Consider the following 114207-nt stretch of genomic DNA (forward strand, 5'->3'; position numbering starts at 1 on the left):
CACATTCATCCAGGCTCTAATGTGTGCGCATGTTCCTCTCTCTAACATGGTAATGTCACAGCCGAACTCCCATGCTTCCAAGCACAGACCGTGACAATGGGACACAGTGACTTTACCGGCCCTGGAAAAACGTTCTCAGTCCACTGTCTCACGTTCTAATGAGCCAAGCTACGCAGGTCAAAGACGCACACACCTGGCGTGTGCAGGAAGACGCAAGGCAGACGATCTGGTACCGCATGGAGCACCTTCCCCATCTCTCCCCCACCTTCGTATGCTTTGGTTCCAGCTCCCCTGAAAGTTCACGTTCATTCCACTCAGATGCCTTTGTGTACCTTTGTACATGGTATTCCCCATCCATAAGCGCCTGGTAGGCTCCCGCCTAATCTTCAAGACAAAGTCATGTGATGCATGAAGCTTTCCCTAACCAAAGCTAAGTACAATAGCTCTAAAAATTGGTGGCTTTGGAAGAGTAGGGTCTGCCATTCTCCTTATGAGCATCAGCATCGTGGTGTCGAAAAGAAGAGCGGCTACCATGCAAAGGGCAAGCTTTTTCTTGCCTTCATTGACCTCATCTCTGCTGGGAAAATACCCTTTCCAGCTCCCGGCGGGGCAGCTGGTTGAGCTCAGCCCGCTGCATTAGCTGGAATTCACTCAAAGACCTTGCCCTTTAGCTCTTTCTGGAGATGGCAATTGGTCTGGGAGAAGGGAACTGCTGGGATTCGCGGGTGTTTCTTTGGCCCCTCCTGCTCGGTGTGGTTGTTCTAACAGTTCTTCTGGCTCTCTTCAACTCCCAGGACACCAAGATGTCTTTGGCATCATGACCAGTGACGTCTGCTCACTCACCCTCACACCTGTCCCATACTGGGGATGCTCAGTCATTGTTCCGGCAGCTCAGCTTCTACCCCTCCCCTATTACCAGGAAGGCAGCTAAGTGGTCAGTTCTCTGTGCCTCTCTCACCTCCATCCCTGCCCAGGCTTAGCAGCTCTGACTAATAGTGTTTAGAGGTGACCTCAGAAACCCTGGGATGCTTGACAGCTACCAGCTCTGCAACTACTTCCTGTTCTCCACCTGCCCAACACCTCCATGCATGCTGGCCACTGTCTCATCCTTAAGACATCTGAAAAGTAGGACAGGTGATACGGAGAACGAGAGAGACCGGGGAGCTAGGAGAACCAAGCTGCAAGGGCAGGAGATAGGGTGGTGGGGAGAAACCACCATCCTCATATCCGTTACCCAGTCTCCAGCCCGGCTTCCCAACCAATCAGATGTTCAGAGTCCAGCTCTCCTGCGGCCTCTCCGGCCACTGAATTGGGTGTCCACGACATGCGGATGAATCCCAGCAAAGATCCTTCTACCTCCACTGAGGTGCCTACTACTACGAAGTTAGAACAGACTGGGAGACGCCAGGGCACGTTTGATTAACACCGTTTGTAATCAGCTCCCGCACAGGGACCCTTTGTGTGCACAGCTCCCGCCGCGAATCCTCTAGCACCCAGCCCCGCTGGCTCAGCCCTGGTGCCCACTGTATCAGGAGAAAGGTCTGCATCAGGAAAAATAGAGATTTTTTTTTCCGCCCCATGAACAGAGGCAGTGGGAGCCTGTCAGCTCCCTGCGTCAGCCCACGCAGCAGCGAGTGTAGTCATGGCACACCTACTGCTGAGCTGCCTGCGGAAGAATCTTCCTCCTTGGCCACCTGCTATGCCTAACCTCTCCGAGCTGTTTGGCAGCAGGGGCAGGTAGGAACCGTCATCCCCATAAAAGTTACTCAATCTCATGTAAGTAATTGCTTCAATAACCAGTCCTCGGGTCCCTTTAGCCAGATAACATAATAGAGAATAAGCTTGCGTACACAGGTAGATCCGTGGCATGGAGCGTTCCATTTGATTGACTTCTGCTACAGAAAGGGGTATGAGCTTTGCTTGCAGCATTCTAGCTTCCTGCTTACCGGCTAAGTAATTTGGGGCAGGTTCCTTAACCTTTTTAAGACCGTGATTTTTTTTTCATGTTTAAATTGAGGAAAATAACAGCCTTGCCTGACAGAGCAGTTACATGATCCCTAAGAGGATGCACACGAAGGCTCTTTGCAGAAGGCAGAGTGTTCCGCAGTGATGAGTTATTCTAATGCAGTCCTCTCCCTGCGTACCAGAGCATCCCTGTCATTCCCTGCCTCTCCGACTTCCTGTCCTCCATCAGTGCCACAGTCTTATGTAGTGAGCCTGTGGCCCTGAGGACACACACTCACACAGAGGCCTGGTGTGCATTTCCATAGCGTAGCTAAGCAAGACCCATTGGGCCTCCTCGTTCCAGAAGCCTGGGAAACCACCAGCGATACATGGGCTTCACCACTGACTGAGACTCTGTCCCCAAAGCCTGTGTGTGACCCAGCTTCTCCCTTTAAGCCTTGCAGAAACTGACAAAGCCTTTCTGGATGTTCTTCCTATGCAATGGTGTAGGAAATGCCTAGAACTGACCTTAGAAAGAGGGAGGGGAAGACCCAGAATTAGGAGATTGGGGGATGGGGAGGGCCTGTGGAGACCACTAGCTCTGGTTTCACAGAAGAAAGCCGGTGTGAGAGAGAAGGGGCTGATCCGGGATGACACAGGGACAGAAGAGATAAAAAAGCCCAAGTCCTTCCCTAAGCTCCACCACCACAGGTTTCATCACTCCATTTGGCTCCTGGTTTACTGAAATAACTAAATAATGGTAATAAAGTTCAGAAGAAACTCACCCAAAGAATTTTTCTCGGCCACAGATGCCTGACCCAACAAGGGCCCCAAAGAACAGTAACCATCTCATGTCTCCCAGGTGCCAATCACACACCGACTGAGTCAAGCCGTATTTATAAAGGAGCCCGAGGCAGACTCATATTCTCAAGAATGCTAACATGGTTCTCCAGCACCTTTCCAGCTCTGACAAGGCAGGCCCCCAGCCAAGGCCTCCTCCATTCCATTCCAGTGATGAAGGCCCAGCCTTTCCGTCTGCAAGGCAGGAACTTGCTCCACAGGCTGGGAACGTCTTACCTAGGGTGCCACATTGTTCATCTCTTGGCATCTAGATGGTGTTCTTTGATGGAAAGATCCCACACTGTCGGGTGGAATTCGTACTGACAGGAGGGGCCAGTTTGTAAACCCAGGTTGGAGTCACCTCTAAGAAATAAACAACTGTTTGGGAAGCGAAGACGACCAAGCAGCCTTGAGCCAACTCCCAAGATCGCACACTTAAGAAGCCTGTCCGGGGAATCCAGCAGAGCAGATCATAAAGAAGAGTTTATGGGTCAAAGGCCTAATTCTTAGGATTCCACTAAGAAAAGAGAAATATGGGTGGTAAACGGTATAGGAAGAAAGCTATTCTGAATAAATTAACAGTTTTCTTTGGAATCTAAATGACAGATAAGGCTTAATGATGTTTGCTTTGAATTTTTTAAATTTTATTTATTTATGTGTATGTATGTGTGCCTGTGTGAGTTTACATAGACCATGCGTGTGTATAGGTACCTTCCAAGGTCAGAAGAGAGCACCAGATCCCAGCGGATCCCATCATCAGATCCCCTGGAATGGGAGCTATCAGCAGTTGTGAGCCACCATGTTAGTACTGGGAATCAAACCCAAGTCCTCTGCGAGAACTTATGCAATATTTTTTTAATTGATTTTTATTGAGCTCTACATTTTTCTCTGCTCCCCTCCCTGCCTCTCCCCTCCCCTTCAACCCTCTCCCAAGGACCCCATGTTCCCAATTTATGCAGGAGATCTTTTTCAGTTGTAGATTAGATCTAGAACATATGCAATCTTGACCTCCAAGACATCGCTCCAATCCCAGGGTTCTTAATTGTTTTTGTTTTTGAGACATGAGATCACTTTTTATCCCAGGTTAGCCTTGAACTCATAATTCTCCTGCTTCAACCTCCCAGGTGCTGGGATAACAGACCTGAGCCACTAACCCCAGCCTTTTTTTTTTAAGGTATTCTAGAACTCACTATGTAAACCAGGCTAGCCTCAAACTCACAGAGATTCTACTGCCTCAGCCTCTCAAACACTGGGATTAAGGGTGCACGTCACCATGCCCAGACTCAAGCCCGTCTCTGATCAAACTAAATAGTAAGTCTTCCTGAGGTTTAGCTACCCTGTGAGTCTGGAGTTGGTAAAATAAGTGGACGTTATTCATGACATCGGTGGCTTATTTTCAGGCATATGGCTTTGTCCAAGAAACCCCAACTCATCCCTTCCCACTGTCCCCGTGGACTCATCCTTTTCGTGTCTGCTGAAGGGTGGGGTAGTGCATAGAACCAAGGGTCACGGCTGGCAGTGTTGAGATTTATTCTGGCACTTGTTAAAACAGTAAGGAAGATTTTATTGGCAATTGTTGCCATGGAGATCATGGCTATAGTAGTAGGAGGGGCTAGTTTCCTCTTGGGGCCAAATGCAGCGAAGACAATAGGATGAGGGGATCGGTAGATGGAAAATTACTAAGAGGAAGCATCAAGGGAAGGGGATTCTTGCTAAACTAAGTCAGGTCAAGGACATACCATCATCAACAGTGAAGGATGAGGAAATTAATCCTATCTTGATAGACAAGGGTAGTATGACTTACCTTGTCTGTCTTAATACAGGTTCTTACAGGGCCAAAGAACCAACCTAATAAAAAGGGAGAAGGAGAAGGCACTGAGTCCCAAGGGTCACCTCCATCAGATGCGGCAAAACTGGGGTCCCTATCAACTTGTCCTGTGTCAGAGGTCTGTGTCCTCCCAACACTTTAACTGAACCTACCTTCCCTATCCACCAGAGGTGGGACTCTAGCGCACATCAAGCCAGACTTCATCTTTGAAGTTAATAGTAAGAGAAACAAAGACTGGAATCACCTAGAAGCATGATAAAAAGAACTATTTAGTTCTAAACCCAGAGTTCTAGATGCTGAAACCCATTTCCCACTGTCTCCCAAGGAATGCCATCTATAAACATATAAATGAGTAAAGAAATCTAAATCATTAATGGAAGGGCATGTCTAAAGAGAATTTGTGTGCAAACAGAAAGACAAACTCAATGGGGCACGAGGCAACAGGACCGAAGTGGTGTAGGAGGTTCTTCGATTCATGTGATGCTTTCATTGGTTAATGAATAAAGAAACTGCCTTGGCCTAGTTGATAGGGCAGAACTTAGGTAGGCAGAAAAATAGAACTGAATGCTGGAAGGAAGAAGGGGCAGAGTCAGAGAAGCCATGGATCCTGTCAGAAATGGACGCCAGTTAGAATCTCCAGTAAGCCACTGCCACGTGGCGATACACAGATTAATGGAGACGGGTTAAACTAATATATAAGAGTTAGCCAATAAGAAGTTAGAGCTAATGGCCAAGCAGTGTTTTAATTAATACAGTTTCTGTGTGGTTATTTCGGGTGTAAGCTAGCGGGGCGGCCGGGACAAACAAGGGGCCCCCTCCTCATACAACACCAAAGGATACACAAGAGCCAGATGCCTGGCATCTTTCTGTTGTATTGAGTGAATGAAGGAACTTAAATCCATTGCTAACTCTGAAATGCTGCGCTATTTAAAACAGCGGTTCTCAGCCTGAGGATGGCATATCAGACATCCTCTATAACAGACATTTACATTAAAATTCTTAATAGTAGCAAAGTTACAGTTATGAAGTAACAATAAAATAATTTTATGATTGGAGGAGGTCACCACAGCATGAGAAACTGTATTGAAAGGGTCACAGCATTAGGAAAGTTGAAAACCACTGGTTTAAAATAAAGGGGCTCAGCTGGTCATGGCAGTCCATGTCTGAAACTTGAAGTCATAGCATTTGACATACTGAGACAGGAGGATCACCTGTACTACTTAGTGGGACCCTAACTCTAAAAGGAAGGAAGAAAGGAAGGAAGGAAGGAAGGAAGGAAGGAAGGAAGGAAGGAAGGAAGGAAGGAAGGAAAAAAAATGAAGGATTGGCACTTGCTACATTGATGAGCCTTGGAAATATTTTGCTATGTGAAATAGATCCCACATAGAATGATGAATGCTACAATATTTCAGTTCATGTGGTACCTGCCCTCACAAAATTCATAGAAAGAGAGTACAATAATGGTTATGAGAGGCTAGAGGGGAGGGCAATGTCGATTTTCCAATTAGTGAGTAGACGCTTCAATTGGAGATGATATGAGAAAGTTCTGGAGATGGACACTGGTGACGGTGGCACAACATAGTGCACACACAACACTGCTGAGCTTTCCCCTCAATAATGAAGAACTGTACCCTTAAGAATAACCAACGGGCCAGACATGAGAGCTCACACCTTTAATCTCTGCCCTCAGGAGGCAGAGGCAGGTGGATCTCTGTGAGTTTGAGGCCTCCCTGATCTACATAAGAGAGTCCCAGGACAGCCAGGGGCTACATAGAGAGAGACTTTGTCTCAAGAATGATCACAGGACAATTCTCCCTAGAGGAGCCCATTGAATAGTGTAACACGGACGGATAGGGCATGCTTGTTGTTGGGGTTTTTGTCTCACCCGGTACCCCACACCTGCCCAGACCACCGAAGCAGCAGATGTGATCTGCCCCACTGAAAAAGGTACTGAGCCACATGGCTAACATAGATCAGAAAAATGGGTTAATCAAGATGTGAGAGTTAGCCTGTGAGAGGCTAGAGCTAATGGGCCAATCAGCTTATAATTTATGGAGACCTATGTGTGATTTTCTTTGGGGCTAAACAGTATACTTTAGTCTCTCTCTTTGGGGGATTTTTCTTTGGAAAGTCTATACCCAAACTCTTGGGTGTATCTTAATCTCTTCTGAGCTCCTCTTATTCTCCCTCTTGCTTTTTAAAGATTTATTGATTTGATTTGATGTGTATAGGTGTTTTGTCTACATGGGTATCTGTGTACCTATCATACCTGGTATCAGGAGAGGTTAAAAGAGGGCATCAGATCCCCTGGAGCTGGAGCTACAGATGTTGTGAACCACGGCGTGGGTAGGAGTCAAACAGGGGTCCTCGGCAAGAGCAGCCAGCGCTCTTAACGCTGAGTTAATATCTCTAGCCCATGTCTCTTTATCTTATTAAAATATCTTTGTTAGCTACTGCCCCCCCCCCAATTATCAACAGCCAGGTGTGGCAGCATGTGCCTGTGATCCCAGCACCTTAAAGACTCGGGAGTTCAGGCCCAACCTCAACCACATGAAACACTGACCGAAGAAAATAAAACAATAAATTTGTATCATATGTAACTTATTACATTAAAAATGTAAAGAGTGTTGGGAATAGTTCACTTAGAACAGGTCAAACAGAAAGACACAGGTATAGCACAGGGACTCGTGGCTTTGGGACAACAGAAACTGGAGAAACAGGAGCTGAGAATGAGGCTCATTGGGGAAGGGCTCAGCTAGCAAGGGCAAGTCCCTGGGTTCAAACCCCAGTCCCACAAACAAACAAGCAAACAAACAAAATGAAGAAGAAAGAAAAGAAATGCTTAAATTCCAGGTTAGGGCTAGAATAAGGAATAATCAGAAGCCAGTTTTGCTTTACACCAGAGATTTTAATGGTGTCTGTCTATTCTGCAGATCCCTAATAGGGGTGGTCTCGTACATGCTCCATGATGGTCTTCAGGCCAAGCCAGGTTTCTTCTGCTGTGGGCAAGATCTGCTTGGCTGGCAGGAGGAAGCCATATAAGCCTGTGTCTCTCAGTTCAAAGGCAAATGAGTATTTGATGCCAATATCATAGGCCCAGTCAATGCTTCCGCCACTGGCTTGGTCTGAGGGGCAGATGGAAATGAAATGTGGTTACACTGTCTTCATTGACCTCCAGCACGATGAGAGATGGACCAAGGTCCTCTACGCACCGGCTAGAGGAACAGACTTAGTCTCTGACAGAAAAAAGCACAAGACTAGTTTAAAATGAAAGAGGCATTCAAATGGACACTGTACTTGGCCTTTCTTTGGTACCATCGGAGAGTTTCCAGCTTTATTTATCCATTGGGAACTTTGCTTGATGCCCTAAGTGACACCTTCCCCAGCCTAGGGAGGCCACATCATTTCCTTCTCCAGAAGGCACACATGTCGTTTTCTCTAGTGGGATAAAACAGATTACAAAGCGAGCGAGTGACTTGTTCCCTGGCCTCAGGGGACTCTTGCCATAAGGGCAGAGCAAGCTATGTGATGTCAAATCACATGCTGGGGATCATGGGTAAGCCAGTACAGTGATGTGCATCTGAGCTAAGTCTGGCCATTGATGTGGCACGTGATTATGATGAAGAAAGATGTCATTAGGATCCGAAGTCCTGAGGCATTCATGACTCAGCAAAGCTGAGCAATGGCCTGGCCCCGAGGCCCCTCCCAGGGAGAACAGGTTGGAGTAGAATTGGAGGAAGCCTTAGAACAGAGACCAGGGAGGCTGTTAGGGACACTCAAGGCTGGTGTTGGGAATTACAAGTTACCTAGCCTTCATCCAAAAGTGTTGGGAGTAACAGTGTCTTAAATAACAGACTTTTGAGAGTTTGGAATGTTTGTATATGCATGATAAGATCTCTTGGGGGGAACCTTAATATAAAAAATTGATTTGTGCCGGGCGGTGGTGGCGCACGCCTTTAATCCCAGCACTCGGGAGGTAGAGGCAGGCGGATCTCTGTGAGTTCGAGGCCAGCCTGGTCTACAAGAGCTAGTTCCAGGACAGGAACCAAAAGCTACGGAGAAACCCTGTCTCGAAAAATCCAAAAAAAAAAAAAAAATTGATTTGTGTTTTAGGTGTGACTTGTATATCCATGGCCCAGAGATAACTCCATCACTGCCATTAGCACACCTAGGTTTGGCTCGGCCCACCATGTAAGATCAGATACGGAATTCTCCACGCGTGGCCTCCCATTGTCAGGGGAGAGTTTTAGAGCTGGGAGCATCTTGGGTTTGAGAATCTCAGATCTGGGATGCTCAGCCCGTAAAGCCCAGGAGTTTCTACAACTAGTGACTTTCATCCCCACAGCAGCCACCATGGTGCTTAGCAAACAGAAGACACTAAATGGTTACTAACTCACTTCAGCGGATCTTTGTGGGTTCCAAAATCACCACCTTGAACCTTTGGCCGAGACAATCTCACTAAGAGGGGCAGAGAGGGTACAAAGTCTGGGCTTCAGACAGAATCTTGACCCTGCAAACCACTAGCTGGTAACCTAAAGCAAGCCAACTTTATCTCTAAGTTGCAGAAGCTTTGTCTGTCAAATGAGGATGAGCCGCAGCGGGAATGAGACCCGAGAAGGCGGTGGGTGGGATTACAGCCCTTGCTTGTGCTCACGAAAGAAAGAGTTATCAAGCCCTTTTATTCCACCATCTTTGAGACTCCCAACAAGCCATTTCACAGATGGGCAGAAACAAGGGAGGGTCAGTAACTGGCCAAGGTGACCTGGTTCCAAAGTGGCAGAACTACAATTCAGGTCAATCTTTCTGTCTCCAACGGTTGTATTCCTTCTCTCGTGACTATGTGAAGGTTTTCAAAGCCCTTTGCACGCAAGAAGTTGCCCAGGAAATGTCTCACCTACCAAAGATGTGCAGCTGGCCACTGCTTGGAGAAGAACAGGTGCTCAGCCCCCAGCCGCATGCCAACCTGAGTCACAAGGCAAGCGCTTAGCTGGTTCCTAGAGTACCAGTGTTTCTCCAGGTGGGGGTGAGGCAGGGACCCAGAGTCAGCATTGGGCAGGGCTGCAGTCAGGAGTTATGTGAAGGAAGTACCAGGTTCCAAGGGATCATAGGGCACATCTGTACGTATCTGATAGTAGCTTATTGGAACTATCTTTGATACCTGTGTTCTCAGCAAGAAAAATACATAGCCTTCCAAGGTCTGGCAAGGTAAAAGAAAAACTTAAATCTCTTATAATGAAATGGGTGAGACATGTATAGAGGATTGGGATTCAGGGATACCAGGATAGCATTCTGCTGAGAGGCTAAACTCCAGCCTCCAACCCAAGGCTGCCAAACAAAGGCAGGTTCTTCTCAAAATTAAGTTGTCGTCAGGGTCCTGGGTTAGATCCACTTCTCTGTGCCCACCGCCAATACTCAGGGGCTCTGGAGAGTTCCCTAAGTGCTAGAGATATGGCGCAATCGGTAGAATACTTTCCTATCATATATGAGGTCCTAGGCTCAACCTCCAGCACCATATAAGCCTAACACATTCCATGCCTGCAATTCCGGCACTCAGAAGTCTGGGGCAGGAGGACTGGATATTCAAGATCATCCTTGGCTACATAGTAAGTTCAAGGCCAACCTAGACTTTATGAAACTCTACCAAAAAAAAAAAAAAAAAGGTAAGACCAAGTTCATATGGAACATGGCTTTGAAAGTCTCAAAAACTCCAAAGCCCAAACAAAAAATCTCCAAAGCCATTCATTCACACTGGGTAGTTAATCTTGCCATGGAACTAGATTCCTAAAAGGAACTTGTAAAAAATATAAATAATAGCTTTATCTTACATAAAATTGGACAAATCCAAGAACCCAGTAACCGAGATTTATCAATAAGATGAAATAGCAAATAAACAGCATGTAATTACAAAACACTCCACAGGAAGAGATGTTAACTTTAAGAAGATGAGCACAAGATATACACAGGCATTGGCTCCAGTTAAATATGTTTGGGTTCACTGACAACAACAAAAACTCATTAATGAGACTGAACATGATAAGAAATATGTTGAATACTGAATTATTTTTCCCATAAAGTTTTTTAAATATACTGTAGGTAGCAGGAAGAGAGAGAGAGAGAGAGAGCCAAAAGCACATAATCTAAAAAGAGAAACTTCCATGACCGATCATATCTTCAGAAGTACTTTTTGCATTTCCATGAAGGATTTTAGATTTAATGAGTAAACCTCACTCCTCCGCTTTCTGGAACTCCCATTAAAATAACCTACCTAGATGCCCTTCAACCGAAGAATGGATAAAGAAAACGTGGTACAGTTACACAATGGAGTACTACTCAGCTGTAAAAACAATGACATCATGAAATCTGCAGGAAATGGATGAAACTAGAAAAACCATCCTGAGTGAGGTAACCCAGACTCAGAAAGACAAACACGGTATGTACTCACTCATATGTGAATAGAAGATATAAAGCAAAGCAAAGAATAACCAGACTACAATCCACAGCTCCAGAGACTTGGGAGCATGGAGGGCGGGGTGGGGGAGGGCAGAAAACATGGGAGGCAAAAGGCAGGTGGATCTCTGGGAGTCTAAGGCCAGGCTGCTCCACATAGTTTCCAAAGCAGAAAAGCAAACGAATGCAACTAACAAGTGGGCATTCCCACAAACACTCCCTCCCCTCCCCATGGCTGAGGCTATATCAATACGCACAGTATGTCCGAGAACAGGCCCCTTTCCCCTGCACGCCCTCCCCACTTCTTGGCATCCACACTGGGTCGGTCAGTACACACGTACTGATGTATATGTGTATGCATGTATCTTATGAAAGCAAACAAGAGCAGCCTCCCATTCCAAATCTCCCTGTTTCCTTCTCAGCAACTCTTCTGCACCTACTCCAGCTAAGGCCGCTAATGAACTGGGAGAAACATTCAGTGGGAAATGTTCTTTCCTGTGTGTTGGCCTTTACATGGCCTTTATCGTTTTATCCACTGTCTCGTTTTTAATAATTGCTCTTCTTTCTGAAATCCAAGGTCCCTCTGCTTAGTTCTCCGCCGCCTTTCTCCTCTCAAGGTTCTTCCCACTCCAGATACCACCCTCTCCGCAGAGCTCTTGCTATTCAAACTCCCTCCCCTGTGTGCCTCCCTCCCTCCCTAGCTGCTGAATCTCAGGGCCACATCATCTGAAGGCAGCACACCCTACAAGTACTACAGGCTCAATATTTCTACAATCAAATCCTTGTTCTTTCCAGTGATCCCCTCTGAAGATCCAGAATGTCCTCTCAGTGACCTTCAGCAAGAAACTCTCCACCTCCGATAAAGGATAGGGAACCAACGGCTTTGTGTCCCAGATACTGCCCATGCTAGTGCCAAGTTCTAGCTTGGGCCATCGTCTCCAGCCTTAACTCCCCCGGCTCCTGCTCGGGAATGCACCTACGTCCAGTCCATCACAACTCCACATCCACTCAACACTTCAACCGCTTCTCTCAAAACTCCAAAACGGCTTCCAGAATCCCTGGAATTAAACTCAAGGTCTTCATATAACACACACAGCCCATATCCCTCCGGCTTCCTGCCTCACGTCTTTCCTCCCAGCAACTTGCTTGTGGGTCTCAGAGTCCTTCATGCAAGTCATACTTCTGTACCCTTGGATCTGACTAGCTGAATCCTTTGCTCCTTCTTTAGCTACCTAATGGCCAATCTTTAAAGCCCGACTTTTGTCCTATGTGAAGCGTCTCCAGAGCATTAAATCTCCCACCACAGTTTTATAATACTCTTGAACCATGCACAACCTACTATGGCACATACATACTAATAATATTCCTTTGAATTCCCATTCATCTCTCTTAAACATGACCTCTGAGCAGGCAAGATGGTTCAGGAGGTGAAGGCACCTGTTGCAAGCCAGATGATCTGGATTTGAGCCCAGGAACACAGAAGGGGGAAAGAAAGAACTGATCCCCACAAGTTGTCTTCTGACCTCCACATATACGTGTACACACACACACACACACACACACACACACTAAATGCAAAAGAAACAGAGCCCTTGGTCAGTTTCTTATATCTGCAGTACCCGGCACCATGCTCAGCACACAGCAGACGCTTACTGAAATGTGTTGAACAGAATAAGTGTGCGTTTGGGGCACGTGCTCCTCTAGTTTCTGAAGGACCTTTGGGCTCGGGGCACTGTGGAAATGGACACTCGGCTGTGTAGTTTCGAGTTCCTTACTTTATATATAAGGAAGGGTCATTTAAATGGTTCAGAATTCAGGGTGCACTGAGACCTCCTGCAGTACCCACTGGAAGGCAGAAGAGGCTCACAAAGTCGATAGCAAACTTCTAGATTTATCCCTGCCTCACCCCCTTCCTCTTCTCCCCATTCCGTGCACAGACAGCTGCCTGTCTCAGCATCTTTCCATAGAACTGCCCAGGGGTTTCCCGCTGTTGCAATTTGGTTTGCTTTGGAGTTTTTGATACAGGAAACTTAACCTAGAGCTTTTGAACTCAGGACCCTGTGCATGCTAAGCACATGTTCTACCGCTAAACTAAGTCCCCAGCCCCCAATCAGATCCTCTTAAAGGGGTCACGTCCATTTATCCCCCACCCTTAGTCCATGAGCTTACTCAAGGCAGGAGTCCCTCTTAGCAAGAAAGGGAAGACTAATAAAAAGCATGATTTTGGAGTAAGTTCTGATAAAGGTTCGTTTTTAGGCAAAGAGATTGTACATAACGGTATTGAGATGTAAGGTCCTGGACAAGCTCAGCAGACAGCACCAAATGCACAGATCCAGGAAGTCCTTTGTTATCACATAATAAATATTTCATGGGGAGCCCAGACATTTTGAGGGGAAGCAGGTAAGGGTGGGTTCTGTGTGTGAAGGACTACCCCTTTCACATGAGGGCATTTAAATGCGTTAGCCCAAGTTCAAAAAGTGCTTTCCCCTTTAGTAGGTCATTCGTACAAACTTTTAGCAAATTAGATACTTACAGATGACGGAGCAGATTGGCCCCACTTTGTACTTGGTGCCATGCAGTCCTGTCAGAGACTTGGCAGCATTTTGGGCCACTTCATCCTAGAAGGAAAAGTAAATGGATAAAACTTGTCTCTTCCGGTAGGAGAACACAGACTGGGGAGGCCTGGTTACGTAGTCTCCTTTGCTCCTGACACAGAGCACATTATTCCTTTTCTCTCAACTATTTCACTAGGAAGTAAACACATATGTTGTTCCCTGGCCTTCGAACATACAACAGGGCGTGGTCATCTTTCATTATCCAGGCCTTTACAGTGCTCCAGAGAGCATCATTTTGCCACTCGCTCTCCTTGTTCAGAAACCTACTAAAAATAGTCTGGTGGCCAAACAGATCACTGAGGAAAGGGCTTTGTTGCTAAGCTTGAGAACCTGAACCCAATCCCTGTGACTCTCCGAGTAAAGGAAGAGAACCAACTCCTGCAAGCTGTTCCCTGACTTACACATACACACACACAAATGTCGTTTTAAATTTTTTAGGAAGTGGGCTGGCCAGGTGGTGGTGGTGCACACCTTTAATGGCAGCACTTGGGAGGAAGAGGCAGGCAGATTTCTGAGTTCGAAGCCAGCCTGGTCTACAGGGTGAGTTCCAGGACAGCCAGGGCTACACAGAGAACCCTGTCTCAAAAAAAAAAAAACAAAAAAACAAAAACAAAAAAAAATAGTTGAGTGGGATTAAGTGTCCTAAAGAGAACATATATGTACTGACCTCAGGATGTACCTAGGAAGTTTTTTTTTTTTTCCTCCAAGTTGATCCCTACACTGGCTGATTTCCCTATGATTGTCTCTTTTTCCAAGAAGCAGAGCTCAGCAAAAATATTTTCCATTACTCAAGGGTTCCAATTTTGACTGATTGAGGCTTTACTGTCCTTGCTAAGGATAAATGTAAGGTCTTGAACTTGGGTCCAGGAAAACAACTGTACAAATCCAGATGGGGGAAAACTGGCTCAGCCGAAGCCTCTGAGAGCCTGGGGGTTTCAGTTGTCAGTGAGCCCAGCATGAGTCAACAGCACCAGTGTAACTGCCAGAGAGCTAAGGTGACCCTCAACTGCATCCCCGAAACGGTGCCCTGAGAGTGTACGGGAGGCCATCCCATGGTTACAGCTGCACTCTCTGCTCCGTGCTGGTTAACCCACAGCACAGCCTTCGTGTTCACTTTGGGGGAAACCTTTCAAGAATACAGACAAAGCTGGCACTCAGGAAACAGCAACTGGGGAGGGAGTGGAGCCCCATCTTGTAAGTCCTTAAAGGAACCAGGGTAGTTTGCAGGCAAGATGAAGTAAGGGAAAGCCCAGGAGAAGTGGGTTTCTAGTCGGTAAGCAATTCACAGACTCAGTTCGCATAGCCAGATGCTAAAGCAGGGCTGGGAGGTGAACAGCAGAAAGGAAAAGCTCTAACACTCAGGCTTTCCCCGGCATGATCAGGCTCCCTCGAAGGCAGAGACCCCCGCTCTGGGCTGTAGGCTATCTGGCTGTCTCACACATGCCTGAACATGGGATTTGGACAACTGAAGGTTATCTAGGTGCAGGTATAGGTCTTGAAAGTAGAAAAGAGACCTCAAGCCGGGCGGTGATGGCTCACGCCTTTAATCCCAGCACTCGGGAGGCAAAGGCAGGCGGATCTCTGGGAGTTCGAGGCCAGCCTGGTCTACAAGAGCTAGTTCCGGGACGGGCACCAAAGCTACAGAGAAACCCTGTCTCGAAAAACAAAAAACAAACAAGCAAAAAAAAGAGACCTCAAGAGGGAAGAGGTGTTTCAAAGGGCATGGGAGTGGGGTGGGAGGAGACGTGTTATATGAAAGGGGAAGGAAGGACAGAGAACAGGGAGCAGAGGGATGGGGAAGAACATGGGGGCAAGAATCCACAGAAGCAATTTTTAATGCCATAATGAAACCTTATACATGGTATGCTAATTTTTAATTAAAAAATAAATTACATTTAAGTAAAAAACAAACAATGAGATCAGGGAGTACACATAGGTTCCTTCCAACCCTGACATTTTCCCCCAGATGTAACTTTGGAAAGAAGCCCCCTGCAACCCTGAAAACTGCCCTAACAAGTCTAAGGCCCAGACTGAGAAGATGAAGACACATTTGAACTGGAGCTGTCTATTCTGTCAGCCTGTGGCAGCTGACAAAAAAATCTACTTGAAGGTAAATCGTCCAAAAGGTCTCAATTCCAGGCTTATCCCTAGCAGATGGATTTCAAAATCAAGCCTAAAAGCCAAACTGGAAATGTTTGCACATTCTCTTCATCTGGGAATAACTGTTGCTCAATTGTGAGCAGCTTCCTGAGATGTTACCATCTGACCCAAGGCTGCAGCCAATCTGTTTGTTTCTGAAGCGGGGCAGACGACAGAAGGAACTGAGTTAGGGAAGAAAGCGTTTTAAGCACACATCTCCCAGCACGTTGTCATGTCAGGTCCCAGAGCCAAGGGGCTCAAGAAAGCCCTTGGTGAGGAGCAGGGAGCTGTACGGCCTAGCGCAGAGCATCTATCCAGCGGTCCACGAACACCAAATCCATATCCAGGAGGCTGATTAGGAAGTATACCCTGGGAACTGATGATGGCAGGCGCCTAAGGCCAGCCAGGGTGGTTCACACCTGAAACCCAAGCACTCAAGAGGCTGAGGCAGGCAGGAGGATCATAACGTTGTCATTTTAGAGCCAACCTGAACCAGGCTACCTGAAGTAAGAGCCTGCCTCAAAAAGAAGAAAAGAAAAGCAGATTTTTTTTATATCATCTATGTTAAGGTACCATTAATTTTTATGGATTCTACTCAGCAAAGAAACTCAGCTTACTTTGGGTGTAGGTCCCATTACCTTCATAACTAGCATACCTCCTCCTTAGTACCTAACTGTATGACTGGCACTTAACTTGGCCTCCCATCAGATGTGGTTGTTGAAATCGAAATACGAATGGAGGGACTCACCAGCTCATCAGAGTTATCTGGCTTGGTGCATTTATAGCCGTAGGGGTACATGAGTAGTTGGGAGTAGCTGTGGAGAGTAATGAAAGCTTTGATTTGGCCATGACTCTTGATGAAGTCCACTATGGATTTCACTTCAACTTCAGAGTTGGCCTTGGGTCCATGGTACGAATCAGAACAAGGGCTGCTACTGGCTCCCGGCCCTGGTGGGATGAAAAGGAAGAAGCCTACTTAGGACAGTAGCTTGAAGAAGGCGCTGCAAAATGGAGGGGTTAGCACAAGCAAGAATAAGTTCCTCCTGTGTAAATCAGAGAAGCCCACCCTTGGGTTAGATCAAGTCTCTGCCTTGCAGGGTGTGGCCAGAAGACTAACTGAACTCATCCAGGACCCATCTTTTCTCTTAAAATACGGTTCTTTTGTACTACGGAAAGAGCTATATCCAGTTAGATCGTCTCCCCTCTCTGGGAGCTGTTGGGGCTCTATAAGTTCCTTTTCTGGCACCTCTTCTAACCTGAAGAGTCCAGGAGCAGAAGTTTCTGAGCATCTGTACTTCATGACTGGACCAAGTCACGAAGCCACAAATGTGAGGAACCTCTGACATTCATTCTTTCTGCCCTGGAGAAGCCACCACATTTGACAAGGCCACCTCTGGCCTTGATTCTCTCAACAGCTATAGTTGCTCAAGAGGACTGAAATGGGGGTCCCTGTAGGCCTGGCAGGGCTGAGACGCTTTGGGAGCAGGTGGAGACTGAGATTTCCCAAGCTCTCTAAGTGAACTGGGTAAAATCCATGTAAACATAACTTCTGCCATCTTAAGTTAAAATTATTTAAAAATAAGGTTTCAGAGGGGGAAGTGCCATCAAATTACTGGATACGGTTCAATATTCAGGCTCTGGAGCTTTGATTATTTTTTTCCTATGCGCAAAATAATAAGAATAATAAATTGTTAAAGCAATGAACGAAGCTATCACTCATGCATATCCCATCGCATGTCCCTAGTGGGTCCTGTCTCAGTTCTGTAACTCTCGATAATTCATTTGGTTTACAAATATTTAATGATTGCGCTCTGTGGTGCAGACTCTGTGCCAGGTATTAGAAGAAAGCCCACAGCCCAGTGTTTGCAAGGCTTAATCTGCATTGTCAACTTAACTGGATTTGGAACTCCCAGGAAAGACACCTCTGGGAGCTCTGAAGTCTTTCCAGAGGCATTCAGTCGAGGAGAGAAAACCCACCCTAGAGTCCGAATGTGGGTGACACTCCCCCACAGGCTGGGGCACTTGAAGGCAGCATACAGAAGGACAAAGAGGAGGAGCCAGCTGAGCCCCAGCTCTCAGCTCTCTCTGCTGTTGACCGGGAACGCAAGGCACCCACATTCTTATAATTTTGGTTGTGAGCTTAGCCTTTAATGGCTGAGCCATCCCTCTGGGCCGCGGTGCACCCACATTCTTCATCTCCCACTGCCATGGCCATGATGGAATGTTCCTCCAATCTTGTAGCCAAAATAAAATAAGCCCTTCTCTCCTTGAGATGCAGTTTGTCAAGTGTGCAGTCACATCCATGAGAAAAATCACTGATGCACTGGCACTGGAAATTCGCAGGAAAAACAACAAATTTCAGTTCTGTGATTAGTGAAGCCAAGGTTTAACTGGTGCCTAAAAGCATGAAAGAAACCCCAAGCAGCTTGCCAGTGGACCTCCAAACAGAAAAACTGCGGTCAACAAGCCAGATGAGCAAGCTAACGTTTTTTCTTTGACTCTGTTTCAAAATATCCATGTCTTAATTCCATTTGTACTTTTTTTTTGTAAGTTTTCCTTCTCGAAGCATCTACCAGATGATGTAATGCTTGTCTTCTTAATAGATCCTAACCCCCTCTAGCGGTTGGTTCAGCGCTTCCTGCGCTCCCGCCATTGTGCAAAACCTGGCTTCTTCAGCTCGGACGCCTGAAGGGAAAGCAAGATGTGAGCAAACCACACTAAACGCCGCCTGAAGCTGTGACAGTGTTGCTCTCCCTCCCGTGAAGGGGGAGGCTTTAGTGAAGTGTTTTAGAGAGGTTTTTAAATGACTTGAATCCTAAATGGACTGAACAGGCTGACGGCACTGCAGAGCCCCGGCAAAGCAGTTGGCCGCCCAGACAGCAGTCTCGACTTTTCCTGGAGACGACCACCCCACACCCGCACTCACCTCCGAAATTTGCATCCCAGTTCCGATTAGGATCCACACCAACACAGAAGCTTCCAGACTGTTTAGACCGGGTCTTTCGCCACATACGATTCTTTTAAAATCCCAGCAAACAGGAATATGGGCAAAGAAAAGGTGGTCATCCCTGTTGATGGGCAGGTCCTTTCCCCCCGAGTACCCCTTCCCCTGGCTCCCTACCTTCAGAACTGCATAGGATTTATTTGGCCCACAGCTGTGTCAAATGGTCCCCACATAGGGTTCACTTTATGTATTTCCTCTCTCAAATAAATGCCTGCCAAGCCATGTTCCATAAAACATGGTTCTGTGCAATGCTAGCCACTACCACAACAAAAAAAGGGAAAGATGGAATTTCTGAGAGAATGGTTTGGGAAAATGTGGGGCTAAATCGGTAACCTCACTACAGAACTGCCAAGGGTGTTTAATGTTTTGATGTTTTTTAAGAAGCTCTGAGAGATCAGAGGCAGCCTTTCTTTGCTTGCCTGTGGACCCTGCATTCATGCAGTGTGCCGGGCTGTGAATAGAGACTCTGAGTCCCTTTGAAAATGCTAGTCACTGTCATCCTTATCTGCTCTCCACAAGAAGAAACTTAAAACTCGGATTCGTTTTGAATATACTTGAGGTCGCAATGCCACAGCGGTGTTTCTGTCATGCTATCTTACGGGGAGGGAGCCTACATAACTCCTTTTAGTAATATTACAGAGGATTTCTTTGACAAATTGTAAGTAAAAAATGCTAGGATGCGTTGTGCTGCCTACTTAACTCATATGGCAATCGAGTTGTCAGCAGGGAATATCTGCCTCCTCTTTCCTATCAGTCCAGCACATGCACGGACACACACAGACACACACACACACACAAGCATGTGCGTGTGCACACACACACTCACATCTCAGAGATAATTGGGACAAGTCTCCTAGGTGACTCACTGTCCAGCCTATCAGCAGAAACAGGCTCTGGCTGAGTCGACGTGTAAAGACATTGCACGTCAGAATAAGGAATGATTGCAAACATTTCCCTTTGCCCCATTTCAAGGCCACTACTGAGAGATTAGGCTTTCTGCTTAGAGCAAATCAAGAACAGAAAGATGACTTTCGTTTGGTTTTCCAAGCTCCTGCCTGTCCTCTAAAGCCCTGTGAATGTTAAAACAACAACAACACAAAACAACAAGAAATAAATAGATTAAGTGGCTTACAGTGGTGTGGGAGTACACATATCCATCAGGGTTTGTGACAGGCAGCAGGAAGATATCCAGGGTATCCAGAAGGGAAGTGATGGACGGATCAGTTCCATAATCAGAAGCAAGCTGAGTAGACACACAGGGTTTTCAGTACTACCAACCAGAAAACACACTGCAAAATACTATGGCACTGTGGTTTTGTGCTTTGGTTTCTTGTTTTCTTTTGTTTTATTGTTTTTCCAAACATGAATTAGGGACCATTGTTGATCGATGGGAACCTTCCAAATCCCTTGCAGAACAGTATCCTGCAGCTTAATCCACACACCAATGTCTATAGCTTCCCTTTCTGGTGACAATAATTGTCCCACATTAAATAAATGCCAGTTATCACCCATCTATTAGAAGTAGCAACACTTTCTCCCTAGTATTTGCGGTGACGCTTTTTGCAATGGTGGGCAATGACATGTGTGGTTTATTTGGATCTATGAACCAAATTATAAAAACTTAATATTCCTTAATCCTCCCGTGGGGTGACTTTCCAAAAGAACTCGACCAACATCAGATTACTTAAATACGCAGGGACTTTGCTAAAGGTATGGAGAAGCGGTTAAATTCCATTTGGGAAATTACATTTTGACTGCAATCAATTGCAGGAGAGTTGAAGTTTCTGCCGGATTAAAATTTATTCATTTCCTGTGCTCAGCCATCCTAAGGCATTACTATTCAACTGTTAAATATCCATTTCATAATACCCTAAAGGTAACCGCATTTTAATTGAAGGGAAAAATGTATCAGTCGGCATGCACGTGGTTGCACATGCTTGAATGATCTGATGTGGATTGATTTCCTTTGCTCATGAATTAACATTCTGATTTATAGCGTGTCATTTTGGAATTACTTAAGAAACAGCAGCCTAGGTCACACCCAGCATCGTGTCCTGACTCTTGTGCCAAGGACCATCAGAATCAGAGTTTGGCAATATTCACAACACAGACACCCCCAGCTCATTACACTTTAGATCTGTAGGTCAAAGCAAACTGTTCTTGCTCTCTGAAGCCCTTTCAAGATTTTATAGGAGAGGCACTTCTCTCAAAGTATTGAGCTTCTCTCCCGGTACTAGGCTGAAACTCGAAACCCAGAGGCCCCGCTGGCCACCCTTTTCAATTCTCTGGCTTGCTGTGTTTTTAGCAGGGGGGCTCAGGGGCACAGTACCGTGATCCTAGATGGGGTGAGGCAAAGAAAAGAAAGATTAGCAGACTGTGTTTCCTGCCGGTGTTGTAAGAGAAGGATTTGCCTGAGAGTGCTTGCAATCAGGCCCACCGGGATAGTGTGTGTTTACTTAGTGAGTCTAACTCCCAAAGGACAAAATATGTGAAGAATTTTAAGCAATGACCTTATTTGCTGTCCACAGCGCCGTGGCTTGTGTAACCCACTCTCGAGCGTGGATGCCCGCATCTAGCCAGATGGCTGGCTTGTCTCCTCCCGTGCTGAACTGCAAAACAAGCATAGCACAAGCACAGCAATGGAAACGCTTCTTCCAGTAGGCGCCTCCCCCAGGGTCTTTCTCTGTCTGCTTTCTGTTCTCGACAGGATTAAGAGAACAAGAGGAGATGGACAGGTGACACTGGCTTGATTCTTCTGTCCGTTTGTTTGGCCCCTTTCTCTTAACAAAAGCTTAAATGGAGATTACAAGCAAAGCAAATTTTGCCTCCCTTGATGTTTCTGGGGAAAAAAAAATTATCGTAGTTAATGTAATGAAAATATGCTCACATGTTGTTAACTGGGGAAAAACGGGTTCCGGGTAGTATGTCATTCTTCTTATTTAAAAGACTAGTTCATGTGGGAGCAAGCATGGAAGCAAATGTATGAGGGAGTGAGGGACGGACAAAATGAAAAAACAATTTACAGCTCTCCTCCTATAGCTGTGAAATTAGAACCGCCAGACCTATTCCTAGCCTCCCTGCTTGTTGGTTGGTTGGTTCCTCTGTTTTCCAATGTTTTTGCATGGATTGTGTATTTTAGTTCTAAGACTCTCACCAGAATATTCCGTGTCCTTCATCGGAACAGGACGGCAAGCCCCCACGGCTCTCCAGAGTTTGAGTTTTATGATCTAAGCGACTGGGGTTATTTGGAACAGTGGCCTTGCCAATTGGATCAGTAAATAGGGAGGAAAGATTATTTTTGCACCATCAGTTTCTATCTCTGTGTGGCATTCTAAGCGCAACAGATTAAGGTAAATGAGAAATGCAAATTCTTGACATTTCACAGGTTTGGGAAAGTTTGGGTGAAAATGTTTTGAGTCTTTTCCTTCAAAGTGCTAAGATGGAACAAGTTTGGGACCTTCTTAAAACAAACAAACAAACAAACAAAATGTCTCAACCACCAAACCACTTGTAAAATCGGAGGTCAGGAAAAACCAAGGCAGAGGAGATTGTAGGGTTCCCTGACTCAGCGGGAGGCCAGCCAGTAAAGCAGCAGCCTCCTGTAATAGGCAAACTACCCCTCCCAGGCCTGCTTAGGGGAAAGCAAGCCTCTGGAAGTCCATCTGTCCCAGTTAGTCAGTTGGTTCCTAGCCACAACGTTTCCAAATTTAGCCGGACGTTGTGACATTACCTCCCTGCCACACACACCCCTTAACAAACTCTTTCTAGGAAGTCTGGGGAAACACTTTTTGCTGTTTTTCTGAACAAGTGCAAATGCTTGAAACTATCAACCCGAAGACTCTTTGGGGTGACAGTAGCAGTGAACCTTCGCCGTTTTTTCAGCTGTCACCTAAAAACAAAAACCCCTTCGTTCCAGGGCCTTGCCTTCGCATTTGGTTGTCCGTCATCATCTGCACACAGAGAAACTTTTTTAAAAATGTAGTTCGGGCAATTACTGGTTGCTTTTTTGTTTTGTTTTGTTTTTAAGCTGCCTTTAAGAGAAGAGAGCGAGAGGAAAAGAAAAATCCGCAAAGAACTCCCACTTCGATTAATTTCCCAGTGCTCACCCTCCCCTTCCCTTCTCTCCCTCCCCTCCTCTTCCCTCCCCCGTGCCCGCCGCCTCTGCTGCTCGGCTCCAATTGGTGCTCTCGGCCGGCTCCCGGCGAGCGCATCTATCAGGACCCGAGCATTAATTCTCTCCTGCAGACCTGCGTCAGCGTGCAGGAAAAGAGAAAAAAAAAAAAAAAAAAAGGAAAAGAAAGAAAAAGGGGGGCGGGCGGTGGGGGAGGGGGATGCTCAAAACCAGCAAAGACCGGTTAGGATGAAAAAAAAGAGAGAAAAGGGTGGGAGGAGGGGGTGGGGGTGGGAGACCTGCTTTGCAAGCCGAGCTGGGAGGAGCGGGATTCTAGAAGCATCGAGAGATGGGAAACAAAAGTCTCTGCCCGCTTTATACCTTGAGCACATTCATGGGCCGCTTCTCAAAAGATGAACCGATATTCACTTTGCTCACTAGACCAGGGTGCTCAGCCACGAGGTTATCCATTTCTTGGTAAATCTGAAAGGTTCAAATGATGAACAGGCATCTGTTATTTAGTGACCGAGCGAATGCAGCTAGCAGGGTCTCCTCACCCCTGCACTCCCTGTCTCCCCGCATTCCGACTGGGGGCGGCTGCAAGCCATCACCCGGATGATGAGTCACTCTGAAACAGAGAAGCCATCTTGCCGCCGCAGAGCCGGTTCTTTCCAGTTCTGTGCAATGTAAAATGGCACTTGTCTGGTTTGCCTGTGGCTTGTTTTCCCCCTAGACCCTGTCCGGCAGGGAAGCCTTTCGTCCTCACTAGCAAACCGCAGTGGCACTGAAAGAGATGTGACCGGCTTGCGCTACAAAACACAGCTGCGCTAGCGCAGGCCCCGGCACAATGGGGACATCCTCCAGCCACTGGCTACTCCGACCCCAGTTTTGAAGGCTCATTGAGATTCTGTCCGTTCTCCACATATCCAGGCTGCGACCATTACAGAAGCAGAGTATCCAGCTGTTGGCAGCATTTGCTGTCACAAACACCTATTTGTTAGAACAGCAAGTGGGGGAAGATACCCTTTTTTATTCTTTCTTCTAGTCAAACTAACACACTTTTTTTCTGGGAGAGGGTTGGAAAGTAATAAGACACACACACACACACACACATATATTATACAAATGACGTAGCCCCATGTTCAATTGCACTGATGTTTCTGGCAGTGAAACAAAGGCACAAATCCGTTCGAGTCATATTTGCCTACAAATCATTTTGAATAGTGTTTTAAATACATTTTATCTGGAGGCTTAGTGCCCCTTTACTCTTTCCTACTCTGCACTTCACCCCTGAACTCCCCAGTTGCCACCCACCCACAGCCAGGCTGCGCAGAGAAATAAGCCAGCATCAGCTTCCAGAAAGGCTCTTGTTGTTAGTAAGTGCAGTGCTCTCCTTGGACCTACAGAGCAGCGCATGGTCCAGGCAGAGAAAGAAGGGATTGAGACCCGGAAAGGCAGAGACTAGACTCTGCTACCGTATGACCTTGGATGGGCGTGCAGTTTGGGAGCCACTGACACCCTTGTGTGGGTGGGATTCAACAGCTTCAAAGTGGCCCCTGATACATCCAAGACCATGGCTAATCATCACTCTTGGGTGACTCTGTAGCCTGTGCAGCTTGAAAATCAGCAAAGGAGTGTTGTGGGAAGAGTGGGAAGGAGCTATTTGTGGACTCACAGCTTCTGGACACCTCCAAAATAACTGTGTGGCTGGACAAGCCGACTTCAGTTCCTGCATTAAGCAGGCACTGCCCATGAAATCTGCTCGGAAATACAAGGAGCGTAATGGGGCTGGAGAGATGGCTTAGCAGTTAAGAGCACTAACTGTTCTTCAGGAGGCTCTGGGCTCAGTTCCCAGCACCCACAAGGCGGCTCACAACTGTCTGTAACTCCAGTTCCAGAGGCCCTGACATCCTCACACAGACACACATGCAGGCGAAACACCTATGCACATAAAATAAAAATAAATAGTTAAAAAAAAAATCTGCTGGGAAGTGGTGGCACATGCCTTGCCTTTAATCCTAGTATTTGTGAGGCAGAGGCAGGCGGATCTTTGTGGGTTCAAGGATAGCCTGCTCCACTAAGCAAGTTCCAGGACAGCCAAAGCCACACAGAGAAACTCTGGGGGGCCGGTGGGGGGGTGATATATCTGTGTTATCAAATCACCAGGTAGACATAGCCTTTTCATCAGGGAAAAGAGGGGTTGTTTCTCTGATTCTCATTTTGAAATGCCTACCTCGTCCAAGGTATGATAGGCCCCAAAGTTGAAGTTACCACCTCGCTCTCTTCGCTGATTGAGCAGCATTTCTTCACGCTCTTGATCCAACAGAACCTAAGATACAACAAGTCTATGATTAGCTGCCAGCCACGCATTCAGTCTGGTGGTGTAAATGAGGAGCTGACACTTGGTCCCCAGCACCAAGCTTTCCTCATTGTATGCCTATCTTGTCCGTCGGCTCTGGGTCAGACACTTCTCTTACTCTGGTAGCACTCTGAAGAGAGATGGGGCGTGCGTGGGCTGGGGGCCAGGCAGCAGCTGCAGCCCCACGGTGACAGCACTTTCAGGCGGTCTTGTGGCTCAGCCTGCGTTTCTGAGTTAACCTCTAATTAAAAACTAATTGAATCACAGATTGTTTTTCTTCCATTTCCACGAAATGCTAAAAGGACTGGGAACTGCGCCTCCCCACCAGTCTGCAGCAGAGTTCATACTGACGGGAGACCCACGGGAAAGCCACAGGTCCCTTTCCCGGCAGGGTGGAGAGGACCAGCAGGCCTCTGGAAGGCTGCTCTCTGGCATACTTACTTGAACGTCTTCAACCATGATGGAATAAGCAATCCCCTGGGACTCAAGGAACACTTTGACTGTCTGGACGTTGCTAAAGGGGACTCAGACGTGGACTCTTTGCCTGGGGATGGTGGGTGATTTCCAAAAATCAAGCTGAAAGGGATAAATCAAGCCAAGGATCATTCTGGGAGAAATAGAGAGATGTAACCTGAAGGATCTCGGTAAAGCAATGTGTTACCTAGTTTATTTTGCGTCTACAAAATCAGAATCACTCTGGATCCGCTATCTTAGAGAAACAAGAGTTTCTCTGTACCCGAGCATCAGCACATACGTTATGTTTTTAGTACATACATCCCACAGCTAGATATTAAAATTGGCAGAGGAACAGATGATTTTAAATTATGGGAAGTCTTAAAAAATAAAATCAATCTGGCACTCAAGTGATCCAATTCATTTCATCATGGGATATTAATGCCATAAATTATTTTAGAAGGGAAATAATGAATTAAAGGTGTTCAGCGGTGTTTCATAGTAGCTCTCAGTTTTCGTCCTTTGTTCCTTCTCTCAATAGTCCTAGGAGATATGTAGAAAAATGGTGTCTTTTTCCTCAATTTTCTGATTGTGAAAATGAGTCTCACAGGGAAAGAAGGCAGTCTGCTCACTGCCATTGAGTTGGGACTAATGCTCAGATTTTTGGAAGCCCAGCTCCAAGTCCCAGCCTCTCACATTACCTCAAAGGGGTCAAGCCATGGTCCAAGCATGCCCTGCTGGCATTACTTACTGGACGGAGCAAAAGCTGAGGCTATGGCCAGTACCTGAAGATGCTCTTCAGCCTCCAATTGCATCAGAGTTGTAATCTGCTCTTCATTACTGGGGATGATCTCAAGAACTTGGTCCCTAAGAAATGTTAACCACAGACATGACCTTAAAAGCAAAGCCTGTGCACCGTTTCCTGTGGCTTTCTGCTCCCGTCAGCCTCCGCATGGCGGAGATGAATGCAACAGTCCACAATCTCTTTCACAAGCCAGAAGCTAATAAATTGTACACTGACCCACGTCCCCAGAACAAGGAGGTGATCAAACAGCTTTATTTCCTCCAAGGAAACACTATCTAAATAATAATGAAGAAGTGAGCCTGCTGCTAGCAGGAAGCTTGCCATTAAAGGTCCTTTCCTTGAGCTAATGAGTATTTGTCAAACAACACCTGCCTCTCATAAAGCACTGAGTTCTAAAACTTGTCTGTGCCTGCTTTTCAAGGAGGAAAGGAAGGAAGGAAGGAAGGAGGGAGGCAGGAAGGGAGGGAAGGAAGGAAGAGGGAAAGGAGAACGATTAATTTGGGGTCTGTAGGAGGAATGAGACCCACATCTGGGGAGACATGATTTTCTAGTTTGTTTGTTTGTTTTCTTTATTTATTTGGTTGCTCTTTGTTTTATTTTGTGGCTGAAACTACAACAGGGCGCCATCTCCGGGTCTCATGATGTAAACAAACTCGGGGCACAGCTAGCAAAAACTGAGGCCCAGGCAAATCAAATGGTGTATCGTACACACTTGCACTGGCACACACGCTCTAAGGAGAAAGGGCTGTCATGGCAGAAAAGAGAAACCCCCAAACTGGCAAGCAGATTGTCAGAAAAGAGTTTGGGGAAAAGAGCCTTTTGCTTAGTAACCGGGCCTTCTTTCTCCGTCCATTTTCCAAGCAGGCTGACTTCCGGTTCGTTGAGAAGGGCCTCAGCGGTGAGTCACACCGGTTCCAGCTCAGTCCCCTGTAACCCGCAAGTGGCAGACCCCAAGGTCTTCCAGACCCTTCTGCCTGCGAGTCTCCATCTGCCACAAATGGTCTGAAAATTCTTCCATTTGGGACTCATTAGTTTTAGTTAATGCATGGAATCCCAGGAGTCCTCTTTTAAAATGAGGGGCTGGGAAAAGTAACACATTAGTCTAATATTTCCTGGTGTGTGTTCTAAGGAACAGCAGACCCTGGAGTTCCTCAGCCAAAATGGGAGGGGTGCGAATTAAAAAAATAAAAAAATCCCTCATAGATTTCTAACGCATACTTACTTAATCAACAGTCTAGAAACCCTAAAGTTATTTAACTCTTTGATTCCCAAATTGAATCGACTAGCTAGTTTCATGGAACAAATGTATTAGAATGCTTCATTAATTCCCTTAGAATACTCTCCGGAAATGCCCCCAAACCCCGTTACAGAACTGTGGAACCAGGACTCATGTAAGGAGTCTCACATCTAGAAGCCTGGCACTAGGGTTGGCGGAGGGGGAAGGGGTAGCCTAAGTTATATATGAGTTCTGGGGCTGCCAGGGCTCCAGAGTGAGAGGCTATCGCAAAAACAAACAAACAAATAGTAAAATCAAAGCATTTCAGAGCAAAGATGAGTCCAGCAGCCAGGAGAGACATTAGCCGAGCCCCACAGCCCTGGCTTTCCTGGTGTCCGAGGCTCTGCTACCCAGATGAAAAACCCGAAGCGTGGAGGACAAAGGCTGAGAGGAAGGAGTCTCGGAAGTGAATGGGGAGGCGCACCTACTGTGTGACCTTCGAGACAAGTACAGTAGGCTCCTCCCTACTGCCCATCAGCCCCACATTCTGACCGTTGGGGAGAGACGGGCAAGGTCAGACTTGGAAAAAGCATTTTTTTACAAAATGGAGTCCTTCCTGTCACATCTCACTAAAATGTCATCTAGGACCATGGGAAAGAAAGAACAGGTCTTGACGTCACACTCCAGGATGTATCTCACAGAACCAACCTCCCACAGGAAAAACAAACCAGCCTGCTCTGTCTCTAAGGCTACTCTCACTTAGCTGATGATAACGGAACTCCCAGCCATAACCTTAAAACTAATGTCGCTCAGTGGTTGCCCTCACTCGACAGCTCCCAGCAGGCACCAATGGGGCCAAGGCACTGCCACTCAAAATCCATTTCTCTGTCTTAGCAAAATCCCTTACCTCTCCTTTTCTCCAGTCTCTGTACATAGTAGAGGCCACCACGGACTGTGACCGTCCCAAGTGCAATCCTATTCTTTATTCCCAAATAGACAGTCTCTTGGCGTTCGACAGTCTCCTTCTTCTCCTCCTCCCATGGCCAATCATCTCTTTCTTGACTACTGTTTTTCCCACCTCCCCCCCCCACTAATCTAAGAGAACGCTTGACAACACTGAATGCGTGCACCCCTTATTCTTACTCCCTTGAGTTATGAGCGAATGAGAGGCTTCATGAGCCAGGTAGGCAGGATTCAAATAAACATTAGAGAGTGTCACTTACCCCACAAATGTTTCTTGACAGTAGACATGCCCCAATAGGGCACCCAATAACAGGATCAACCTCATGCTCAAGGCTTTTTCCAGAGGCCAGCGTTCAGAGCCCTTCTTGAACTTTATAGGGAACCCAGCCCAGGGCTATCTATTGGCCCTCCCAGAATTCAAGAGATTCCCATGTGGTAAAATTCTCACCTGCTGGTGAAATTCTCAAGGTCACAGATACCAACGTGTGCTATCTGTGTATTTTCCCCTTTTAAGGTGAGATAATAAATATCAGTGGAAAGAAAACAGAGTTGCTACAGTACACCAAGGGCAAATCAGACATTTCTGATTTGGAACATAAAGTACCACTAACCCTGTTTGGTGATAGAAGCCAGATTAATAGACCCAGAGGTTAAAGTCCTTTCTAGGTCTCTGACAAAAAGAAAAAACGGGGGGGGGGGGGGAGCATTTATAGCAATCACTTGGCATTCTGTCTATCACATTCTATTAGTTTGCTCATTCGTTTATTTTTACAGTGTTTACCCTGAGACACTGCAGGAACTCAGTCCACATCTGCTGACAGTCCCTGTGGATGTGGCCCGCTCTAGCCCTCACACTACATTAAATAAACAAAACAGAATGCCTTGTAATTTTTAATTCCGCACTGTCTCTAAAGTGATCCATCTGCATTTGTAGCAAATTAATACCTCTATTGCTATGCTTTTTCCCCAAATGAGAATGTCTTTCCAATTGGAGCAGTAAAGACACTTGTTGAGAAAGTCAGAGTTTAAAGGAAGCGTTTCACCTAATTTCTGGTAATTCCTTCACCTAAGAAAACCATTCGGTATGTTTCTCTGAATTTCTTTGAACAATTTACAGCTCTCTCTCTCTCTCTCTCTCTCTCTCTCTCTCTCTCTCTCTCTTTCTCTTTGTCTTTCTCTCTCTCAACCTCAGATTGTCCTCTATTTGGCTTTGGAGCTGACACTGGCCTTGAACTCCCAATCCTCTGTGTCTAGCTACAAAGTGCTGGGATTATGGGCATGGTCTTTCATACATGGCTTGTTTTTTCTGAAGCAAAGATTGGACTAACAAAGATTGTTTTTAGGCATATTTGTCTTTGTCTAGACGCATAAATCTTAAATAATCTAACTTTAGTCACTGCTTACAAGGAAAACAGGTAGACCTATTTTCTTCTAGGAATCCTACTTATTACATTGTAGTCAACCACGCAGTATATTCAGCCTGGCAGGAAGCAACCACAAACAGCTGCAGAGAAGTTTTCGACTTCCCTTTGTGTATCAATTTTTTTTTTCTGAACACACTTTAAATCCCTGGATTTAACTTCTCAAGTAACTGCTCAAAAGAGAAAGGTGCATATATCATGTTTCTAGATGAAGAAATTACTGCATCAGTCTGGTTTTTGTTTCTCTTTTTTTGTCTTATGTTTTTGTTTGATTCTAGATTTTGTTGGTGTTGGTTGGTTGGTTGATTGCTTTGGTGTGGTGTGACTGTTTTTATTTTATGGAGTTTTTTGGTCTTGTTTTATTTGTTTTTGGGTTTGGGGGTATTTTTTTTGTTTTTGTTTGTTTGTTTGTTTTATTGTTTTCGAGCCCAGACTGACTTCAAACGACCTCTGTAGCTGAGGATGACTTTGAAATTTTGATCCTCCTGCCTCTACCTCCTGAATGCAAGGATGGCAGACTTGGGCCACCATGCCCAGTTTGTGTGACAGGCATCAACCCAGGGCTCTGTTCACGCTAGGTAAGCCCATCACCAAATGAGCTACCTCTCTAACCTCTGGTTCTTCTGTCTCTTAGAATCGGAAAGCAGGGGCTGGAGAAATGGCTTGGTGGTTAAGAGCACTAGCAACTCTTCCAGAGGTCCTGAGTTTGAATTCCACTACCCACCTAGTAGCTAACAGCCATCTGTAAATCTTACCTTCTTCTGGCCTTCATGTGCACAGTACAGAATAAAAATATTCAGTTAAAAAAAGACAAAAATAAAAACTGTGCACATAAAATAAATACAATTTAAAAAGAAAAAAATAGTGAAAAAGAAGATAAACCCAAGAAGAGAAGATTATAATACATCTAGTCTTAAATTACTGGTAAGTAAAACAGAATCTACTTGGAGCATTCATCAAACTACCTCAAAAAGATGACCTCCAAGCCAAGCCTCAAGGCCAGGAGTATGCCGTGAAAGAAAGACAAGAGGCTCTTCATTGCTAGTGGTGGGCAAACACTATATTGGGGCGGGGGGGGGGGGAGTTGGAGAAAGACCTGCACACAGCTGAGTCAAGGAGTTATGGTGGCGCACACCTTTAATCCCAGCACTCGGGAGGCAGAGGCAGGCGGATCTCTGTGAGTTCAAGTCTAGCCTGGTCTACAGAGTTCCATGACAGATAAAGTGAGACCCTGCTTCGAAATAACAAACCAAACCAAAATGAGTTCAATTATCTGTCTTTTCAAAGAGGAATCTTTGTACTACCAATGAATTCAAGCTACTGTACACGTCAGGGGCACACCTCTTCTTCCCCGAAAAGGTTAGTCCAAAGGAGGAAGAGCACTTGAGGATGATTCCCGAATGAAGAAAATGAAGATAATAAAAACCAGAATCAGAAGCTGGAGAGACTGTTCACTGAGCAGAGCGCTTGTCGAAGAAGACTTACAGCCTAAGCTTCATTTCTGGAGCCCAAGTAAAGATGGAAGGAAAGAACCAACTCTGCAAAATGGCTTTCTATCCCCTCCCAGTAATTATAACAAATAAAAAATCTGAAAATAAACAGCTGAAGCCGGGCAGAGGTAGCACACGCCTTTAGTCCCGCATTTGGGAAGCAGAGGCAGGCAGATCTCTGGAGGCCAGCTTGGTCTACAGAACCAGTTCCAGGACAGCCAGGGCTACACTGAGAATCTGTCTCAAAAAAATAAATGAGGGCTGGAGAGATGGCTCAGAGGTTAAGAGCACTGGCTGCTCTTCCAGAGGTCCTGAGTTCAATTCCCAGCAACCACATGGTGGCTCACAACCATCTGTACTGAGATCTGGCGCCCTGCTCTGGCATGCAGGGATACATCGAGGCAGAATGTTGTATACATAATAAATAAATAAATTTAAAAAAACAAATGATAAAAAGAAACAGCTGGTCATGGTGGCACACGGCTATATCCAACTTAGAACGCTGAGGCAGGAGGCTCTTGACTAGCCAGCATGGGCTATACAGCAAAACCCTGTAAGAGAAAGCGAAGAAAGAAAGAAGAAAGAAAGAAAGAAAGAAAGAAAGAAAGAAAGAAAGAAAGAAAGAAGAGGGAGGGGAAGGAAAAAGGGAGGATGAGAGGAGGCAATTAAAGTAACACTAGAAGAAGCTAGAAAGCAGGTAAGGATGCCTTAGCAGGAAGCTGGAAAGCAGGTAAGGATGCCTTAGCAAGAAGCTAGAAAGCAGGTAAGGATGCCTTAGCAGGAAGCTGGAAGAGGTCTTTGTTCCTGTTTCTGACCATGTAAAGCATCCATATCATGACAAGGCATTGTGTTTTCCATCTTCTAATTCTAGAAACAGGATAACATAACTAAACTACATGTATTTTAAGCAGGCTGTTTGATAAGTTTTGGCATAGACACATACCCAGCGTCACCACAACCAATGTGACACTGCACACCCCTCATCCCTGATAAAATCTGTTTCTGAGAGTCACTGAGGAAATCTCCAGGCAGAAAGAGGTCATTGAGCAGCGTCCCCACCCATGCTTTAGGGATAAAAAAAATGATATCCCTCCAGATCCACTCCACCCCCAAAGGAAAGGGCTTACACACACACACACACACACACACACACACACACACCAAGCTGGTCTGAGGTAGAGCAGACTCCAAGAGCACTGTCCTCTGGCTCCAGCTCCCGGTTTTGAGGCTCTACAGAGCCCAATTACCCCAAGCAATTCTACTCAGTTCTAGGAAAAGACCATTTTTGACCAAATGTTCCTTTATCAACGAATCCCGGGGGAAGGTGTAGTTTTGAAGGAGAGAGCAGATAGGGCCCATAAGAAAACAGTTCTGATGGTTGTTGCTCCTACCAGGGTGATGCTAGGCACGCTTCTCAGAGCTTTGCCCTTTAGCCCCAGAAGGTGAAACAGCCTCACCGCAGGCTACAAGGGATGCTATACAGAACCAGATGAGACCCAACCACAAATTAAACCCCTCGGAACAGTTTCCAGACGCTAAAAATCCTCCACATCAGAACTCGGGACATGGCCGTTTTTGTGGCAGCGAGTTTATTCGCAGCAGAGTGAGTTTTGCAGTGGAGTTAATGAACTCCTAACACCATTTCAGAACACGGTGCTTTGACTGCAAAATACACAGAATTTATGGTTTCAATCAGCCGAACTTTAAACAAAATTTCCATCCGAGTTGCTTGATTATTTGCAGCCCCTTTAAAACAAGATGCCTTAAACCTTTGCGGAATGTCTGTGTTGGACAAGATGTGAGTGTTAGCAGAACCCAGGGAAGGGCACACCAGAGACCTCTCTACCATCTTGGCAACCTTTCTGCAAATGTAAAGTTATTCCGAAAATGATTCTAAGATAGAAAATTTATTTTGAAAATGAAGCCTTGCTGAACATAGTTGCATATGTCTGTAATCCCACCACTTAAAGGACCAAAGCAGGGAGGACTGGAGGATTAGCTGTTCAAGGCCAGTCTGGGCTGTAGGAGATCCTGCCAGGAAAAAAACAAACAAACAAACAAACAAAAAACTACCAACAACCTATATAGACAGTGGCAAAAACACACACACACACACACAGAGCTAACATTTAAAGAAGACTAAGGGGCTCTGAGGTAGAGCATTTGCCTGGCATGCACAAGTCCCTGGAGACAATCCCCAGCGTCCGGCAATACAACATTAAATAAATAAATACACAAATAAAACTTACAACTTATAAAATTTAAGGGGAAAATGAGTCGGTGGGTAAGATTTCCTGCCACCAGATACTCTGACCCTCATAGAACTCCCGAAACAGTTCTCTCACCTCTATAGTCATACCTTGACACACATGTATAGACAAACAACACAAGCGCATACGTGCACATGGACACACAAACACAATCTTTTTATAAAAAAAATCATCTGTGATAATCAAAGAATCCCTGTTGTTTTGTTTTTCTTTAGTTTTGTTTTTTGAGATAGGATCTCACATAGTCCAGGCTAGCCCAAACCCTGATCCTGATGATAATTTTGGACTACTAATCTACCTCTTAAGTGCTGGGATTACAAGTGTGCACCACCAAGCCATCTTTTAAAATGCTGCTTTTGCCGGGCGGTGGTGGCGCACGCCTTTAATCCCAGCACCTGGGAGGCAGAGGCAGGCGGATCTCTGTGAGTTCGAGACCAGCCTGGTCTACAAGAGCTAGTTCCAGGACAGACTCCAAAACCACAGAGAAACCCTGTCTCAAAAAACCAAAAATAAATAAATAAATAAATAAATAAATAAAAATTAAAAAAAAAATAAAATGCTGCTTTTTTTTTCTTTTTTGGTTTTTTCAAGACAGGGTTTCTCTGTATAACAGCACTGGCTGTCCTAGAACTCACTCTGTAGACCAGACTGACCTCAAATTTATAGAGATCTGCCTGCCTCTACCTCCTGAGTGCTGGGAGTAAAGGCGTGCACCACCATCAACCGGCTAAAACGCTAATTTTTAAAGCGAAATGCCCTTTTTTATCCAATCAGATTATTGAAGTTGTTACGTCTTGCTGGGGGTTTTGTTGTGTAGGTGGTTTATTTGGTTTGTTTTTTGTTTACTGTCATGGCTTGCTTACTTGGGAGGAAAAAGAAAACAAAAAACAGAAAATACTGCTCAGAGTTGGTAGGAGGTGAGGGATACAAGCTGGGGGCAGAGTGTACCCTGCTACATTTGCTACAGTGAGCTTCGGCGGCTAAGACCTAGAAACTTCAAGTACTCTGGTACCAACCATGCAACTTTAGGAATTTATTCTAAGAAAATCATTATAGCGACACAAAGATTGATTAGGGTATATATTCATCAAAATGGTGAAAAAGTGGAAGATCCTTAGTGTGTTCTAAGTGATCATTTGTTAAATAAAACAGACCAAATAAACACACACATACACATACACAAAATGTGAAAAATACTAGGATTTGGTGGACTGGAGAGATGGCTCAGCAGTTAAGCACTGACTTCTCTTCAAGAGGACCTGGGTTCAATTCCGAAAACCCACATGACAGCCCACAGCTGTCTGTAACCTCAGTTTCAGGGATCTCACACAGGCAAAACTATAAAATAAAATTTAAAAACTATCAAATAAAAATAAATAAATCATTCATCAGTGATTCCAGCACTCGGGAGGCAGAGGCAGGCAGATCTCTGTGAGTTCGAGGCCAGCCTGGTCTAAGAGTGAGTTCCAGGACAGCCAGGACTGTTACGTAGAGTTCCAACTGCTCCTATAGAGGACCTGAGTCAGTTCCCAGCACCACACCACATGAGGCTGCTCACAACCCTCGGTAGCTCGGAACTCTGGCTCTTGTGGGAACTGCATTCATGAGCATGTACAGACATATATAATTTAAGTTTTAAACATTTAAAGTACTGAGAATTCTAAAGACATAAAGAGAAGTTAAAAAAAAAAACATTTTAAGCAGCTTATAGAACAAAAGACATAGAGAAAATGATGAGTATGTATCTGAAAGAAATCCGCTACGTGATTTGGCGACTGTCAAAACACCCCTGTGATGAACAATAACATCAACTTTCTTCATTTTTGTTAGGTAAAAAGAACAAGGCCAAACATACTTTAGTAATACTAGAAGCCTAGCATCCCCAGCCCCTCCCACCACGCCTTGGTCCCTTCCTTTGTAGGCTTCTCCCTCAGATTTACATTCCAGCCTGGCTTCCCTTTCAACCTGTGAACTCCTGATTTGGGTTAACACCAATGCTCTTTACCCGACCTTTGGGGGACCCCAGATCTTGCCACCCTGGCAGCTCTCTGCTGCCCCCTTCTGCTACCTACAGACAACCACCGTCGTTCCTGAAAGGTCTCTCGCCTCTTTTGAAGAAAGCCTTTGCCACTGCAAGGCAAAAATTTCAGTATCCAAGTATTTTTTAATATTAAGTTATTGGGAAGTGAAAAAAAAATGTCATCTCCACAAATTCTTTACTAATTGCAGCCGAAGTCCTAAGTCCTCCAGTGGAAAAACCACTCGCAGCAGGAGGTGAGCAAGGTCACCCACACATATTTTTAGCCAGGGTTGGTGTGGAAACACTCTGTAGCCTACTGGCCTCAAACTCGACAGTCTTCCTGCCTCAGCCTTCCAAATGCTAGGATTACAGTCAAGAGCCACCACACTTGGATCCTTTTTAAAAAAAATTCTTTGAATTTTAACTTAAGTGGCACAGGTTGGCCTGGAGTGAACATTTGTTGCTCTTCCGGAGGACCAGTTTTCGGTTCCCAGCACCCACATGCTACAACACAGAACCTCCTTGTAACTCCGGCTCCAGGGGTCCAATGATCTCTGACCTCCACTAACACTTGTACAGTTACATACGTGCTTTGCGATAAATTTCTATGACGCATCAGTAGTCTAGGAAAGGGAAAGATGGCTAAGCAAGCAGTCTCATCAGACATAACCGTTTCCTGGAATTGTGTAGAAAAGTCTGAAGTGTAAATGAAACAGAATGTTACCTGATGTAACAAGATGAGGCTGTTACTTCCTAAAAACACTAACAGTAAAGTCCCCAGTTTCAATCTGTACTGATTAATTAAAACATTAGGTCATGAAAAACAAACAAACAAAAAAAGATGGTGTAGTAGCACATGCCTATGAGTCTAGCACTTAGGAAGCTGAGGCAGGAGGATTACCATGACTTGGAGGCCAATATAGGCTGCAGAGATACATCCTATTTAAAACGGAACTGAGTCGGATGTTGGTGGTGGCGCACACCTTTAACCCCAGCACTTGGGAGGCAGAGGCAGGCAGATATCTGTGAGTTCGAGGCCAGCCTGGTCTACTTATATAGAGAAACCTTATCTCAGAAAAAAAAAGTTGTTTATTGTTCCCCCCCATCTCAAATATTACCTTTAATGATAGCTAGCAGTTGGATTTTGTTTTTGATATTATTTTTATTCAATGTAATTTTTCTGTATATAGATCAGCCAGTTTGTCTTGTACTGTATGCACAGGTATATACATATATTTCAAAATCTAAAATTTGAAATACTTCTGGTCTCAAACATTTTGGATAAGAGACATGCACAATGAAATAGTATGTAATCATTGAAAAGAGAGGGAAAAGGTAATTATGGATAAGAATTATGTCATAGTGGTAAGCATGAAAAAATAAGCCTGTTGTTGAAAATTGTGTGTTAAATGTAACTCGTGTAAGAGAGAAAAAAATACTTTTATGAGATTCCTGGCTATCCAAATCTATTTCTATCCAAATTGAGATAGCAAGAGTTTATTGAACTTTAGTGAATTCAGATGGTCAAGGAGGTTATATTTTTCCAATATATTTTGTTCCAAGTTAGATCACAAATACCAAGAGATTAAATTAAGAAAAAGTGCATCGCCTGGCGGTCGTGACTTACACCTTTAACCCCAGCACTAAGGAGGTAGAGGCAGAATTCCAGACCAGCCAAGACCACACAGTGAGATCGACCCTGTTTCAAAAAAACAAAGAAAGAAAGAAATCAAAACATTTATCTAAATCTATTTGGTTCTTGGTTTCGCAAAGCAAGCGGTCCGATTATTTCATGTGTTCATAAAAGAAATTTTTCATCCAGAAATAATATGCATGGAACCATTAAGAACCCTCCCAGGTGGCTGAATTTTCTTTTTTCTTTTTTTTCTTTTCTTTTTTTTTTTTTTTTGGTTTTTCGAGACAGGGTTTCTCTGTGGTTTTGGAGCCTGTCCTGGAACTAGCTCTTGTAGACCAGGCTGGTCTCGAACTCACAGAGATCCGCCTGCCTCTGCCTCCCAAGTGCTGGGATTAAAGGCGTGCGCCACCACCGCCCGGCTGAATTTTCTTTTTTCCTTAACAAAACTGTTATTTGAACATCTAACGATGTGCACAGCGCTTCTAATCTAAAAACCTAACAACAGATTTTCAGAAGGCGCATTCTGGGGATGCTGGACACTTAAGCACACGGCCACGTTAATGACTCGTCGTAGTCATGGGTTTATTTATTTCCTTTTAATAATTTGTTTACGCCGGGCAGCGGACGGCGCAAGCCTTTAATCCCAGCACTCGGGAGGCAGAGGCAGGCGGATCTTTGTGAGTTTGAGGCCAGCCTGGTCTACAAGAGCTAGTTCCAGGACAGGCTCCAAAGCTACAGAGAAACCCTGTCTCGAAAAAAAACAAACAAAAAAAATGTTTTTTGGTTTTTTTTTTTTTTAATGCACACTGGCGTTTTGCCTGCATGAATGTCTGTATGAGTGAGTCAGATCCCTTGGAACTGGAGTTACAGACAGTTGTGAGCTGCCATGTGGGAGCTGGGAATTGAACCTGAGAACTCTAGAAGAGTAGCCAATGTTCTTAACTGCCAAGCCTTCTCTCCAGACCCCTGTGTGTTTATTTTTGTGTGGCTGAAAAAATATTTGTGTTGGATTTTTTTATTTTATTTTTTATTTTTATTTTGCTTATTGATTGATTGATGGAGGAAGGTCATTGGCTAATAAAGAAACTGCCTTGGCCCATTTGATTGGCCAGCCTTTAGGTGGGTGGAGTAAACAGAATAGAATGCTGGGAAGAAGAGGAAGTGAGCTCAGATGCCATTTCCTCTCCTCTCTGGGCCAGACGCGATAAAGCAAGCCGCCAGGTCAGACATGCTGAATCTTTCCTGGTAAGACTGGTGCTACACAGATTATTAGAGATGGGTTGATTCGGGATATGAGAATTAGCCAGTAAGGGCTAGAGCTAATGGGCCAAGCAGTGTTTAAAAGAATACAGTTTGTGTGTTGTTATTTCGGGGCATAAGCTAGCCAGAACACAGCCCGCAGCTCCCACTACAATTTATTTATTTATTTTTGGTTTTTTTGCAAGACAGGGTTTCTCTGTGTTACAGCCTAGCTGTCCTGGAACTAGCTCTTATAGACCAGGCTGGCCTCGAACTAAACAGAGATCTGCCTACCTCTGCCTCCCAAGTGCTGGAATTAAAGGTGTGTGCCCACCACTGCCTGGCTGGAAGTATTATTATTATTATTATTATTATTATTATTACTTTACAGTTTTTGAAACCAGGACATTGATTTTATGACCACTCATTGACATTCTCAAGATGAACTGGGCACTGAAACAGGTTCCTTCGCAGAGTCCACGTCTGAATCTCCTGCAGACAGTTTTAGGTGTCTGACTGGCCCGGTCCAGTCACACTTAGTCCCTGTGCTGTGGTGCTCCAGTTATACCAGCTCTCAGGCGTGCAGGGCTGCCACATTTACAGAAGGCTGAGAGCGGCGGGTCTGAGAGCCGCGCCTGCGCAGAGGGGATGTCTGAAGGATGCTGTCTGACGACTCCTTGTCATCTCGCTTCTGCTGTTGAAGCCGAAGTGCTGCATTTTTTGTGGGTGTGCAGTGGAATTGCTGGTCATGAAGTATAAACACTTTTAATATTCCAACATTGTCAACTTTATCATGAAGAATGCTTTCCAGAGAGCTCACTTCCCACATCTGCCCAAAACTCAAGTCACTTTTTTAAATAAGGAAGAAATTAGACCTACATCAATCTAAAATTTAAAAAAATCTTTGATTTTCCTTTATGTGGGAAGTTGAGCATCTCTTTAGTGCATTTATTGGTAACTTGTAATTTATCATTTGTGAGGTTTCTATTCAACTATGTGGGCCATTTTTCTACTAAATTATTTGGGTTTGTTTTATTTTTAAAGTTCTTTATATTATTATGTTCCAAAAGTTGTCTGTTTATCTTTTATTTACTAAGTATTGATTTTTATTTTTATCTCTACAGGAACTTTTTAAGCTTTTTTCGTATTATCTCTCAATTTTGTTCTACACAGAATTGATTCTTCATATAATAATTAGTTCATGCCACTTTTCAGATGACTTCTTCAAGAATATATTGGGAGGGGACGGTGAGTCAGACCTAAGCACGTGTGATAATCCCTAAGGAAATCTATTACTTTGTAAGCTAATTAAAATAAAATCATTTTCTTTCTTAAATTTTATTTTCTGTGAATGGGTTTTGCCTGCATGTGTGCCTGTGTACCATGTGCATGCAGTGCTCACAGTGGCCAGAAGAGGGCGCTGGATCCCCAGAACTGGAGTTACAGATGAAGGTGAGCCATCATGTGGGTGCTGAGAACTGAACCTGAGTTTGTATCTACACAAAAGCAGTTTACCACTGAGCCATGGCTCCAGCCCCCAACTCAAATAATCTTAAAGGAAGATATCTTTTTACTACTGTGTTTTTTAATTTTTGGTGGGTTCTTGTTTTCACAAATAAAGTCAATAGGCTTATATCCAAATACATGATTAATGCCAAAATGTACCCTTACAGTGTATTTTCAGCTTTGTTTCAACTAAACTAAGGCTATAAAATCTACTTCTTACTGATATCAACACATTAAATTCTCAAGGACTGAATAGTCAAATACACTAAGTGTCCAAACACCAGTGCACACAGGTACTTTTGCAGTTGAAACTAAACAATGTGATTATACAAAATAGTCGCTCATGAATCCAAATACACAGATCTAAACTCTAAGAGTTTAGTGGTGTCCATGAATGACACCCAATGGGGAGCCGACTCCTTGAAAGAATAAAAATGTTACAGAGAATAACTTTGGAAGATTGTCTTAAAACTGAGGGGGAGTCAGGCAGTGGTGGCGCACGCCTTTAATCCCAGCACTCAGGAGGCAGAGACAGGCAGTTCTCTGTGCGTTCAAGGCCAGCCTAGTCTGCAGAGCGAGTTCCAGGACCGGCTCTATAGCTACCTAGAAACTCTGTCTCAAAAAGCAAAAACAAAACAAAACAAACAAAAACCTGAGGGGGTACTGGCCTCTGAAGAGGTCAATTAAATACCTGATAAGTAGCTTTCTGGCAGAGGAACGACACATAAAGTAGCTGGAATGGTGCCTCCTTGAAGCCCATGCTTCGCTCACTAAAGCAAGGTAGGATCTACCGTCAGCCACCTGATTCTTGCCAATTGTCTTCGTCAGTATTAAAAGTATTACCTTACTTTGCCACTGATGTGCATGATGTTTACATGTGTGTGTCGTGGGGTAACCTTTTTGTACACTGTGAAGACATGTCTCTGACAAGGCACCTTCTGATTGGCTTAATAAAGAGCTGAACAACCAATAGCTAGGCAGGAGGGGGATAGGCAGGACTTCCGGGAAAAGAGAGGAACTCCTTCCCACCAGCAAGATGTAAAGGGAGTCCAATGTACTGTACGGAAGAGAGGTAAGGAGACACGTGGCAGAACGTAGATTAATATAAACAGGTTAATTTAAGTTATAAGAGCGGTTGGGAACAAGCCTAAACTAAAGCCAAGCTTTCATAATAAAGAAGTCTCTGAGTCATTATTCGGGAGCTGGTGGTCCAAAGAAAATCTGACTACATGTGCCTGAGAGGGAAAGACCCATGTGGTTAGAGGTCAACCTTTCGCAGCTGGTTCTCTCTACGCTGTAGGTTCTGACGATTGAACTCAGTTTGTCTGGCTTGGCATCAGGCTCCTTTACCTGCTCCCTGAGCCATCTCTCCAGCCCAGATCATATTTGTCTGTCTTTTTAGCTCTGATTGTGCGACAATAGGCCTTTGTCTCCTGGATGGGAAAGAAAAAAGACAAAAAGCACAGCCCAGGACTTGAGAGGTAGAAGCGGGAGGGCTAGCCGTGAACGTGAGGTCAGTCTGGTATACAAAGCCGGTTCTAGACAACCAAGACCCTATCAGTGGCCGAGGATTAGATTTTCCCGGTACACTCAAGGCCCTATGTTCAACTTCAGGCACCACATATAAAAAAGCGAATTGGGTCAGTTTTACTGGTGGCTGAATGGCGAAGGACTAATTTAATCGTCTGTGGCCTGGTTCCAGGCGTCCTTGCCTGCAGAAGGCTACTCTGTCAAGGCCTGATGTGGGCCTTCACCAAGGTCGTCTTCCACACCTCCCCAGTTGCACTTCTAACTTCCTTTCTGACCTCAGTATGAACCCTTCCCCTGCCTCCAATTCCCAGGACACACAAAAGCCTTATACTAAAAAGGTGGGGTTTTCTTCCCCCCACGATGATTTAAAAGCTTGATCCTACATCCTCTACTCCTTGAGCCCTAAGACGTTGCACATTTGAAACTAATTAAAAAGATTTGTATCCCGTAATTCCTGAGAGGCTAAACGCATGTGTCCTTGAACCTCTTATGTGACTGAGAAGCGAATCGCAGGCTGTATTCATTTTCCCCGGGGATGTGCTGAAGCCAATATTCTCATCTCTTCCCAACTTCCACTCAGCAGTACCTTTGGCAGCTTTGAGACTGGCAACAGTGTGGGTATTTACACCAGGGAAAGCGGCGTGCTACACAGCCAGGCTGTTAACACTGCGCACACTGTCAAACATTCCAGCACGCCACTGGGGAGGAGGTTCTTCTGGTTTCCAGTAACAGAGACCCACTTGAGCTGGCAGACGTGAAAGGGGGAAGTTATCACACGATTCTGCTAGTGAGGTGCTGAGGCGCTGATGAGAGGGTGACAGGGGGGCCCTCAGGAAGGAGCTGAGACTGGGGACTTGAAAATCACTGTGCTCTTCACTCTTCTCTGTTTATCGTGCTTTTCTTCCTCCAGGAAACCTACCTGGAGGGCACACCGGACCTGGAAGAGACCTGCTCTGAGTCCAGTTTCCCTGGGAAATTGATATCTGTCTTGGTTCCAAGTCCAGTTTCTCAGGCAGGGACTTAAAATGGAAGAAATTTCTGCCGCAGCCAAGGCCTTGCCAAGGCAAAGTAGGTGGGAGTGAGCAAAACTGAGGCCAGCAGCACAACCGAAAGATCAGAGCCCTGGCAAAGACTTTTCTAGCATCAGCGAGGGCCCTCACTCATTTCCCCAGATGCCACTACAGGGTACCTAGAAGACATGGGGAGGACGGTGTTCATCTCTGACACTTTCAGACTTTTCCCTTGTCACTATTCCCAAAGACAAGTAACGGCTATGGACATCTCCTTGCATTGTGCTCGGTACTGTGAACGTTCTAGAATGCACAAATGATGCTGGCATAATCATGTCCCCGGGGGGGGGGGGGGGACTTCTGCATCCATAGCATCCATCCCACTGTGGATATGGGGAAGGGCAACAGTTTATACAGGTCTGTCTTTAGCGACTTCAGCATTGCAAAGCACTTCCCAGGTGAAAGGCTCTGTTCTAGAGTTCATGGAGGAAGATCCTAAATCACCTGCAAGAAACAGGAAAACTCCCTGAGAGTGCTCAAAAATAGTTACCGGCCAGGCGGTGGTGGCGCACGCCTTTAATCCCAGCACTGGGGAGGGGGAGGCAGAGGCAGGCAGATCTCTGGAAGTTCGATGCCAGCCTTGTCTACAGACTAAGTTTCAGGACAGCTAAGGTTGTTACACAGAGAAACCCTGTCTCAAAAAACAAAAACAAACAACAAAAAAAACATAGCTACTGTCCCTGAAGGCTGAGACCCTTGCTTGGTTGGCAGAGGAGATCCCTAATATTCGTGGTTCCAGTCCCTGCACCATAGACTGGGGGTGGTGGTAATAGTTCTTGCACTCAGGAGGCAGAGGCAGGAGGATGGAAGGTCAGGGTCATCATACACAAGGTCACAGTTATGGCAAGTTTGAGGTAAGAGCAGGCTACAAAAGACCCCCTCTTAAAAAAAAAAAAAAGCAAAGAAACAACAACAACAAAAAAAAACTATACAGATAGACATGCTTTGTTGGGGAAGGCTTGCTGTTTATTTGTTGAGACGTTGAGACTACATCTGGCTACGTAGTCTTGGCTGGCCTGGAACTCCAGCCGTAGACTAAACTAGCCTTGAACTCACATCAACCTGCCTCTGCCTGGTTGGTGGTAAGATTAAAGGTGTGCACTACCACACCCAACCAGGGTCAGTTTTTAAAAATAAATATGTTGGCGGGGCATATCTTTAAACTCAGCTCCCAGGAGGCAGAGGCAGATAAGGCTACCTAGTAAGAACTTGTCTTAGAAAAAAATTACCTTGCCTGCAAGTGCCAGGCCCGGAAGCACACTCCTGCAATCCCAGTACATTACAGGAAGCTGAAGCAGGCAGACGGTGAATTCCAGCCAAGTCTGGGCTACAAAAAAAAAAAAAGAAGAAGAAGAAGAAAAAAAAAAAAGACATCCAAAGTATCGCTCCAGTTCTTGTCAGTTCTGCCGCTCTGGACCTATTCATCTTTGCGCCTCGGTGGATACGAGCTGCCATCCCCTGCAGACTCGGAGATGTCCACCGAAAGAGAGGCCATTTCCTCTCTCTGCGTGTCTGTTTTCGGGAATGAAGAAACTCTGAAGAATGCCCCCACTAGCTAACTTCTCCCCAGAAAGAAGGGACACCCCCTGCCTGCTTGAACCACTCGTGGACAAAGGGGACAGGTACTGCCATGATTGGCTTAGAGCAATCAAGACCTCCTGTAACAGACAGTGTACAACGGGGCAGAACGACGGTCTGCTAGAATGGACGGAAGGGGAGCAATCAGCAGGGGCGGCCGGGACCCTGACTCTGAAGCCCTGCAATCAGACAACACGCAGTGCTCCGGCCCTAGCAGGCATTACTCTGGCCGCTTTAGTCCCTTATTTCTCCCTCAGACCAAATCCAGTGGATCCGCCCACAGGAACCTGGTTTTTATCTCCCCCGTTTCCCCCTTTTGATTTATTCTAATTAGTAGCAGAGCTGGCTCCCTGCCTGGCATTTTCGCCGCTAAATCAAGATTTTGAACATATGAAACTTTACGGTGACGGGGACACTAATAAACAAAGTCGTTACAGACTGCAGGCCCCTCTAATCAGGCGGAGCTGAGATCTGCCTGCAAAAGAAGTCAAGCTCAGAAGCCAAGTGATAAAAGTCGGAACACAGTATTGTTGGGGTTAAAACTTTTATTACTTTAAAAAATTATTTCGTGCATTGAATTTTGAGCGCTGAGTAGAAACTTCCAACAGAAAATAAGTAGTTCAGTGCTGGAGAACTGGCTGGGGCCGGCGGTGTTGATCAAAAAAAGCACACGAGCAATTGATTTAAGACACCTCTCTTAGGAGGTTCTCTAGGCTTAACAATCTTCTCTCCATTAAAAATAAATAAATACATACAAGTTTAATTTTCTTTTTTTTCTGCCTAGGTTACCAAGTTCCTCCTTACACCCAAAAGGGCCTACAGAATTGACTATGGAGTTCATAAGAAACATACTGTGCCCCTTTTCTTCCTTCACCACCTCCAGAGGTTTGGGACTCATTTGCTGCTCCCCTTGAACCGCCGTCCACCTCCTTGATCACGTGTTCCTGACAGAGAGAATGTCCAGGTGGCCCGGTGCTGGGAAACCTGTCAGACGTTACTCAGTGCAATAAAGAACCCAGCAGACGCTTCCCGGAGCATTGTGGCAGGGAAACCCTTTCAGAATTCACTAATTGGGAATTTGTGATAATTTGAGGAAGGGCTGGCTGAAGTTAACCTTTGTGGGGGAATAAAGAGTTCACTGAAGTTCTGCACAGTATAAACAAGATTAGACGGGGAATAATTATCTACTTAAAAGAGCCAGTTGTTTTGAAAAGCTTTCTATAGAAGTATCCTTTTACATACAAACAGGGTAATTATGATTTAAACAAAGGCTGGCCTGTTTCTTAGGCTTCTTTGAAATGTCAATTACAAATTACTCTTGTCTAGTCTCCAAAGCAAAGCCCATCCCTGTGCACTGGCCACAGCTGGTTAGCTTGCTTCCACTTACTGTATTTACAAATACAAACCTGTAGTTCTTCTAAAGTAATACGATTCAATTCACGCTTTTCACTAACCTAAACAGTGGGTCCATCCTACAGTGCGGTGAGGATTTACTAATTACTAGCATGTGGCCAGTCTGGAATGCGTGGAGCGACGATTCTTCTCGCTAACTTAGTGGTGTGGCTGCATATTAAGGAAAAATCTAAGAAGAAAACTCCCATCCAGCAGAAGGCTTTTGTTCTTTCCATTAACATAGCAAGAAGCACGTTTCGTACTGTGACTCAGTCCCTGTACCCTGAAACCCAAACAGTTCTCCTCAAACAATCCTGCTACCCTCTATTATTTTTTGATAAGTGCTAATTACAACCACTAATTGATTTCACTACTCATTACAATAGCCCCTAGATAAAATTTCATTTAGGTAGAGTCCCTGTTGAGCATGAACAAGGCCCCGGGTCCTATCTGTACTGCTGCAGGAAAACAACGGTCTATTTGGCAGTTCTGTGGTTCCCACACCCTCGGTTACTCTTTACTGGGTAGCCAGATTTTCTTGGAGAAGGATGAGGTGGAGGAAGAGTGAAGTTGTTTTGTTTATAAGTTAGGTACAGTAAGAAATCAATACTTAGCCGGGTGGTGCTGGGGCACCCCTTAAATCCCAACACTCGGGAGGCAGAGGCAGGGGGACCTCGATGAGTTCGAGGCCAGTATGGTCTACAGAGTTTAGTTCCAGGACAGCCAAGGGCTTCACAGAGAAACCCTGTCTTGAAATAAATAAAAAATGAAAAACAAACCCAGAACAATAAAAACTACCAATGTTTAGTATCGATGGTGGTTGACCGTGAAGCCTGAAGCCACAGAGAGCTGTTCTGAAATCACCTTCCTAGGATAGCTGGGAGATGAGAGCATTCCTTCCCAGCTGTCTGGAATCCGGCAGCTGTTAACTGGGTTTCTTGAGTATGTGGTTCGCTGCCTTCAGGGGCCTCCCTGCTCTGAGATGGCGTAGTGAGAGTCCCTACTCACTGCCCTTCTAAATCAGAAGGCTGTTTTCTAGTTCCTGCTGCCTCTTGCTAGTCAGCATTCAGTCTCACTCATTTCCAGCTTCTCATGGCTTCAGCTCAGCCTTTATAGGCTTTTCCTCTTGTCGTGAGCCAAACCAGGTTTTCTCATAGAAGCTGAGGCAAGCGGAAGTCATGAGTTCTTTCCACCAAACAGGTGAGCACTAGCTCCTCGCTCCATTCAGTTTTTGACTCTTGGCTGCATTTTCCTCTGACGGCCCTCTAATCTCTATTTGCTATTTCATGTGCCAAATTTCACACTAGAAGCCAGGTACGGTGGTGGATGCCCGTGGTAGACAGATCTCTGAGTTCAAGGCTATCCAGGGTTGTTTAGTAAGACCCTATCTCAAACAACAACAAACACGGACCAGGGCTGGCGAGGTGGCTCAGGGGTCAAGAGTCTTTGTAACTCCTGCAGAGGACCTAGATTCAATATTGTGGTTCACAACCATCCATACCTCCAGTTCCAGGGGACTTGAAGCCCTCTTCTGATCTCTGTGGGCACCAATGTGTACATATATACATTCAAAAATTCAAAACATTTTTACACATAAAATATATCTTTAAAAAGAAGAACAAGGATAAGGGCAGGCAAGATGGCTCAAAGGGTAAAGGTGCTCACTACCAAGCCTCATAAACTGAGTTCAACCCTAGAAACCAAGCAGTGGAAAGAGAGGACAGATTCTATTCAGCAAGTTGCCCTGATTTCCACATACTATGGACAAGTGCTCATACACACACACACACACACACACGTAAAAAAGAAAATAAAATGAATACCGTATTATCATGGTGGTTAGATAGGACCCCAAACCCAGGTCTTTCACATTTACCAATCTTTCCCCTTGCCTTGGTTTCATCATTTGCCAGGTTGGCATAATACCTATCTTGCAGATGTGTGAAAACTAGTTTTTATAGATGCTCATATGTGCCTGAAATATAGCAAACATTCTCTAAATGTCCCCCAATAACAACATTATTATGTTTTTGTTACTTAGATTTACCCTGAAGCAGAACCAAAAGACAGAGAAAATCATGCAGACATGAGCAGAAAAAGAATCCCTCACCTAGGAATCTGCCATCTTGACCAGATGAGAAGAACTCTGATAAATTAATATTTCCTTAAGGCCTTTCTCCTTTCTTCTTTATAAATCTATAATTTTTTAGAAATCTCACTAGAAACCCCATTTATAGTAAAATATACGCCCTGCGCTCCTAGGGCAACCCCAATGGCTCCTGGTTTTATCTTATCAGATTATATCTAGGGCACTGCCTTTCATCTCATTTATCAAAAAGAGAGTAAGTGTTGGAGTCTCTTAGCAACCCTTTACATTGTAACTTCAGAGCCACAGTGGTAACCACTGTCAGTGCTAAGACATGTAAGTGCAGCCTTCCCTGGGAAGCCCATCCCCACGCCTGAGATGTGTCTGCCTCCCCCACGGGGACCACTTTTCTATTTCCACTCAACTTCAACCCTGCCTCATCTGGCTTCCCCATCAATTCTTTTCCGAGGTTGAAGGATCTGGTTTTGCCTGACTCAAGGCTGCAAAAGGTTAAGGGAATTAAGGTGCCTACTGGCACCAAGTAAAGCCACATCACCCAATTTGGCAAGCAGAGATAGATACTGACCACCCTGTAATCCATGATCCCTGCCACCTCATTCCCTATCTTTCTGCAAATACCCCCTGCATACATGACCTCCTTTAAGACATCCATTTCAGTCAGAACCTTCCCTGCTTCCGACAGTTCTCTGCCTCTCAGTTCCAGAGAATTGTGATTGATACTTGATGTAGTTGTTATGGAGGTCAGCTGTGACTTGGGTTTGTTGTTGTTGTTTGTTTTGTTTTTTGTTTTCATTTTGCTTTTTTTTTTTTTCCAAGACAGGTTTTTCTCAGTAGTTATGAAGTCAGTCTTGGAACTCACTCTGTAGACCAGGCTGGCCTCAGACTCATAGATCTGCCTGCCTCCTCCTCCAGAGTGCTGGGATTAAAGGTGTGCCTCACCAGCAGCCGGAGGTCAGTTCTGAAAATGCATGGATGAGTCACCAAACGGAGGCAAGCCTTCCCTCAAGCCAGCCGGCCAAACAGGTCACAGCCTTTGACCATAAACATCAGAGGAGAGACTGAAGAGGAGCCTGTTGTCATGGTCTGCTGTCCCTTTAAGAGACAAGCCACGCCCACTCCCTCCCCATCTGCCGAGGCAAGCTGATCTTAAGCTTCCAGCCTGAGTCCCTCCCTTTTCCATCTCCATTCTCCCCATTTCTCCCCTCCCCCATCTTTATCTCTGTTTCTGTTTCTTTCTGCTCTTCCCCCTTCTCTCCTTACCCCTTCTCCCCTTCCCTTCCATAACCCACTAAATAAATATCCAACCTCACTCTGCATGGGTGGCTCCCTGCCTGGCACCAGCCGCCTTCTGAGACCTGTGGCGTGGTCTCATGGCATGCCCATCCATCTGTCTCTCCTTGTGAAACTCACTGCCCCTCTGGCCCACTGCAGCCACTTGGGAACAGCGCCATCTCTACCTGGGATTGTCTGTTCTCCATGCTAGTCCTTTCCCTGACCCTCATGAAAGTCTTAGTCCTTAGTATCAGGCTGCATGATCCACCCCAGAAGGTAATCAAGTCCTTCTCCAAGGCCTACACCCTTGTTTGAACTCTAGCCCCATGACCAGAGGTCATGTCACATCTTCTTATCCTTACTAGCCCTCTCTAGGATCTGGGCCTTGTTTTATAACACAGCCTGCCATCCACCCAGAAAGTGATCCACAGAATGGCTACCCCTCCATTTTAGTCTTAAACTCTTCATTGGTGCCACCACCGCCCAGCGCTAGGGTCCCCAATTTAAATGAAAAACAAAAACAAAAAAACCAAAAAACTCTAGTCCCAAGTTTGCCTAGATTTCAGCTACTTGTACTAAAGGTCCTCTCTTCATCCTCCTCTTGACCAGGTTTCAGCTTGGCCCTGTTCTGTCTGAACTACTGAGCTTGTTTAGCAAGAATCCTGGTAAGTTGATGGCTGACCATACTTGTGATGGTTAAGTCCCACCTTCACCACGAATTATGTTAGAGGCCTGATGTGGTGGCCCACACTGTTAAGCACAGTACCCGGGATGCTGAGGCAGGCTGATCTCTGAGTTTGAGGCCAGCCTGGACTATATAACGAGTTCTAGGCCAGCCAAGGCTACCTAGAGAAACAATATCTCCAAAAGCAGTGTTAGGTAAGTTTAAAAGGGATTATCCATTATCCTTTAGTAGTTTCCAACCAATGACCCTCCTCACCCTGCCCCTGGCTGTGTATCACTTATCTTGTATTAGGCTTTCATTTCTATGTAGAGCTAGCTCCTTTATTGATCTCTATGTAATAGTGTCAAATAAAATTTTTCTCCTTAACGAGTATGAGAAAAAAGTTTTAACACTTGCCATGGTCTTGGGACAACAACTGAGGACAAGCCACAACTCAGCTGCCTTCAGAGTCACACTCCCTGTCTTCCTGATGACTCCAGAAATACGGTTGTATTCCAGGTCCTTAAGCTCTTTCCTCAACAGCCCTTAGTGGACTCAGTATCCCAACCAGCACAGCTCTAGCAGAGTCATCTCAACCATTAACAAACCAACCGGTGCGTCCTGCCACCTCAATGGTTTAGTCAGTCAGATAATCAAAATATAGGAATATATTTAAGTGGTTTCTCAGCATAAATGTATTTTCTTTTTTAGTTTTTCAAGACAGGGTTTCTCTGTGGCTTCAGAGCCTGTCCTGGAACTAGTTCTTGTAGACGAGGCTGGCCTCGAACTCACAGAGATCCGCCTGCCTCTGCCTTCCAAGTGCTGGGATTAAGGGCGTGCGCCACCACCGCCCAGCTAAATGTATTTTCAAAGAATCGTAGTTTTTCTATCATCAACATAAACAAAATACATACACTTGGGATATGGACTATCTACCCTGGGCTCTTTGACTTAAAAAAAAAAAAAAAAAAGATTACAGAAGATACTAGTCTTCCGTGTTCCTATGGTGGCATGAACAAATTCTTCGCCCTTGTTTTGAACAACGACTTTGTCTGAAATTCCACCTCTTGGGTTCTAATTCCACTTTCGTCCTTAGCGAAGATGCTTTATTGTAAAGGTTTCATCACCCACAACCCTGATTTCATGTTTTATTCATCTCCTTCTTTAGATTTCAAGTAAGGTAAGGATGCCAAAATTCAAACTTTACTTAATGCTGTGTTGATGCCAGGTGTCCGACTCTCCTGTTGAATCTCTTCCGTCACGGGGGTTGTTACCGAAGTACTTGCTGGGAAGTGACGTGACAGCCATTCTTTGGTTCTCATGGCTCTGCAGTGGAGGCAGGGCCTTTCTCTGACTTGGTAATTTTCCAGATCCCTTGGCCTCAACGCTGATCTTCTCCTCTTGATACTGGCGGGCGCTGGAGGCTGTTCACTTTCGCTCTCCTTCCAAGAGGACGCTCCAGAGTTGGATTCCTCATTTTCGCGCTCAGTGCTATCGCTGTCTTGCTGGATCTGATTCTTCCGGTGGAACTGGGAATGGCGCCTAGCTCGTCTATGTTCAAGGTAGGCACTGACCAAAGCTATTTCAGAGTCAGTTACGGCAGGAAGTTGGTTCTGCTTTGGTTTCTTCATCACTTGTGAATAGTCCCAGGATCTGTCTTTACTTTGTTGCTTATAGAAAGTTTCTTTACTTGCTAACCAAGAAAACAGAATAGCAAGTTAGGCAAGAATAGTCATTAATAATTGGTTGTTATAGAAAGATCAATTAAGCCGGACGGTACTGGCTCACACTTTTAATCCCAGCACTCAGGAAGCAGAGACAGGTGGATCTCGTGAGTTTGAGGCCAGCCCGCTCTACAGAGAGAGTTCCAGGACAGCCAAGGGTACACAGAGAAACCCTGTCTTGAAAAACAAAGAAAAAAACAAAGAAAGGAAGGAAGGAAAGAAGGGAGGGAAAGAGGGAGGGAGGAAGGAGGAGAGAGGAGAGAGAGAGAAAAGTGAGAAGGACAAACAGACAGCTTTGGGGGCCCTACAGAAGGTGTCTGTAGGGCCAGGCCAGAGCCTGCCTTCTGCTTATAAATTGACATATTTACAGGACAGAGGACTTGGGACAGGGAAGGAGGTTTCAAAGTTTTGTTTTTGGCTTGCAGTTGGCCCTTGTTGGACATAAGATGTGAGTAATCAGTTAAAGAGTGTTAGGTCCTTCAGTCAGAGGTGGTGGGACAGGCCTTTAAGGCCAGCACTGGGGAGGCAGGTGGATCTCTATGGAGTTCAAGGCCAGCCTCGCCTACAAAGTCGAAGTCAGATAAGGGTTACATAGTAAGACCCTATCTAAATAACTCAATTAGTCACCTGACCACCCAGAAATACCTGATATGGCTGGGCACTATCAGGGTCTTCAGTGGGGTGGTGGCAGGAACCTAGGGAAGTAAACTACTTCATGTATTCCTGAATGTTGATTACTGTGGTTTCAGGAAACTGCTAGAACTCTTCAAAATGGCACTTTTCAAAATGATGTGGCCTTGGCTAACAACTTCACATTACCCAAGAAAGTCTGACCCAGTGGTCAAATCATTGCCTTCCTCAATCACTCGCTAATGCCAGCAAAATGAGTGCTTTTCTGGCACTGCCCTCCACCCCACAGAGATGGAGGAAATGACTGCAGAACCTTTGTAAGCCCTGGATGTGGTATCAAATGGAAGGTTTCCTGAGAAGAAACGTCGCAAAGGTTGCAGGGCGTGTGGGAGAGGGAACTGGACAGCAAGATGCCTCTCTCTCCTCGCCATGCTCTATGCTGATGTTGGCTCGTACCAGCTCAAAAAGCCTGATACATCTTTGAAAATTTTGTGAGATGGTTAAACCATCATCGCTAAACAAATTACACAAATTTACAATTAAGTCAGTCTACCAAAAAGGTGATAATTACTTAATGCTCATAATTTCCTAATTATTTTCCTACAGTTTATCATGCTGTGCACCCTCAGAGCTGTTTATCTGGGTGTGGGAAGGCCTACCGGAGGATGCGCTATTATTGTACTTCTGTCTCCAACTCTGTTCTCTGACAATATGCTGCCAGCTCCAAACCATCATGGGAGTGAGCATTTACCTGGAAACTAGCAAAAAGACCAGGGCTTAGTGCCCGGGGCTAGGAAAATGATGGAGACTGTGTTTCTAATATAGATTGTCACAGGTGCCACCTAACTATGAATAGCAACCCACAATCAAGACATACTCTTCCAGTGTTCGGAAGCTGTTATTCACTTCATCAAAGCAGCCGGATGAACAACTAAGCTGATGTCTCGATTCCATTTCATTCTTTAGCTTTGAGGACAATAACATTTTGTTTGTTAGTTTTTGTTTTTCGAGACAGGGTTTCTCAGTCGCTAAGGAGTTAGTCTTGGAACTAGCTCTGTAGACCAGGCTGGCCTTGAATTCACAGAGATCTGCCCTTCTCTGTCTTCCGAGTGCTGGAATTAAAGGTGTGCACTACCACTGCCCAGCGAGGACAATAATATTTATGCTAACATTAGACTCACTCGGTCACTCGGTTTATAACTATGAGATGACCTAGGAGGCAAGGGTCTGGCAAAAATCAAAAAGAACACTGTGTGTGAAATCAGGAGTCTACAGAGAACTTAACACAAATACTTCATAAATTGTGGGACAGGAATCTTTCCTATCAACACACACACATTTGTCTATTCACAAAGCTTTGTGAAAGCAAGCCCCGAGACACGACAGCAAAGGGAGCTCTGGCTACGTAATCTGTCTTTATGGTGGTGGCTCTGCTGGGGCATCTGAGTCATCACTGCATTTGGGAGGAGGGAAGCAAAGCCTTCACCCAGAGGCCTTCTAGCCTCCACCCTCCTCTGGAGATCCTGAGACCGCTCACCTTGACGCTCACCTTGACTTACTGGTGCACTGGTCCCACCGTCTTCATCCCACTTGCTGGCAGACATCTGTTTCAGGAATACAGTGAGATGAGCTCGGTCAGTTGCCCAGCACCATTGCTCAAGGTCCTTTACTAAGGTCTAGCCTTGAACAGTCAACCCTGTCAGATAGGCACATCTGGAGTTCCTTTGTAATGGGGAACCTACCTCCACTGCCAGTTCAAAAGACCATGCTTCTGTAGCAGAATCCAACAAAATGGTTTAACCAAGCAAAACTGAGCAAAGACTGTAGATAAAATAATACTCACGAGGTGATAAAGTTTTCTATCACTTATAATACAGAGAAGTTTCATTTAAAAACAGACGAGGGGGAGGGGCTGGAGAGATGGCTCAGCAGTTAGGATCACTGGCTGCTTCTCCAGAGGAACTGGATTCAATTCCTAGTATCCACATGGCAGCTTAAAACCGTCATGTTCCAGGGGATCTGACACCTTCAGACAGATAAACGTGCAGGCAAAACACCAATGCACATAAAATAAAAGTAAATTAAAAACAATCACTCAAAAAATGGATTGGGAGCCTGGCAAGAAGGCTCAGTAGGTAAAGGGACATGGTGCTAAACCCGACGACCAGCATTCGATCCCTGGGGACCGCATGGAAGAAGAGGAGAACTGACTCCCAAAAGTTGTCCTCTGACCTCCACATACACACCATTGTGCATGCTCACTCTCAGGCACGTGTGTAAACCCACACACAATAATACACATAATAAATTTAGACCAAAACCATATTTGAATCCCAGTGTGGTAGCACACACCTATAATCTCCACACTCAAGGTCCCGAGTTCCAGGCACTCCGGGGTTATATAGCAAGAGCCAGTCTCAAAAAAAAAAAAAAAAAAAACCACACATTAGCCCCAAATGAGTCCTTTAAGAACTCAGGATGGGGCCGGGCGGTGGTGGCGCACGCCTTTAATCCCAGCACTCGGGAGGCAGAGGCAGGTGGATCTCTGTGAGTTCGAGACCAGCCTGGTCTACAAGAGCTAGTTCCAGGACAGGCTCCAAAACCACAGAGAAACCCTGTCCCGAAAAACCAAAAAAAAACCAAAAAAAAAAAAAAAAAAAAAAAAAAGAACTCAGGATGGGGGGCTGGGGAGATGGCTCAGAGGTTAAGAGCATTGCCTGTTCTTCCAAAGGTCCTGAGTTCAATTCCCAGCAACCACATGGTGGCTCAGAACCATCTGTAATGAGGTCTGGTGCCCTCTTCTGGCCTTCAGACATACACACCAACAGAATATTGTATACATAATAAATAAATAAATATTAAAAAAAAAAAAGAACTCAGGATGGCTGGGCGTGGTGACACACACCTTTAATCCCAGCACTCAGGAGGCAGAGGCAGGTGGATTTCTGAGGTGTGAAGCCAGCATGATCTACACAGCGAGTTCCAGATCAGGGAGAACTTCATAATGAGACCCTGTCTCAAAAATGGATTGATTAATTAATAGTGACTTTATTCCTTCTTCTTCCAAATTGTCCACAATTATGAAATACAATTTGTACAGAAAGTCAAAACTTGTTTAGGTCGAAAGGTGCTCTGCCAAATGTGTTAAGTTCATTACTTTTTAAATTTTTAGCTTTCTAAAGACTGGTCCTCAGGTAGTGCAGTTGGCCTGGAACTAACCTTGTAGCCAAAATGATCCTGAACCTACAGATCTTCTTGCTTCTGCCTCCCAAGTACTGGCATTACGGGGCATACCACACCGGCACATATTTGGATTGTTCTAGCAGCAAAATCCAAGATCCCTGGCTTAATACTTTCTCTAGGACTCCAGTAGGGTATTTCCTTGTCTCTCTCTCTCTCTTTTTTTTTTTCTTGGTACAGTAGTCATTCTCTAAATATCTCAAGACTGAAGTCCTTCTTAAAGTTACATTTTAAAAAAATGTGTTAGGACCCCATGCATGTTTAAAATTTAACATGTATAGAGAGAATTATTAAAGAGAATTATTAAAAGACTGGAGGCTGTGAACCTAGACGCTAATAGCGGTTGAGGATGTCTGTATAATCTGGACTCTGGAGTGGCGTCTGTTCCATTTTGTCTACCTTCCTATAATCTTGTGCTCTGCAGTGGGCACTTCTGTAGTTGAGGGAAAAGGTATTTAAAAGCACTTATTAGGTTTATAAAATCATTTCCACAGAGAGCTTCCACACTGGATGCCAAATCAAAATACAACCACAAAATCAAAGGAAAGATTTTACATTAAACTAAGTGGAATCGTATGAGTTATGGTTAGCAAAGGCATTTCATTATCTATCCCCGTGCAGGACTTAGTGAGGGAAAGTAGTGACGGTTGTCACTCCGCAGGGCAGGGCAGGGCCAGGCAGGGCAGGGCAGGGCAGTAAAGGTAGGCTGCACTCTGTCTTTCTGCCATGTTCCTATCTCATCACACCACTCCATCCCTTCTACATATGCTCAACTTCCACACATGCAGAAACAAGGATTTCAGACAACTCTGGTCTAGAAAAAGAAAAGCAGCACTAGCAAACTTAAGTGCTAGACAAGCAGGCCAACTCAACAGAGGATCTTGAAGCCGGGCAGTGTAGGTGCACGCCTTTAATCCCGGCATTCAGGGAAGCAGAGGCAGGAGAATCTCTCTGAGTTAAGGACCAGTCTGGGTCTACAGAGTGAGTTCCTGGACATCCGGAGCCACACAGAGAAACCCTGTCTCAGAAAGATAACAAAAGGAACACGCGTCTTCTAAGAAGAGATGAATCCCAAGGCCATGGGCGCATTGCTTGTTGGAGGGTGATTCCCACCACATTCCCTACAGCTCTCTACCACTGCTGTAAGGGTTGGAGACAGAAGCCCTCTGTCTCACAGGGAAAACGAACAAGCTCAAAGAACAGGGGAAATTCTGTCCTCCTCGACTGGCTCTTATACAGTTCTCAGGTTTCAAATCTGGGACCCTTCAGAAGAAGCAGGCCAACCAACTGGAACTGCCACAAGGGCACAAAGTGAAAGATGAAACCCCAAAGATAATTACGGTTTCAATCAGCGCTGAGCAGATTTAATCCAACATTTCAAACTATGCTTTGAAGTAAACAAATAATATGGCAGGAAATCTGGATCCCTTTTCCCTCTGTCACTGTCACAAACCACTTGTGTGACACTGGACAAGTCACTTAAATTCTTTGGGTTTTATCAACCGCCCTCCCCAAAAAAAAACTAAGGTGGGTATGGGGATTTTACTTGCTTACAGACAGAAGGCTGGACCGCATGCCCCCTTCAGTCCTTGGAGCATAGTTCCACAGCTCCAAATTGCTGATGTAAGCAAGGGGACCAAAGAACAGCTTAGACCTCTTAAATGATCTTCATGATGAAATTGCCAGTGATCAATTCCAATTTTTTGTTAATTTTCTAAAGTAGCTTTTCTTGCCAGGCCAAATTCAATATACTTAGCTAGGGAGTCTAAAACACATATAAGCATCACTGTTCTAATTCTCCTTCTGGCAAAGCATTTACCTCAAGAAGCATTTAGACATCAGATAAAACTTCTTGGCCAGGAGGTAGTAGGGGGAAGAGGGTTTTTTTTTATTATTATTATTATTATAATGGAATCTACCTGGCATCGAAATAACAAACCTCCTCTTCTCCATCCAGAACTAACATAGCACTCAATCTAGCTAGCCACTGCCAGCGGGGAGCTTTGGCTGGAATGCTAAATGATGGTGGCTTGATTAATCACCAGTCTATTATTAATGGCCAGAAAAGATTCTGTGTCAGCAATTTATAAGAGGTTGGTTGCTCATAGTATGTTGCGGGCCACAGACTTAATAAAACAGACTATGCCATTCCTAAGCTTCTAGCATTTTCTTTTGCTATTCTGTGCCTAAGAGTGCTGACTTTGGCTCTGTTTCATTTAATTCTGTATCTTAGTCTATGCAGAAAATGGAGTTTCCTTCTAGCCACTCCCCAAATCCTACCTGTGTCCTATCAAAATGGCAAACATTTATATCTTTAATAGAGCCACCTGGCTATAAGAGGGATTTGGAAGTCACTGACCGGTGGAGAGTTTTATCTCAACATTATATAGCATATGAACAAAAAGGTAAACAGCCTAAATTTTCAACTGCAGAATTTTCATAGTGCGACCATAAGACAGAGAAGTTATAATAAAAAGGCTGCTTCCATGAGGAAGGATTTACAAAATATTAACTCAAAAGTCAGGCTATGAAAATACACACAATATAAGTTTTGACTATGCAAGGGCATCACCTAGAAGGAGTTCTCCACAAATTTAACAGTTTGTATCTCTACAAAATGGAGTAGAGTGGTTTTAATGCTCTTTCTCCTTTCCAATATCTTTAGATTTTCTGCCATGAGACTGCATCATTTTTTTAAACAAAACAAAAACCTTTTTTTAAAAAACAAAAAAAAGTACTTTCATCAAACTACAGACAGTGTAGTTGCTGAAAAACCTTACAAAGACACGATGTAAAGTGAAAAGGATTTCCTACCCAGACGGAAGCCCGAGACAAGAACACGAGGATCAGTATGACGACGAAATACCAAAGCAGAAAGCTTCCTACTATCCCACAAGAATCGTCTTTCCCGTCTTTCCGGCACTCAGCATCCTGTCTCGGGATACTAAAACTGAGGGGCATGGGAGGAGGGTCCAACTCCCAGAATAAAGACAAAAGATCTCCCATAATAGCTTCTTGCTTAGGAAATAATAAGACATGCTCAAAGGGATGAAGGTGACTGGGAACGATTTCCCTCCATGGCCTATGACAACTTCCTTGGCAACCTATTGTGACATACATTTAAGTAACTGTTGTAGGAACTGATAAATCTGCTTGGATTAGATGGGCAGATTTATCTAAATGACATCTAGAATAGTTTATGGTATTTCCTGAATTTCTCAGTATATTTTCTTCTGCCTAAGTCTTTTCTTCTTCGAAACTTACATATACCTTATTTTCATATTTAAGTGTTTAAGGTATTTTTTTAATCAGTCTCTTTTTTTAATGTGTACCATACCACTGTAAATTAACACACACAATTCCAATGTACTACAGGCTGCATTGTGTGTTCCCTAAAATTTAAATGTTGATGCCTTCAGAGCCATCTTGTATTTTGAGATAAGGCCAGAACAGAGGTAGTAAAAGCAAAGTCAGATGGCTGGATGACAAGACTTTCTACCCGAGGTCAATCCCCCATGATTCACAGGGTAGAAGAACACTGACTCCCTCAAGCTACACTCTGACCTCCTCCACATGTTCACAGTGGCACCTGTGCGCCCACACATGTGCATATACACACAAAATAAATAAATGTAAATTCAAAAAATCTTCAAGAGAAGCCAGGTGGTGGTGGCGCACGCCTTTAATCCCAGCACTGGGGAGGCAGAGGCAGGCGGATCTCTGTGAGTTCGAGACCAGCCTGGTCTACAAGAGCTAGTTCCAGGACAGGCTCCAAAACCACAGAGAAACCCTGTCTCGAAAACCCCCCCCCCAAAAAAAAAGTCTTCAAGAGAGAACGGAGGCCCTATCGGGTCATAAGGGTGGAACCTTAACCTAGGTGATAGTCTCAAAGAAGAGGAAAGGACACCAAGGACTCACCAACCTGGGGAAAAGGCCATATCTGAGTGTAAGGTGAGGCCATCTGCAAGCCAACAGCACCAGGCTCAGCAGACTCCAGCCCTGCTGACATCTTCCCAAGCTGTGTGTGTGGGGGGGGGCAATGCCTGCTCCTCTACCCTTGGAGGAAACACTCATGTTTTGGGATATAGTGTTACGGTAACTAAGCACATAATGACAACTATCAACTCTGATCTGACAAATGTTGTATAAGCCTTGAATACATGCCCAATAGCTTGTTACCTTAAAAGGAGGAAACGGACCCCTGTTAAGAACTATGTCGAAATTATACAGTTTCTTTTTAGATAGACTTACATGGGGAGAAATGAGAACCTGGCGTTCTGATTTAACTGGACACTGAATTGAACCCTTTCTTTTTCAACAGTTTTCAAGTTAGTTCATCTCTAAATCTACATCTAGATCCAAACTACATCATACTAAGACAATGATCAAAATCTCACTGGAAAAAAAAAAAAAGCTCTTTAAAAGCATACAATAACCCGCCAGTTTTCATATGCAATACCACCATGACACCTCATTTCTTTCTGTTTAATCTTGATATTTATTTACATTTTCTGAGACAGTCTCATGATGTAGTCCCGGCTGGCCTTTGAACTCCAGAGATCCACACACGTCTCTGGCCGCCCCCGAGTGCTGGGATTAAAGGCAAGTACCACCATGCCTGCTGGCACACTTCTCTGGAGGTAGGAGTCCCTGCGTACATTGGCCATTGGTCCTCAGTGTTGCCACTCCCAACAAAGCTCTTCCAGAGCTGAGATTGTGCTGGATGTGCCTCCCCCAGTCTCCCTGTTTCCACTTCACCTGTAGGATTCAGACAAAGCCCTTTGGAGCAATAACCAGAGAGCCGCCAGCCCCATAGTCCACATCGGGAGCAGTGGTACACTGTAGGAACCGGCACTAACTACTAAGTAAAACCCGACTCACCTCCCTGGCGAATCTATTCTCGGTACTTTGAAAGAACATTCAGGGCAAAGATGGGGTTTTGTCGTTTTGTTTTTAGCCTCAAAACCACTAACTTCAATAGAACTTTCTAGTTTTTCTTCCTACTGCTGCAACCCCATTAGGTGGATATTTGAGAATTGAAGTTGGGTCAGAGTAATTGGGGTAAACATTTCAAAGCAGGAAAAATGCTTTGTTATTGCTGATTGTGTCTGGACACATCAGGCATGCTTGTATCCTACCAATTAGCCATCCGGCTAAATAAAACCTGCTTACAGATGAGCCCATACGGATCCTAAATAAATCCATAATTAATAATATTTAAAAATTCAGCTTGTTACAATCATTACTTTTTACTAAGGGCTCAGAACGTGGTCTGAATTTTGCAGCTCAGCTTTCTCCCTGTAGCTGAGTAGGAGCCACAAATCCGAGGGCGTTTCCCTGGCAACGATCGCTGCCCTGGTCCCTCTGCACCACCCCCTCCTTCTCGCGAGAAGAGACGGCCGGCCCGGTCCTTCCGGTAACTGGAGTCTTTTCTAGCCCGCCGCCTCCTTAGGCTTGGCTTCGCGCATGTGCAGTAGGGAGTGGCGCGAGTTCGCGGCTTCCGGCTGAAGAAGATGGTGCGTTTTGGGGGGTTGTCTTTGTGATTCCTGGACGTGGAGTCCACGCGGTCCCTCAGAGTTCCACGCCTAAAGTTGTGCCTGGGGTTCAGCCAGGGGAGGATGTAGCCGAAAGTCCTGCCACTTGTAGTGGAAGGGAAGAAAGACACAAGGAGGATGAACAAAGTTTATTCAGAGGTAGCCAGGGAGGGCAGCTCTCCTACGGGAGTTTTGGCGCGGGGCTGGATGGCGGGAAGGATACTAGTCTGCTCTGTAGAATTCGACTTCCAGGAGCTGCCATATCAAACCGCAGAGCTGAGCCTAGCAAGACAAAGGAGATACCATTCCACTGTACCAAAACTGAATGCACGTGTTCCCTATCTCTCTTGACCCTTCACCTGCTAGGACCAGACCACCTCATTAGTAAAGCCTTAAAATCTCGTCACCAAAAGGAGATCCCAGATCTGTAGCAGTCCAAGATCAGGGTTAGAGTTTGTCACAGTGATGACAAAACTTGGGGTCTTGTGTCTCTTTATCTAGACCTAGTAACATCCTCGAGTCAGACAAACCGTGAATTCTTTGAGACTTAATAACAAACCATTACGTTATGAAACAAGACATTATCATTCATTGGAACCATTAGCTTCTCTGAAATAACCAGCCAGTTCTCTGTTGATTTCTCTGTAGTACGAAAGAAGGCAATTATTTTAGGACACCCTTTTCAAATACTAATATTAAGGTGGAGGGATGGGGGGAGGAGTTGGGAAGAAATATTAAGGAAGAGGAAAAGACTGTGGGGTTGATACTTTACAACAGACATTTTTTATTTCCTTTGATTAATTCCAGGCTGTCTTGCTTTGCTTTTGAATAGATGCAAGGAGAAGTAAGCCCCAGTGCTTCTCTTATTGACAGAACCATCAAGATGAGAAAAGAAACAGAAACTAGGAAGGTGGTTTTAGCCTGGGGACTCCTAAATGTATCCATGGCTGGAATGATATATACTGAAATGTAAGTTAATCAGCCCAAAAGTGACATTTTAAACCATCATTGGCTGGTTCTATGGCTTTTCATATTTCTTTTGGTTTTCGGTGCTTGGTTGGTTTGTTTGTCATAGAGTTAGGGGGTGGTTTTCTTTTGTTTTTGTTTTTCGAAATAACTGAAAAGCATTTCTAATCTTTTCAGGACTGGAAAGTTAATTAGTACATATTATAATGTGACATACTGGCCCCTCTGGTATATTGGTAAGTAATTAATTTTCACTGGAATTTAGATTTACTACAAATGAAAACTTGCTTATAGTTTAACTCAGCTTAGGATTCGCTCTTTCATTCAGAGACAAATAATGAATTATCTGCTGTTTCCCAAGATGATGAAAACAACAGAGAAGGAACTAGGAAAACATTTTGTTGTTGTTTTGCTTTGTTTTGTTTTGCTTTTTTTTTTCAAGACAGGGTTTCTCTCTATAACAGTCTTGGCTGTCCTAGAACTTGCTTTGTAGATCAGGCTGGCCTCGAACTCACTAAGATTCACCTGCCTCTGCCTCCCAAGTGCTGGGATCAAAGGCGTGCACCACCACCTCCCAGCTAGGAAAACACTTTTATGGGAAGAACATTCTAGTAGGAAACTGAGTCAGGAGGATTTGTTCAAATTTGAGGACATCCTGGCAGTAAATATCTAATCCCACCCGGTGCTTGGGAGGTGGAAAAAGAATCAGAAGTTGGAGGCCAACCTGGCATGGCACATGAGACCATGTCTATAAACTACGCTAATAAACAATACCGAGATAAGTAGCTAGGAGTTCTAAAGCTTGTGGGTGATGAGGTTTTCCTCCGCCATTCCTGAAATACACTCTCGCTTCTTCACCTTCGAGACCAGACCAGATTAATCGTTAGGCTAGAAAGAGTCCTAGGGATGTCAAAATAAATCTGTAGCCTTTGCAAGTTGAAATCAGTTGTGGGCAGCCAGTGGTGGCTTTAATCCCAGCCCTTGGGAGGCAAAGGCAGGGGGACCTCTCAGTCCAAGGCCAGCCTGGTCTACAGATCTAGTTCCTGGAAAGTCAGGCTGTACAAAGAAACCCTGTCTCGGAAAAACAAACAAGAAAGAAAGAAAGAAATCGATCACGGAGGAATAGAGATGACTCCGAGGTGAAGAGCCATACTGCTTTTGCAGAGGACCCAGTTTTTTTCCTGTCTCCCACATGGTGACTCACAACTCCAGTACCAGGGTTCCAACACCCTCTTTGGGCCTCTGCCTGTACCAGGCAAGGACATGGTGCACATAATGCATCCGGGCAAAATACACACGTAAAATAACTTTGAGAGTGGGTATGGCAGATGGAAAAGGACAGGATTCAGGATGATCACGCCTATGGTAGAGTCGTGGTTCACTATCACACTGGGACTCCCAAAACTCACTTGACTATTAAAATGAATGTGGAAATATCTGTTATACGGGTTTATAAGAATTAGTGATTAGGGGGCTGGAGAGATGGCTCAGTGGTTAAGAGCATTGCCTGCTCTTCCAAAGGTCCTGAGTTCAATTCCCAGCAACCACGTGGTGGCTCACAACCATCTGTAATAAGATCTGGTGCCCTCATCTGGCCTGCAGGCATACACACAGATAGACTATTGTATACATAACAAGTAATAAATAAATATTTGCAAAAAAGAAAAAGAATTAGTGATTAGTTTAAAACTCAGTAGCAAATGATCTGAGCCTACTAGACTTTGGTTAGGTGGTATCTGTTGTGGGGAATAAGAAACTAGTTTTTAATTTTTGATGTTAAGTTCCTGAAAATGGAACCAAGACCTTTTTGCTTTTTAAAATAATAGATTGGAGCGAGAAGTGGTGGTGCAAACCTTGAATGTAAGCATTTGGGAAACAGGCAGGTGGATCTTTAAGTTCCAGGACAGCCTGGTCTACAGAGTGAGTGCCAGGACAGCCTGAGCCACACAGAGGAAACCTTGTCTTGAAAAACCTAAATGAATGAATGAATGAATGAATAATTTGGAGTTTGAACCACACAGAGAAACCCTGTCTTGAAAAACCAAATAATAATAATTAATAATAATTTGGAGCTGGAGAGGTTCTCATCAGGTAAGCTACTCCCAGCAGGTATTATGGCCTAAGTTTGATTCCCAGAGCCAATATAGTTTAGGAGAGAACCAACTTGCACAAGTTGTCCTCTGACCTCCACGTGCCACTCCCCACTCACAAACAAATAAAAAGAGTATTTTTAATAATAATAATTATAATAGTTGTTGTTTTCTTCCAGAACTTGCCCTGGCATCTCTCTTCAGTCTTAACGCCTTATTTGATTTTTGGAGATACTTTAAATATACTGTGGCACCAACAAGTCTGGTGGTCAGCCCGGGACAGCAAGCACTGTTAGGGCTGAAGACAGCCGGTGAGTGCAGAGTGGGGAGAAGGCAGTGGCCCCTTTTCTTAGTTTTCCCTTTCCATAGACTCCGAGCTAGTAGGTCATCTATTAACATTAAGTCAATCTATAGGAAATTGTCTTGTGACTATCATTGTCTATGAATTGAGTGGACTATCATACAAGTTCATGGAAATGTGTTTTACTGTTTTAAACATCGTGGCGATCGTAAACAACTGATTAGTTGTGTTTGTGTGATAATGTTTAATGTAATTTAATAGCCAGGTCCCTTTGTCGCTTTCTTTTGGTATTTCTACATAGCTCTGACTGTCCAGGTTGGCCTGGCCTCAAATTCAAAGACTCACCTGCCTCTGCCTTCCAGGTGTTGGGATTAAAATCATGTGCCACCACACCCAGCCCTTAAATCCATTTTCATAATTCTCTTTATACCCAAGAGACTGAGGCAGAAAGAGCTTAAGGTCAAGGCTAGCCTTAATTATATAGCAAGTCCTAATTTTTTAACTTTCTGTTTTAATTTAAACTTATATTGTATGTGTAATTTATGTTTTTTTCCTTCTAGTTGTGCAGACTACGCCTCCCCGGGATCTGGCAACCACCCAAGTCCCTCCCTCTCCACCTTCCCCTTCAATCCAGGGTCAGAGTGTGTTAAGTTACAGCCCATCTCGTTCACCCAGCCCCAGTCCCAAGTTTGCCACCAGCTGTGTGACTGGGTACAGCCCTCAGCTGCAAGGCCTGTCCTCAGGCGGCAGTGGCTCGTATAGCCCTGCTGTGACCTACTCTCCAGTCAGTGGTTACAACAAGGTAATGATCTTTGTTCAGCCAGCGATACTATTTTAGAATTGGGAGTTGCACCAAAATCACCCAGTGAGTTCAGGTTTTGCCTTTGGTTAGTGAGGAACTGAGGAACAGTGGTTAAGAGCCAAGAACAGACCATGTTTCCTGTCACTCCGGCAAGAGTTCTTTAACAGCATCTCAACGCTAGCATTTCTGGAGATGATAAAGCATGACAGTCCCCAGACAGTTTCAACAGTCTTGAAATAATATGAAACTTTGGTTTCTTTTATACATGTTTTCTCTATTTAAGCTTTTTGTGTGTGAAGACTTCACTTTTTTGTAGAATTTTAATACTTTGTATCCTGCCTGATCCTCTTAGCTAGAACCAGGGATCTTCATCCTGGTTCTGAAGTATGGATGCTTGCTGTGTCGTGGATAGAAATATTTAAATTCCTTAGTAATGTCAGTGCTGCTCTAATTTTTTAGGGTATTGCTAGCAAAATTTGTAGGTTGAAATTTCAATTCTGCAGGGCGTAAGGCTGCAAGAAAAGTGTCAGAAGAGAATCAGTCTGTCAGAAGTTCTGACCGCCAAGGTGGGCTAACATCTCTAGCTACTGGTTAAGAGAAGATTGCTTCAAAGAAAGCAGCAGTCTTTCTCTGTCTGGTTGCATAACGTTGCTTGAAATTCCGTGCTACCAGTCATCCAATATTAGGTGGTAGAATTTTTAAAATTTTGTGTATGTTGAATATGTGAGAAATGCGTAGTTACAATCCTTAACCCACAGGCTAGCATGGCTTTTGTTTTTTTTTGTTTTTTTGTTTTTTTTTCAAGACAGGATTTCACTGTGTCCCTAGCTGTCTTGGAACTCACTATTATTTTTAATTTATGTGCACATTTCTTGAGGGAATCAGATTCCCTGGAACTGGAGTTACAAATAGTTGTGAGCTGCCGTGTGGGTGCTGGGTATTGAACTCTGAACTCGGGTCCTCTGGAAGAGCATCCAGTGCTCTTAACTGCTGAGCCATCTCTCCAGCTCCAGGTGTTTTTTTGTTTTGCTTTGTTTGTTTGGGTTTTTATGTTGGTGTTGGTGGTGGTGGTAGTGGTGTTTTTTTTGGGGGGCGGGTTGAGACAGGGTTTCTGTGTAGCTTTGGAGCCTGTCCTGGAACTAGCTCTTGTAGCCCTGGCTAGCCTCAAACTCACAGAGATCTGCCTGCCTCTGCCTCCTGAGTGCTAGGATTAAAGGTGTGCGCCACCACTGCCCAGCTGGGGTTTTTTTTGTTTTTTAAGAAAATAATATTTTTTTCTTTTTAACAAATATGGACTATAGCCGGGCGGTGGTGGCGCACGCCTTTAATCCCAGCACTCGGGAGGCAGAGGCAGGCGGATCTCTGGGAGTTCGAGACCAGCCTGGTCTACAAGAGCTAGTTCCAGGACAGGCTCCAAAACCACAGAGAAACCCTGTCTCGAAAAACCAAAAAAAAAAAAAAAAAAAAAAAATATGGACTATATTTTGATTATATTCTTTTCCCTCCTGAGTGTGGCGTTTTTGGGATTTTTGTTGTTTTGAGTCAGGGTTTCTCTGCATAACCCTGGCTGACCTGGAACTAGCTTCATAAACCAGGCTGGCCTTGAAAGTTTCTAGGCCAGGGGGATGACTCAGTGAGTAAAGTGCTTGTTTTACAGATCTGATGAAAAGAGAGAGAAATTCTGATAAATGAAGTAAGCATTTTTTTTTTTTTTTTTTTTTTGGTTTTTTTGAGACAGAGTTTCTCTGTAGCTTTGAAGCCTGTCCTGGAACTCCCTTTGAAGACCAGGCTGGCCTCGAACTCAGAGATCCGCCTGTCTCTGCCTCCCTAGTGCTGGGATTAAAGGCATGCGCCACCACCGCCCGGCTGAAGTAAGCATTTTAAAGTAGTAATATTGATGAATGTATACCAAAATAGATCCCCTGTCCTCTTCTGACAGGAATATGATTTACAGTAACACTTTGATTTAATAGATGTAAGTAAGAGTTTTAAGGGTTCTGTGCTTTGGCCAAATAATTTCAATTTGAGGAGTCTGCCCTAAAGAAAGCTCTAAAGGACTGGCCAGTGGGCTCAGCAGGTGAAGGTGTCTGCCACCAAACCTGAGGACTTGAGTTTGGTCTTCAGGGCCCGCGTGGTAGGAGGAGAGAAACAGCTCCAAAGGCTGTCACCTGACCAGCACACCCACCTGCCCTGTGGCCACATGAGCATCACTGCAGCAGACACACACAAACACCCCTCCCCACTTAAATTTAATGAAAATTAATTTTTAAAGTTATCAAAAATTCCAGCAAGGATTTATGTACAGTGATTTATAACATTAGTTATAGCAGCCAAAAACTCGAAATCTAAATCCACAGAGTAAGAATAAAAAATAATTTAAAATTTTTTTTATAATTAATGTGCAAGTATTTTTTTAAATTTATTTATTATGTATATAGTGTTCTGGGCACCAGATCTCATTATAGATGGGTGTGAGCCATCATGTGGTTGCTGGGAATTGAACTCAGGACCTCTGGAACAGCAGTCAGTTCTCTTAACCTCTGAGCCATCTCTCCAGCCCTAAAAATTTATTTTATGTAATCTCCATGTGTTTCCCAGTCAAGCCTTGTACTTATGATGATCCTCCTGTCTCAGCCAACCATACCAGCACAATCGGGATTACAGACTATATTACGGCTTTTCTTTTCTTTTTCCTTTTCTTTCTTTTAAGGTATAGACAGTCTCCTGTAGCTCAGGCTAGCTCAGACTCAGAATATAGCTGAGGACGGTAAACCTTGAAGTCCTTATCCTCATGCCTCCATCTCCCAAATATTGGAATTATATGCATCCATAGTTTTTTTCTAAATACATTTTAAAACTGAAAAATTACTCGAGATAATTTTTATTTTATTAGTGTGGCTCATACTCGGGTTGTCAGGCCTGTGTCTTTGGATGGCAAGCACCTTTACCTGCTAAGCCATCTTCTTGGCCTCTGTTGATTTTTTTTTTTTTTAATTGTTGTTGTTTAGATAGAGCCTCGTGCAGCCAGGCTGGCCTGAAATTGCCCGTGTAGCAGGGGCTGGTCTTAAACTCAGTCCTCTTGTCTCCATCTTCTGTATACCAGGATTTCAGAGATAGCTTGCATATATTACTTTTAAAAATCAAAAATAAATGTTTGCATTTCAATTGAAAGTAAATCCCACCCTGTCTTTTTGTGCAGCTGGCGAGCTTTAGTCTGTCTCCTTCTTCCCCTTACCCTACCACTGTCGGCCCAGTAGAGAGCAGTGGCTTGAGATCTCGCTACCGCTCCTCACCCACGGTCTACAACTCACCTACTGACAAAGAGGACTACATGATGGACCTGCGGACTTTGGACACCTTCCTGAGAAGTGAGGAGGAGAAGCAGCATAGAGTTAAGCTGGGTACACTTTGTTTCCTTCTGATGTACATATTTGTGTTGCCGCTTCACATGGTCCTTAAACTGAGAATAGAATAACGTGGCTGACCTGAGCAGTCTAGAATCTCTCTCTGTGGTAAACGTAGAACCTTTCAGACAAGCTAGGTTTCCCTAAACTGTGGTTGTGCATGTTCTCAAGCAGCGTAAAGCAAAGTATATTCAAATGATAGCTCTCCACAAGTCTTTTTGGAAGACTGGTGTGCAGGGCGGGGGCGCATCATTGCCCCTAAAAGTGCTGCTGGGCTTTGTTTTGTTTTTTTTTAGTACCATTTTAAAATTTGTCTCTAAATAATTCCTTAAAGCCTCTAGTTTACCTAGGGAAACAGCGTTAGCAAGTCTTAATCTATTTGAGGTGGATTTGATTATTACAAAGTCAATTATTTGAAACCAAATTAGGTTATTGAACTGAGTAATGATTTTCCCCCCAGGAACTTCCACAGAAAAACACATTAGGTGCAACAGCGTGGCCATGGTGAAGAAGCCAAGTTATTGGAGCATGGCTCTTTGTGTCGCCTGAAATCTCTCTGGGGGTTTTTAATTTAATTCTGCCTGCAAGTGCCACAAATGTCAAAGAAACAAATCAATATTATCTTGTTACTTCCGTCTTTTTTGATATTTCAAAGTATTTGCAGTGTACTGGAAATGACAGAGTAGCACAGAGAACAATTGATACATACCTTTTATGATTTTCAGATAGTTCTCATTCCTTTTATATCTTTTTCTCTCTCGTTGAGAAGTATTGTTATCGATATTTGTAAGTGTTACTGCTGTTGCTTTTCCTTGTCAAGCCAGACAAGACCTAGTTAGCTTTATTTCCTCCTAAGTTAACTGTGCTGTGGCCAGAAATTCTGATCCATATCTATTAATGTTTGGGCTTTCTCTGCTTTCTCTGTGGAGGGAAGGCTTTTTAATCTTAGACTTGCTTGGAGACTCTCTGGTCACTTTTGTATAAATGGTTCTGACACATTGAAAAGAACATATACTCTAAATTCTGGTCTCTAGTTCTTTACCTGGTATGTCTTTGTCTATTTCTATACTTTTAACCTCTCTGCTATGTTTTTAGGCTTTAGGTAATTTAAATATTCTGCATAAATTTATAAAAAAAATTGCAAACCTACTTGCTCTCGGGCTGTGTAAATATCCTGTTATAAATTTTAATGCTACTTTTAATACTGTTTAAAATTCTTTTCAAAATTATTGCTGTGTTCTCATGGGGATTTTTATGTCTGTGTTTTTGATACAGTCATGTAGGCTGGTGTGGAATTTATTATGTCATCTAGGCAGTCTTCAGACGTAACAGTGCTCTGACTTGGTCTCCTGAGTGCCAAGCCTGTTTGTATGGAACTTTGTGACTGTATTATCTCATCTTTATTTTCCCCATACATTTGTATGGGGGACTCGTGTGTGTTCACTTTGTGTTTTTTGACATGGGTTCTATTATTGGCCTGAAACTTGGCAGCTAAGTTAAGCTGGCTTGCCTTGACTTCCCTGGTACTGGCATCAATGGACCATAATGCTTGACTTGTTTTTTAAAGATTTGTTTTTGGCTGGGTGTGGTGGCACATTCCTTTAATTTCACCTCTCTAGTTATAGAGGCATGTGGATCCCTGTGAGTTACATAGTCCAGGACACTTAGGGCTAAAAAGACTTCTGTATTCTTGACATTTTTCTTCGACATTATACCCACCTGTGCCCTCTTTCCCAGTCCCCTTCACTTTCTAGATCCACAAAATAGTATAGATTCATCCTGCATTCTCCCTGGCTGGCTCAGGGGCTGCTCTGCTTTCCGTGGACTGGATTCGTAGAGAATAGTCTTTCGAAGTTAATATCTGAGTTTGGGCATGCTGGTGTACTTAGGTATCATATTTCAAGTTCTTAGAACACACTGCAACAAATATTCACAACTCAGTTCTCCAGGAGTGAGAAGCTAGGCACACATTAATACATTCATATTGTCTCTCCCTCACACATGCCCAAAGGTTTTTGCTGAGTCATTTAAAATAAGTTATAGACTTTGTAATACTTCTTCCCTCAGTATTTTACATGTGTCTCCTGAGAACAGGACATTTCCCCTTATAAGTTCGATACACCACTGTAACTCAGACACATTAATATGGTTGACCCAGAGCCAGTGATAACTGACCTTTCTCAAAAAAAAAAACTTACTTTTTTCTTTTACTGATGCAGGCTGCTCCAATTAGTTGCACTTCTTTTGCTGTCTTTAACCTAGAAGGTGTGTGCATGTGTATCTTTGAAAAGACACCCAGCGCCGGGCGGTGGTGGCGCACGCCTTTAATCCCAGCACTTGGGAGGCAGAGGCAGGCGGATCTCTGTGAGTTCGAGACCAGCCTGGTCTACAAGAGCTAGTTCCAGGACAGGCTCCAAAACCACAGAGAAACCCTGTCTCGAAAAACCAAAAAAAAAAAAGAAAAGAAAAGAAAAGACACCCAGCTAGTGTGTAAATTGGGTTTTGTCCAGTTGTTTTAAGTGTTTCCTGGTAGGAACACAGCTTAGCAGCGTGTCTCTGTGTGTTAGATTAGATGTGTGATACACTGGCCTGTGGAGATCGAGAATTGCTTCACTTGGTTCGGTGGTTAGGAGCACTGACGGCTCTTCCAGAGGATCCAGGTTCGATTCCCAGCACCACGTGGCAGCTCCAACCGTCTGTAGCTCTAGTTCCAGGGGATCTGACACCTTCACACCAATGTACATAAAATAAATTAAAAAATAAAACAAAACAACCTTGTTTATTACTCAGCCCAGTTGTTTTTAGTCATTTTGGATTCAGAGTTTAGCTTTTCTCAAATATGCTTGACTTTTTTAAATTTATTTTTATTGAGCTTTACATTCTCTACTCCCCTACCTGCCTCTCCCCTCCACTTCAACCCTCTCCCAAGATCCCCATGCTCCCAATTTACTTCCCAGTAGATTAGATCTATGTATGTCTCTCTTAGGGTCTTCATTGTTGTCTAGGTTCTCTGGAATTATGATTTCTAGACTGGTTTTCTTTGCTTTATGTTTAAAACCAGTTATGCATGAATATGCCTGGTTTTTAAGAGTATCTTGTTTTAGTCTTTTATTTTTAATTCTTTTTTTTCTACATCAGTGATGTTCAGTTTTGGTTTGATTTTGTTGTTTTTGTTTTGTTTTGTTTTGTTTTGTTTTGTTTTGTTTTGTTTTTGAGATGGCTTCTCTGTGTAGACCTGGCTAACCTGGAACTCACTCCTTAGACCAGGCTGGCCTCAAAACTCAAGAGATCCGCCAGGCGGTGGTGGTGCACTCCTTTAATCCCAGCACTCGGGAGGTAGAGGCAGGCGGATCTCTGTGAGTTCGAGGTCAGCCTGGTCTAGAAGAGCTAGTTTCAGGACAGGAACCAAAAGCTACAGAGAAACCCTGTCTTGAAAAATCAAAAAAAAAAAAAACCCTCAAGAGATCCGCCCGCCTCTGCCTCCCAAGTGCTGGGATTAAAGGTGTGTGCCAGTACTGCCTGGCTACCTCAGTGATGTTAATTAAACCCAAAGTTTTTTTTCAAAGTTAATCAAACAGTTCAATTATCTGAAATTCTTGGAGTCTAAATACCTACACTTCTGCAGCTGATTTTTATGCTTGGGGTCTCATTTGCTAGAAATTTGTGTGGTTTTGTTGTTTACCTTTCAGATTTAGGAGAGTTTTGCGCATTCTGGGCAGGCTGGGTGGAAACCCTGTCTCGACTCGGAAAGAACGAGCTCTTCAGAAGCACACTTGTTAGTGAGGCCTCGTCTGTCCAGCTGTGCTGCTGCTGGTGGGAGTGGCCTCCTGGATGTCAGCTTCTTACATTGTCAGATAGCTTTCATCAACACAGGAGTCACTACAGGGCGCCGTGTACAACAGTTCGTAGAGCCTGTGGTCCAGAAAGGCTTCTTAACAGAGGCTGCTGTTAGCTCCATTCGGAGGAACTTCCAAACATTTGCTTTCCCTGGTCAGTGAACGTCTCAGAGCATAACACAGGCTGAGTTTCACAGCAGAAAGAGACACTTGCAACCATGCATCATTCCGAGGGCTCAAAATGGTCTTTTTAATGTCTAATCCGTGATCTTCAAAGAGAAGACAGTGTTGGGGGCCAGGGGAGATGCTTCTTGAGTACTCGGGGTCGGTGCTTGTCTTTTTGTTCCTTGAGTATTGTCAGAGGTGGCCTAGTTCCTAGGTACCTAGTGTCTCTGGGTTTCTGCTGTATAAAATGACTATAAGAACTAAGACACTTTGAATTTTTAATTGCAGGGAGCCCCGATTCCACCTCTCCTTCCACCAGCCCTACCTTCTGGAATTACAGTCGTTCTGTGGGGGATTATGCACAGACCTTAAAGAAGTTTCAGTATCAGCTTGCCTGTAGGTCTCAGGCCCCGTGTGCTAACAAAGATGAAGCTGATCTCAGTTCTAAGCAAGCTGCCGAAGAGGTAAAGGAAAAATAAAAAGATTTAATATACGAAGACCTTCATATTACTAGAAAACTATTTTATTTCTAGAAAACTTTTTTTCTGTGATCCTCACTTTTACTGCTTAGGAATAGAAATTTGAAATTTATCTGTGGAATAGCTTTTGTCATTGAAATTTTTAGTTTATGATACATAGTTGACTAAAATGTCCTGACTATAATACTTTCTGCAATCATTAGGAAAATAAAAAGAAATTCTCGGGACTGGAGAGATGACTCAGCAGTTAAGAGCTGACTGCTGCTCTTCCAAAGGGCCTGGGTCCAATTCCCAGCACCTACATGACATTCTCACATAGACATATATGCAGGCAAATAACAATGCACATAAAATAAAAATAAAGCCGGCCGGTGGTGGTGCACGCCTTTAATCCCAGCACTCGGAAGGCAGAGGCAGGCGGATCTCTGTGAGTTCGAGACCAGCCTGGTCTACAAGAGCTAGTTCCAGGACAGGCTCCAAAACCACAGAGAAACCCTGTCTCAAAAAACCAAAAAAAATAATAATAAAAAAAATAAAAATAAAAATAAATAATTTTAAAAAAATTCTCAGTGGCCAGACTGTTGGTTTTAAAACACATACATTTGCCAGTCTGTTCTTCAGTCTAATATCAGATACGGGGTTTTTATTCTTTTTTTGTACTTGAAAGCAAAACACACACAGACACTTAACACTAGGTCAACCAAAATAAGGAACTTTTAAAGATTTATTTGTGCATGAACAACAACCATGAGTTAGTACTAAGCAAATTACTGAATGCTAATTAAATGGATATTAGTGTTTCTGAAGGGTCTCTTTTAAACAGGTCTGGGCGAGAGTGACCATGAATAGACAGCTTCTGGATCACATGGACTCGTGGACAGCCAAGTTTAGAAATGTAAGTTGTGGGCTAGAGAGACGGCTCAGCGGTTAAGAGCACTGGCTGTTCTTTCAAAGGACCTAGGTTCAATTCCCAGCGCCCCATGGTGACTCACAACCACCTATAACTTCAGTTCCAGGAGATCTGATGCCCTCTTTTGACCTCCATGGGCACCCGTCATACATACATACATGCTAGTAGACGTACATCCATGCATACACACACACATAAAACTAAGTTAAGGAAATCTTAAAAAGAAAGAAGGAAATGTAAGCTGCGTCTTGTGCCAGTTGTAGGACAGTATCAAACTATGAACTGAGGTTCTTCGTGAGATTGCTGGAATAAAATACTAAAAGTAATGGTGCGTTGTATAGTGGTAGAGCAGTTACCTTACAGCGCCTGTTTTCTCGGGATTGGGTAGTCCTTTCCGTGTTAGTCAGTGTAGCTAGAGAAAATAAACTATGACTTTTAACTTCTTCCCTTTCCCAAATTTTCAGTTCTATTTCCCCAAAAGGTTTTCTGTCAGTGTATTATATACCTAGAATTGTGAGGGAGACAGGAGTGTGGCCCTGAGAAACACTGTTATACATGGAATTTCCTTATCTCCCTAGACAAGAATCCTCTTATGTTTACATCGGCCTCTCCACACACAGAGACAGTGGCTTCTCAGAGTGTCTGTGAGTCCCAGGTTCTGTGCAGACCCCCTTCGATGCCTTAGAAGAATTTTGTTTCGTTATTAAGTAAAGTATTAAGAGGAAGAGGTGACTAGAAGTGTGGTGACACACACATGTAATACGTACTGTGAGTTCAAGACTATCACAGGCCATTGTCTCAAGAATAAAATAAAATAAATGCAGTATTTTGAGTCCAATACCATCATTCTCATTCAGAATTTTCCGGGATGAGGTCTATATCTCTTTTAACTAGGTGGTTTTGCTGTAGCCAGAGAGTAGGTAGCAAGTTGTTTGCATGTAACAATGTTAAGAAGAATGACTACGGGCAGGATGTCCTTGGCACTGTTACCTTGTAACACTTCCAGTTACAAGCAAGACTGAGCCAGGCGGTGGTGCCGCACACCTTTAATCCCAGCACTCAGGAGCCAGAGGCAGGTGGATTTCTGTGAGTTCGAGGCCAGCCTGGTCTACTAGAGCTAGTTCCAGGACAGGCTCCAAAAGCTACAGAGAAACCCTGTCTCGAAAAACAAACAAACAAAAGATTGGAATGGAGTATTTAAAGTCAAAAGGTTTGTCAGGTATTTTAGCTCTTCCCAGGCTTCTAGGAGCTGGAGAGATGGTTAGCAGTTGTGAGCATGTCTGCTCTTTTACAGCACCTGAGTCTGGTTCCAGAACCATGTCAGGCAGCTCGCAGTCGCCTGTAACTGCAGCTGAGGTGTTCCATTGCCTCTGGCTTGTGCAAGCACCTCTACTCACGGACATGCACACACAATTAAAAATATATAATACAGAAAAGAAAAGGGGCTTTCAATTTTCAAAGGCTTTCTAGTTCAGACCATAAGGAATTGTGAATTAGTATTTCGTCTGAAACATTTTCATCTTTCATAGTTAACAAAAGCTTAGGAATAGAGGTGGTGGTCAGGATCACTGCAAACACCGAGCAGTAACGCACAAACACCCCAGACAGATTCCCGTCATGCAGCCTTTCACACCCCCAAATTGGTTTGATACTAGCCAGGGGGGGGGGGGGATTTGAAGTTCCCAATCTTTAAAGGTAACGCTGTGATATTTACAAACTGATTTTAAAAGTAATAAATCTGTATCTGCAGCTAAGGTATGGGCAAGCCTCTAATGAGTTAATCAGCTACCCCAGCTTGAAAGCTGTCTTACTGATTAGAAACCAGTATGAGTGATAGGGTGATGTGAGCATGATCACCTCTAGAAGTGTAGGCTGATCCTGTGTTTCCTTTTAGCCAAGAATAACAGAAGGGTTTTGTTTTGGAGACAGGTCTTATAATATAGCTCTGGCTGATGTGGTACTTGATATGTAGGCCAGCTGGTCTCAAACTTCCTCAAAAATTCTCCTGCCTCACATCTCAAGTATGCAGATTACAGGCATAAGCCACTATGTCCATCTTGAAAAGAGAAATTTAGAAAAAAATTAATATCTAGCTGAAAGTTTAGTATTTTCTGAAATAAAAATAGTATGTGACTTAAGAATGTAAGCTGATTTGTGTGGCAGCTCACCTGCTCTCTCAGCATCGCGGTGCGGCTACTTGCATTCTCTCTCGCTGTGGTTTATGATTCTCTTAGTCAAGTGGAAAACAAAAAAGTTGCCTGAAAAAAGGAAGAAATAATGATTTGAGAAATACTTTAAATGATAATTATAGAAGCTATTCTTCATTCCTTCCTAGTGGATCAATGAGACAATATTAGTGCCTCTGGTGCAGGAGATTGAGTCTGTCAGCACTCAGATGAGACGAATGGGCTGTCCAGAGCTGCAGATCGGAGGTATGTGAAGCAGAGCCTGCCTGATTTACGTCAGTGCACTGTTTAAGTGGAAAATAGCTTTCGATGTCTTCAGGTGAAGAAGAAAATGTTTGTAATTGTTTCTTAAATGTAGCAGATTTGTTTGAGGTACACATTTGCCTATACAGTTTGCCTGTTAAGTGGACAGTCCATAGGTTTGGCTTGAACCATCCTCCCCCAGCTAATTTTACACTATTCCATCTCCCCCACACCCTTCAGCGGTCTCTCCGTACACTTCCTCAGCCTTGTGTGAGCACCAGCCTATATGCTGTTTGGGCTAGTTCATGTCAGTATGTGGTCCTTTGTGACTGGCTTCTTTCACTTGACATAATGTTTTTAAGTTTCTTTATTTCTTTGTATGTCCAACTAATAATCAGAATGCACCTTCTACATTTTATTTACCCATTCATTGGTTGATTGGCATTTGGATTATTTCCTATTAATAATGCTGCTGTGAATAAGATTTTCAATATACGTTTCCTTCAAAAAGCATATGATAGTTCATGCTGTATCTTCTATGCCCTTAGAAGATCCTTTTTCTTTCTTTCTTTCTTTCTTTCTTTCTTTCTTTCTTTCTTTCTTTCTTTCTTTCTTTCTTTTTTGTTTTTTTTAATTGTTGTTGTTGTTTTTGTTTTTCGAGACAGGGTTTCTCTGTGGCTTTGGAGCCTGTCCTGGAACTAGCTCTTGTAGACCAGGCTGGTCTCAAACTCACAGAGATCCGCCTGCCTCTGCCTCCCAGGTGCCCGGCGGAAGATCCTTCTAACACCAGGTGATGCTTAGGTGCTTAGGCTGCCTTTTTTCCCTCTTAATTTTTTTTGTATAATTTATCTTTCATAATCTAACAGAAGTCACTATCATAAATCTACTTATCCTGATATAGTGGGTAACTTTTAATACAGCTTAATTTGAAAGCTGTGGTATAACTTTTATATCTATAACATTTCCTATATTTTAGTTTTGCCAACATGAATTTGTATGCCTTTTAAAAAAGAGGTGTGTAATTATGTGTGTAAGAGAGAGAGAAAGAAAATCTAGCCACCTTGCATGAAACTATGTAAACTAGTTATTGCAAGTTAAGATAAGTTCTTTCTGAACTGGAGAGATGGCTGAGTAGTTAAGAGCACACAGTGCTCTGGCAGAGGACCTGGGTTCAGTTCCCACATTTACCAGCCTGTAAATCCAGCCCCAGGAGTGGTTTCCATGGCTCCTGCACTCTTGTGCTCATTACACAGATGCTGGAAAGATGGTCCAGTGGTCAGAGCATTGCTCTTCCAGAGGACCCAGGCTCAGTTCCTATCACCTATATGGCAGCTTACAACCAAATGCAACCCAGTCCTGAGGGCCTGACATCCCTCTTCTGGCCTTAGAAGGCACCAGGTATATATGTGATACACAGATACACATGCAGGCAAGACATTCATACTTATAAAATAAAATATATAAAATAAAAACACACCTAAATGATAAAATAAGTCTTTTTTAAAAAGATAAACTATTGCTCTCCTTTGTTCTTTCAACAAATATTGAGTGTCTACAATGTGCCAGGAACGATTGTAGGCATTGATACAGTAAGCACTGCAGAAAAGGACTGAAGCCCTGGCTTTGGTCGAGCTTTCTTCCTAACAGATGAGACAGACGGGCAGGGCAGGGTAGAAGACAGAGCTAGGACAGAAAGACAGCATCGGAGTAGTCATCTCTGTGCTGGGTGGAGCTGTGAGCTCGTGTGAAGGAAGACATCGCCCACTTGTGTAGAACCTCGAAGGCAGTGAGGAACCTGCTATTTGAAAACAGGCAGAGAAAACTTTGAAGTTCATTGAGAGTCTCTGTGATAAATAATCTGTGTTCTTTGTGTTTTAACAGAGGCGAGTGTTACCAGCTTGAAGCAAGCTGCCCTGGTCAAAGCTCCTCTCATTCCAACTCTGAATGCAATTGTGCAGTATTTAGACCTAACACCAAATCAGGAGTACTTGTTTGAGAGAATCAAAGGTAACTTGATTTGAAGAGGAAAAATGAAAGCTCTTTGTAACACTAGGGTTTTTGTAATGAAAGATAACAAGGAAAAACATTATTTTGAAAAAAGAAAGTAAAAAATGTAATTATGGTCCTATATTTTATAAGTATATTTAAGTACGGGCTAATGAAGGCTTATACTTGAAGAACTTTTCAATCATCCATTTAATACACTAAGAACTATCAAAAGGTTATCCCTAAAGATTTTAATCATTTTATTCTGTGTAAGAAACTTAAATATGAGTTGAACAGGCTGGGCTCCTTTTCCGCTCCTAATCCTACCGAGAACTGGGAGTGTGCCGCTGTGATGGTCTTTGTAATATCAGCGTGCTAATCTAAATCTTGTCATTTAGTAATTTATATTTAATTTCTGGTTTCTGTTATGTGCTTAGGACTGGGGGGAGATGGGATCTGAGGAGACTGACCTGGAATCAGGAAGGTCAACCTCCCAAGCCCCCTCATACGCTAACAACTCATAAAGTTAGGGTTAGTTTCATTTGGACAGACTGTAAAATGTTTCTTTGTTAAAGCAAGTTTGTTTGTTTGGTTTTTTGTTGTTGTTTTGTTTTGGTTTTGGTTTTTTCGAGACAGGGTTTCTCTGTAGCTTTGGAGCCTGTCCTGGAACTAGCTCTTGTAGACCAGGCTGGTCTCAAACTCACTAAGATCCCCTGCCTCTGCCTCCTGAGTGCTGGGTTTATGTACATGAGCATGAGTGCAAATACGCAAAGTTCTTTTTTTTTTTTTTTTTTTGGTTTTTCGAGACAGGGTTTCTCTGTGGTTTTGGAGCCTGTCCTGGAACTAGCTCTGTAGACCAGGCTGGTCTCGAACTCACAGAGATCCGCCTGCCTCTGCCTCCCGAGTGCTGGGATTAAAGGCGTGTGCCACCACCGCCTGGCTCCTGAGTGCTGGGTTTAAAGGTGTGCACCACCACCACCCGGCGTTAAAGCAGATTTTAAAAATAGTATTTCAGTATTCAAAATTTTCATGCATTTTAACTGGAAAGTGTTAGAGTCCTCTGCTTTAAACCGTGCTTGGATTCAGATTTAGGAATAAGCATTTTTTCTTGACTTTCTAGAGCTTTAACACGTAAGGAGAATTTCAAGCGTACATGGAACTGTAGGTAAAAGTTGGTGACAGAGCACTTACCTGGATTGCCTACTTATGCCCAGCACCTCGAAAAAAAAGTGGAAGCGGGGAAGGCTGGAGAGGTGGCTTAGCAGTTAAGAGCACTGGTTGCTCTTCCAGAGGTCCTGAGTTCAATTCCCAGCACCCACATGGTGGCTCACAACCATCTGTAATGAGATCTGACGCCCTCTTCCAGTGTGCAGGTGTACATGCAGACAGAACACTGTATATACATAAAATGAATAAGTCTTTAAAAAAATCACACAACCACAACCTGCTAAAACATAAATATCACCCAGTTCAGAACATCTGTCTGCTCAGGCCTCCCTGCCCTGTGTTACCCCGGCTGCTTCCTCCCTTCTGTCTTGTGCCAGCATCTGTTTGTAGAACTTCTCATTGGATAGCCTTTCAGTTGTCAGCTCATCTGTAATGTGTGTGGGTTTTTTTTTTAAATGATTTCTTTATTTTTTTTTAATATTTATTTATTTATTATGTATACAATATTCTGTCTGTGTATATGCCTGAAGGCCAGAAGAGGGCGCCAGACCTCTTTACAGATGGTTGTGAGCCACCATGTGGTTGCTGGGAATTGAACTCAGGACCTTTGGAAGAGCAGGCAATGCTTTTAACCACTGAGCCATCTCTCCAGCCCTGATTTCTTTATTTTTATGTGCAGTGGTGTTTTGCCTGCATGAATATCTGTATGAGGGTGTCAAATACCCTGGAACTGGAATTATAGACAGTTGTGAGCTGCCATGTGGGTGTTGGGAATTGAACCCAGGTTCTGGAAGGGCTGCTGGTGCCATTAACCACTGAACCATCTCTCCGTAATGTATCTCTAAAACATAAAGTGTTACACAATGCTACCACAGGGTTAGCACATTAGCTGACATACCTCACATTTGTGGTATTTCCCTTATTTTATGAAATATCCAGTGTGTGTTTAAATATCCTACCAGCTCATATTTTAAATATTGTTTGTTTGAAGCAGGATTCAAATACTATCGTGTATTATGATAAATTAATCTGTTTCTTTTAAGCTGTAGTTTTTTTGTCCATCCTTTTTAAAATCTTTGCAAGGTATTTGTTGTAAGAGCTAGATTGTTGTCTTATACAGTTGGGGTTTGTGAATATATCCATGAATTTTCTATAAATTCACATTCAAATATTTTGGTAGTCTTAGCCTATTGATAGTATTTGTACATATAAATTGAAAATATGTGTATGAGGTATCATCGATATAAAAAATGAAATGCAGTGAATGTCCTTTTTGTTTGGTTGGTTTTTGTTTTGTTTTCTTTTTTTCAAGACAGGATTTCTCTGTTACCCTGGCTCTCGTGGAGCTCACTCTGTAGGTCAGGCTAGCTTCAAACTCAGAGATCCACCTGCCTCTGCCTCCTGACATGCGCCACCACGTGCAGGCTGCAGTGAAAGTCATGGCTGTACACACCCACAGAGCAGTTCTCACACATGTCAGCAGCCATGCACGGCATTCTAACTGCAGCGGTGAAGACTGCAGAGTATCACCTGATTCCTGGTAGTGGGGTTTAACTTTGAGGTCTGGGTTTCTTTTGGGGATACTCTGGTAAGGTTTTATAACTGTGCTTTTCCTACTGTAATCCACTAGCTTCTTTTCTGTTTTTGGCTTGTTTTTTCTTTTTCTTTTTTTGTTTTTAATATGTCTAAAGCATTTTAATCTTGTCTTTTGTTGCACAGAACTTTCCCAGGGAGGCTGTATGAGTTCGTTCCGATGGAACAGAGGTGGGGACTTCAAAGGACGCAAGTGGGATACAGACCTGCCCACCGACTCTGCCGTACGTCTTTCATTATTTTTTAGCCTGATAAATTTGTTATTATATTAACATGGTTTTATTTTTCCCTTACAAATATTAGTTAGAAAGGATTTAAAACTAAGTACCATCAGCATCGTGCCCATCCACTGAAGACTTTCTGTTCGGCCAAGTGGTGCTAATATTTCAAGTTCCTAAGCATGGCTGCAGGAACACTTCTGCTCCCCTTTTTGCATTGTGATATTTCAGCATTTTTCATGATTAGGTACCATTGTTTAATTGTTCTGTATTGGACTTAAAAGTGGTGATGGAAAAGAATTTGTTTGTTAAATAATGTAGCAAAGAATATTATTACATCTTTTTTTTTTTTTTTTTGCAGGGGGGGGCGGGTGTTCAAGATAGGGTTTCTCTGTGTAACATTCCTGACTGTCCTGGAACTCTCTTTGTAGACCAGGCTGGCCTCAAACTCACTGAGATCCACCTGCCTCTCTCTGCCTCCCAAGTACTGGGATTAAAGGTATGCACCACCACCACCTGGCTGACCCATTCTTTCTTTTTCTTTTTTAGATTTATGTATTTATTATGTATATAGTGTTCTACCTGCATGTGTCCCTGCAGGCCAGAAGGGAGCGCCAGATCTCATTACAGATGGTTGTGAGCCACCATGTGGTTGCTGGGAATTGAACTCAGGACCTCTGGAAGAACAGTCAGTGCTCTTAACACTGAGCCATCTCTCCAGCCCCAACACATTCTTTCTTATGTGGAATTATTACTTTAGGAAAGATTGCTACCATCACATTAAGTAAATCAAAGAGCTTTAAAGTTTGTGTTTTTCAAAATTGTGGGGGGGTTTTGTATTAATTTACATGAAAATTAATTTTAGATGTTAATATTCAATTGAGAATTAAATATATGCAGATTTTCTTGGTTTTGCTGGCAACTGCATGGTTGCAAATTCTCTACTTAACAGAAAATAAGGAGCCAGGTCAAGTGTAGATCTATAATCCCTACTACTTAAAAACCTGAGGCAGAAGGATTGCAAGTTCAGTTCAAGGCCTGCCTGAACTGCTACAGAGTGAGATCAAGGCCAGCCGGAATAACTTAATAAATAAAATAAAAAAGGGCTAGGTGTCCAGATCTGTGGCAGAACATTTGCCTCGTATGTTTGCAACTCTAGGTAGAGTCTTGAAATACACATTCACACACATGCACACAGGATGAGGGAGCAGTGAGAAGAGGGAAGAGGGATGTTCTGCTTTTGTTTGATTGCTCTAAAAAAACAAAAATGAAGATGAAGTAAGTTTGGTGTTTAAATTGTCCCACCCCATATGCAAATATATTTTTCAATTTTGTGTGAAATTTTTTAGGGGGCTGCTGAAGTTCTCAGCCAGGGCAGGTGCTCTATCCACTGGACTTCATACCAGCCCTGGAGTAGACTGTTTGAACTATAAACTTCGCCTTATCAACACACTAAATTGTTTTGTGATTTAAGTTAATCTCCTTTTTTATATATAAAATTATTTTTAACCAGGTGGTGGTAACACATGCCTTTAATCCCAGCACTTGGGAGGCAAAGGCAGGCAGATGTCTGTGAAATTTGAGCATAGCCTGGTCTACAGAGACAGTTCCAGGACAGCCAGGGCTACACAGAGAAACCCTGTCTTAAACAAAATGAAACAAAAAAATAATAATTTTTATAAGTATAGACCGTTTCAAAGCTATGTCTCTGTGCTGGATTGCCATTCTAACCTTGAACAACTGTTTTGTCTCTTCAGATCATCATGCATGTGTTTTGTACCTACCTCGATTCCAGATTACCTCCGCACCCTAAGTACCCTGATGGGAAAACATTTACTTCTCAGCACTTCGTCCAGACACCAAATAAGCCAGGTACTAACTCCAAAAAGAGCATGTTGAGATTTTCACCTGACATACCTTTATGGTTTATGTTGTAGGGTTTTTGTTTTGTTTTGGTGGCGGGGGGGGGTGTTTTTTGTTTTGTGTTTTGTTTGTTTTGTTTTTCAGACACAGTTTCTCTGTGTACCCTTGGCTGTCCTGGAACTAGCTCTTGTAGACCAGGCTGGCCTCGAACTCATAGAGATCCAGATGCCTCTGCCTCCTGAGTGCTGGGATTAAAGTCATGCACCACCACTGCCCGGCTATGGCTTAGTTTTTTAACATGTCATATTTTCTTTACAGATGTTACGAATGAAAATGTGTTTTGTATTTATCAGAGTGCTGTCAACCCTCCACATTATGAGCTGATCTATCAGCGACATGTCTACAATCTTCCGAAGGTATTTCTTGTTTTCAGTTCTAGGGTTGACCTCAGGACCTCATGTATACTGGGCAGTACTCTACCTTTGAACTGCATTCCCAACCCTAACGAGCTTGCTGCTAGGGGATGTAAAGATGGCATTTTGATAACATTTAAAAATTGAATCTGGATTTGGTTTTTGTTTTTGAGGCAAGGCCTCACTTTGTAACCTAGGCCTAAAGTTTTTGGTGATCCTGCACCCGCTTCGCAAGAGCCGTGATTACCTGCATGAGGCAGCACATGGTCTTGTGTTCTGTGTGCCTTGAACACAATAGTGTTTAATTTGGGAGTGTAAAGAAAATCACTCATGGAGAAGCTGCTGCTATTAGCATCTTGCCAGGTTACCTTCTGACGCTTCATTTGGGGCTTTCTGTTGTGTTCTGTTGGGAGAGTGTCTAGTTGTCCTAGAACTCAATTTTGTAGACCCAGCTGGCCTCCAACTCAGAGAGTAAAGATGTGCGCCTTCTTTCTAGCTCTTTCTGGTTCATTTTGTTTTGGTGGGGTTTTGTTTTGTTTTGTTTTTTTCTCTTAGGTTTTCAAGACAGTGCTTCTCTGTGTAGCAGTTGTTGTATCTATCCTGGAGGCTAGGCTGGCCTCAGACCTTTGAATTTTTTTCTTTTTCTTTTTCTTTTTTTTTTTTGGTTTTTTGAGACAGGGTTTCTCTGTGGTTTTTGGAGCCTGTCCTGGAACTAGCTCTTGTAGACCAGGCTGGTCTCGAACTCACAGAGATCCGCCTGCCTCTGCCTCCCGAGTGCTGGGATTAAAGGCGTGCGCCACCATCGCCCGGCTGAATTTTTTTTTTCTTAACCAGCATTTTTACTGAGAAATTTTACATTGGCTACAATTTCTTTTTGTTGATTTCTAGTTGCGGGGGTTGGGGGGGGCGATCTCAACATGTAGCTCAGACTGGCTTCCAGTGCTCAGGCCTGCGTGCCTCAGTTTCCTGATTACTAGGACTTCAGGCAGACTCCTCCATACAGAACTGGAGACTGTAATTATACAATGAGTTCTCCAGTAGTTCCTAGCAGACATAGTAATTTCACTTCTTTCTGGTTTGATTTTGCTTTTTTAAATGCGTAAGTATTTTGAGCCACAGAGGTTCCTGTTGCTCCCCATGCCCACCCCTTATTTTTATATGATAGAAAAATACTATCTTATAAAATTTATATATCCTCAGATTCTTACGCAAACACCTAAAGTCAAGTAAAATCAACAGAGGGCTTTTGTAGCCCAGCACTTTTATGTAACAGTTGGTTTCAGAACTGGCAAAGATTGCCCAACTGTGCATTGCCAGTAAAATCACTTCATAGCTCTTGATATCCTGGCACTCCTGTGGCTGTTCCCTTGGGGGCAGAGCATGTCTTATGTGTGACCCATCAACGTCAGAAATGCTTGCTTCCTCCCACACTTCCATGGCTTTGGTTCTGCATGTGTGGCCCTCCCACCCCACCAGGTCTGTCAGCTTTCATATTTCAAGACTGCTTTACATTCTTGCTTTTAGGGAGCCATTTTCTGCCTCTCCAGTCTAGGTTAGAGGCTCCTCCGTGTTCCTCTAGCGTCCGGCTCCCCTCACACTTCGTGCTCAGTTGTCTGTCTGCCTTTCCTGCTCCATGCTCAGCTCTGTCCATGGCTGTTTTTCGTCTCTTCACAGTAGGCGTTGTGTGTTGAATGAATAAAACTCTGAATTATGTAAAATTCTAAACTGCCGGGTGTGAACGGTAAGAGCTGCATTTGCCTACATGACTGGATATTTGGAGTTTAAATCCTACTGTTTTTGTCTTGATTCTAGGGCAGAAATAACATGTTTCATACATTGTTGATGTTCCTTTACATCATAAAGACCAAAGAGTCAGGAATGCTTGGGTAGGTATTTATGATTTTAAGGTTAAGTATTTAATTTAGTGAAGAGTTTTTCTTTCTGTGTTAAGATTCTGCAGGAGGCAACACATATACCAAAAGATTGTGGGCAGAACTCTAGATCAGAATCTCGTCCATTCAGGCTTCAGAGCTTCCATTTGCCTGTCGGTAAAGTCAACTAAGGCCATCCGTCAACTTTCCAGTGTGTCCTCTGGGGAGCATCTCTGAAATAGAATAAAAATCAGACTCTTGCCACTTGACAGTATAAAAGCAGAAACTTGGAGTCTGCTTTCCAAACCAGTCCATTTTAGACACAAAGCATTCCACAAAGTCTGTATACTTCCAAAGGGCCTAGTCTGTACCCATTCCAAAATATTGCTAATTGGGATGAAAATAGTCTGTTGAAGTTGTTTATGAAATCAGTAATGAAGCTCACGTTATTTACAAATTCAGAATTACCGTGTTGTCATGTCTATGGTTCAGTGATTCAGTATTTCAAATACTGTTTGAAATAAGCGGGCCACTCCCAGGACTAAGGAAATCTGGTAATGTATAATTTGAGAGTCTGAAAACTTAGCTTCTGGGGTCCAGCTGTCATAACAAGGACCTAGAAATAATAAAATGTCAAGTGAAGTACTTGGTTCAGAGGACATCTGTGGCTGGTTCCACTCTGGTGGGCATGTCTCTGGGAAGAGGTTGTGTTTAGATGGCTGTTCATAATTTAGAGATGAAACAGGTTCCAGAGTGTGCTGCCAGCACTGTAGCCGTGGGTACATGTGCCACTAATACTGAGGGCATGACTTGTGAACTGAGACACCCTAAAAGGCAAATCGAGTATCAGGTTTCACTGAAAGGTAGCTTTCTGCTGACATGAGTTGTATACTGTTTATACACCGGGTGTCTACTGGAAGTGTGAAGCGGTGTGTGCACGTGGCATCACACTCTTCCTCTTGTGGATTGCACTGCACTTAGTGAAGGCAAAGCTCTGTCCCAGATGTGTTTGTTACAGGTAAAAGATTCGACAGATGTCAGCAGAGCTCATGGACAGAAACAGTTATCTGCCTTGGCTCTTCTGACGTTTGTTTGTTTGTTGTGGGGAGGAGAGTGCAGGCGCCAAGGTACATGTATGGAGTCAGAGGTGAATTGCAGGAGTCGCTTCACTATTGCCACGTGAGTCAGGGATTGAATGCAGGTCATCAGGCTTGGCGGCAGCTACCTTCCCCCGAGCCATCTCACCAGCCCTTTATTCACTCCTTGCATCATATTTTTTAATATAAGAAAGATTAAAAAGGAAAATCATTGAGGAAAGCATCTAAACTAAGAAGGTTTTTCATTATTTTTCAATTGCAAAAATAATGCTTGTTCAATATAGAAATACTTGAATGACATAACAGTATACACCAGAAAATGAAAATACCTTCCTATTCAGCATCCCATTGATCTGCACAAAGTGCCCAGAGTGCCAGGTTTCCGCTATCCAGACAACTTTGAGAAATGAGTTTGTATCTTTCACCTTGTTTAAAAATGAATTACACTCAAACTTATGCTGTTTGAGCTGACTTTTAATTTTATGATGTGTCTTAGGCATTTGTCGGTATCAGTAGGTACATATTTTTTTTCTAAAATTTCTCATAAGGTTTCATTGTAAATATATGTATTGTGTGCATATATAGAATGGGATATGTAATTTGCACCAAGTGTATTGTTAATATACAAAATTGTTGGAACTGGAGATGGCTCAGTTATTAAGAGCCCTGGATTCCCTTGCAGAAGTCCCTGGTTAAATTTCCAGAGCCTCCATGGTAGCTTACAGCTGTCTAACTCCAGTTCCAGGGGATATTACACCTTGTTCTTGCTTCCACAGACAGTAGGCATGCACACAATACACATACATACATGCAGGCACAACATTTAGATGTAACTCGAAGTTTCTCTCCCGCCCCCCAAATAGCTACCCAGGGTCTTAATATTAATTATAAAAGTTTGGCTGATGGCTCAGGCTTATTACTAGCTAGCTCTTACATTTAAATTAACCCATTTCTTTTACTCTAAGTATTGCGATGTGGCCGTGCATTACTGGTCTGTTGGCATGTTGCTCCTTAGGCAACTGGCTGACGTCCCTCTCGGCTTTGCCTTCTTTCTCCCTGTATTCAGTTTGGCTTTCCCACCTGGGTGTATTCTGCCCTGCCATAGGCCAAAGCAGTTCTATTCATCAGCCAATAAAAGCAACAAATTTTTTATTTAAGATTTATTTATTATTATGTACACAGTGTCTGTCTGCATGTATGCCTGCAGGCCAGAAGAGAGCACCAGATCTCATTACAGATGGTTGTGAGCCACAATGTGGTTGCTGGAATTGAACTCAGGATCTCTGGGTTCTTAGTCTCTGAGCCATTTCTCCAGCCCAAAAGCAACACATTTTGTAGTGTACAGAAGGATATCCCACGTCACTCAGACCCAGGAAAAAATTAAAATTTAAATAGAAAAAAATCATTGATTCTACTTAGTTCTGAAAGGCTGGGGGTTTGTTTGTTTGAGACAGGGTTTCTCTGTGTAGCCCTGGATGTCCTGCCTTTGAGCTCACAGATCCCCTGCCTCTGGCTCCAGAGTACTGGGATTAAAGGTGTGCGCTACCGTGCTTGGCTCCTGAAAGACTGTTTGCATGTGATGAATTAGATTAAAAATATTAAAAAACCTGCTGAGCTTTTAGCTTGTGAGGACTTAGGTCGGTGGGACATTTGGCAGTGCTGCACAGTGAACCAGAGCTTCGTTCTTGCTGAGTATCTTCTGAGCTGATCTCTAGCCTGGACTTCTTAATGTTTTAGAAGAGATTTTTTGTTTTGTTTTTTTAGTCCATGCCTCACTTACCACACACTGTCCCTGAATTTACAGTCTTCCTGTTTCACCTCCATCCAGAGTTCCAGTTTCCCAGTCTGGAGTTTAAATTGGTGTGTGTGGAGGGGTGCACCCTTTAACACACTCATGGACGACAGAAGACATTGGGTGTGTCCTGTTCCACTCTGAAATTTTTATTTTCCTCTAAATATCCATATTACTATTTTGATGTAATAATTGATTGATTTTAATAACATACATAAAACTCAAGAACTTCACTGGGCTGTGGTGGCCACGCCTTTAATCCCAGCACTCAGGAGGCAGAGGCAGACAGATTTCTGTGAGTTCTAGGACAACCAGAGCTACACAGTGAAATCTGTCTTGAAAAACAAAAAGAAAAAAAAACCCTGAAGAACTTTATTGAGCAGTAATTTAAGGCCAAAAAGAACTTGTATGGTTTAAAAATGTGTATCTCTTTTTATTTGTATCTGTTTGTGTGTGTGCTGGGTATTGAACTGAGGTACACCCTCAGCCCCTAAATCTTTATTTTTATTTATTTTTTACTTCTTGTTTGTTAACCTGTGTATGTATGGGTGGTATGTGTGCATATGTCAGTGTGTGTGTTCACATGTATGTGTATGTGGGTGTGTGGAGAGACCAGAAGTTGATATACCTTCCTCCAACATTCTATCCAGTGTATTGGGGTTTCCCACTTGGACCAAGAGTTCAACATTTGGATGGGCTAGCTAGCCAGCTTGCCCAGGTTTCCCCTGTCCACACCGGGATTGCAGACAAGCTGCCATGCCCAGGTGGCATTTGCAGGAATGCTGAGGATCTGACTCCTAGTCTTTACAGTTACAGAAAGGTCTTTACCCACTGAGCCATCTCTTCATCCTCCCTCGTGGTTTATTTTTATTTTTTTAATCAAGAAAAAAATTCTTTAAAAGTATTAATATTTTTCAGCTGGCTTGGAAATTAAAATTACTTGCTGCTTTTCCACAGGACCCAAGTTGAGTTCCCCAGCACCCACACCAGGCAGCTCACAGTGCTTCAGGGGCCCAGCTCCCTATTCCGGCCTCCCCAAGGATCAGCACACATAATGTACATACACACAAAAATAAAACAAGGGGCTGAAGAGGTGGCTCAGTGGTTGAGAGCACTGGCTGCTCTTCAGAGGACCCAGGTTCAGTTTCCAGCAACCACATGGCAGCTCTCTACTGTCTATAACTCCAGTTCCTCACACAACATACAGACAGACAGAGCACCAATGCACATAGAATAAAAATAAAATCTTTAAAAATAAAACAATAAATCCTTTTATAAATGCTTTTTTTAAAAAGTAGCAGATAGTTAAGGCCAGCTGTGGTGGTATATACCTATAATCCCAGTATTGGGAACTGAGGCAGGAGGATTGTGGTATTTTGTTTTTTGGGGTTTTGGGGGACATGGTTTCTCTAGTGCTGTAGACCAGGGTGGCCTCGAACTCAAGAGATCTGCCTCTCAAGTGCTGGGATTAAATGTGTGCGCCACTACCGCTGACTGAAATATTAATTTTCAGCACCCTATAAACCTATTTTTTCTAAACATAACTTAAACAGTTCCTAGAGTCGTACAAGTACTTGAACTCACCTGCTGAGCTGTGTGGCCGGCTGCTGCTGTAGTCACTTCAGCTGGTCTCCATTAGACAGTGTTCTTACTAGAAGAGGCCTTAGATACTTGCACAAGCAATTCAACTAAAGCTTTTTTTTTTCTTCCTTTCTTTGTAGGAGAGTTAATCTTGGGCTCTCTGGTGTGAATATTTTATGGATTTTTGGAGAGTAGTCCATCATTTTATCTCAAACATTTGGACTTTGGTTTAATTTGTCCTGGAAGAAGTTGGAGCCGAACATCTAGGATAAGCGCCTCTTCTGAATCAGGACGTGTGCTCTGCAGACTTGTTAGATGTGACCAGAACACACTCGCTGTTAGGAAGCGTCTGGTGATACAACAGCACCTGTGTTTTCTACCCCACGAAATACTAATTCCATTGGGTGACTCTAAACCTCCAGCCCTGGGCTGTGACCTAGTGCGTCCTCTCCATTGTGACTCCAATGAGAATCGACCCTTCACCCTTCACCCTTCACCATCACAAACTGTAGTTCATTGTTGTGTAGTAGTGTAAGCACTCAAAATGGACCTCGCTAGCTTTCTTTGTTGTGTCTCTGTATTTCCCCAGTGTTCTACAAGTCAGCCTAAAGCTGAAATGAAATTAATTTCTAAGTGATGTAGTACTTAATCCTGCTGAGCCTTCTCCCCAGCCCCCTGTTGGATTTTTTTTTAATATTAAAAGAGATTTGATAATATTGGCGTCTTGAAAGGTCACACTTGCATTAAATTTAGCTGATAAAATTAAACTTTAGTTAAATGTCTGAGGACATCAAGAAAACTGTTACTGCTTTGATTAGCACCTCTTTCCTGCCCACTGTGGGAAGAGGGCATGTGTGCGTGGGTGTCTGTCTGTCTGTGTGCTGGGGCCTGAACCTGAGCCCCTGTCCAACATCATTAGATATCCTACCACTCCTTCTCTAAGATCTCAATGGTAGCCTTCCCATTTCTGGTTTTTAGGTGGAGGATAGAGTATTGGTGCTCCCTCTTGTCTTAGGTGCATATGAACTAATTAGTAGTCACACATGTCTTTAATAGACAAATGATGTGTGCATCCCATTTTGTATGGTTTGAATTTTTTTTTTTAAAGTTAAGAAGGTTGACCCTAAGCTTAAAAGGTGATTTTCAAAAGAAAGGTGCTGTCAATAGCTCTCAATAGGTGCTAACGCCCCATTTAAGAACATATCACTTGGGAAAAAAAGTTTAAATAAACTTAAAAAAAAAAAATTCAGAGTTTCCATCTCATGTCAAGAGCCATCTAGTATGGGACAGAAAGGAGAATTTAGAAGAAATTTTCATACCTAAAAAAAAAAGAACGTATCACTTAACTCACTAAATATAAGGACATGTTCCAATTTAAATCTGTGATTTTGAGAGATACTGTGGAATCCGTTGCTGTACTATAGAGGATTAACAGTGCATAAAATACCACCAACCTTGTAATATATGGTAACCATCAAAAAATATCAGATAGTAAATGTAAGAATACTTGACCGTGTAAAAAGAAAAGTTGTCTGCATACTTAGTGTGGGTTGCTGTAAAGTTCTTTTTTTTTTTTGGTTTTTCGAGACAGGGTTTCTCTGTGGTTTTGGAGCCTGTCCTGGAACTAGCTCTGTAGACCAGGCTGGTCTCGAACTCACAGAGATCCACCTGCCTCTGCCTCCCAAGTGCTGGGATTAAAGGCGTGCGCCACCACCGCCCGGCTGCTGTAAAGTTCTTATAGCAACTTCTTTACAGGTTTGATTGAACTGTACTTAATATTACCTTTTATCTAAACAGATTTGGTAAATAATGTTTACCAAACATGGTGGCATAGGCCGGGAACCTCAACTGCGCATGAGAAAGAGGTGGGAGGATCATTAGTTCAAGGCCAACTAGCTACATAGTAATAACCTTGCATAAAGGTAAAACAATAAAATAATTATCTGCACTGATGAAATAGTTTGAATTTATTATACAGAAAATATGTTGCAAATATAGCATCATTTTTTTGTTCTGTTTGGGTTTTTGTTTTTATTACTAAGAATTGAGCCCAGGGTACATCTAACATTGTACCACTGAGCTATATCCCCAGCCTCCAATATAGCGATTTCTTGTATTAAAATGAGTCAGTATCTACTAATACCGCAAATCAAATGTTAGCCCTAGGGTATGGTCACGTGTTCCTTTTTATTGCTTAACTCGGATCCATGAATCTAGATGATGTTCACGGTGACATTTATCTTTTCTTTATCAATACCAGCCTTTACTTAAACCAAATTTGTTTTAGAGCATGCTAAAGGCATTCATAATTTAGTTTCCACTGAGAGAAAAGTGCTACGTTACTTGGTTTTCTCAAAGTAATACATTCTTCAAGCTGATATTTGAATGGCAAAGAAAGGTCGGCAGAGTGGCCTTTCTCACTCCGGCTTTGCACTGACAGACTTCTCAAGAAGGCAGGCAGCCTTTGGTCCTTCCTCCGCTGGAGAGTCTCCTCGGTGAGCACGTTCATTCTACAGATTCACATATCATTGCTCAGCCTGATTCCCAAATTCATTAATGTGTACTACATCTCTCCTGAGCTCCGTCAGACATCTGCGGATGGTACCCTGTGGCCTCTGCATCTGACTCCAGTCACATCTACAAACCAGTGAGGTCTTTGAACACCCCTTGTACCACCAGTTGCCCGAGCTTACAGCGCTGACTCCTGGAGCTCCCGACCTCACCCGTCCTTTGTTCCCAATGTGTCTTGCAGCTGTCCCTTCCGTTTCTGCCGCACTCCCTTCATTTACACCCTTATTAACTCACCCAGGGCTGCGGCGGTGGCAGCCTAATTAATCTCATAGCTTTGTAATTGTTGCCATGATTCCAGATTTTCCTGTTCATCCTGCACATTCGCTTCAAATTTATCCTCCTGAAGCACCTGTTTGATCGTTTCATTCCCTTGATAAATTTCTTAGCCTGACATTTAAAGCCCTCCACAATCTGGCCCCAGCTGGGCCTTCTGTCCCCATATCTTCAGTTCTAGCCAGTGTAGGCTGTTTCCTGCTTCCTCCTGTGTCATTCTTTTGGCTGTCTCTGCTCATCCTTCCTCTATGCTCTTTGGGAACGTTCCTGTTACAAGCCCCTTCCGCCCCCCCCCCCCCAGACTCTGATTAAACCTGCTGTTTGGATCCGGTCCTAACCATGCCAGCTAACCAACATTTTCCTCCAGAAAATGAAACCCGTGTGCTTCGGCAATCAGCTCTCCTACCAGCAGATTTGGAAATGGCTGGATGGCTATCTTCACACAAGGACTGTGGGTGACAAGTTGGAGCTGGGGACGCTGCTGTTCAGGATACCTTTTACGGCTAGAGGTACCCTCAGGGAAAGGCGGGCCAGTCAGACACAGGCTTTCCTAGTGCGGCAGTATTTCCAGACCCTATCTACACAGCAGTGCTGAGAAAGTAAGTCAGTCAGTGATGCCCCAGGACCAATCCATGTGCTCTGCAGGCTTCCTCGGCAGCCCGGGTGTGGCCACAGCAGCACTCTGTCCCGGAGAACAGCAGTGAGGACCTAACAGAGGCTGGCTGGCCTGTGTCAGAATCTTTGAACATTAGCAGGCTCTCTGGAAGGAAGGCTTCTGGGAGGCCTGTCTTGTCTGACCACCTAGAGTGGGAAGGCACAACCAGGGTCCCAGTGACACTGCCATGGGTCACTGAGTAAGCTTCCCACCAAGTCTGTAGAATAACCAGATACATTATCAGGCATGAGCTGGGTCTCAGTAGATATCAGTAATTTTATTTTTTTTCTACCCTGAATGAATGAGGATTTGTGATGGATCCCATGGAGTCAGGAAGAAGAGGCCCATGCAAGGCGGGGGTGGCCCAAGTCCATCACCAAGGTATCCCATGCTCCGCCCACATGGTGTCCCATGCCTTTAATTCCAGTGCTATGCAGGCAGGCTGAAACCAGCTCGTTCTCCACAGACAGACCCTGTCTCCATAAGTAAGTAAGTTGAGTCCTGCCCCTAAAACCAAAGTGAATGTTCTAGAATCTCCTTAGGAGAGCCACTTGCCAGAACGAACGAATACTGTTGCAGCAAAGCAATAATTTGTGTTTTGTTTTTTGAGACAGCGTTTCTCTGCCTGGCCACAAATTCAGAGATCTGCCTGCCTCTGCCTCTCAAGTGCTGGTTAAAGGCGTGCGCCACCACCGACTGCCTTTTTTAAAAGCGTGTCACTGTGTAGTCAATGTTTACTATAAACTCGTGAAATCCTCCTGCCTCGGCCTCTGTAGTGTTGGGATTGCAGACGGGTGTACGTCACTGTGCCTGGCTCCACACTGATTTCTGACTGTACGTGAGGTGCCGACAGTGCAGGAGAAGGGCTGCAGAGTCTTTCAAAGCGCCAAATTCAGCTCTCGTGGTATTGGAAAACAACTCTTGTTTTGGACTCACTGGGGTGTACATCTTCAGTGGCCTTGGTGGTTCACATCCCACCTCAGCTGCACTCCCAGCCTTTCCGCCCTCCACACTCCTTACACAGCCAGCCCTGGCTGCCCTGGCTGCCCGGCTGCCCAGGCTGAGCTTTCTGGCGTACCAAGGAAACGGCCCCTTTCCTTCCGCTCCTAAACTAGAAGGAAAAAACAACAGCCCGGAATCAGACTTTCATAAGCTGTTTCCCACAGGGGAAAGTTAGAAGGTGCAGTCTGGCCCGGTGAGGGCAGCAACCAGGCACAACTTTCTCAAATAAATGGCTCAAGAACAGCTCTGATGGTTTTGGCTGAGTCTCCAGCGACAAAGAAAGGCCCCTTGTGTGTCTTACGGGAAGGGTATCACCCCACCACCCCATGACTGGAAATGTCCTGCTCGCTAGGGGGAGACCTGAAGCCATGGGCCCCAAAGCTGGAGCTTTGAGAAGGGTTTGCATGGCTTCCTTCATGAGCTGACCATCCTTCCCAGTCAGCTCAGCACAATGGACTGCCTTCAGCTCAGCCTTCTCCACAGCTTCTTAATTCTGTCTTAGGGATTCCTGGAGTGAGGGACCTTAAAGCAGTGCTCAGATTCTGTGCTGAGTGGCTTGGATCAAACTAGAAGGAAAAGCCGTGTCCTAACACGGTCCTTTGATGGATGCTGACAGATGTTTCTGTGTAGCCAGCCGCTCATTCACTTGAAGCCCTTGCTGTATCTGAGGACATTGCTGCTTTGAGCTCATCACATCGGTTTCCCTCCCAGCGCACTCACTGCCAGAGCTTTTTAAAGTCGCTGAGGGGAGGGTGGGATGACTCAGTGGGTAAAGGTGCTTGCCACCAAGCCTGACCAACTGAGTTCAACCCCAGGCCCAACATGGTGGAAGAAGAGACCTGACTCCTGCAAGTCGCCCTCTGCCCACATGTGTGCCGTGGTGTGTGTGCCCACATACACACGAATAAATGTCATTTCCAAAACTTGTCAGTGTAGGGTCCGCAGGTGTCTTTCCTGACCCTCCTGGCAGGCGTTCCTTGAACTAATGGAGGAAAATCAGTCTCCCGTAGACTGCGTCCTTGGAAGGTAGAGCAAATGCATGTTAGGTGCTCGGTAAGCATCTGCTGAGTTAATAACTGGGCTATGTAAACAGTCGACTGAACTTCGAGAGCTGTGAACACACCTCTGCTGAAGGCCACAGAGGATGCCACAGTGGCCAGGGTGGTTGAGGAGAAAAGCTGAATCCAGATCTGTAGGATAGTCTGGAGGGCTCCACCCCCTCCGCCACTCACTGGACGATATGAGAAGGGATCCAGTAGTGAAAGGTCCGCAGATGGCTGTGAAGAACAAGCCATCTGGAGCTGTGGTCCATGGGCTCAGCATCTCGCGTGCCATCTCAGTCAGTGCTAGGTGGGAGAAGATGCAGTGAGGATGAGGATGCTCTCATCCGGTCCAGGATACCGTGATCGTATACCCTGAATGAGACTAGAGCATCTGTCCTAGGAGGGCCATGAAACAGACATCTGCACACCCCCCTCACTGACACTGTTTAAATGACTTTTATCTGCGTTGTATGTGTGTGCACATAGACACCAGATACTGGCTTTTTGAGATGCTTTCTTTGATTGGAGAAACTAAGTCTAGTGTGACCTAGCCATAATCCTACAGACACTAGTACTTTGATCAAATACACAAACACACCCACACCTAGTGCCAACTGGAGTCTCTGCTAAGACCTGGGAGCAACAAATGATCGATTCCCCCTCAAGGAGTGCAGATGTCAAGTTTGATCTGGGGAGAAGGATGGGCTCACGGGGAATCTGTCATACTCCTCTACGGTTGGTGACTGTAGCCAAGACAAAAGTGGACCTGCGTGTGTTCCAGTTGAACCCTGACTGTTCTCCACTTCTCCCAGCGTCGGGGGTGCAGACTAAGTGGGGACAGGTTCTGTCTGCACCACAGTATCTGGGCTCGGAAGATGAGCATAGGCTGTGCACTCGGAGTCCAGCAGTTGGTGCCCGTTACCGAGGACTGTCACAGGAAGGACATTAGCAAAGTACCCACACCCAGCCTCTGTGTGCCACCTGGTCTTCCTCATAGTGTGGTGGCTGAAATCCTTGAGAAAAGGAGAAGGCAAGAGAGGCAGGAACTTCAAAGCCCTGGAAGTTCCAGCATTTCTTCGGCCGTTTCTGCCAAGGCAGGAACAAAGGGCTTCAAGGGGAAGGGCAAAGCCCTCTACCACCCTACGACCCCAGGAGAGGAATGCCCCGCATTACAAGTAGATAACCTAGATGGTAGAATTTATTCACGAAAAACATAGGCACATGGACATCTGTGTGGCCGTCTTTGGAAAATACAATCTGCTGTAATATGCAATGCCAAACATGATTCATTGATAGCAGGGAAATTTATTCTAAGAATATAATCAACATGAAAGTAGTTGGATCTAAAAGCGTTCATTGTGTGGGTTTATTGTGTTATTAACTTTTATTTTTGTATCATTGGGAATCCAGCTCAGGCTTGCACATGCTCGACAAGAACCACTCACCAACCACAGTACCAGTGCCCTGTCACACCCTTTTAAAATTGGAGAGTCTTGCTAAATTGCCACAGCCTGACCCTGAACTCATAATCCTTCTGCCTCACCCTCTTAAGTAGCTAGGATTATAGTCCTGTGTCTCCAGTCCCAGCCACGATATGCATTTATTCACTATTAGTCCACCCAATATTAAGGTAATTTATACTAGGTGCTAAGGATGAAAAAAATACTGAAGATGGGTTTATTTTTTTTTTAAAGATAAATTTCTTTATAGTATTCTTCCTGCATGGACACCTCCTTGACAGAAGAGGGCACAAGATCTCTCTATATGGTTGTGAGTCACCATGTGGTTGCTGGGAATTGAACTCAGGCCCTCTGGAAGAGCAGCCAGTGCTCTTAAGCTCTGAGCCATCTCTCCAGCAACAAAGATACTTTCTTAACCTCAAATAGTGTAACCATTAACAAAAACCCATCCTCGTGTGCAGTGCTGAGTCAGTAAGTTGCAGTGAGTCCGCTCAGATATAGAATGACCTCTTGTTAGTACTCCTGCAGCTTTGAAAAGACTGCAGGATGAGGAGGAGGGGCTGGACAGAAGTAGCTAATTCTCGAAAACCATGCATATTGTGGTAGTTTGAATGGAATTGGCTCCCATAAGCTCCTAGGGAGTGGCACTATTAGGAGGTGTGGTCTTGTTGGAGGAAGTGTATCCCTGAGGGGCAGGCTTTGAGGTCTCTTGCTCAAACTTTGCTCAATGTGACCCTCAAACCGTTTCCTGCTGCCTGCAAGATGTAGGACTCTCGGCTATTTCTCCAGCACCATGTCTGCCTGCATGCCGCCATGTCCCACCGTGATGATAATAGACTGAACCTAGGAACTGTAAGCAAGCCACCCCAATTAAATATTTTCATTTGTAAGAGTTGCCATGGTCGTGGTGTCTCTTCACAGCAATAGAAAACCCTAACTAAGACACATTTAGTTAATAGAGAATGTGCAAGTTTAAACTCACTTGTTCAAGTAAGAATATAGAAGACTGTTGGTGTTGTTTGTTTTAAGTGCTTGTCAAATGTATATTATTTTTTTTTCCTTGTTTTTTCAGTAGCTTTGGAGCCAATCCTGGAACTCACTCTGTAGACCAGGCTGGCCTCGAACTCACACAGATTCTCCTGCCTCTGCCTCCCGAGTGCTGGGATTAAAGACTTGTACCACCACTGCCTGGCATATATTACTTTTTAAAAGAACTCATTTTTTTTTTTTTAAAGAATGGGTTCTTTTGTTTGTTTGTTTGTTTGTTTGGTTGGTTGGTTGGTTGGTTGGTTTTGTTTTTCGAGACAGAGTTTTTCTGTGTAGCACTTACTGTCCCGGAACTCACTCTGTAGATCAGGCTGAACTAGAACTCAGAGATCCACCTGCCTCTGCCTCCCGTGTGCTGGAATTAAAGACGTGTGCTACCAAGGCCCAGCCTTGGAATTTCTTACAGAGGCAGATGGTGGTGGCGCACACCTTTAATCCCAGCACTCTGGAGGCAGAAGCAGGAGGCTCTCTTTGAGTTCGAGGGCAGCCTGGTCTACTAAGTGAGTTCCAGGACAGGCTCCAAAGCTACAGAAAAACCCTGTCTTGAAAAAAACAAGAAAAAAAATTCTTACAGGATATATTTGGAAATTCTTTATTATATAGTTGTTTACATACCTATAAGTCTATCTTTTAAAGACATGTACTGAAGCAAATGTTATATTTGTTTCATAAGAATCTTCTTGTAATTTATTATAAAGTTAAAGTTGAACAGAATGCTTTAAGTTTTTAACTAATTTGTCCATCATTTTTAAATTTTCTTTTTATTTTTTAAATTTGTCCTTCATTTTTAATAGTTGTTTTTGTGAAAATAAAAATTTAAAGACAGTATTTGCTCTTCAAATTTATTCACAAAATTCACTAGTGACAGAGTTGCTAAAATGATAGTCTTTATTGAAACAAGCTTTTCTGTAATGTTTTATGGAATATAAAGAGACAAAAAATTAGAAGCAAAAATAAAATTTATTTTTAATTAGTAGTCTGCTGTAAAATGTTTCCACCAACTAATCAAATAAACTGCTATTTGATGAAGAGATATTTGATGAAAAAAGAGACAAAGTTAAATAATGTACATGTTCACCTTTCTGTGTGTGGGTAAGTACACATGAGATTGCAGGTACCCACAAGGCCAGAAGGGGGCGTTCAGGTTCCCTGGCGCTGGAGTGGCAGCCAGCTGTACTCTTTCCTGAATATAGTAAGATCTGTCCACATGTCGCCTCTCCATAACTGTTAGGGTTTGGATAGAAAGGGCAGCACCGTGTGTGTATAGCCACAGATGATGACACTGTTTTGGAAAGAGATGGGACCTAGCATAGGCTGGGAGGTTTACAACTCTACCGCGCTTCTTGGCTCGTTTCTGTGGAAATGGGAGCGAACAGCGGCCTCGCATTCCCACGGCCAATCCTTTCGCCCAGGACAGATCATGTCATCAAACTGTAAGAGTAAGCCTCTCCTCTCCTGTATGGTCTTGAGTCACAGCAACAAGGTGTGCCTAACACAATACCGTCCCTTGCCACCCTGCAATAGAGCCCTATCTTGCAGTATCCGCACCGGCTCTGCTATTGTCCACACACGAGGGGACTCACCTGCTTCCTCATGTTTCTCCCGCACAGAAATGGTGCACCGACCTTCCCTTTCTGTTGGAGGAATCGGGAGTTAAACAGCAGCTATCTACTGCTAATCCCCTCTATACATTTCTACTGTGGAACGTTCAGTAAGATGAACAATATATATTTTTTCTGACTTTGTAGTCCAAGGGTTTAAAACTTTTCTGCTATAGTAGAAATCAAAACTACAACCCAAGGAGCTGGAGAGAGAAAGAGCCCTTAGTGATTACAGAGGGTCTAGATTTGGTTCCCAGCACCCACATGATGGCTCACAACGTTCTGTAGCTCCAGTTCTAGGAGACTCAGTGCTCTCTTCTGCCTTCCCTGGGCACTGCACACAATTTATATACAGACGTACGAGAATAAACTACAACCCCAAAGAAAATGATCATACCAGGTGATGGTGGCACACGTCTTAATCCCAGCTCTCAGGAGGCAGTGCCAGGTGGATCTCTTGAGTTTGAGTTCAAGGCCAGCCTGGTCTACAGAGCTAGTTATACAGGGCTACACAGAGAAAGCCTGTCTCAAAAAAAAAAAAAAAAAAAGCTGGGCGATGGTGGCGCACGCCTTTAATCCCAGCACTCGGGAGGCAGAGGCAGGCGGATCTCTGTGAGTACAAGACCAGCCTGGTCTACAGAGCTAGTTCCAGGACAGGCTCCAAAGCCACAGAGAAACCCTGTCTCAAAAAACAAAAAAAAACAAACAAAAAACAAACAAACAAACAAACAAACAAACAAAAACAACAACAAGAGAGGAACACATCGGCTGTAGCGGTTACTTCCACACACATCCGATTGACTAGCACTTCATCACATGGACACATCGAGCTGGAGTCTGGGAAGTGTTTCAGTTTTCCATGGTTGTGCCATGGCCAGCTGCTAACCCCTGGCACTATGGAAGGATGTATATAATACGGCATAGCAGTCTGTCACTAAGGGATGTGTCTGAATGTGTGCATAGAGCTTTGACGGCGCCTGATTTCCAGGGCCGATGAACTGCTGTGGATGTAGGATTGGTCAGCCCAGCTGAAAGATGCCGTTCTCACCGAGCACTTTGCTAAGAAGCTCACTCTCTTCTTTCCTCGGGCCCTGGAAGTGAAGAAATGTCTGATGATTCTGTCATCCAGAGGTCAGCTGCACATGCGTCCACAGTGTTTCCTGCTGACCAATAGTCTAAGTATTCTGAGCCACAGCAGTTGTGTAATTCACAGGTCTTGAGCAAAATTTTAAGTGGAGCTCCTTGTAGACCATCAAGACAGCCACAGAGGAGCATTAAACCAATCCAAGCTCCTCCCAAGGGCAGGGTCCCATGAGCCTGCCCAAGTTGCAGGCCTGTGAAGCCAAATTCTGTGCCCTAAGACAGGCTCTGTTCGTATTTATGAAGGAAAACACACAAGTAGTGTTGGCTTTTCTCAGTGCTCCAGCTTTTCGGTGAGAATTCCCCCTTCTTGTCCTGACTCTGAAAGCTTAGAAGTAGAAGGAGGTCACGCTGATCAACTGTCTCATTCTGCAGAAGCCGAGAAGGTGTGTAGTGCCCTTGCTGGGTGCTGCCATCCAAGTCCATCTGCCAGGAACCAGCCAAGGGGGCTTCCTCTTTCCCTTCCCTCCCACCTGGCTGGTTTCATGGTACCCCATCACAGAAGTCATCTGATATTCCCAGGGTCTCCATTGCCAGCTTGGGTTAGATTGTTCTAGCTTCTTGTCAGAGACAAGGGGCTACCTGTCCTTGTTTCCCTTGAGAGGAGTCGTGGGGAGGACTCCTAGTGCCCTGAGAAGGTAGGTGCTGACCACTACACCCTGCTATTCACTCCAAAGATGTTTCCAGGCTGAGCATCCTGTCCTGTGTGCTGAGGTGGTTGGAAAGGCTACTTGAAGGCTTCCTGGTTTAGCACAGCCTGCTTGCTGGGTACAAGATTCACCCTGAAGGGACTGGATGGGACAGGGCACACTATACCCTGGAAAGACAAGAACAGCAGGAGACAGGCTGGGCATGGAGGTTGCACAGAGTAGATGCCGCCAGAAGGGCAGATGAATGTGCCAGGAGAGCTGAGGGCACGCGGTAAGGTAAGGTGTCAGCTGGGCATGCTTTCCTGCAGGGGCTGGCAGGCTGTGAGAGAAGCCAGGCAGAGGACAGGGGACTGATTAGCAAGCGGGAGAACGAGTCATGCATCCAGTCCCTTGGGCAGCTGCATGCGCAGTAGGCCCTCCTGGGTACGACTCCATGCCAGGCTGCACAGCTGGCGGAGGGAAAGGGGTCAGAGCTCCTGCGGGGCCTCTGGAGGATGGGCTAGGAGCCCGGCTTCTAAGGGCCAGCTGCTCCTGGCTTGCGTCCAGAACTGCCTATTCTCTCTGCCTCTGGGAACAGCTTGCTCCCCATGGCTTCTGGTCAGGCCCCAACTTAGCGAGCTCTCCCTCTCCCTAGGGCACCCCCACCCTCCTTCCTGGCCGCCTCCCCCTTTTCACCGCCACATTGACACTTCTACTTTCCAGAGACCTTGGAGCTGTGAGAAAAGCAGTTGGCCGGGCCTGGCTCCCTCACGGCACTGCCTTCGCTGCCCCCACCCCTGGGAGAACAAAGCCCGGGGCCAACTACTGCATAGAGACCAGAGCAAGACAGACACCAGGCACCCTGAAATGGGAAAGCTGTTCCCGGGAAGCTCCGGCTAGGGTGACCCCGAGGCAGCTGTGACCACACCAATATGGCTGCCCCTTGACTCTGATGGGCACTGGTTTGTCAAGACGTGGGGAATTACAGTCCATCTTAGGCGTCAGAGTGAGATGGCACAGGAGACACGCTGTGACCACTTGACCAGGTTTTCCAGAGATGGCATTTCTGTCTTCCTCCCTCACGAGGATCCTAGGTAGGCATTCCGCTGAGCTCCAGAGAGCCCGGGAAGAAGTGGAGTGAGACAGAGCGGCAGTACAGAGGCTTAGAACTGTGGCAGGGAGGCAGGGTCCCCCACTGGCCTGGAACTCTACCGGTAGCCTCGGTTGATGGGCCCATGCACCTCGGGCATCTGCCTGCCTGTCTCCACAGGGCTGGGATTTTAAGAGCATGCCACCTCACTCCGTTCTTCTTGTTTGTTTGCTTTTATATGGGCCCTGGGTATCAAACTCAGGTCCTTGTAAGCCCCTCACTGACTGAGCCACCTCCCTAGCCCCTGACTGCCCTTTGGATGCAAGCGGCTACTCTGCTCTCCCAATCTAGATGGAACCTTTGCAGCTACGCAAGCAGCTCCAAGGGACCCAAGAATTCACTGTGCCCTGCGGTGACCATCAAGTTCCCTCCCCCTCCTACCAGAGCAACTGGGCAGAGGAGTGGAGGAGTCAAAGACTCAGGAAATGGGGGTGGGGCCCCTCTGTCTTGCCCAGGCCCCCAGCCCTGCTGCCTGATCAGCGTTGAAGGAATATGGCCTCCTACACTCCCCGTGTCCTCCTGGCCCGTGATTAAGGCAGCGGATTTATTGAACACTTAAGCTGCCCGGAGCACTGGCTGCTTCATCTCGGGCTCATCACTTTGCTTCCCTGTAGCCGTTTTCCCCATCTGAAAATGAGATCAATAAATCTTAGCGGTGAGGTAGGAGGGCCGGTACCGAGATTGCTGGTGACCGCTCAGCCAGGGGGCTCTGCTCTTCAGCACAGCCATGCCCAAGTGAGGTGATGACTCAGCTTGCCTCTAATGGCCAGAACATGCAGTGAGCCCCCATCAGGACCCCTCTCCTGCTCACTGAACGGATGGCAGACTGGCTGCCCCAAGTCGCAGATTCCAAGTCCCTGTCAGATTCCTGCCCAAGCCGAGATTAAATGGGCCCTGTTTGGGTATGTGGGTGTAGTGAATTTGCATGTGTGGTATGGGGCTGCATATGGTACATGTAATCTGTTTCCATGTTGGGGAGGTGTTGAGTGGACTGTGTGTGGCTGGGAAAGTAATTTGGGGCCTTTGTAAGGGGTGGTATATGATGCGTGTGTGGTTTACGAGGATGGAATGAGGTGTGTGTGGTTTGTGGGGGTAGTATGAAATACCTGTGGTTTGTGGGCTGGGGTGGGGTATGTGGTATATGTGTAGTGTGTAAGGGGCGTGGTGTGTCAATGTGGTTTGTGGAGGTGGGCGGGTTTAGGGGTTGTGGTACATGTGCCGTGGGGGTGTTTAGCGTGGTATATGGGGTGGTCTGGGGTGGAGGGCGCTGCCGCTGCGGCTGGCGCCTTCGATGGGTTGAGAGCTCTGGTTACAATCCCCAAGGGCACATGGCGGCTCTGCTTCAGCTTACAGCCGAGACAGCTACGCAAAGGTTCGCGCCCACCCTGGTTGGTCGGTGGAGCACCTCTCGGGTGAGGGCCTTCCCGGCAGCACTGTGTCACAAGATGCACGCTCAGGCCTACACTACTTTGCAACAGCCAGCTGAGTTCACACAGATGCCCCAGCACCTGTCTGGGAGGGGTTCCTGTGCGCTGAAATACACTTGCAGGGGTGGGACCCACCTCCGCAGCAGGGAACATACACACTCACACGCTAACACTAGAATCTTTTTCCTTCAGAATAGTTCCCACTGTTCTGCGTCCTTCAAAGCCTGTGGGTTTGTACATAAATTCTTCACCATGTTTTTTTTTCTTTTTTTAAAAAAAGATTTATTGATTTGTGTTCTGTCTGCATGTATGCCTGCAGGCCAGAAGAGGGCGCCAGATCTCATTACAGATGGTTGCAAGCCGCCATGTGGTGGCTGGGAATTGAACTCAGGACCTCCTGAAGAGCAGCCAGTGCTCTTAACCTCTGACCCATCTCTCCAACTCTAACCATGTTCCTCTATTCTTGGCTGTCTTGTGGGCAATTCCTTTTCCAACCACTTTAAGAACATTCGCAAGAACAAACACTTTGCTGTTTCCTTTTTACTCTCTAGGGTTCCCTGTGGTTCTTTACGTTTGTTTGTTCTGGTGCCAGTGGGTCAAAACCAGGATCTGATGCAGGCTAAGTATGCACTGTACCTCTGAGCCACATTCCCAGGCCCTAATGTGGGGTTCCGTATGTGCAGTCTATGCTAAACCACTTGCTGAAGGAAAATGGTGACATTACACAGGGCCTAGAGAAACTCCTAGAGTCTGGTGGGCATGATGTAGTTAGGGTGGGGTCTCTTCCCATGGCCACACCCCCGAAAGGGGTGACAGGTCTGGCGGCGACTGCCTTTACTCAATAATCGTGAAGTTGCACCAGGTACTTCCTGGCAGAGCAGAGCAGAAGGGAGTGTAGGTGCTGGTGGCTGCGATGGGCAGAGCACCCCTCCCGACATCTCCACGGCACACAGGGCACTAGCGAGCATCTTACCTAGGCCTTACAGCATCTCTCCCAACTCCCCTTCTTCCAGCCCAACAGAAGCTAAGGCAGCGTTCTGTAAGAAAAGCCCCACCCAGTGCTGCAGGTCAGGAGTTTGGAAGGGACAAGTCTTCAAAGTTAAACAGGCCCTAGGTGACTTGTGGGGGACTTTCAGGGTTTAATAAGAAGTACACCGACAGCTCCCTACATCCGGAAGGGATCCCCCAAGATGGGTTACCCAGGACCAAGGTCTTCATAGACTTTCAACCTTACCCTCAAGCTACACAGCCTTTTTTTTTTTTTTTTTTTTTTTTTTTTTTTGTATTTTCGAGACAGGGTTTCTCTGTAGCTTTTGGTTTCTGTCCTGGAACTAGCTCTTGTAGACCAGGCTGGCCTCGAACTCACAGAGATCCGCCTACCTCTGCCTCCCGAGTGCTGGGATTAAAGGCGTGTGCCACCATTGCCCGGCTTCAAGCTACACAGTCTTAAAGAGACTATCACCGATCTTCTGTGTAGGGACTGAGAACACGCTCTGTGCTCCGTGGGAGAATCAAGTAACTGGGGGCTGGACAAGCCATCTCAGCCACAAGGCTGGGGGCACCAAGCAGACAGCCTCACCCATCCAAGTCCTCTTCCAGGCCTGACCTCACTAGAATGAAATCTGGCTTGGTGTTGGAGTTCCGTGGTGGAGTATTTGTTCAGCATGTGCCTGGCCCTGGGGTCTATCCCCAGCACAATAAACTAAAGAATGAACACAATCCAGGAGAGCCCTCCTGGGACTGGAGGTGGGGCTCAGTGTTACAGTATCTGCCTAGCATGCAAAAGGCCATACATCCAATACCAGTTCCACAGAAAGGAAGAGGACATGCTGTTTGGCTCCAGCTGGCCTCTTGAGATGAACACATTTCCATCAGTAACTTCACACTAAGAGGAGGTCACCAGTGTCTCCTATACAGCCTTGCAAGAGTGGGCAGGAAATGGGTGGCACCACCCAGGCCTGCCAAGGGAAGACTGAACCACAAACCCCACTTTGGGATTAAAAGTCACAAAAAATTACCTCCCACCAGCCGGGCGATGGTGGTGCACGCCTTTAATCCCAGCACTCAGGGGGCAGAGGCAGGCGGATCTCTGTGAGTTCGAGACCAGCCTGGTCTACAGAGCTAGTTCAGGACAGGCTCCAAAGCCACAGAGAAACCCTGTCTCGAAAAAAAAAAAAAATTACCTCCCACCAGGCGGTGGTGGCGCATGTCTTTAATCCCGCACTCGGGAGGCGGACTTTGGTGAGTTCAAAGCCAGTATGGTCTACAGAACTAGTTTCAGGACAGCAAGGGCTATACATAGAAACCCTGTCTCAATACCCACCCCCAAAATTACTTCCCATGGCTATAAAAATTTGGCTCTAAAGGAGGCGCCTGGGCTAAGGCCTGCTCACATTCAGTGGTGTTGTAGGTTAGGAATCAAACTTTTGTGTGTGGGGGGGGGTGGCAGGGCTGATGATAATACTAAGAACACGCATAGCATTTCCGTGACCCGTGTGGATGAGTCAGAGCTGCGCAGGCGCGGGCACCATGAGGGCTGTTGTTTCCGACCAGCCAGGCTGGTGCGGACTCCATTCCACTTGGAACACTCACAGGTAATTTCGCGAGAGGGCTGCAATTCACACCTGGATCTTCCATCACGGCGACCTGTCGACACTCAGATGTGGCTTGGTTGGACACATTTTCCAGGTGTCACAAGGCAATTCAACACACGGCAGATCAGCCGTGGCTCTGCAGATGAGGACAAGCATCCAGCAGTCACATCCCAAGGCTGTCCTCGAGACTTGGAATTCTACCTGCTTTTGGTTTGTTTATTGTTATTGGAAACGGGGTCTCACTGTGTAGCCCAGGTTGGCCTTGCATTCACTGTGAAGTCCAAGCTGCCTTGAAACCCCAACCCCTCGTCCTTCTGTTCCCACCTCCCCAGTGCTAGGATGACAGGCACATGCCACCAAGCCGCGCTTCATTTTCTTATCTCATCAGACACTCTTTGGAGGGAATTTTAACAAGAATTTTTCTGCAGATCTATTGCCGCAAACATACTTATATCTGACACGGCCATTTGTATTCCTTCCAGGGTCCTTTTTGCATTGCTGACTTCAAGCTAGCTAATTAATTATTTTAGACACCACTATTAAATCGACACAGTGATTAATCTGATCATCCTTTTTATGAAATTACCTCTGAAATGCCAACTTTTCATCTTTCGAAACTCACTGTGTAAATTGCTCTGAAGATTACATTGTAGAGCTTTTGGCTCTGTAAATCTTAACGGCAGCGGTTTGCCAAAAGCCATAAAAGCTGTCCTGGATTTATCAGGTCAATCAAGGAAGAGGCAGGCAGGAAATTGAAGGTGACTCACACTGCAAGTGTAGGGGGTGTTGACAAGAAACTGTTGAAACTTGCCACTGCGGCCACATGCAGCCAAGCCTGTTAGTAGCCTCAAGAAGCAGAGGGGCGGCGGGGCAGTGGTGGCACACGCCTTTAATCCCAGCACTCGGGAGGCAGAGGCAGGCGGATCTCAGTGAGTTCGAGGCCAGCCTGGTCTACAAGAGCTAGTTCCAGGACAGCCTGGGCTACACAGAGAAAACCCTGTCTTGGTGGGGTGGGGGGGAAGCAGAGGGACATGCAGACCCTCAGTTGCAACTGCCAAGGCTCCCTATCTGAGAGAAGTGCAGTTCTTATAGGGCCTTCTTCTTGTGCCCCTCCCCCAACCCCATTATCTCCTTCCCAGTGCACAGGGCTGGGTCTTACTTGGCACATTACCTGAGCTCAAGGCTGAGAGGATAGAGCCATTGCTTCTGACCCTGCACAGCCCCCAGGACCCGCCCCCAAAGGCAGGGAGTACACTTGGGCTGTTGTTTCCCCCAGGGTGACCCCACTCACTCCAGACCTGCTTTAGATGTTGTCCAGAATTCCTACAGCCTGGCTGTGCTGACCAAGCCTCTAACAGCACAACATTCCCTCTTCCTGTTAAAGCTTCTTTTCTATTTAGCAATGACACATTGAATCTGCCGGCGGGTCTTACTGGGTGTGTGTTACATTGCTCTGTAGCTTGTAGAAGGCCTTCTGATTGCAGCCTGCAGAACAGGCAGAGGACGCCACCTTCTGCACCTAGGCCCTCAACCCTCCAGCCATTTCAAAGGGTTTACTGAAGGTCTACCATGTTCCAGGCTCTGGGGAATACAGAAAGCACGAGAACAAGGCAGAGTCCATTCCTGTTTCGTGACAATGGAGCTAGCAGTTAGGCAGTAAGCAATATGAACAAGAAGGGAGATGGAGAGAAGGCAGGGCCAGTGGAGGGGAGGCTGTGTATTTGTCGAGGGGTCAGGGTGAAGGCCTGGGGTCTCCCTTGCAGCCCCCTAGCTTTGGCTTTGCCTCATTGAGATGGCGTTTGGACAGAGAACTAGAGATGGAGGACAGAACCACAGGATACAGGAGGGAGAACATTGCAGACAGAGTGAGCCCTTGTGCATGCCTCATCATCCAAAGAGCAAGGCAAGGGCGCTGTGACTGGACTAAAGGGACCACAGCGGCAAAATCCACAAACCAGGGACAGAGTTGAGGCGTGGTCTTTCTGAGTGCCGTTAAAGGAAAACATGGCCGTTTGTGGCCTTGTTCTAGTGTGAGAGCTATCACCCAGGCAGATTACATGCTCCCGCTGGGTCACGGAGAGTGAAAAGACCTGGGGAAACGGAGACACGTCACATAGATCCCACAGATATCTCTACTGCTGCCTCTCTGGGGTACAAAGCCCCAGAGACTTCAACCACCAACCCACAGCTTTTGTTTCTGCTCTTCCCCTAGCCCAGCTACTCAGAGGACAGCTTCAGACAAGCTGCTCACCTCCCCAGCCCTAGAAGGAGCGCCTGAAGATGCCAGCCAGGAGGTTTCCGACCCTCTCAGCTTGCTCCTCAGAGAAGCCTCAAGGTGTGGTAATTATTGAACAATGAGGACTTCAGTCATCTGGAGAGTGACAGGACAGTCCTTGTCCTGCAGGAGGGGGTGACCCACACGCGGCACCCCATGCTGAAGTTCTCTGTTGTTCTCTTCTGATGCCGTGCTGAGGAGCTGGACCAGTCTGGAGAAGGATGCTGGAGCCTTCCTCTCAGTGGAGAATGAACTGGGCGGGGTTCTCTTTCAGACAGAACCTGTCTTTGGGTCTCACACTGTGGCTGCCTCTTAGCTGAGCTGCCACGAAGGTTTCTGGGATTGGCCAGCAAGGTGTGAGGGTCTAGGCAGGCCCTGGCAGCTCTGGCCCCTCATCCATACTTTCTGAGTTGATAGAGGCATTTCTGATGTGAATCCAGTCCCTGGGGTGCAACTGTGCCTTAGGTCCCTACCCTATCTGCCACTTCACAGAGGGTCATGCTCCTCATCTCCCCTGCTCCGGGCCCACATCACCTTCCAGAACGACGCCATTATGAACACAGCTGGGGGCCTTCCTCCCTGTTGCTTTTCCAGTAGGGCCTCTTTTCTCCCTAAAGTCATACAAGCACTTCCGAGAGAGCCACATCGACCGCCCCTCTAGGTTACCATGGAAACAGAGCTTTTTATTTCCTCCCTCCTGTTTACCTTGGTCAGGGGACTGCGGCAGAAAGCAGCCTGTCGCAGAAGGAGAAGGGAGGGCTAAGCGGGGAGTGGGAGCGGGAGGGAAAATCAGCTTGCCTTAAACCAGATCATTCCGGTTCGGAGTGGCTCTCCCCCGCAGCCCCGGGCCCCTCTGCAGCACGGCACTGCAATACCTCGTGGGGGCTGAGGAGGGAGGGAGGCTCCTCCCGTGCAAAGCCTAGCGGGAAAGGTCCTAGACCCATGCTACCCCTGTTTGAGTTCCACGCGGATCTTCCTGTGTCTCCCAGGCCAGGGCTTGGCATCCAGGGCATCCTCTGAGGGTGGTGCCCCAGGGTGGTTGCCATGTTCCTCAGGTTGTCATTACGCAAGTGTCCACCCCAGGATAAAGAGATGGGAGCTGAAGTCCAGGCCTTGCTCTGTGAACTCTGAGTGCCCTGGCTGAATGGCCTCACCTTGTGTACCAAGAAGGGTCCCTGGTGTAACCTCGAACTTAAAATTTCCCAACTAATTGCCTTAGAGCGATACCCCCCGATTATGTATCAGAGCTTCCCGAGCGCTGCCAGAGGGGCTTTCCCTCACTTTCCACCCGCAGTTCTGCCGGCTTCTGTCGCAGGCTTCCTCCCCGTCCAGGAGGCACCAGAAGGTGGGTGCTGTCCCTGGAAAACTAGCTCCTGGTGCTCCTCTAAGGGCATCATTACACAGACAACTTACGCTGTCCTCAGTACCTGATTACTCTCTAATTCGTTTCCTGGGTAGGACCCCTGCCTCTGAGGGCAACCTGCCAGAATGCAAGGCCGCGTCCCCTGTGGCAACCCAGTCGGTTGCCTGCCCACTAGATGCAGTCAACGTGGACACGGGTCGCTGCAAGCCTCGGTGGCCACACGGCCTGGCTCTGAGCTGCCCGCCAGAGGGCGGCAGAGCAAACACCCTGGGCCGCTTCTCGTTGAAACACGAGGCCATCTTACCTTCCGAAAACTCTGACCTGACGGCGGCAGTGTGCACACTGGGAGCTTTGCCGGCACAAACGACTGGCGGTGACATCTGGGGGACCTGGGGTCCTCCTCTAGCACGGCTTCTTGGCCCAGCCCCAGGCTTCACCGTGCCGCAGTGCGGCTCCGCGGAGCCACGCCCATCTAGGGAAAGGGTCCCTTTCGTGCTTTAAGCTCGTCTATCCTCCTGTGAAATAAGGCTATGCCCTTCAACCTTATATTCCAATATGTTTTTATTTGGTTTCTGGTTTGGTTTGGTTTCGAGAAGCCCCAGCTGTCCTGGAACTCACTATGTAGACTAGGCTAGTCTACATAGAGGTCCACCGGTCTGGGCCTCTCAAATGCGCACCACCACGCACGCTCCACGGCAATTAGCTATGCAGAAAGTGTACGGAGAAATGCTGGCGTGACAGCAGATACGGCTCTGCCGCCAAGGAGGGAAAGTTGCCAGTGCAGTCTTGGACCCGTGGTGTGCTGGCCCCATGCTCATCACTCCTAAGGGTTCCAGGCAGCGCAGGGTGGGCAAAGAGCAGTGGCTGACACCTTTGATCCTGAATCTGAGTTTGCTTGTTAGAGGATGGAGTTCTTGAAGTCAATAAGGGCCTCCCTCAGCCACCGGAACGTAAATAAATTTGCTCTCTTACAAAGGGGTCGAAGAACTTTTGGAAATTTGCAGTAAAAACCAGAGTCTTCTCAGCTCCAGACTCCTGGCAGCTTGAGTTAGAAGGTTCAAGAAAGATAACTGCCTATCCCTTCTGAGGAGACACGCCCTGATGCCTGCTTTATGTCACACCTACAGCTGCTGTAGAGATCCTGCCTTGGTGTGGGTTACCAGAACAGTAAGTGGCCCAAGTGTGCAGCTGTCTCGGTCCCTTCGCTAGCCAAGGAACCCTACGAGCAGGCCTTCCTGCCCGGCGTCATCCTGAGCTGAGAAGCCCCACTTCTGTACCTGAGGCTACGCTGTCAGGACCTTGGGGAGCAGGATGGGAACCTGCTGGGTCTTCTCGGCATTGTAAGGCCTCCGCCTCCTTTTGCCTGGCTAAGGAGAAAATAATGTTCTTGCTTGAGACTATGAAGGGACAAGATAACAGGGAGTAAGCTTTGGGCAAGATAATAAAACCACACACTTAAAACAACAGAGTGGGTTGTCTGTGGTTTTGTTTTTTTAAATATACCTCCTTCTCTTCTTCATTTCTTCCCCTCTAGGACTGGCTCTTAAATTAAAAGGTTCCCAAACACCAGGCTGTATCTGAGCTAGTGAGGAACCTAACAGCCACACCCTCTTAGTCCCTCAAATTACAGACTTAGCCAGAAAAGATCCATTCGCAGTATCCAGGAGAACAAGGTGCTTGTTTGCTTTAAGGCAAGGGGGATGCTGAGGATCCAGCCCCGGGCTTACGGGTCTCCACGTCCCTGCTGTATCCCCAGTCCCCACTCTAGTCTAGCGCTACAGTGCTAAGCAGTTTAGGCCGTGATGCTTAGTTATTGTTATTTGTTTTAGATACTATCCCTTTCATCGCTAATCAAACTGTCACCTAAATGACGGTCTCAGTTTGAGACCTCCGTGCTCCAGGGAGCAGCAATGACCAGCAGCAATAGTGTCATCTCGGAGCTCTTTACACAGCCACTCCAGCCTCACAACGGCAGCAGAAGACACTATTAACCCCACTTTAGGGGAAATGACACCAAAGCATTTGACTGTTATTTCAGTGGTTCTTGAGAGGGAACTGGTAAGCAAGCCTGTGTGATCATCATAACATCCTAACATCAGGGTGAGCGGGCAAAGACAAGCAAGCTCATTCATTCTGGCCTTGGCTCTGCGGGTCTCGGCGGGACAGTTAGAGCAGGGACACGGAAGACCGTGGGCAGTGGTGGGACAGCTGAGTCAGAACTGGGGATTTAGACCTCATTTAATGACTGTGCGCAGAGGCTAAACCCTGGGAAGTGCGTCTCTCCTTCTAACCGTGTGTGCGTTGTAGTTCAAACCCCTGTGCTGCCAAGCTCTTCCCCGCTGAGTCGGCCAGCACGGCTGTAAACCAGGGCTTCCAGCTTAGCTTTGCGGCTGGCTCTGTACTTCCTGCTCCTCTTACAGCCTACTCTGTCCAAACCTGGATCACACAGTGGTCACGGCACAAAGGGGGCACTCACCCACAAACTCCAAGCGCAGCGGACCAACAACTGGAGCGTCGGACCGAGGGGCAGTGGCCACCCAAGGCCAGTTATAGAGTTGTACAGCCGCTGGCCAGCATCCTACTCACAGGTGTCTGACCCATAAGGGACCTTGGAAATCCACTTCCTCTGACTGGCCAAGAAAAAGTGTTACATGCAGGAGGCAGGAGCAGAGCGAGCCTACCTATCCCAACCCCTCCTCTCTTTCTAACACTGCTAATCTGTGGTTGGGGCATGTGTGGCTCTTTATATTTAAATCCCCGCAGAAGGCCTTGTGGGTGAGAGCACAGATACGGACTTGTGTCTGAAGGCAGCATGCACGCAGCGCCACAGACTAACCATAGGTAATGCGGAGACACTAAGAGCTCCGCTAGGATTTTATAAACGTGACCAGAAAAGCTAAATCATACAAACCCACTGAGATACTGCAACCCCTCCCCTAGGCCAAAAATGGGGCTAGAAGCCTTGCTTAGGAGCCCGGTCAAATGCAAGCAAGAGACTCCCAGAGACTGAAGGGTGGCCCAAGGTGGCCCGGCAGTCCTGAGGAGTTCAATTCATAACCACCCACTTCAGCTCTCAGGGACTCCTCTTTTTTTGTTTTTTGTTTATTTGTTTTGAGACAGGGTCTCTATGTCATCCTAGCTATTCTGGAATTCACTACATAGACCAGGTTGTCCTCAAACTCACAGAGATCGGCCTGCCTGTCTCCAGAGTGCTGGGATTAAAGGTGTGTGCCACCATGCCTCTTTTTCTTTCTCTAAGCAAGAGTCTGTTTCAAAGTCCTGGCAGGTCAAACGTATGGAAGTTAAAGGGACTTACTTCAATTCTTGGTAGGTCTGAGGGGGGTGTGTTTTAGGAGGAAAACCAAGCCGAAGGAGGAAAGATCGTCCGGCATAGGACATTTTAATGACTGTATGGTGGAGGAAGGAGCACAAACCCCTTCTCCTCTTCGGAGATTTACATTGTAACAGCCAAAAAAAAAAAAAAAAAAAAAAAATCTGTCCTTAGAAAAAGTCAATGGAGCCGGGTGGTGGTGGTGCATGCCTTTAATCCCAGCACTCGGGAAGCAGAGGCAGGTGGAAATCTGTGAGTTCAAGGCCAGATTGGTCTACAAGAGCTAGTTCCAGGACAGGCCCCCAAAGCCTCAGCAAAACCCTGTCTCGAAAAACCAAAAAAAGTCAGTGTAAATAGAACTGAGTGTGTCCAATCCTAGAACACAGGCCTTAAAGTGACCCAATGTGGATGGAATGTCCTTGTCTACTCTGGAGAAAGGTCAGAAGGTGAAGTAGGGTAAGAACTGCAGTTCCATGTCCACAGAACCCCAGGCCAGGACTCCAACTCCAGCCTTTTCTTTGGATTGTGAAGTCCTATGACTGTTCATAGAACTCACATCCCCAGACTTCCCTGTATCTCCTCCAACCCTTCAGGGAAGCCTCGATACCACAAACCTGCTCGGCAGTATATGCTCAG

At 45.1% G+C, this 114207-nt stretch overlaps 3 protein-coding genes across 5 annotated transcripts; 1 reads left to right on the plus strand and 2 right to left on the minus strand.

Moving 5' to 3' along the window:
• Positions 1 to 7549: 7549 nt before the first annotated feature.
• Cpa2 (carboxypeptidase A2) lies at positions 7550 to 29049 on the minus strand. The gene is given in 11 exon segments (XM_057769167.1): positions 7550 to 7737; positions 13593 to 13677; positions 16562 to 16761; positions 18740 to 18830; positions 19950 to 20060; positions 21328 to 21426; positions 23310 to 23411; positions 25162 to 25257; positions 25729 to 25863; positions 26526 to 26607; positions 28985 to 29049. Coding segments are annotated over 11 exon segments (1254 nt in total).
• Positions 29050 to 51115: 22066 nt separating this feature from the next.
• Positions 51116 to 58519, minus strand: Ssmem1 (serine rich single-pass membrane protein 1). Its single transcript, XM_057751754.1, has 3 exons — positions 58328 to 58519; positions 53823 to 53877; positions 51116 to 51612 (listed from the first exon to the last, which is right to left on the minus strand). The coding sequence occupies exons 1-3, from the start codon at positions 58517 to 58519 to the stop codon at positions 51116 to 51118; spliced, it is 744 nt and encodes a 247-aa protein (XP_057607737.1).
• A 2457-nt stretch (positions 58520 to 60976) lies between these two features.
• Tmem209 (transmembrane protein 209) lies at positions 60977 to 91558 on the plus strand. Of its 3 annotated transcripts, none has more exons than XM_057772575.1 (15): positions 60977 to 61029; positions 61880 to 62016; positions 62191 to 62249; positions 64283 to 64414; positions 64965 to 65206; positions 68406 to 68607; positions 72900 to 73075; positions 73914 to 73985; positions 76336 to 76432; positions 78311 to 78436; positions 81302 to 81399; positions 83151 to 83265; positions 83575 to 83672; positions 85482 to 85555; positions 90151 to 91558. In XM_057772575.1, exons 1-15 carry the CDS (start codon positions 61027 to 61029, stop codon positions 90203 to 90205), a joined length of 1686 nt encoding a protein of 561 aa, XP_057628558.1. In that variant the 5' UTR covers positions 60977 to 61026; the 3' UTR covers positions 90206 to 91558. The 3 variants fall into 3 exon arrangements, with proteins under 3 accessions (XP_057628558.1, XP_057628572.1, XP_057628567.1); XM_057772589.1 differs by having other exon boundaries at positions 68406 to 68574; XM_057772584.1 differs by having other exon boundaries at positions 60993 to 61029; positions 61855 to 62016.
• The last annotated feature ends 22649 nt before the right edge of the window (positions 91559 to 114207 follow it).

The sequence above is a fragment of the Chionomys nivalis genome, chromosome 1 (genome assembly GCF_950005125.1).
Source record: "Chionomys nivalis chromosome 1, mChiNiv1.1, whole genome shotgun sequence".
Lineage (NCBI taxonomy): Eukaryota > Metazoa > Chordata > Mammalia > Rodentia > Cricetidae > Chionomys > Chionomys nivalis.

What these genes read in the sequence shown, in the direction of transcription:
- Ssmem1 (XM_057751754.1), bottom strand. Translation starts at nt 58,519, where the DNA reads ATGGGAGATCTTTTGTCTTTATTCTGGGAGTTGGACCCTCCTCCCATG. An exon ending in TGTCTCGGGCTTCCGTCTGG is followed by an intron (nt 53,878 to 58,327) that starts GTAGGAAATCCT and finishes TTCCTGAAACAG; the next exon opens with ATGTCTGCCAGCAAGTGGGA. An exon ending in CAGTGCACCAGTAAGTCAAG is followed by an intron (nt 51,613 to 53,822) that starts GTGAGCGTCAAG and finishes TTTCTTGGTTAG; the next exon opens with CAAGTAAAGAAACTTTCTAT.
- Tmem209 (XM_057772575.1), top strand. An exon ending in CCAGACACCAAATAAGCCAG is followed by an intron (nt 83,266 to 83,574) that starts GTACTAACTCCA and finishes TTTTCTTTACAG; the next exon opens with ATGTTACGAATGAAAATGTG. An exon ending in ATGTCTACAATCTTCCGAAG is followed by an intron (nt 83,673 to 85,481) that starts GTATTTCTTGTT and finishes TCTTGATTCTAG; the next exon opens with GGCAGAAATAACATGTTTCA.